Genomic DNA, 144,179 nt, shown 5'->3' on the forward strand with positions numbered 1-144,179 from the left:
CTTCATGGGCTGCTTAGGGACTAAGCAGTCAGATTAGGGTTTCCTGGTTGAAAACCCTAATAGCGTAAGTAGAAAAGTAACCCTTGGCAAGGCATAAACATCCCTAACCTTCTAAGACAAGCACTAGGACGTTTTTGGTGCCTCCTCCCTCTCTCCTTGTTCATATTGTTGCATATGATGTTCGTGGCTCCATTAGAGGTGCAAATTTTGAGGCACTAAGCTTTCAGAAGTCAATTACAAGAAGGATTCAGATTGTTATTGCAACATAACAATCAAGGTAAGATCTAAACTCTATTCTCTTGTAAATTTCGATTATTGTATGCTAGAATTAGGTTTTATGAGCTTTGGATGATTATTGCATGAATATTAGACAAACTAGATCCAAAGCTTTAGGGTTTGCATGTACACCATAGGATTGATGTAGTGCTTAAAACCCATCAAAATTAAGGGTTATCATCTAACCTAGACTTTGTTCTTCTTCGTTTTCAGATGTCTATCCCAAACAATGCTTCCATCCCAATCCTTCTAGGCTCTTTCTCCCTCATGAACCTATGTGGGAGGGTCATTTTCGATGGCTCGAACTTCAATGAATGGATTCATAACATCAGAATGGCTATTCGCTATGAGGACAAAGAATATGTCCTGGATAAAGAGCTTAAGGAGATTGATGTAACCACTGCTACTCCTGAACAAATCGCTAAACACACTACTCATGAGAGGGATGCGACAAAGGTATCGTGTCTAATGATTGTACTATGATTGCTGAGCTACAGAAGTCCTATGAGGACTACTATCCCTATGAAATGTATCAATATTTGATGGAAAGATACCATCAAAGTGATCGGAAGGAGAGGTATAAGATCATTGCCTCCATGATCATAACCAAAATGAAGGATGGTGAACCCATCACGGCCCACTTGCAAAAGATGAAGAGATTCGTGGACCGCTTGCTTAAATTGAATATCAATTTTGATGAAGAGTTGGGCATATATATTATTCTACACTCTTTACCTTCTTGTTATGATCAATTTCGTATGACCTATCATATGAACAAGGAGGTGGTCACTCTTAGCAAGCTTCAAGGCCTTTTAAGGACTGCAGAAAGCAACCTGAAAGGCAAATCGGTTGTGTCTACCCCTACTACTACTACTTATGCCCCTGTTCTGGAAATTGGACATGGAAAGGGAAAGAAGGCTCCGTCCAAGAGCCGCAAGGGAAAGTCTCTTGATGGATCCTCTTCTAGTGGGACCAAAGATGGTTCTGCTAATTTCTCTTGCAATCTGAAGGATGCTGATTGCTTCCATTGTCATGAAAAAGGGCATGGGAAACGAAGCTGTCCCAAGTACTTGGAGGACATAAAGGATGGGAAGATCAAACCCTCCTTTACAGATATTTACACTATTCAGTCTAATAACTCATCACATGCTAATTCTTGGTTCCTTGATACAGGTTGTGGATTTCACATTTGTTCTGATTTACAGGGACTAAAAAGAAGTAGGGATGTGGAGCACGGGAAGGTAAACTTAATCATGGGAAATAGAAAAATGTCGCATGTGACCAAAATTGGAGTTTATTCTTTATTGCTTAGTAATGGTTTAAATTTAGATTTGAATAATTGTTGTTACTCGACCGATATGGCTAGAAAGATTATATCCTTTCACAGTTTGTACAAACAAGGTTTTAACATTTCTTTCAATAATGAAATTGGCACTATCAATGCTTATTATAATGGTGTATTTATTTTGAAGCATTACCTTGCAATGGTGTATATGAAACTGTGAATGTTGTAGATAACCTAGGAAGTAATGTGTTGAACATTGATTCAACCAATGTTTTGGACAAGGCATGCCTGTGGCATTGTCTTCTTGGACATGTTAACAAGAAGCGCATAGCCCAAATCCAAAAGGATGGAGTTTTAGAATCATTCGACTTAAAGTCGGATGACACTTACGAATCTTGTTTACTTGGAAAGATGACAAAGTCACCCTTCATTGGTACTTGTGAAAGGGGTGAAGGTTTGTTGGATCTAATACACACTGATGGACCATTTAGAACCGCCACAAGGGATGCTAACCGCTTCTATATGACTTTTACTGATGATTACAGTAGGTATGGCTATATCTACTTAAGTAAGCATAAGTCAGAAACTTTTGAAAAGTTCAAAGAGTTTAAGCATGGAGAATCAATTGGGCAGGAAGATAAAGATGTTGTGATTCGATCGAGGAGGAGAGTATCTTAGTATCGAGTTCCATGACTATCTTAAGGAATGTGGAATCGTTTCACGATTGACGCCACCTAGGACACCACAGCTTAATGGTGTGGCTAAGAGGCACAATAGAACCTTTCTAGACATGTTTCGTTCCATGATGATTCGAGCTTCATTACCTATCTTATTATGGGGGTATGCCTTAGAGATTACCGTCCATATCCTTAATCTAGTCCCTACGAAAAAGGTTTCCAAAACACCTCACGAGATGTGGACAGGGAAGGTTCCCTCGTTAGACCACATCAAAGTTTGCGGTTGCGAGGCTTTCGTGAGACGCGAGACTCATGACAAGCTCGAACCTCGGAGTGAGCGATGTATTTTCATCGGCTACCCACCTAAGTCCTTTGGATATCTCTTTTATAGACTGAGTGACAATGTTGCCTTTGTTGCGAGGAGAGGAGTCTTTCGTGAGAGAAAACTCATATGCCACGGGGACAGTAGGAGGCAAATTGACCTTGAAGAGCTTCAAGAGTCAAGAGGTGATGGAACCTCAAACACTAGCAATCAACCTGAGGAGGAAACTCCAGTTGAGCCAATTGAAGAGTCCGTACCTCTCAGGCGTTCCAATAGAGTTAGTGTTACACCTGTGTTATATGGTTTTCATATAATAGCTGACGGTGATACATTTATCAGTGATAACACACTGGTAAATTTTGATGAACCTAATAACTACAAGGAAGCCATGGCAGGCCCCAAGTCTGCAAAATGGAAAGAGGCTATGGACTGCGAGATTCAATACAAGTATGACAATCAAGTTTGGAACTTGGTTGAAAATGTACCTGGTTGTAAGACAGTCGGGTGCAAACGGATCTTCAAGAAGAAGACCGACATGGATGGGAAAGTACACACATATATGGCACAACTGGTTGCGAAGGGATTTACTCAAACTCTGGGAGTTGACTATGATGAGACCTTCTCACTAGTAGCGAAGATTAAATCTATAAGATTTATGCTAGCCATAGTTGCATTTCATGACTATGAAATATGGCAAATGGATGTCAAAACCGCTTTCCTTAATGGAAAATTGGCTGAAGATGTTTGGATGAGTCAGCCAGTGGGTTTTGTCAATACAAAGTAGCCTAATAGAGTGTGTAAGCTTGAGAAATCCATTTATGGATTAAAACAAGCATCTCACAGATGGAATCTTTGTTTTGATGAGAAAGTCAAAGAGTTTGGATTTTCCTGAAGCGAGGATGAGTCCTGCGTATATGTCAAAGCTAGTGGGAGTATAGTCAGCTTTCTGGTATTGTATGTAGATGACATACTACTCATAGGAAATGACATCCCAACCTTGCAGGAACTCAAGTCCTGGCTTGGGAAGTGTTTCGCTATGAAGGACCTCAGAGAAGCTTTCTGGTATTGTATGTAGATGAAATACTACTCATAGGAAATGACATCCCAACCTTGGAGAAAGTCAAGTCCTAGCTTGGGAAGTGTTGCGCTATGAAGGACCTCAGAGAAGCTACTTATATTATAGGGATAATGATTTTGAGAAACAGAAGTAAAAGACTAATAGGACTTAGTCAAAGTACCTACTTGGACAAGGTGTTGAAACGTTTCAGCATAGAGAACTCCAAGAAAGGTGACTTACCTATCCAAGGCAATACCAAACTGAGCAAGACTCAGAGTCCGAGTACAGAGGCTGAGACAACAGAAATGAGTCGTATACCATATGCTTCCGCAGTTGGTTCGATCATGTATGGTATGACTTGTACTCGCACTGATGTGACCTTTGCTTTGAGCATGGTCAACAGATATCAAGTGAACCCTGTTAAAGCTCATTGGATTACGGTTAAGAACATTATCAATTACCTGCGGAGGACTAAGGAATGGGTCCTTACCCTTGGTGGGAGTGATGACTTGAGAGTGACAGGGTATAGTGATACCAATTTTCAAATCGACCGACATAATTTCCGCTCTCAGTCGGGCTGGATATTTACCATGAATGGATGAGTAGTGACATGGAAAAGTTCCAAGCAGGAGACTGTAGCTGATTCAACGTGCGAATCAGAGTACATAGCAGCAAGCGAAGCATCGAAGGAGGCGATATGGTTGAAAAACTTCATCGGGTACCTTGGATTCATTCCATCCATAAAGGAGCCTGTGGAGATTTTCTACGATAATGAAGGGGCGATTGCCTTAACCAAGGAACCGAGAAATCATGGTAGATCCAGGCATATTGACAGAAAGTACCACTTCATAAAACATCAAGTAGAAGAAGGATACCTCGTGGTGAAGAGGATATCGTCAGAGGACAACTCAACAGATTCCCTTACAAAGGGACTGACTAGGGCTAAGCACTTGCAGCATGCAAGGGGCATTGGGCTAACGGACGATATTAGCTTTAGTGATTAGATAAACCGAAACTTGTAATAACTAAATTTTAATTGATATTTGGTTATTGAATAAAAGGAGTTTTATTCATAAGTAAAGTTACTGTCTTGTGTCAATCATTTACTATTGTTTCACTTTGCATGTTTTGACTTCCAGAATAATAAGATTTATTCAAACTATCCATAGTCAATCATAAGTTGGAAGTAAGTATGAAAGAAGACTATCATGAGTTGGCTTGTAGATTGTCTAAGGCGTTAGGCATAGTAACAGTTTGCTACACCATTCATGAGTACTTATGAAATAAGATCTGAGTATTGGATTAACCCATGCTCACTTGAATCACTTCAAGGAATATATCACGAGTGATCGTGAGACGATAATATCATATAAGTCTTCAAACCAAGATATATGAGTTGTTGGCTATGAGTTGGTTGTGCGTTGATGATACGAAAACGCATCAGTAACTTGATGTTATAAAATATATCGTTGTGTATGAATTAATGAGTAGTTAGTACAAACATATAATGTCGAAGTTTATTTGTTCCCTTTTATCCTAAGAGGATTAAAAGTGATATCATGTGCCCTTCGATGATTCTGTTTTGACTTATGTACCGGGCCTGGTCAGAACTAAATTGATGTGTTCAGTTATGTTCTATGTTAGACGAATCGGAAATCGGGAAACAAACTGATGTACAATAAGTACGACCTTGTTCCATGTATTTTTCCAACTGATATCTTGAGAACAGAGGATGATATGATCCCTTATCTAAAGGATGCGTCACTGACTGGGTTAGAGTTGACAGTGGATTTTGAAAGCTTACGATTGCTAAGTCGAATCCTGAAGTTACATTGGCAGCTATAGTTATTAGACTTATCCAAGTGGGAGACTGTTGCATTTGGTGTCTAAGCCCATAACTATAACTGTGATGTACTTGACCCGACAATAGCATGGTCCTTTTGGGTTTGCTTCACCAATGCAATTTGATAGGATGGACTTTTGAGAATAAGGTTATTTATGATTTATTAATATATTACAAGTATAATATATTAATATATGAAATCATATTATTTAATTAGTATTGATCAAGAATTAATTGAGAATTAATTTTTTGGTCGAAAGAGACTTATTAAATATATGATGATTGATTATGTAAGTCAATGATTCTTATAATGTGGGTTAATGATTCATAGTTATTTAGGATGTGCTAAACCATTAAGATAAGCTATGGATAGTCCATGGAGGCGAACCCGTGGAGCCAAAGTATATGAAAGGTCATTAGGGTTACAAAGTGTAACCCTAGCATTTGCCACATTATAAATACCCACCCCTAGAGCTAAAATCGGATAACACATACATTCTAAGAGAGTGAAGTTGGTTTTGTGCTAAATAACCTTTTCTCTAAAGCCTCCTCTTGTATTTGGTGTTTGTGAAGCATTAGAGACAATTGATTTACCTGTCGGCAATCTGTTGGGGTCTGAACTAATAAGTAATAGGTAACAGTTAAGATTTATTATTATTATTATTATTATTATTATTATTATTATTATTATTATTATTATTATTATTATTATTATTTTAATATAGTGTATTTTATGAAAAAATAAAAACTTTAAAACTACGTTTCTATGCAGTAATATTTTGAAGTTTAAAACTATATTTCAATCAGAAATTCAGAATCACTTATTGCGGAAAATAAAGTTGGGCATGGCCGAATAGTCAACATCGCCACACAACTTATTTGTCACGTATATTCATATCCGTCACTGTGGACTAACGAGTGTGATTTTAATCCTGAGAAATCACAAGTCAGCATATGTTTATTTTTGTGGAATTGTAATCAACAAAAACTTAACAAAACATAATAAAATCCTTTTCATATTGGTATATCAAAATCATTTAACACAAATTAGTCATAATTGTTAGCTTTTAATGAATAATAATAATGCTCATGTGCATATAATATATATGGCTACTTGAGTAGCAAGCGGATTTGGAATTAGTGTGTATGTTCTTAACTTTCTTCACCTACCATGTGGAAAAAGTTATCACTGTAGTTATTATCATCACATGTCATGCCGTCACATGGCTATATAAAACGAACCACTAACATAATAGTTATTACACGAAATTTTAATAGTACAACACACAAGTTTTTTTCTTCACGTTTTACGATTGTTTCATGTTTTGTGTGAATGATTAGTACTAAAAATGTGTAGAATGCCTTTTCAATTTTATTTTCTCATGTTAAATAACTTGCATATGTTGATTCAATTCGTTACCCACGAGTAGATGGTGACCCACCTACGAATTACAAAAGAAAACAATAAAGCGAACAAAAAATTAACATGGTTCGGTCGACATATGTTCACAGGCAAAATCCGGAAAATCTTTTATTACTTGACTGTTTAAAAAATAGTTACACTGGAATTCCGATCTACGAATACTAATAATCATAATTGCTACGGATACTAATAATCATAATCGCTGGCAACTATTGGGTCATGTACAACTTTGGGTCATTACCAAACACGTATCCTTTCAAAATCGCTAAATTGATTTTTTCTTCATTTTGTTCAGAGACAAGTATTCAATCGAGTTACTAAATTCAAAGTTACATATTACCAAAAACAAATTTGGCTAATATATTAAGTCAGTCGATATTTAGTAAAAGAAAATAAAGTTTCCAAAAACAAACATCGATTTCATATGCAGCAACTATGAAATTAGCAAATGGACTGCAAAACTATATAACTAAGTTAATACTCATTGACACCGTGATTGAGAAAGAGAAACACAATTGATAATTTCAATTGTTATGAATAATCAAAGATTTGCAAAAGGTTTATTAATTTAAAAAGAGAGAAATATTGTCTGTAAAATGATAATGATTAGTGAAAACTAATATATACATTCTTATGAATATCCGATCTACATCTTATATGTATAGATATTTGATAAAATCATGATTTTATGCAATACAATATAAATTTGAATAAAGTGAAAAGATAAAATAAGTTCTATGCTAAAAATATATAATTTTTAATTATAAATTTGCAAACCACCACTATAATAATGAATGTATGTTCGTGTATGATTGTTAAGTATAATTAATATATGAAATGGTTTGAAAAAAATAAATAAAATATTAGGTGGGTAGCTGTTTTTCCATAAAAAATATTATTTTGATAGAAAATCACAAATACATTTCTATTACGGTAAATATTAAAGTATAAGGTCCATAATAGTAAAATTGACAAAATACGATGATATGGTTGTTTGAGTCTTGATCAAGTAATAATCCCAATAAATAATTGAAAATGTATAAATCATCGCATGATTCAAAACATCCTTTTCGAAAATAAAACTTAAAACTTATTATTTCAAAGTATCTATAAGGTCAATACATCCAGAAAAACCGATTTGTTTATACTTATTAAATCAGAGTATTCTTTAAAAAGATTATTTATGCAAAATTAGTCCCTAAAAACATGATCATAATTTTATCAAAACACTTTTGAAGAAATATGTTTTATTTATAAAACTCGGGATGTGATCGTCAATACAGAAACATAAGCATAAACGGAGACTTACAACGTCTCATTATATTAACATTCTACATCTCATTGAATCTCGCATCATGCATGCAACTTTATACCGCTACCTGTGATACAAAGAAGTTGAGTGAGTCAGATTGGGAAACCTGGTGAGTAGATAGTGTTATCAACCCACAATAATATAGTTAATAAGTTTAATTATCAAACAATTAACCCAATTTTCCAACTTCATTATCTTCTTTATTCTTAAGGATCTTCCCTAAGGATGATATTTGTCAGTAGGTTTTCTTCTATATTTATTCCTAAGGATTTACCCTAAGGATTATCTTAATCATCGTTGCTGACAGTATTGTTACAAGGATTTATCTGTAATACATGTCTGTAAGTTTCTTTATATTTTTATTCCTAAGGATTTGCAGGCACAAAGTCCACCCCTACAAGTGTTTAGGCACGAAGTCCATCGTTGTCGGTGCTTACCTAATGGGCACTAAGTCCATAGCTTCCAATATCTATCTAATAGGCGCTAAGTTCATATCTGCCAGTATTTATCTGATAGGCATCTAATCATCTATATGATCTTTCATCTCTCAACATCTATATCATCTTACATCTATCCATCTTTACCCAATATATTTATAGGTAATAAAAATACATATGTAGTTTAAAATCAAATAAAACATGTATATATTTTTCATCTAACATAGATATCAGGAACACAAATAACAGACACATATAACATGCAATTATCTTAAATACTTTATATCTATGTGTTAGATAAAAGTAACTATTCACTCACTTGATAAAGCGATGACTCGAAACTCGGACAACGCTTCACTTGATAATAAGGATAATGCAAAGAAAAAGCCGAGAGAATGACTTATAGGGGTGTGAGGAGTGAGTGATGCTTGGCCTCCTATTTATAGTCAATTTGGGGTACGTGACATGCAAAAGGGTGCACGTCGTGCATTTTAAGGCTATGGTGTTGAATCATAAAAAGTGAACCTCTAGCAATCCCAAGCAATCAAGTTTCGATATCAGCTGATTCATAGATGTGATGAAGTTCCGAGATGAAGATCAATCCGAGATCAAGGCAATTCTGACATCAGAAGTTTGTTTAAGCATTTAATACATTTTGTATTATTGTTGATGTAATAGTTCATAGGACGTTCTTTTATGTATCTTTTAGATATCAGTTTGTCAAACACTAATTATTATCCAGTCCTAGGAATATACCTCGGTTTGTACTATGTTCCTCCTCCACTATATAAGGAGTGAATTTTTCACCATTAATAACAAACGAACAATTCAAAGGTTTACACTAAGAATAGTAAATATTCTCTTCACATCACTTTCACTTTTCCTTCAAGTCAAAGTTCTTTCATAACATTCTTATTGTTCCTTCAATACTTTGTTGAATATCTACCTTCAAGTCCTAACTGGTATTACTAGATTCGACTGGAACTGTACATTAAGAGCAAACGTTGATCTTAAAGATTAACTCAATGTCTGAGTTTTCAAACCTTGTCCCTGTGTATTGATTCTAGTACTCACAATTCGTATTAGATCTTGAGTGGATGTCCTTTGAATCCATGAGAACAGATTATAGTTGATTTGAAATTACCCTGGTGTTTCAATCATTTTTGTGTTCAGGATAAAAGTTCTTCTATATACCGCTTCTACTCTAATATCTCAACTTCAATGGCTGCTCCTAATTCTCAACAAATATATTCAATGCAAATAGCAAATAACATGGGTTTCCATTCTCATGCCCCACTACTAGTTGTTGAAGAGTATGATCACTGGAAAGTTAGAATGGAAAGGTTCTTACTTAGTTAGGAAAAAGGTGAAGAAATATGGAGATCCGTGAAAGAAGTTCCACATGTTCTGGTCAGACAACCCATAAGAGATGCTGTTGTGACTCTCTTGGGAGAAGATGAACAACGCCAGACACCTATCACTACTATCGACATACAGAAACTACATGCATATCAAGTTGCATTTTTTGAGATGGTATTTGGTGTTCCTCCTTCTCTCTTTGAGCACGTTAAGTTGTGCAAATCTGATAAAGAGATTTGGGACACTCTCCAAGACCTGTTTGAGGGATCAGAAAACATGAAGGATAAGCGTCAGACTTCGGTCGTCAATGAGTTTGATACCTTTACCACAACTCTCGGTGAATCAGTTGCCTTGACTTCTAATAGCTACCGAATCGTCGTCAACAACATGACAACTCATGCGATTGTCCGAATTCCGCTAGAATACAATCTCAAGTTCATCAATAGTCTTGGTAAATGATGGGGAAATGTGAAATCATGTCTTCAGTGTAATGGATCTCTAAAGAAGCTGAAGATGTACTAACTATTTGATGAGCTTCAAGCACATGAATCAAATGTTGCACAAACATTGAGAGAACTCTCAGAAGGTCCTCTAGCTCTTATTAGTTCTTTTGATCCTCAAGTCTTAAACCCCTCTGTTTTAGACCCTTTCATAGTTGTTATCCCTCCCATTCCATCTGTTCAACCCTCTCCACCAACTTTACCTGTTCTTGCTAATTCCAACTACTAGTTTGATGGAGACCTCGACCCTGAATCGATGGACTCCAGACTTCGCTTTCAACAAAAGTTTGCTTTGTTGTCCATGAAATACAAGAGACCATGGAACCCCACTCACAAGACATATAAAAACCATTTCCAAGCTCCTCACCAGAATAACCCTCAAACATTTCCTAAACCTTTAAAGAACCAACCTGCCTACAAACCAAACATCTCGACACCAAGTCATTCCTTGGAATCCTACGATAATCCGAAATCAGACAAACCAAAGATAGTTTGTGACAAGTGTGGTAATGGAAATCACTTTGCCAAAGATTGTATGACTGAAGCCACACAAAAACCAAAGATCAAGGACTCTACATACTATTCCCGTCAAGCCTAAGAAAAGACTGCAAGTGATCAAGCATTCGTCACCATTGTGTCAAGATATGTGGAAGCTGTACCAACTACTGGTCATCTGGATCAGAAGGAAATGATGAAGATGTTGAGCCAAATTTCTGCTACATGGCAAGCAACGATACACCAGGCAGAAGCATCATTCAACAGGTAACATCTATGATTACTGATAATAACTTTGATTTATCTCTTTGTGAACCATATCTAACCCATATCCAATTAGATATGAACATCATCTATAAAGCCTATGAGTCTGCCATAGAAGCGGGTGAGAAGATGGAAAGTCAATTTAGTCGTCTTAAATTACATTTTGAGGATAGGAAGCTTAAAATAGATTCAATAGAACGAGAACTTGAAATGTCACAAGATTAAAGACAAATGTGAAACCACTTATTCCGAAAGTATTTTTTTTTAATTTATGATAACAAACATCTAAATGCCAAAATTGATGTTTTACATAATGCCATAGATATTCTTGAAGCCACTAAACGAATGATTCATAATTTTCGTCATCCATGGTCCAAAGCACCTGGCCTCGGAAGCGAGTTTCCGAAACCTATTGCTTATCCCTTGAAAAAGTTACAAAGTATAAATTTTATGGGAGATATTCTGAACCGAAAACATTCGGATACCCAGTCTCACCATTCACCCATTCCTGAGACCTCGGACCGATTTTCATCTCTGATTCCTAAGTTTCAACCCATAGTTATCAAGTGTCCTGATGGCACGCCTCTTTCGCCTCTGATACCCCAGGACCTGAATCATACCTCAAAATCATCCCCTAGCATCACCCATACTGTAGTTCAAATTCCGAGCCTTAGTCCTCTTAACAATTATGTTGTTAAGGAAATAATTCCGAAGACAACTGGACCTGACTCGGATAAATCAGATTTTATCTGGGCATCTTTTGATAGTGACGTAAAAGAAGAAATCTTAGGAGATTATTCATATGATTCTTGTGTTTCTAATTCTCAAGTGATTTCAAAAACAACCTTAGTGACACTCAAGCCTACATTTAACAACCCATCTGCTGGCCAAACTTCCAAGTCATCATCTGACTCCAGGAAGAAACCTTCATTAAATAGGAAAGATGTCGTCGATCCTAAAATAGATTCCAGAAATGCTCTCAAAAAGGAAATTAGGTCAAGACATGACTCCATATTCATTGAGAATTCCAAGAAGAAAGTGTATCGGACTATAAGCCCATCCACTAGGAGCCACAATACATTTATGCATGTTAAGATTCTTAAGAGGCCTTCCAATCCTCCTAGTTCGGTAGCTCAAAACAAGGTTGTCAGTCCCATTCTGGAAAATACTGTTGTTGATACTCATCACACCAATACTAACTCTTCTCAGACAGTTTCCTCTGTGTTCATTGCTAAATCTGATGGTACGATTTTCAAACCACAACAGATTTCAAAACCAAATGTGTCATCAAAATTAGTAAACAAAGAACAAGTTGCTAAGAACACTGTTACTCAAAAAATTTCAAATGATTCAAAGCAAAAAATTTGAGTGGAAAATTAAAAGTGTTAAAAAGAAATTGCAACTTCAAGTAACACTGTGATTCCTATAGCTCCAAAAACTGTTGGTCCGAGAAATGTTGTTTCCAAACAACCTGTTGTTGAATATGATTTTTGGATCAATAAAAAGACCATGGATTTCTACTTCTTTCCAAAAGAATCTCGAAACAAACCCTCCGAGACATCAGTTGCTCAAAAGTCACAAAATAAGTCCAAAGCCCGTGCCCAAGTCCTAAAATCTAACTCGGAGCCTAAAAACTCCAAAATTCACTAACTTTTGCAGGCACTCTGTGCTTCGGAACAAGATACAATATCGTATATTGATAACGCTTATTCCATGCACATGACTGGGAAGAAAGATTTTATGTGGGATTCCAAACTCTCACCAAATGCTAGCTATATGACGTATGCCAACAACTCCAACTCTCAGATCAGTGGATATGACATCCTCACCAATGGAAATTTCTCTGTCTCAAATGTGGCATATGTAGCTGACTTGAAGCACAATTTGATTAGTGTGGCTCAACTCATTGACTCTAACCAAAGAGTTGAGTTTTGCAAAAAGTATAACTATGTCATGACAGAAGATCAGATAGAATGTCTCATCAAATCGAATCGCAAGAAGAATATGTATCCTCTAGACATCAACATGATCATTGGCAAGCCTAAAATTTGTTTACTCTCAAAAGTCGTTCCTGACGTCAGTTGGTTATGGTATCAGAGGCTTGCTCATTTAAACTTCAGATATATGAATGATCTTGTTTCCGGTGAAATGGTCAGAGGTCTGCCACTTCTAAAGTTTGAAAATGATCATTTGTGTGTTGCGTGTGAATGTGGGAAACAATCCAAGAAAGGTCATCCAATTATTATTGAAAAATCAATTTTAGAACCATTAGAACTCCTTCATATTGATTTTTGTGGACCCTCCATTGTAGAAAGTCTGCATCACAAAAAGTACTTTCTTATGATTGTTGATGATTTTACAAGGTTCACTTGGGCCGTCTTCCACAGACTGAAATCTGAGATAGCCTCAGAACTTATCAAATTTATCAAAGGAGTTGAAGTTCTCATCAAACTACCTGTAAGACAGATCCAAAGTGATAATGGCTCGAAATTCACTATGACAACCCAAAATTTCTATCTTGTACAGTTATTCAAATCAATCAAGGTCAGACTCGTCTTTGTTATCTTCTTGCATTGTTTAGAGTCAATTAGAGTGTTCTAAGCCTAGTACCTTGAAAGTTAGGGTTTAGAATTGGGTTCCACAAGTTCACTACTTCCCAAAATGGCCAAACACTCCAACATGAGGAGTGTACGGCCGTACACTTGGGTGTGCGGCCGTACACCCACTTCTGGCCGTACACTCTCATGTATAAATGAGAGACTTAGCCTTCATTCAACTCTTTTCACACTCCTAAGCCAAGAACTCATTCTCTCTGAACTTCCATCCGATTTATCATTTAGATCTTCAAGATTGTAAGTGTTTCTTCCCTTGAATTGTTGATTCCTTTCACTATCTTCTATGGATCATTGATTTCATCCATGAAATCACTTCATTTTGGTAGATCTTCAAGTGTTCTTCAGTTTCACCAAGAACACCTACTAAGTTCTTGGACCTCAAACACCCCTAAAAGGCTTCTATATCGCAAGTACCACTTCTTATGCTTATTACTTACTAGATATACTCCATAAAAATCGTCCAAACCATGATCATCAAGGAGTGTATGGCCGTATACACCCCATGTGGCCGTACACCCATTTGTTTAGTGCATATTGGCCTCAAACTCATGTTCTATGCTAGCACATGATCAAGAACACTTCCTAGATGCTTAATCGGACTTTAATAGAACTTTAAAACACTCATTGGCATGTTCCACCATGAGTGTGCAGCCACACACCCACTTGGGCCGTACACTCTGGCCGTACACACACATGAAACATAGCATTCTGGCCGTACACACCAATGTGTGGCCATACACCCATTATATGCAACCCTTGGCACTTCTAACACTTCAATCTAAGTGTTTCCTAGTCCCTAAGGTGGTTCCCTATCATGATTAGTTGTTCATACACTAATTATATCCATATATGTATCATTATATGCTTAATAGGATCCGTGTGTGCTCAAGTCTTCACTTGACACTTAGCATCCTTCAAACCGATCTTTCATTCGTATCACTCACTGTAGGTGAGTTCATACCCCTTAACTTATCTTTTAAATGATTTAAAATGCTTTTATGGGGGGGGGGGATACAAGTAGAAACATTATAGTTATTATATCAATCACATGTGATTAATAACTATCAAACATACAGATTTCTTATACTTCAAACTGTGTTCCCAAAAAAATTGCTTCAAATAGTTTTACGAACTCTTTTATATGCAACACTCCTTATTAAACTCTTTCAAACTTATATTTTGTCAAAATCATGTCTATATAGATATAGTTATATAAGTAGGATTGAAAAGACTTAGGACTAATAACTCGCCTTATTTCATGTTCCTTGTTTGGTTGTGGACTTAAGGTATCGGTTGTTTGTCCGAAGGTTGTTTGAACCTTAGTTATATATTATGTGTATGTATATAGATATTAAAGTTCTTCATTCAGTTCAACACCTTTGGGTAGTAAGGGTGTACAAACATGTTCATTAATACAAACAACATTGCTATTAAACTATAATAGGTATAGTTTAGGAAGTCACTAATACTATTTCTAGAACAATGAAACATACAAGAGTCAGTTCATACATGAGTCAGTTTAAACATACTATAACGATAAACAACACATACTATACACTAGAGAACATACTATAACGAGAAACAACACATACTATACACTAGAGAACATACTATAATGAGAGACAATACTCACTATAAAGAGAAACATATAGAACATACTATACACTAGACATAAAGAACATTCACTACACTAGAACATACTATACAAATAAAAGAATACTATAACATTAATGTGAGATACTACTTCATGACTCGGCAATATAATGTTGCGTCACGTTTTGTACCCAGAGTCTCCTGGATGGAGAACGTGAATTTGTGTACAGATCTATACGGGACTGACAGCTATAGTGGGACCTATAGGTATACGGGTGACGAACGTCATACCATTTCGACGTCTTCGAGCATCGTAGTATACTAGTCGAGAAAGTATGGTTACAATCATATCACATTTTACCTTAATTAACAAACTGGTTTAAGGTAGTTAGTACATTGGTAGTTACTTATATACAATACTACTGTACACTATTATTTTCCCATTGCATTCATATTGTGATCTTGTCACATAAATGGTAATGTAAACTATATTTTGGTAATGATAGTCATACTTGGGAAATATACACACTTTTACAAACAACACAACACACAGAACATTTGGGCCTTGGTAGAAGGCTACTTTTTAGTAGAAAATATAGGATTTTCTAGGAGATACAAACATTTACTACAAACACTTACAATGTTTTACATCAAACATTTACAAACACTTTCATACAAACAATGACACTAAAATACTTATGAACTCACCAGCTTTAATGCTGATCCACTCTTTCAAAATAACTTGTATTGTCAGGTCACTAGTAGACAGGTACCGATGACCAGGCTTTGAAGACGGATCTTTCTAGACTCATCTTTATTTTGATTATTCATTTTTGGTGTCTTATAAACTATACATAACACACTTGTATTAAAATTATATTATTAATGCAATGGATGATGTTGTTGCTTGTTTACTATTATGCATTGTTGTGATATTGAACATGACGTCCTCTGCCCCCGAACGTTTTCACTGTTCAGGTTTTGGGGTGTGACATTCACCAATGTCACCATTGAGAAATTCCCCCCCCCCCCGGACGAAGGCATTGACCATAATTTCTCAGCTCCCTTCACTCCTCGACAAAACGGTGTGGTTGAAAGAATAAATAGAACTCTCCATGAAGCTGTTGGATCAATGCTTAACTTTGCAAATCTTCCACTTTATCTTTGGGCTGGAGCCGTGTCCACTGCCTGCTTCACTCAAAATGGAAGCATCATCATTCGTCGTCCCAACATGATACCATATGAAGCCATGAATGGTTATAAGCCGAGTATCTTATTCCTACATGTTTTTGGTTGTCAGTGCTTTATCAAAAAGAACGGTGATCAACTCACAAAGTTTCAACCCAAAGCCGATGAAGCAATCTACCTAGGATATTCAACAACATCTAAAGCTTACTGAGTTATGAATTGTCGGAGTCGTGTTCTTGAAGAAAGTTTTGATGTCCCCTTCAATGACAATTATGTTCAAAATTATGGCCTAACCCATGTCACAACCCACATCATGGAGTCTGATGCTCCATCGCCAGGATGTCCGAATTCCCAAATTATTCATGAAGTTGACTTTGAAACCCTGTTCAGACAATTAGAAACAACTCTTGATTCGAAATCTTGATCAAGACCGTCCTCCTCAACTGCAGCTCCAATTTCAAAAAAAAATTCTAGTCCGACTCCCACTTTTCCTCTATTTGATTCCGATCCTATTCAACCTTCTCAGGTTGAGGGGGAGAATGGTCTTCCCTCTCTTGAATCAAATGATGAAGGATTCCAAGATGCAACAGATCAATTCGCCAAATTCGATCCTATTTCAAACAACAACGAAGGTGATGCCAACTTCTTTGACTTTCCAAATGAAGATGACGTAGATATCTCCGGTTCAAAAGTTCAAGGGGAGCGTCATCCTCAAATTCAAACTGTTATGGGGAAGCAACATAACCCCACTGTTGATATCGGATCATCAGCTACACAAGAGCTTCCAAGATTACATATATGGACAAAGGATCATCCTCCAAAACCAAGTTACAGGAAATCTCAACCCCGGTGTTCAAACTCGCTCTGCTACTAACATCCAAAATGAATTTCATTTCTCATCATTTATCTAAATGGTTGAACCAAAATCCATCAAGGAAGAATTAGAACAAGCTGACTGGATTACATCCATTCAATAAAAGTTTGCAGAATTTGACATAAATGAAGTGTGGACTCCCGTCCCTCCTCCTTAGGATCACCCTATTGTTGGTATGAGATGGGTTTTCTAAAATAAGCTAGATGAAGCTGGAGTTATCATTCGAAACAAAGCAAGATTGGTGGCCAAAGGATTCAATCAGATTGAAGGACTTGATTATGACGAGACCATTGTTCCTAGTGCCCGTCTTGAAACCATCAGAATATGCAGCTCATCAAGGCTTCAAAGTTTACCTAATGGACTTTAAATGTGTTTTTCTTAATGGTGAGCTAGATACTGAAGTGCATCTTTAATAGCCTCCCGGTTTTGTTAATCCTTCATGTCCGAACTACTGCTACAAACTCCGAAAAGCCATTTATGGCCTCAAGCAAGCTCCTTGTTCCTAGTACGAGACTCTCACCGACTTTCTCAAGCTTTTTCGTTTTCAAAGAGGAATTATTGATCCTACCCTAATCCAAAGATCAAATGGAAAACATCTCATCCTAGTACAAATCTACGTTGACGATATAATTTTTGGATCCATAGATTCATCAATGGTTGTTGATTTTACCAAGTTAGTGGTCATTCGATTCCAAATGAGCATGAATCATGAATTAAGTTTCTTCCTCGGTCTCCAAGTAAAGCAAACCAATAGAGGACTCTTTATTCACCAAGAAAAATACATGTACAAGCTTCTTGAGAAATATTCAATGGACACTCGTGCCTCTACAAATGTTCTTATGGGTTTCGGACACAAGATCTTCTCGGGCCTATTAGGTGTTGTTGTTGATGAAAAAAAGTATAAGGGAATGATTGGATCGCTACTCTACCTAACAGCAAGTCATCCATACATCATGTTCTCTACATGTTTGTGTGCCAAATTTCAGGCAATCCAAAAATGTCCCATCTTTTGGCGGTTAAACAAATATTCTGATACCTCAAAGGTACAAAGAGTCTTGGAATCTGGTATCTAGAAAATGAGAGTTCCCTCCTTCAAGCTTACTCCGATTCAAACTATGGTGGTCTTCAATTAGACAGAAAAAGAACCTCTGATGGCTGTCAATTTTTGGGTGGAAAATTGGTTAGCTGGTCATCTAAGAAACATAATTGCATTACTCTTTCAACAACCGAAGAGGAATACATTGTTGCTGCTAGTTGCACTTCTCAAGGTCTTTGGATGAAATCACAGCTTATGGACTATGGTTATGAATTTCAATAGATTCCAATCTATTGTGATTCTCAAAGTGCCATTGTGATTTCACACAATCCAATTCAGCACTCCATGACGAAGCACATTGATATTCAATACCATTTTATTAAGGTCATGTTTTAAAAGGAAACATTGAACTTATTTTTGTTCCATGTGATGACAAAATTTCTAACGTCTTTAATAAGGCATTAGACAAAACAAAACTCAATGATTTTCTGAACAAAATGAGTAAGATGTTGCATGATCCTCAATTCTTCCAATTGGTTTGTACTCTCTGATGGAAACATTAGAAAGTGAGTTAATTCCGATGTCTAAATATTTTTCATCTTCAAATCATTTCCTCTCGGAATAAATAGGATCATTTTACATGTCTCCTTGTCTGACCTCTTCTTCTAGTTTAAGATGTACAACTCACCTCATCTTTTGAAGTTCATATGACCAATATAGTTGCATTGGTATTTTGCTTTGATCTCACCTCAGAATCTATCTCAAAAGGATGTTATGAAGATCACCTCGGAATTCAAATCCTAAATGGTAATGTGCATTAACCTCTTACCTCTGTCCGAGCTCTAACTCTTCATGTCTCGCAATCTCAAAATCTATTAAAAAAATGTCCTCTAAGATCTTCTTACATTTTACGTCTGATATTCAGTATTATTCTGTGCAATCTCGAACTCTATATCATGTAAAAGTGTTTTCAGTTTCTCCTCGGAAGCATCTTATGACAATCCATCTCGGAACTTCCTTGTTCTGAGATCTCACATTTCAAGAGAAGTTCAAAATGTTTTTCATTAATTTTTTTCTTTCCGAAATGTTTTCTTTAATGACTTAAACGATTATTTTTTAATGATTATCCTTTAATCCTAAATAATCACGAATTTTGCACACGTCTCGATAAAGTGCACATCCTTTCAACTGAAACGACAGTTTTCCATTTTGCACGTATTGTAATCACATCTTTCGTCCTTGCAGGTCAAACTCATGCCAATTTTGCCAACACATTTAATGCAATCCATTTACAAATCGGGTATAATCATTACACTTTTTTCACAACCCGACTCGGTTTTTCAAACTATAAAAGGTTTTTAAAATCCATATGTTCCTTTTTTACGCTCTTAACATCTTCTTCTCCATACTCTCTCTGCAAACTGTTCTTCGAGCTCTCAACCTGTAACAATGGCTTCATCCCAAAATGCCCCTGAAATCTCAAAAACTATCCCAAAGAAGAAATCCTCCAATGGTTCTGCATCATCTTCTTCAACTGAACCCTTTCTTCGTGAAACCACCAAACTCTTCTCACTTGATCCTATGCATTATGAAGAATCCATCATGGTAATGATTGAGTTCAAATCTCTCCATCCCATCGCTATTCCACTCACAAAAACCCCAAATCCACAAATACCTCTTCGAATTCTTCATACTGCTTTCGAAAGGATCAAGGTCCTAGATGGAGTACTAGAAACCAAAATCATAGGCGATCGCATTGTTCCTGTGTCATAACCAACTTTTCTCAAGGTGATTGAAATACTAGAAAACCCCAAGGGTTTCACAATGCAAGAACCAACATATGAAGAGTTCCAGACATTTCTTAATAACATTGGGTATACAGAAGAGTTCAAGGACAAGAAATTCAAGATACTTGCAGTCCTTGGCCTTGGGACTGTCCTTACGCACCTCATTCTTAAGGTCTTTTAGGCAAGCATGGAGGAAATGATACAATGAGCAAAGATTGGCTCTATGTGGTTTACAACATTTACTCAGGGAGTACCAAAACCGTAGATCTAACCGAGGTCCTGTGGCAAGATTTTCGGAAATTTATTGTGAAGAGGAAGCCTCAAGAAATTTCTAGTCCGAGGTTTTGGGCTCTTACACTGTACTACCGAGAGAGAAAACATCTAATTCCGATAAACATAGAAACGAAAGAGGTATTTCTCTCCTTTAAGGCTATAAGGACTTATAGACTTCCGAACCAATCATCTTTCAGACCCACACGCAGACTTCCTCACCATATGTTGACCACTTTACCATCCAAGTCCCCTTTCTTGAAATATCATTTGGAGACTTCGATTGTGTATGACCCAACATAGTCTACCTCAGTCTCCGTTGAACAACCTTCATATGTGGTCAAACTAGTCTTGACTGGTGGCAAGAAAAAGAAGGTAGCCAAATGAAAAACATCTCCTACAAAACCAAAAAGAAAGCTAAAGTCAATGCTTCCTCTCAAAAGGAACCACTCAATGACATTCTGACTGACTATGTTCATCCGCTTACCCCCCTAGGCCACTCTTCCGAAATACCCTTTGGAGCTTCAATACCACATGCACACATACATATCCACCCTCACCTTCCCAAAAAGGTGATGCCGGTGTTGAAAAGAGTTCCTTACACCATAATCATCTCGGATGATACTCCGAAGTCTCCTCATCATGATGCCTTCCATCCTGACCCAGACGAAGAACATTCCATTGAGTTAATGACGGATGATGACAGTGCATCCGTTGCCACTCTTATTCTCTTCTCTTCATTTCACTCTCTAAAAAATCCATCAACATTAACAACCATCTATGATTTCGGACTAATGTTATCTTTATCGAATCCTGTTAATGAAGACATTTAAATATATGACCAAGTCCAGAACACATTTGGAGGTGAAACTAAATCAAACCCTGCTAAAGAAAATCAAATAGAAAACAATCCTGCTCCTTCCAAACCTCCAGTCAACAAAGGAGGTGATAAAGATAGGTCTGAGAGTTCCACCTCAGACACTGGATCATCAGCCGAAAACCTTGCTAAACCATTTTCCTTGTTGGAACTCCGAGACAATGTTGTTGCAACTGTTTCCAAGGTAGAGTCCGTAGACCAATCTATGGCAAAGCTCGATTCCAATATCGACGCCAAGGTCTCCAGCCTCGATACCAAGCTTGACGCTATTCTCCAGTCCTTGTCCGAAGTGAAGCAACCTGGGCCCTCAGATGCAGAAAGGGTAGAACAACTCGATTAGCTTATCTATTTGTTGTTCAAGCATACTTTGGAAGAAGTTGAGCAAAAGTAAAACTCCAGCCTGGATCACCATATCGACATCACCTCTATAATGCTGAAAATCCATGAAGACATGATAAGTGCCACAAACGAACTGATCAAGCAAACCCATGTTCGACATGACAAGCAGATTCAGAGGTTGGAAAAGGAAATCAGAAAGAAGGATGAACACAATCTCATCATGCAACATGTCCTCCTTAAACTCCTCCGAGTTTATTGGAACATAGTCGATGTTCTGAACAACAAGTTCGACGAGATGCTCTCTATCCTTGCCTCCCTATTTGATCACTTAAAAGCTAAAGCTCACACCGTTGAAGCCTATGATGCCCTTTCGAAGCAAATTAACATGAGATTCCAAAAGTATTCGAAAGGATCTCTGAAGTCAAAGAAACAGCCAGAATTGCCTCGGAAGCTGGTCCATCCGATGTAAGAGGGGGAGAAGGACCAAGCAGAACGGATCATACCATTTCATGGAAACCTGCCTCGGAGTTCAGTTTTCAAAATGAATTTAACGACGATGAAGTTCAGGTTTTGTCCATGGGCATCCCATCCCACGTAGATGATGATGATTAAGAAGTTGAGTACATCACCAATCCCATGGTTGGAATTCAAGCTCCGAGAAAATTTCCTTGTAAGGTTCTTTCAGAGGAAGAAAAAAGGATATGGTCCGCTGTTACCTAGACATCATCCTTGGCAGACGTTCTTCAGTGAAGCCGTGAATTGGCTAAAGAAAAGACTAAGCTCACTGTTGACGCATTCCGAGCTACCCAGTCTATGAAGCCTCCTACCCCTTCTCCAAGAATAGTTCCCATTGATGAAGGTTCTCCTCTTCGGAAACCTAATGACATTCCGGAAGAGCCTCTATTTCCTCCACCATTAGAGTTCACAATCAACGAAGACATTCAAAATGTAGATTATGAATTGAATTAGAAACATCAAGACAAAGGAAAAAAAATGTCCCGGAACCTCACAACCCTAAATGAACATCCAAGAAGTCCGAAGGATGGTCAAAAGACCAAATCGATCAAGCCCTTGAAGAGAGAATTCAGAAACAAGCTCTAAAAGTCAATCCTAATCCAATGCTGGGCTTATCCCCACTTTTTCGTGAAGGGATAATCCATGACCTTGACACTGTTCCATTTATGTACTATGATCTACCCATGCAAGATGCATACCAAATCGATCTCCCAATTTCTCCATTCGAAAGATATTATATCAAGTTTGTTCCACTCCACCAGATGATGATCCTCAAACAATCATCAAAACCGAGAGAGAAAGGTTAAAGACATTCTACTCCGTCAATGCACGACCTCAAACGGAAGTGTGGTCTCGGAAGAGAATCACAAGAATTACTGGGTTCAGACAAAAAGTTTAGAGAAAGTTTGACTTGAACTGCATACTGCATAGGTACTACATATATTGGAACAAATCAAAGCAAATCACTGTCACAGATGCAGAGTTCCCTTCCATCAATCCGAATGACGTTCTCATGATTTTCGCTCACTTCTGAACTCGCCAGAATGATCAAATGAGCATCGCTGCTTATAGTGTTGCAATGAACTTTCTCAAAGACTATGTTGTTGAATTCTGCCGACGTGATATCAAACTTGCACTTCCATTCGGAACAGAAAAGCTTTACGATAAGATCGACTACAAGCTGCCTGAAGTAAAAATTCTAGCAGAAGGATCTATTGAGGAACCAGTGCTCAGATATTTCTACCTGCAAAAGAATATGAACAAAAAAGATTTCTTCCGAGTCCTTGACAAGCACCTCGTTCCCTCCAAGAACCTTAAAAAATCCATTGCCAATGCAGCTAAGTTTGATTCCCTAGAGCACGTGAAGAACAAATTCATCAGCCATCTCCAATGGTACCTAGAAGTTCAAAAGTGGCTCTACAGAGCTTACCTATTCATCAATAAAGAAGCCAACTAAGCTGACATGATTACTAAGTTCACTTAGGGGAGATTTTTGAATCATGAAAAGTGAACCTCTAGAAATCTGAAATCCGAAGGAATCAAGTTTCGATGTTAGTTAAGTCAGAGATGTAATGAAGTTCTGAGATGAAGAACAATTCGAGATCAAGGCAATTCCGAGATCAGAAGTCTGTTTAAGCATTTAATGCATTTTGTCTTATTTTTGATGTAACAATTCATAAGACTTTCTTTTATGTATCTTTTAGATATGAGTCTGTCAAACACTGATTATTATCCAGTACGAGGAATGTACCTTGGTTTGTACTATGTTCCTCCTCCACTATATAATGAGTGAATGTTTCACCACTAATAACAAGTGAACAATTCAAAATTTTACACTAAGAATAGCAAATATTCTCTTCACATCACTTTCACTTTTCCTTCAAGTAAAAGTTCTTTCATAACATTCTTCTTATTCCTTAAATATATTTGCATTGATTATACTCTAAGTTTTCTTCATTTATTACTTGAATACTTTGTTGAATATCTACCTTTAAGTCCTAACTGGTATTACCATATTCGACTAGAAGCTTACATTAAGAGCAGACGTTGATCTTAAAGGTTAACTCAAGATTTGAGTTTTCAAACCTTGTCCTTGCGCATTGATTCTAGTACTTACATATGGCTCCCCAACCACTTTGTTACACATGTCAGGCTCTATGTGGTCCACATTTTCACCTTCTATTAGCGCGCGTCGTGCACCCGGCATGCACCTGGCGCACACTACACTAGGAGCAAATCAAATATTTTGTAAATTCCATAATTTCTTCATACGGACTCCATTTTCGGTGTTTTTTTGTCCATGCATAACTCTCGACGAGTACTACAACTTTCCTTTAAGCTCCATCGGCTAATTCTAACTTTATTTTTAGCCCTTATTTTTATATGATTTAATGATTTTACAAAAATCATAACTCTCTCGTATGGATTCCGATTTTGGTATTCCTTTTACAAAAAATCCTATCTTAAAGAGTACTATGACTTTCATTTTGGTGGCTTTAACCAAAAGTCCACCATTCTCTTTGTACATTTTAATTTCACACATTCCTTGTGCATGGCTGACTTTTATATCTTTATAAAAATCATATCTAATTCATACAGAGACAGATTTCTATGTTATTATATAATCTATAGCGCACATGACTATAGATTATCCTAATCAAGGATTTAATTTTAATAACTAATACTTATTATGTGTATCCCAAATTTGCGGGTGTTACACCTAATTACCAAATAAATCATTTGCCCTAATCTTTAAATTTCTTGAGAAACTCTGAAAAAGGTATGTAATTTATCCTAACTGTTGTTTTTCTAGGTGGAAGGAAAGGACTGTGGTTATTTCAAATGGTACAATGAAGAAGATGTCCACATCATTATCGATCCATGTCACGCAAAGCATGGACAGATAAAGACATTGGTAGAATTTGTTGTAGGGGTGTTAGTTCTTATTTTTGTCTTGTCGACAATAGTGTTTTTGAAGATGTAAAACATTTAAGGATGTAGAATGTTTGGATTGGCGATGTAAAAGTGCTTATGCATATGTAACTATTGTTTTTGGTATGAAGCTGTCACTTGCTGAAGTTATTTGTGAAGTATTTTTTAAATTATTTTGTTTATGGTATAGTTACGTACTCTAATATTAAATTACAAAGCTGAAACTGGATAAATGTATTAATAAATGGCAAATTTGAGTACTCTAATGGAAAGTACAATGCTACAATTGGTTAACTGTATTAACAAATGGTATATTTAATTACTCTAATGGTAAATTACAATGATATAATTGGGTGAATGTAAATGAAAATGGTCCAATGCAAAGTATAATGATGTAATGATAAAGGAAAATGATCCATAATATAAGCATAAAAAACATACCATAATGTAGAGATAACGTACCGTAATGTGGGTATTCATTACATCATATTCATTACATCATCCAAGGTACATTACAAATGATTAAATCACAAAATATCAGCTAACATGTACCATGCATCTATTCATACCAAATTTCCTTAAATATATCCCAAAAGGCAACCCCAATGGTACATGATAACAACTGGATGAAAGGTGCACTTAGTGGGTGTATAAAGTAAGATGTACAACATGTACCAAAAGGGCTTCCTATATGGAAACTCCCAAATATACCATTCCCACCTAAATCCCCCTACACCTACCTAACTACTCCACATTCACTAGATTTGAACATGTGGAACCACCCCCATATTTGTCAACCACTGCCTTTTTAAGCTTCAGTTTAGTGATTCTTTCAGATGGATTTCTTTTCCTCATCTTATGAACTATCAGATGGCCTTCATCATCATCCTCAATACCTTCATTTAGAATGTCACCTTCTCCTTCATTTACAAGATCACCTTCACCTTCAAATACAACATCACATCACCATCTACAAGAACAACACCTTCACCTTCACAATCACCTTCGGTTAGAAAACATTCACCTTCACCATCATTTAGAACATCATTAAGAAAGTCACCTTGATCTTCATCAAGAATATGATGATCCTTATTTAACTCATAATACAAGAAATAACAAACTTATATTAAAGGGGGAAAACATAAATAAAAAAATAAAAGGTTAAGAAGTTACTATCTCAACTGGTAAAGTGTCATCAGGTTCAATTTGCACCCACAAGTAAATCTGCAATTTCTTCTAGATTTATCTTGATTTTAACATATGATGCATTTCCTACAGTAAATTCAGGTTCTACACTATCATCATTCACCAATGGAACATCAAATGTATCTGATGCATTTCTACAACCAAGAATTTGATCCATTGCATCTCCAAATTCATCAAGACTCTCTTTCAGCTCTTGGTCAACCTTCACTGGAACATCAAATGCTTCATTTTCTATTACTATAATGTCATCAACCTAATTAATAAAGGAACTTCATTAACAATTGCTTCCTTCGGTGGGACCTCAATTGATTCCTCACTGGGACTTTAATTTCTTCCTCTTCTATAAGCATAGGATTAGCATTAAGATTAGGAACCAAATCATTAACAATAGCTTCCTCAACAATTGGAATATCATCAACCATTAGAATATCATTAATAGCAAGAGATTGAGCAACATAATTAACAGTAGCAGATTGATAAACATCATTAACATGTTGAAATGTAACGTCCCAACAATAATGACATAAAATTCGTTTTTAAATTAATAAATCATTAGTACATATCATTTCCATAAAACCATGGTCATGAAGATTTAGTAAAACATCATCGAATCAGACTAAATCACAGAATGCGGAAACATGTGGTGTGTGCCTCGCCTTTCATTGAGCCTCACCCACTATAGACATACAATATATCACATAATCATGCTAACACATAAAATAATCATAAATACTATCTTATGTTCCATTCATCTGGCCTCGCCCGGCATCGACCCAACCCAGTACACACATAACCATATAACCATATAATCACATAAACATATAATCATACTAGCACATGCAACAATCACAAAGACTATAGCATGCCATACAGTCATCGGGTGTCACACCCCCAAACCAGAACGGCGGAAACGTTTGGGGGCGGAGGACGTCATATTCAGTATCATAACAGTTCATAGAAAGGAAAGTACACACCACCATATATATTAAGGTTTCCAAAATGTTTACATAATTGTATTCGTTACATGTTCAAAAGATAAATACATAAACATCTATCAAAAGAAGGAATTAACATCAGCACGTTTAATCCCCAAAAGTTGAATTCCAAACCTGCTTAGCGGTTTCCTGAGAGTACAAGTTATTTCAAAGAGAAAGTGTCAACAATTAAGTTGGTGAGTTCATAAGTAGTATTTTGAGAAATGTATGCCATTCGAAAGTTCGTGTATGTTTTCCAGAAAACGCGGCATTTCAAATGAAAAGAGTTATGATTTGTTGTGTTGAAAATGAATGTATTAGATCCAGAAAGTCCCATATTTTCCCTAATATTTTAGATATGATTTGTTGTGTTTTCCAAGAAAAACCCTTATTTTCTTATAAAAGTATGAAATGCATATGAATGTTCGTGTTATAAGTTGTAAACAATTGCACCAGGAAAATCCCTTATTTTCCTATTAGTTGTTTGTTCTAGATGCGGGAAAAACCCTTATTTTCCTAAAGTAACTGGCAGTCTCTAAGACCGAAAATCGCAAGCAACCGACGTGCTTAAAAGGTGTGGCATAGTTTTATATAATAAAGTTATACGAAGATCGCACTTGTTAGGTGAAGAATAGTTTTAGTAACTACTTGTTCATAAAAGCATAATACCATAATAATTGTATATCCGATGAGTTTTATAACCATACTAAACATAATATGCCTGTAGCGACGTTCTTCAGGCGTCGTAGCGTTATGACAAACTGTCACCCCAAAGGACGGACTGTAGCTAACAGTCAGGGTGCGGGATCATGACTTCCCGTATAGATCTATACACATTTGACACGTTCTCCGAACGGGAGACTCTGGTTATAGACAGGACTTGAAGCGGTACCTTTTAGCAAAAAGGTATGATTTGAAGATGTACACGTCTCACGGATTCTCAACTAAGTATGTATTAAAGTAGTAGTTTTGTATGAAAAGTTTATCCTTTTTCACAATGTTTGACAAAGCATAAATCATAAGTTCTTTGAATGCATAAAATGATTTAGTAAAGAATGTTACCCTTGATATGATGTATTTGTATGTAAACGTATAAATAAAACGTTATTTCTATTTATCAAAACATATTGTATCCCAAGAGAGTAAAGCTGTGTTGTGAGGTGTTTTGCATGATGATGATTTCATAAGATAGTTAAAACAACAGTATGAAAAGTATAGCAAAAGATCGATGTTTCACACGATTTTAGTCGTGTGTTTACTTGTATTCCCCCCCCCCCCCTAAAAGTGTTTAGAAAGCATTTAAAAAGAATTTAAAGTGTGGTTGTAGGGGTATGAACTCACTTGATAGCTTGAAGAAAGCGAGACGAAAACCGAGCAGAACTTCTACTCGAGAAAGCGGATTTCTCGGGAATCTCGGGAGCGTAAAACTTCCTTTCAAACTTGGATATGAAAACTGGGCCCTTGGGATGACTCCGAGGGTTGAAACGCAGAGCTTCGGTGCGAGAAAGGAAGGAAATTAGCAAATATGGTCGGCACCTTCGCATCCCTTTTATAGGGTCTGGAAGCCTCGCGTACGCGGGGCGTACGCTCGTACGCAGGGTGTACGAGACGTCATGGCTTACCGCATCCTCGGAAGAAGCATCGAAGAGACGTGGACAAATCCGGAGCTTAGCATCTGAGTACGCGGGGCGTACGACGGTACGCTGGGCGTACGAGGGATCGGACCGCTGACTCGTTCTTCGGATAATACCGGGGCTTAATTAAATTTATATATTAATTATTTAGCAAACTTCTAAAATTCATATCTTCGTCATACGAACTCCGTTTTCGATGTTCTTTATATCCACGCGAAGGTGAGACTACGATCTACAACTTTTGTTTAGACTCCGTCGGCAAATTTCGAAATTATTTTTATTATTTATTTTTAAAATGTCATGATTAAGGAATTTCTTTAGAAATTCATAACTTCTTTATCTGACGTCGGTTTTTGCCAGAATTTTTACCGCTGAATTACCATTGTCGAGACCTTCGATTCTCATTTAGGTCATTCCGGCCAAAAGTCGCTCGATCTCCGATTCGAGTTTTTAGCTGCCTACTGCTATATCCGTAACTTAGAAAAATCATAACTTCCTCATACGAAGTCAGATTTGGACGTTCTTTTTATGTATGTTCACGGTTTAATGATATCTATTACTTTCATTTAGATATTTAAGGCTAAAAAGTATTGTATTGGAACTTCGCGTTTTTCGTTTAATCGGTGTTGCCGGTTTTGTCGGAAATCTTAGAATGGTCATAACTTCTTCGTTATAACTCGGATTTGTGTGTTCTTTATATGTATGAAATCCTTGTGACGATATCTACCACTTAGTATACTTAATTACGGTTTTATAAAAGTTTAAATTTTGACCTGAATTTTGCTGTTGTTACATCGGGCCCCACCCGACATCGGGCCTCACCTGGTAATCGTAAAGGCAGATACTGATAACTAACATATGATATCCTCATCAGGCCCCACCTGGCATGGGATTTTCCCGGTAAGCATATCATCATATACCACGTGCAAGAGTCGAATAGACATCTAGCATCCTAACATAAACCATGGGCCGGTATTGTTGCCTTCCACCTGCTAAATATACTGAGGAAAAGCACCTCGCACTGCCGAAACACACAGACGATCCCTGACTGCTGGCTGACAGATTCCCCGAACGTTTAATATAAAAACAACATCCAATTATCAAGTGGGATCCAAACCATAACCATAAATCCATTCTCATGGTAGAAAGACCATTTTACCCTTAACCTAGCTTGGTCGAAGACCAATGCCAAACTCATAACCTGAAACGCCTAACAACCAAATAACCAACCAAGACCCAATTATGGCCTAATTTTCCAAATTGGGGCCAATCCCCTTGCATGGGCCTTACTCTAAAGCCCAACCAAAATTCCTAGTCCAAGAAACACATACTCAGATGGCCCATTAAGAACTCAAACACTCAGGCCCAAAAAGGAAGCCCAACATGATGCCCGAACAAAAAGATAAGTCCAAGACCAAGCCAACCAACAATCAAAGAGCCCAAAAATTAAACAGGAGATGTTCACGTCGTGAGCACCTTATGCTCACGATGTGAGGTAGTGACTTTTGCCTAGAAACTTTCTCGAACACGCTCTCACGTCATGAGGTGTTAATCCTCATGTTGTGAGGCCAGATTTGACCAAAAATGAGCATTAAGCTCCTAATCCATTAAGCCTTAACATGGGATAGTCTAGAGGGTCTTCCTTGACCCCAGGTACCATCAAAATCAAAGCTTTTCAGTCACGCATGTGAATTTGATGACTCAAACACCATCTTAAGTCAAAGTCGAGGAAATAGGGCCTAAGCTCAAGCTTGGAGTCCAAAACCATGACCAAAATCTAGATCCAAGACTTATAAGACTTAAGATACCACCATGATCCATAAAGTTGCCAACTTTATGGATCCCATGCATTTTAACAAACATAACAAGCCATAAAATGAATAGAAACTTAGATCTAGCAAGCAAGGAAAGGAAAGACATGAGCTTGAGGACTTACAAAGGTCCAAAAGCTCCACAAGTAGCTAATGATGAAGAATGGCCAAGAACTTCAATGGGGCTTGAGATTAGGGTTTCCAAAGGTATTGGGAGTGAAGGAGGCTAAGGAGGAGCACCCCTAATCCTCTTACACCTTTAAATACCCGAAAAATAAGGTTTTGGGGCATCAGATGCCTATTACATCGTGAGCACTTCATGCTCACGTCGTGAGCCTTAATGAGCGTGGTCAACAAGTCAAGGATCACTCACCCAAACCACTCCAGCTTCAAGCAACCATAACTTATTCGTTTCAACTCCGTTTTCGACGTTCTTTATATCCACAAAAAGATAAAGAGAGGCTTTACACTTATATCAACTCCCCTTGCGATAAAATTTCCCAAAATAAAATCCAAAATTCATAAAATATTGAAATAACAAATTACGAATACACCCTTGGCTCCAAAACACAAATTGAAAACCCGTATCATCCAAATTACATCACTGGCACTCAAATAGGCCTAGATACCACCTTCTCAAAGGCCCTATGACTTATCATAATCGATATTTGGGCCACAACCTCGAATTAGGAATTGATTTAGAATAAGACGTTAGAACTCTCCCCCACTTAAATTAGATTTCATCCTCGAAATCCGCCCTTACCAATCCCAGCACACCAAACAATTTGAGCAACACAGCCACAAACCTGAGTATACCACCCCCCTCACAAGGCAAATGAACCCATCCTAGCAGGATTCTCCTAACTTGAGGAAGAACGAATCCTTAATTCCTTGCAAAAAACCACATTTATCTAATCTGAAAACCTGAAGTCTCGAGATGGTCTGAATTCCTGACAGGCTGCCCATGCTGAACCATTGTTGAGTCCATTCTACTTATCTACAAAATGACTACTCAAACCCTGATAACTTGATTGTCCCACTAGAAAACATAATCACAGACCAATCATCGCTGGAGAACACTTATACTTGACAGAGGGCTCAGATAATCCTACGAGTAGAAGACTTATCCCCGCAGTGGCTAGACTCAGACGAGAGCTACACAACGTGTCAAATCTTTTACTCTTAGATTATTTAACCCAAACTTGAAGAGACTTAGCATATGCCTAGAATAACAATCTTCTCCACACACTAATTCCAAATCGATAATACTGCCTTGACTTATCTTAATACCCTTCATGATTATAATCAATCCAAGACACATTCATAAGAGCTTAATCTATCATCAAAACTGAACCCATTCATTACCCTTGAACACTGCGATTGATACCCTTGTCATATAGATATCCTAATTCTTATTCCACTGAAACGAAAAATCTTGCACAAAATACTTGCGATACCTGACTCAAGATCATACCCAAAAACCACTTCGATACTCGTCTCATAACCATATATCCAAGAATCCACACTTTGCATTTCATCCACGAACTTCTAATACTGAAAACTCCTTGCTAGACTGTGATATAAAGGTTCCCAACGATCGTCAAGCCTACCGGTTTCATACCTATTCTAACCACCCGGTTCTTAAGAGTCCGATTAACAAGATCACCCAGCCTAAAACACCTATGGGTCACACACTGACCACCCACTTGATCCTAGAACTCATGATCCTAATCCTTGATCCAACGGTCTCAACCAGGTCCCACCTATATTGCCAAAATTACAAGGGCCTCACCTATGGGTCCCACCTATCTAGAGCTACATTGGCCCGACTCTGCCTTGGTCCCCAATGGACGTCAACCCAAAACAGAGAAATACTCCATGATAATCCTGACCATTGTTCCAAAGACACATTGATTTCCCCCTTTTATGCTACGATCCCATCGCAACCTTACAACACTTCTAACCAACCATGGTCACCATCCATGGCCTTACCACATCCTAACCATCACAACCGCACGCCTCCACAGCCGAAACTTGCATCCAACTACATCCAATAAGGTGTCTGGGTCATACCTTGAATTCTATAGCCCTCAAACTGGACTCAACCACAAGCCTGCTATACATAACGAAGAAGACGCTGACCATCGGTTGGAAGTTTCCTAAACTCCCACTTACACCACCTCAATATAAACGGCCACTTGAGTTGTTTCTCCTAGTGGACATGATATGAAACTTGCCCTAGTTCACACCCTTCTTGTCTTCCAGAAAAACCTGATCGATTCTCCTCCACTTGGGTTCAACTAAGTTCTCTCATCCCTTAAATACGATGGATCCCCAACATATCAACCTTATACAACATGAACCTTCTATGACCTGTGCTTATCAATACTGGCATTCCATTTTTAGCCAAACTCAATGATCGCCCAATCCCTGAAATCCTAAAGAATACTTTTGAATGTTAACCAACGTGATAATTCAAATCACCTCCCATGATACCATGCGAATTCCTTAAGTTCTTATGCTTGCCACTAAAAACTACAACTCTTCCCATGCACCGACGAACATCCACTCCAATTTCCATCCTCAAGAAATCACTGAACTTTAATCGATTACAATCCATGAAAAAATACAACTCTCCTGACACGTCCAATAATCAAACAACTCACGCAACTGACACCACCATCATCCTGCTACCGCTCCTCTCCAAAAAACAGTTGTGTTGGAACTCAAAAGTTTTACCATGGCCAACCACAGATCACACACGAACAGATGATAAAACCACTGAACCCTAACTTTACTAGAGAACTGACACGCTGACCTTGATATAAGATCCTCAAGACAATACTCGTGAATTGATCCCAACAAATATCCGGAACAACAACAAGACAAACTGAACCCACTCAACAAGTTATGACCCACTGAAGATTCATCGAAGACTCTTGGCATGCAGAATGACATATCACACTCCTTGATAATATAATCCAGACAATAGCAGAGAACCAACCCAAGATATAAATTATCCAAAGCAGCAAAATTCCAACGCAATACAAATTCCTGATGCAACCCAGAAGAATACAGAAGATAACCTACCCGCAAAGCATCCAAAGAAATCCTGACCTCCTGCTCCTTAATTACCCAACCAACCTAAGGAAATGGTGCAAAACAACCTTTGGATCCCAGATGATAAGAACTAACAACATGATCTCCCCTTCTTGAAGGATTCTAGAGATTCACAAGCTTTAGGCTCCAGAAGAGCCCCGAACTACCCTAATACAACATCGGCCTTAAAGGCCTCGATATGACCATCCAAGAGCTACAAAATCCCTTCCTTTGCTAAACTAATGCCCACCAAGGTCCAAACGGAAACACCACGAGTAATCCCCGATGAGATGAACTCCGACGACCGCGCATCGATCGGCTCAGTACCTACTATTGAGTCGGAACCAGAATCTGAAACCCAAATGAGTCTAAATCTCAATTCTTTAAGGGTCCTAAGCCCGCAAATACCCAAGAATCCTTGTCCCAAAGGGTTCTTAGATTCTACAAGACTCTCCCTAATTCGAGTATGGATCCTGTGCTTTCAGATGTACGGGCCCAATACTACCTTCCACACCTATCCATACTTTCCTGAAGAATCCTATCGAATCTTCGTTGCATTCTCAAATCCATACACCAAAAAATCGTGAGCCAGTGCAACAAAACCCATTAAAGCAATCCCTATGATTTCCAAGGTTTCCGACATCACCCTTCCATTAGCTTCTGAAGAACTCCTCATAATGCCAGTCACCCACCTCATGAATACAATCACATGCAACAAAGCTTAGATAATCCTTCGAGCAGCAGACTCATCCCTACAACGGTTGGACTCAGGCAAGAGCTGCGCCGTAGGGTCAAATCTATCACTCTAAGATTTTTCAATCCTTGTAGTGTGTGGGATTGGAGTAGCACTCCAATCCCACACACTACAACTCATACTAGGAGCTCCCACCCCCTCTCCTGATTTCCTTACGCATACAAATCATACCCAATCCAACATCCCATACTTCCTAGGCTACCCGTCATCACATATCAGGCCACCGTATCACTGTCTAATCAGAACTAGCATGCAAGTCTATAAGCTCAGACGATAGACATACAAAGGCATCTCTCCTAGAATTCTAGCATGTAAAAACAGAGCAGATCCTTAGTCCTAACTAGTATGCGATTTCACAGATTCAGATAGCATGTACGAGTATTTTGGGAAAAATAACTTGAGCTCGGCTGATTGCATGCACCACACCCTCTCTACTTTTAGAAAAATCCCATTCTAAACTACATTTCTTTGTGAAAAACTTTACCAACTCCTCAATTTGAGTTCAGACACATTTTGAGAGTGTGACCAAATCTCCTAAACCAAGGCTCTAATACTAACTTGTAACTTCCCAAAAATAATGACATAAAGTTTCGTTTTTAAATTAATAAATCGTTAATACATACATCTAAATAAAACCATGGAAATCAAGATTTAGTAAAACATTATCGAATAAGAGTAAATGACATAATGCGGAAACATGTGGTGTGTGCCCTACAACCATCCTGAGCTCTTCCATTTGAAAACTGAGGTACCTGAAACATAAATTGAAAAATATAAGAACAAAGCTTAGTGAGTTCCCAAGATACCACATACCATACATGCATACATAAATCATATACTGGAACCCTACACTCCATTGGACCTCGCCCGATCTCGAGTCCCACTCAGCCTTGCGCCCTACCCGACACCGAGCTGTGCTCGGGTTACCGATATGTTATTCTCAAGCCTCGCCTATCACAGGGCCTCGCCCACTATAAACATACAATATATCACATAATCGTGCTAACACATAAAATAATCATAAACACTCTCTTATGTTCCAGTCATCGGGCCTCGTCCGACATTGAGCCCATTGTGGTACACACATAACCATATAACCATATAATCATATAAACATATAACCATACCAGCACATGCAATAATCACAAAGACAATAGCGTGCCATACATTTATCGGGCCCCACTCGACATCGGGCCTCGCCCAGTAATCGTAAATACGCATATAGATAACTAACATATGATATCCTCATCAGGCCCGCCTGGCATCGGGCTTTTCCCGATAAGAATATCATCATATACCACGTGTAAGAGTCGAACAGACTTCTAGAATCCGAACATAAACCTTAGACCGGTATTTGTGCCTTCCTCCTGGTAAACATAAGGAGGAAAATTAGCTCGCACTGCCGAAACACACAGACGATCCCTGACTATTGGCTGACAAATTCGTCAAGCTATCAATACGAAAACAACACCCAATTATCAATTGAGATCCAAACCATAACCGTAAATCCATTCTCACGGTAGACAGACCTGTTTACCCCTAACCTAGCTTGGTCAATGACCAAGGCCCTAACTCATAACCTGAAATGCCTAACAGCCAAATAACCAAAAAATGCCCAATTATGGCCTAGTTTTCCAAATTGGGCCCAAACCCCTTGCATTAGCCTTATTCTAAATCGCAACCAAAATTCCTAGTCCAAGACTATTAAGAACTCAAACACCCAACCCCAAAAAGGAAGCCTAACTCGAAGCCCAAACCAAAGATAATCCAAGACCAAGCTAGCCAATAAACAAAGAGCCCAAAACTTGAATAGGAGATACTCACATTGTGAAAACCTTATGCTCACTTTGTGAGGTTGTGACTTTTGCCCAGAAACTTCCTCGAACACGTTCTCATGCCGTGAGGTTTTTATTCCTCATGTCGTGAGACCAGATCTGACCAAAAATGAGCATTAAGCTCCTAATCCATTAAGCCTTAACATGGAACATTCTAGAGGTTCTTCTGTGACACCAAGTACCATAAAAATCAAAGCTTTTGAGTCATGCATGTCTATTTCATGACTCAAACACCATCTTAGGTCAAAGTCGCGGAAAAAGGGCCAAGATTGAATCTTGGAGTCCAAAACCATTACCAAAATCTAGATCCAAGACTTATAAGACTTAAGATACCACCATGATCCATAAAGTTGCCAACTTTATGGATCCCATGCATTTTAACAAACATAACAATCCATAAAATGCAAGGAAACTTAGATCTAGCAAGTAAGGAAAGGAAAAACATGAGCTTGAGGTATTACAAAGTCAAAAGCTCCATAACTAGCTGATGATGAAGCCAAGATGATAACAAACACACCAAAAATGGTATTCTTCTTCTTCCTCAAAGGGGCATCAAAGACCCAAAATCTCTTGAATAACACTAAGAATGGCCAAGAACTTCAATGGGGGATGAGATTAGGGTTTCCAGAGGTCTTGGGAGTGAAGGAGGCTAAGGAGGAGCAACCCTAATCATCTTATACCTTTAAATACCCGAAAAATAGGGTTTTGGGGCATCAGATGCCTCTTACATCGTGAGCACTTCTTGCTCACATCGTGAGCCTTATTGAGCGTGGTAAACAAGTCAAGGATCACTCACCCGAACCACTCCAACTTCAAGCGGCCAAAACTTCTTCGTTTCAACTCTGTTTTCGACGTTCTTTATATCCATGGAAAGGTGAAGAGAAGTGCTACACTTCTATCAACTCCCCCTTTCCATAACATTTTCCGAACTAATATCCAAAATTCATAAAAGACTGAGTTAACAAATTACGAATATACCCTTGTCTCCAAAACACGAACCGAAAACCTGGATCATCCAAATTACATCACTTGCACTCAAATGGGCCTAAATCCCACCTTCTCAAAAGCCATAAGCCTTATGATAATCAATCTTTAGGCCACAAACTTGAATTAGGAATTGATTCGAAACATGATGTTAGAACTCTCCCTCACTTAAATTATATTTCATCCTCAAAATCCACCCTTACCAATCCCGACACACCAAACATTTAGAGTAACACAGCCACAAACCTGAGTATACCACCCCCTTCACAAGGCAACCGAACCCATCCTTAGAGGATTATCCCAACTTGAAGAAGAAAGAGTCCTTAATTCCTTGCAGAAACCACATTTACTAAATCTGAAACCTGAAGTCTCAAGATGGTCTGACTTCCTGACAGGCCGCCCATGCTGAACCATTGCTGAGTCCAATCCACTTATCTCCCAACTGACTAATCAACACCTGATAACTTGATGGTCCCACTAGAAAACATAATCACATACCAATCATCATTGCAGAACACTTATACTTGATAGAAGGCTCGGATAATCCTTCAAGTAGAAGACTTATCCCCACAACGGTTAGACTCAGATGAGAGCTGCACAACCGGGTCAAATCCTTTACTCTTAGATTAGTTAACCCAAACTGCAAGCAACTTAGCATATGCCTAGAATAACAAGCATCTCTACACACTAATTCCAAATAGATAATATTGCCTTGACTTATCTTAATACCCTTCACGGTTAGAATCAATCCAAGACACATTCATCAGAGCTTGACCTATCATCAAAACTGAACCCATTCATTACCCTTGAACCCTGCGATTGATACCCTTCTCCTATATATATCCCAATTCTTATTCCACTTAAACAAAAATGTTACACAAAACACATGCGATACTCGACTTTGCATTTCATCTATGAACTCATAATAACAACAACCCCCTTGCTAGACCGTGATATAAAGGTTCCCAACCATCGTCGAGACTACCAGTCTCAGACTGGATCTAACCACCAGGTTCCTACGAGTCCGATTAACAAGGTCACCCAGCCTAAAACCCCTATGTGTCACACACATACCACGCACTTGATCCTAGAATTGAATATCCTAATCCTTGACTTAACGGTCTTGACTAGGTCCCACCTATATTGCCAAAATTACAAGGGCCTCACCCATGGATCCCACCCATCTAGAGCTACACTGGTACGACTCTGCTTTAGTCCCCAATAGACCTCAACCTAAAACAGAGAAATACTCCTTGATAATCCTGACAGGTGTTCCCAAGACACGTTGATTTCCCCCTTTTATGCTCATGACCATCTCCAACAATAGTCTACCTTGAACAGGTGAATGCTATGATTCAATTGCAGCCTTACAACACTTCTAACAACCATGGTCACCACCCATGGCCTTACCATATCCTAACCATCACAACCGCATGCCTCCAAAGCCGAAACTTGCATCCAACTACATCCAATTAGGTGTTCGGGTCATACCTTGAATTCCAAAGCCCTCAACCTGGACTCAACGACAAGCCTGCTATGCATAACGAAGAAGACACCGACCATCGGTTGGAGGTTTCCTGAACTCCCACTTACACCACCTCAATATAAATGGCCACTTGCCCTAGTTCACACCCGTCATGTCTTCTAGAAAAACCTGATTAATTCTCCCCCACTTGGGTTCAACAAATTTCTCTCATCCTCTTGGATGCAGAATGACATATCACATTCCTTGATAATATAATCCAGACAATAGCAGAAATCCTGACCTCCTCCTCTTGGATTATCCCAGCCAACCTAAGGAAATGGTGCAAAACAACCTTCAAATCCCATATGATAAGAACTAACAACATGACCCCCCCCCTTCTTGAAGGATTCTAGAGATTCATAAGCTTTGGGCTCAAGACGGGCCCCCAACTGCCCTAACACAATCTCAGCCTAAAAGGCCCCGAGATGACCATCCAAGAGCTATAAAATCCCTTCCTTCGCTAAACCAATGCCCACCAAGGTCCAAACGCAAAACACCGCGAGTAATCTCCGATGAGATGAACATCGACGACCGCGCATCGATCAACTCAATACCTGCTATTGAGTCAGAACCAGAATCTGAACCCCAAATGAGTCTAAATCTCAATTCTTCATGGGTCCCAAGCCCGCTAATACCCAAGAATCCTCATCCCAAAGGGTTCTTAGATTCTACAAGACTCTCCTTGATTCGAGTACGGATCCTGTGCTTTCAGATGTACGGGCCCAGTACCACCTTCCACACCTATCCATACTTTCCTCAAGAATCCTCCCGAATCATCATCACATTCTCAAATGCATACACCAAATACTCCTAACCCAGTGCAACAAAACCCATCGAAGCAATCCCTAGGCTTTCCTAGGTTCCCGAACTCACCCTGCCATTAGATTCTAAAGAAATCCTCATAATTCCAGTCACCCACTTCATGAATACAATCACATGCAACAAACCTTAGATAATCCTTCGAGTAGTAGACTCATCCCTACAACGGTTGGACTCAGACAATAGCTGCACAGTAAGGTCAAATCTATCACTCTAAGATTATTCAATCCTTGTAGTGTGTGGGAATCGTGTAACACTCCAAACCCAAACACTATAACTCATACTGGGATCTCCCACTCCCGCTATTGATTGCCTTACCCATACAAATCATACCTAATCCAACATCCTGTGCTTCCTATGCTACCCATCATCACATATCAGGCCACCGTATCACTGTCTAATGTATGCATTAATCCCATTCTAAAATACATTTCTTTGTGAAAAACTTTACCAAATCCTCAGTTTAAGTTCAGACACATTCGAGAGTGTGCCCAAATCCCTTAAACCAAGGCTCTGATACCAACTTATAACTTCCCAAAAATAATGACATAAAATTTCGTTTTTAAATTAATAAATCGTTAATGCATTGATTTTAACAAAACCATGGCTGTCAAGATTTAGTAAAACATCATCGAGTCAGAGTAAATCACATAAAGCGGAAACATATGGTGTGTGGCCTAAAACCATCCCGAGCTCTTCCATTTGAAAATCGAGGTACCTAAAATATATATTGAAAACCGTAAGCACAAAGCTTAGTGAGTTACCCAAGATACCACATTTCATGCATACATAAAGCAAATACTAGGCCCCCGCCCTCCACCGGGCCTCGCCCGATCTCAATTCCTACTAGGCCTCAGGCCACGCCCGACATCGAGCCTCGCTCGGGTTACATATATGTTATTCTCACTCCTCACTTGTCACTGGACCTCGCCCACTATACACATAGAGTATATCACATAATCTTGCTAACACATAAAATAATCATATACACTAGTATATGTTCCAGTCAAGAGGCCTAGCCCGACATCGAGCCCCACCCGGTACACACATAACCATATAACCATATAACCACATAAACATATAACCATACTAGCACATGCAATAACCACAAAGACTATAGCATACCATACAGTCATCGGGCCCCACCCAGCATCGGGCCGCGCCCGGTAACCGTAAAGGCACATACTGATAACTAACATATTATATTCTTATCAGGCCCTACATGGCGTCGAGTTTGCCCGGTAAGCATAACATCATATACCACGTGCAAGATTTGAACTGACATCTAGCATCCTAACATAAACAATGGGCTAGAATTGGTGCCTTTGACATGCTAAACATAGTGAGGAAACTCACCTCGCACTGCCGAAACACACAGATGATCCCTGACTGCTGGCTGACACATTCCCCGAATTGTCAATATCAAAACAACACCCAATTATCAATTAGGATCCATACGATAACCATAAATCCATTCTCATGTTAGAAAGATCATTTTACCCCTAACCTAGCTTGGTCAAAGACCAAGTCCCAAACACATAACCTAAAACGCCTAACAGCCAAATAACCAACCAAGGCCCAATTATGGCCTAATTTTCCAAATTGGGCCCGAACCCCTTGCATGGGCCTTACTCTAAAGCCCAACAAAAATTCCTAGTCCAATACACTCATACTTAGATGGCCCATTAAGAACTCAAACACCCATGCCCAAAAAGGAAGGCCAACACAAAGCCCAAACCAAAAGATAAATCCAAGACCAAGCTAGCCAACAATCAAAGAGCCCACAACTTGAACATGAGATGCGCACATTGGGAGCACCTTATGTTCATGTTGTGAGGTCATGACTTTCACCCAGAAACTTCCTCGAACATGCTCTCACATCGTGAGGTCTTATTCCTCACATCGTGAGGCTAGATTTGACCAAAAATGAGCATTAAGCTCCTAATCCATTAAGCCTTAACATGGGATAGCCTACAAGGTCTTCCTTGACGCCAAGTACCATAAAAATCGAAGCTTTTACTTCATGCATGACTATTGAATGATTTAAACACAATATTAGGTCAAAGTGAAGGAAAAAGGGCCAAGACTCAAGCTTGGAGTCCAAAACCATGACCAAAATCCAGATCCATCAGCAATACTCCTGAATCCTCCAAGTCACTTCCTCAAACTGATGCACCCAAGTCTCATTAATCCTCACTTCTAACCCACTGAAACATATCCTAGGCTTTCCTAGGTTCCCAAACCCACCCAGTCCTCAGTTTCTGAAAGATTCCCAATAAAGTCAACTAGTTACCTCATGAATATAGCCACATGCAACAGAGATCAGATAATCCTTCGAGTAAAAGACTCATCCCTAGAACGGTTAGACTCAGACGAGAGTTGCGCAATAAGGTCAAGTCCATCACTCTAAGATTATCCGCCCCATGCCCAATGTGACTTAGCATATTCACTTAGTAGCTAACTTACGTTACCAAGAGTCCCACAAAGCTCAAAGCAAGTAGCATTTAGACAATGGAAAATCTAACCAACATACTCCAATCAAACTATCCTCTAATCAAGAATCTGTAGTAGCATACAATACCAAGGCTCATATAACCAAGCATAACATAAACATGCCATCTTATCACTAACTAATCTGTACTAGCATGCAAGTCTACAAGCACATATAGTAGGCATATAAGGCATCCTTCCTAGACCCTTAGCCCTAATCTAGTATGAAGTTAACATATTCTCAATCCATATCATAACATAACATGACATGTATGGGTATCATAGGGAAAACTTACGTGCCTCGACTGATTGCATGCATCACACTCCTTGTCTCTTTTCAAAGTTCTTTTCCCTTTTCAAAATTCTTTTATAAAAATGATTTTCTTTTGAAAATTATCATACCAAGTCCTCAGTTTGAGTCCAGACACACCCGAGAGTGTGCTTGAATCCCTCAAACTAAGGCCCTGATACCAACTTGTTGTTGGATTAGTGTCTAAGCCTATAACCATATTTGGTAAGTACTTGACCCGGTTGTGCATGGTCCTTTTGGGTTGCCTTCACCAAAGCAACTTGACTGGAGAAATAAATAGAGAAAGAGGTTATTGTGATTTATTAATATATTATAAGAATAATATATTAAAGGAGAAATCATATTTGTTTAATTAATATGGGTCAATAATTAATTAGGAATTAATTTTGTGATCAATTGCAATTAATTAAACTAGAGGGGCTAAATTGTAATTATGTGATAATTGCAAAGTAGGGCAATGGTTACCCTAGATATAGGATTGGACGAATTCAAGGGATATGGAATCCTTGAAATCGTCCAAGGATAAGAGCTTTCAAGGCTTATCTTTTGGTTACTTGGTGGGCAAACAACTAGATAAGGATAATGACTGCAATCCTAATCTCTACCCTATAAAAGGACCCATAAGGCCATAGAAATCATACACGTGATCCGTAGGTGTTCCTAGAGCCGATTTCTATCTCTCCTCTTCTCTCTCTATTTCCTCTCCAACTGCTTGTGGTGTTTGTGAGCCATTAGAGGTACTACACTTGTGGTACTTGCTTTCAAGACTTAGGGTTTGAAGATTTGAGTTGTTATTGCAATATAACAAAAAAAGGTATGTGATCTATCTTTCTATGTGAATTTCGAAAATACTAGGAGCATGCTAGGGTTCTTCATGTGTTTATGATGTTGTGTATCTAATAGTGAAAACATAGATCCAAAATGTATGGTTGCATGCACACATAGGATTGTTTGTACCTAACCCATCAGTGGTATCAGAGCCTTTGGTTAACTTGTTTTCAATTAGTATTATACAATTGTATGAGCTTGACATATTAGGGTTTATAGCCAATAAACCCTAGGAGGCAAGATTTTCGAGATTAGGGTTCCTAATCCCTTATTTGCGAAAATTTGGTAAGGGTTTTTCAAATCCTTTCCTTAAGTCCCAAGATTTCGAAATGTAGGGTTTGCAAACCCTAGGATTTTCGAGATTAGCCTCCTCCCCAAGATAAGATCCTAAATTTTAGGGATTTGGATTATCCCATATCTTGTAATTATCCTTTAATGGTTATATATGGTAATTAAAGATTTTGAAATATCCTATCCCATGATTTTCGAAATTTAGAGGGATTAAAAGGATTAGGATAAATTAATTGTTTAATTGGTAATTATCCTTTATGTTTTAATAATCCCTTATGATTTAATAATTTAAATTAATAGTTTAATTCAAGATAATCATTAAATCAAGAGTTCTAATATTTAAAATTTTAATTTAAATAGTCTTAAATTTTGAAAATTTTAAAGTGAGATTAAAACCGAATTGTTTTGAAAAGTTTCAAAACCTGCCCTCGAGTTTTGGAATTTAAATTGTTTGATTAAAAGTTTAATTTTGAAAGTCTAAATTCTAAAACCTTAATTTTGGAAAGTTCAAATTACACCCTTATGGTTTTATTAAATTAATTAAGTGTATAATTAGAAGAAAGTTAATAAATCCATAATGATATGATTTATATTTAATTAAAAGTGTAATTTATAAAATTTAAACCACCTAGTATTTTAAAAGTGTAAAATACACCCTTATACTATGTATAACATTAAAAGTCTAATATTATATATATATAACTAAAATGCTAGTCTTACCGTTAGTAGGCCTCATTCACGAAGCCGATCTATAAGGGAGTATAAGGTTATGGCCTATAAAATGGCCATTTAATGGGTATCCACTCTTACCCACCGCTTCCTTGATTGGTGGAGGGTCGTTAGCCGAACGGGTAGGATAAGGAAATCCTCTCTTCATTAATAAGTATAATGAATCAATGTAAAGTAACTAAACGCATTTACAAATTCCCAATCCTAGTTACTTTAGGCAAAAGTGAAATTGATGCAATCCCATGAAATTGCACTTTGCACCCTTACTAAGAAGTTAGTGGAGCGTGTGTGGTTAACCAGCACACTAGTTGGTTCTAAGAAAAGCTGGCAAAGGGTGACTCAATGTTTGTCATAGTTCGATGGAGCGTGTGTGGTTAACCGGCACATCGAATAGGTGACTGTAACAATGAGGGCACCATGTACATTTGCATGGTTATTCACACCCACTTTGTGATCCTCGGCATCCCAGTCACAAACGAGAGGGGCATATTGAGATTTAAACATGCCATTGAAAAGTTCAATGAATCTCAAAGGAAATCTAGGAATTCTCAAATACATTTAAAACTTAAGCCTTTATGTTTTACATGGTGAAGAATTAGTGAATCATCATTCACTTACCTCCAAATTATGTGCATGTTGGATTACGGGATCCCTCTTCTAAGGATTCAATCAACTAACTTGGGTGTTTCATTAAGGATTCAATCAACTAACTTGAAATTTCTCCCGTTTTTTAGATGTCTGATTCTCACCGTGGTCTTCCCGAATCCCAAGGAAAAGGTGTTCCTATTGAAAGTGAAAGGTTGTTCCAAAGTGAAGGATCAATGTGGACTAGCTTGATTTCACTTCCTCCTCCTCCTCCTCCCGTTGTTCTCCCTAACCCACAAGAACGAAGATTTGAAAGGTTCAATATCACCGAAACCCTATTGGCAATGGAACATGAAGATGGTAAACCCGTGTGTGCTCATGTCCTTGGGATGAAATCACACATTGATAGGTTGATTATGTTGGGTGCGTATTTCCCCAATAAGATGGCTGTGGAGTAAGTTCTTCAGTCACTCCCTGAATCATATGATAAGTTCAAAAGAGAGTATTATATGATGGATCTTGACGCGACCCTCATTGACTTAACTTACATGCTTATTGCTGTTGAATCAGAAATGATTTGGTGAAGCAATGGAGCATATTTTTCTGGTAATTCAACCAGCCATGCTTCCGTGGACATTCCAGAAGAACCTACCTGTTTCTGCTGCCAAGAGAAGGGGACAATGGTTACGAAGCTTCCCAAAGGACCTGAAGAGTCTAAGAGATGGGAGAGTCAAGAAGTATGGCTCTACTTCAGGTATAAAATCAACTATCTAACACCATTAAATTCCTATTCTTATACATAATGTAATAAGATTACATTTGAATGTTTGTAGGATTACAGAAAAGAGAGGAAGCTTGATTGAAGAGCAAGATGAGTCTGATCACGAAGAAATGGATTACGTTCGCATGGATTCGAAGATCAGATTTTGAGCTTAGGAAGTTATGATAGACTTTTTTTAGGAGTATTTGATTACATAGTTTTTCAGCCGAATTTTGCATTGTAAGGACAAGTTTTTCCGCTGCTTTTATGAATAAAATAAATTTTGGTTTTATCTTATTTGTTTATCCTTACAATGGCGTATATAAAAAAATTGATGTTTGTGTACTTCTATTATTAGCAAAATGGATTTGATTCTTAAATTAGGTTATTTGTGGAAGTGTCAAGAGTTTACCAAAAAGGGAGAGTTTCTCATCGCCCAAGTTTCAAGTGGATAGGAACTTGGAATCGTGCAACAAGTATTGTATGATGAATGAAAACTTTCACATTTGGGAAATTTAGACCAATTCTTTGACAAAGTGTCAAATGAAGGACTAGGAGATCAAATACATTAGGTCGTACGTTGATCAAGTCTACCACAAGAGTGACAAAGATATTCGTCATGATTTACTAAAGTTTAGTGAATATGGTTATACCTATAAGATTGAGTATAATTCTAAGTTGATTGAAAGAGTTTCAATTAATAGTAGAATGAATAAGAAGAATCAAGTAGGCAGAAAGATAAAAGTTTCTCTATTCTAAGAAGAAGGGAGAGTACCTTTTATTATGTTTTATGATAAGTCTTAATGATTAAGAACCATATCTCAATTGATCCTCTAAATGAGTCTTAGTACAATTTGTATGTCTAAGAAGAGAAATCGAGAATTATGGAAATGGTTAAATCAAGAAGTCGATCATACTTTGTTCCAATATTAAGTCTTAGAGTTATACTCCAAGATTGTGAATTGAGTGACAAGTCTTAAGAAGAGTTATAACATTCATCAAATGTGGAATTTGGAAAAAAGGTTTTATTATTCTTGCACATTTGAAATTGGTAAGTTGTGATGTATTGGATAAGACAAAGACCAACTAGGACCAATCATATGAAGTGTTTTGTCTTGATAAAAGCTACACTAACTCTTGAATATTTATTTTTCAAGAAATGTTTCTTGATAAGAGAATCTTATATGTCAAGGAGTCAGTGGGAGTCTTAATGGTTTTGAAAGGTTTCAAGAACAAATCAAGAATAGACCTTATGAATCATCACTAGCACACGACTTAAAGTTTACGAACTATCGTGTTGACACTATTTTTTGTTTCTATGTCATTCCAATTGAGTTAATTATGCATGTGAGTTCTATGAGTTCTCATTTGAACACATAAAAGGCAAGCACCTTGATCAATGAAAAGTTCATTGATAGGAAAGGGTGAGCTGCTTAACTACTTGGAAGACATGGTGGGCACTCGTGTTACCACAAGGCAAGAAATCAATATTAAGAAAGTTCAGTTCATATGAGTTTGGGTTTGTCGCAAAATTGGTTTTGGAAAATTCACATGGATAGGAACAAATACGCTATAAAATCTAAGTGTCATAAGGTTTCCCTCCTTCATGAAAATGGTTGTGAGGAAATGCTTTCACTAAGAGAGATTTTAGAAGATAGCAGTTGTGAAAATTGTATTCTAAAATTCAATTATGGTTACGACATCATTTTCCATAGTTCGAATTGTGAGATTTGACAATTAGTCTGAATATTTGGGACTTGGTAACATAAGTTCTGAATTTGTCTAGACACACACGTGAGCCTCTTAAGGAAGAGGTGTATGAGTTTAAGAAGCTTAGATAAAGGATTATCAAAGCATCTGGTATTAGAAATATGAACTTAAGGAATTCAATAAGCATTGTTTTCTGGAAGTTCAGCTGTTTTCTGAATACTTGTCAAAGCTAGTGGGAGCATAAGTGTTATGCCAATAAGGAAATAATCATCATGTTAGTGGGAGCATGATTTTTATGGTATGTATTTCAAGTTAGCAATATTAATTATAGAAAACAAGAGTTATACTTTGCAAAGTCGTAAGGGTTGGAAAGTTGTTTTGCTATAATTAAGGGACAGAGAATATTGTACTTCGTTCCAAAATCTAAAGCTTAGATTGAGAAATTTTAATAAATTTAGTCAAAGAATACATAGTGTGTTCTCAAGTTTTGATTATGATTATAGCATCCCTCTTCATAGTTCGAATAGTGAGAACGTAACACATAAAATATTATGGCAGTAGATTGATAAACTATCATATCTTTATGTAAGACATTATGCATCATGTCCCATACGCTTCGGGTATAGGAACAATTGCATATGCTATAACATTTGACCGTTCTAAAATTTTCCAAACACAAAGGGCATTAAGAGGGAAAAGGGACTAGAACTGGTTTTGACTGAAATAATTAAACAACTGTCAAAGGACGATCCAAAGTTCGTTAAGGATTGGTTGCTTGTGAGTAGTTGGAAGTATAGTAATGGATGGACCATATTAACATTATTATGATTAGATAAGATTCTAGTTAGAATGAGTTGTCATATGGCAAATATGAGAATTTTTCCGTAATTAGGAGTTGGAAATTAAGAATTTATGTCTAGATTAGAAAATTTTATGCAAAAAGGATGTTCAAAGGTATGTACTTTGAGTGAGAGACATCACATCTATAGAATTGTTTTGTAACAATTTCTGATATAGTACCTTGTGATTTCATTGGCCAAGTCTTTGTGACTTTTGTGCCGTAACTTCACAAAAGGATCATTGCATAAAATATTAGAATTTGACACATTCTAAAAGGTGGCAAGAATTTGGTATTGTTAAGCTAATTGTAAGGATTGGGGATTGTGAAATGAGTTTTATTGATCTATTTCACAAAGTATGGACCATAGGAAACCAAAGTGTGCATGCTTGGAGCATGGGACAAATGTGGTTATGATTCGAGTTATGAATTTGATTATCTGAAACATTAAACAATGCATAATGAGTAATCAATATGGTGATTAAATAAAAGTGTTTTATTTATACTCACAAGTTTGGGGTCATATAGGATTAAGTATTGTCATTGTGTTTCTCTTTGCATGTTTTGACTTCCAGAATAACTGGGTTATTCGAACCTCCACAGTCGGTCATACATTGGAAGTAGGTATGAATGAAGACTGTCATGAATTGGTTTGTAGATTGTCTAAAGTGTATTAGACGAAGCAAAGGTTTGCTGCAACATTCATGAGTGCTTATGAATATGATATTGAACATTGGATTAAACCCACGCTCACTTAGATTGCCTCATGAATTTTGCCACGAGCGATTGGTGAGATGATAATATCTTGTATTCTTGAAAATGAGATGTGTGAGTTGTATGTTGCGAATCGGTTGCACATTGATAATATGAAAACGCACTAGTAACTTGGTGTTATAAAACATATTGTTGTGTGTGATTTGGTGAGTGAGTGCAAGCGAGCATTGAGTCCAAGTTTATCCGTTCATTTTACCCAAAGTGGGATAAAAGCGATATCTATGGGCCCCTCGATGATTTAGTGATGACAAACGTAATTGCTCGGCCGGGCTAGGGCTAATTTGATTTTTTCAATTAGTCAGTCGTCGTAAATCGGAAATCGGAAAACATCACATAGACTGAGAGAATGATTTCACGTCTATACGATATCTAGAATGGAGGAATATATGATCCCTTATGTAAAGGACAGGTTACTGATAAGATCAGAGTTCGACAGCGTCTTTGAGAGCTACGATTGCTAATCGATTTGTACTTGCATTTGTGGTTACTAGACTTATCCAAGAGGGAGACTGTTGGATTAGTGTCTAAGCCCGTAACCATATTTAGTAAGTACTTGACCTGGTTGTGCATGGTCCTTTTGGGTTACCTTCACCAAAGCAACTTGACTGGAGAATAAATAGAGAAAGAGGTTATTATGATTTATTAATATATTATAAGAATGATATATTAAAGGAGAAATCATATTTGCTTAATTAATATTGGTCAATAATTAATTAGGAATTAATTTTGTGATAAAGTGCAATTAATTAAACTAGAGGGGCTGAATTGTAATTATGTGATAATTGCAAAGTAGGGCAATGGTTACCCTAGATATAGGATTGGACAAATTCAAGGGATATGGAATCCTTGAAATCGTCCAAGGATAAGGGCTTTCAAGGCTTATCTTTTGGTTACTTGGTGGGCAAGCAACTAGATAAGGATAAGGACTGAAATCCTAATCTCTACCCTATAAAAGGACCCCTAAGGCCATAGAAATCATACACTTGATCCCTAGGTGTTCCTAGATCCGATTTCTATCTCTCCTCTTCTCTCTTTATTGTCTTTTATAATTGCTTGTGGTGTTTGTGAGCCATTAGAGGTACTACACTTGTGGTACTTGCTTTCAAGACTTAGGGTTTGAAGATTTGAGTTGTTATTGAAATATAACAACAAAAGGTATGTGATCTATCTTTCTATGTGAATTTCGAAAATACTAGGAGCATGCTAGGGTTCTTCATGTGTTCATAATGTTGTGTATCTACTAGTGAAAACATAGATCCAAAATCTAGGGTTGCATGCACACATAGGATTGTTTGTACCTAACCCATCACTTGTAACATCTCAAAATTCAAGACCAAAAATTTCATTTTTAATTAAGTTATTATAAAACCAACAGTATAAGAAAACCTCCATAATAACATACCATGTCAAAACCAATGTGTCAATAATCAAAACATGTTATCATAAAACAATATCAGAGTGTAATCCCAAAGATCTCATGTAAGGAAAACATAGTGTGATGCGCTGCGATCGAGCCGACTCCTTTCCTTTGAAAACGAATTACTTGAAACCAAAACTGTAAACTGTAAGCATAAATCTTAGTGAGTTCCCCCGTCATACCACATACTATACAACATACATACTGTCTAACATATCCGGGTACTGGACTACCCCTTCAGTCTCTTCCAACCGGTAACTGCCTAGCATATCATGGTGTTGGCCTACCCCTTCGGTCCTGTCGACCGGTACCTAGCCTAGCATATATGGTGTTGGCCAACCCCTTTGGTCCTTTCGATCGGTACCTCGCCTAGCATATCAGGGTGCTGGCCTACCCCTTCAGTCCATTCGACCGGTACCGGGGACTATTTCACCCCCTGATCTACCACATAGCATCCTAGTATATAAACATATAAATCATATACTGCCTAGCTTATGCGGGTGCTGGAATAGCCCTTCTGTCCTATCGACCGGTATTGGGGTCTATCTTGCCCCTTCTACCGCTATCACATAACATCATAGCATACTAGCACATAAAGCATAACAGATATTGACATACTAGATAATTATCACAAAGAAAATTATCTCTACTATATCCCTTACTAGTGGGCCGGCATTGGTGCCTTCGACCCACTTCTACTGGAAGGTAACTCACCTCATACTGTTGAAGTCCACTGCAAGAAATCCTTTCTGCTGCCTTGGCAACTCCTCAAGCTATCAATACCACAATATCAGCCAACTAGCAATTGGGTCCTAAACCATGATTCATAATCCATACTTAGGGTAAAATAACCAAATTACCCCTGGCCCATCGGGATACATAACTAGGGCCCAAATCAAAAACCAAACCAAGCCCAAAACTCTAAAATCCATAAGAGCCCACTAATGGCCCAATTTTCCAAATTGGGCCCAACCCTTACATGGGACTACACTCTAGCATCCTTTCCATACTTCATAACCTTTCAAGAGTCAACTTTGGTCAAAGTCTAGGTCAAAGTCAAAATTTCGGTCGACTCAACTCACCGAGTTGGTCCATCAACTCGTCGAGTTCTTGAACCATGAAACTCTGGAAATCTCAATCTTACTCATCGAGTTCTTTCATGAACTTGTCAAGTTCCCTTCAAACAGAATTAAGACTTTTCGTTTGAACTCGTCGAGTCCATCCTTGGACTCGTCGAGTCCTTAACTCTTCAAACTCAAAACCATGGCCAACTCACTGAGTCATCTTCTAGACTCAACAAACATGCTCAAAACAGAAAAGGTTGGGGGAACATGACCCAACTCGTCGGGTCGTATGAACAACTCGTCGATTCCCCTTTGTCTTACTCCATTAAGTCGCTTTCTATTGAGTCCAACATTTCGAAACCATAAATCTGGTCCCCTAAGGTTGGAATACCACGTAAAGTTGCTAACTTTACGCCCATGCATGGTGTCAAGAAGCTAAAAACACCAAAAAAAAGCTCCAAAAGAATCGAGGGATCATGGCAGATCCATACATATTGACAGGAAATATCATTTCATTAGACATCAGGTGGAAGAGGGACTCCTCGTGGTAAAGAGGGTATCGTCAGAAGATAACCAAAACAGGTCCCCTTACGAAGCGACTGAGTAGGGTTAAGCACTTGCAACACGCTAGGAGCATTGGGTTGAAGGACGATATTAGTTTTAGTAATTAGATAACCTTAGAAACTTTGTAATCAACATTTAATGATTAAATAAAGGTGTTTTATTTATAAGTAAAGTTATTGTCTTATGTTAATTATTTACAATTGTTTCACTTTGCATGTTTTGACTTCCTAAATAATAAGATTATTTAAACTATCCACAGTCGATCATACTTTGGAAGTAGGTATGAAAGAAAACTGTTATGAATTGGCTTGTAGAATGTCTAAGTGTTTAGACATAACAAAGGTTTGTTGCAATGTTCATGAGTGCTCTTGAAATATGATTTTTGGATTAAACCCGCACTCACATGAATCACTTCATGGAATTTAATCACGAGTGATTGTGAGATGATAATATCATATAGTCTTTAAACCAAGATATATAAGTTGTTGTTTACGAGTTGGTTGTGCATTGATAATGCGTAAAAGCATCAGTAACTTGATGTTATAAAACGCATTGTTGTATACGATTTTATGAGCAAATAGTACAAGCATATGAGTCGAAGTGTATGTGTTCCTTTCATCCTACGAGGGTAAAAGTGATATCTTGGGACCCTCAATGATTTGGTTTGACTTATATGTCGGGCCCGGTCAAGACTAAGTTGATGTGTTCAATTAAGTTCTTTGTCAGACGAATCAGAGATCGAGAAACAAACTGCTGGACAATAAGTATGTCTATGTTCCATGTAATTTTCCACATGATATCTTGAGAACAGAGGACTATACGATCCCTTATCTAAACGACATGTCAGAGTTCGACGACGGCTTTTGAGAACTACGATTGCTAATCGGATCTTGAAGTGGTACTTGCATTTATTATTATTAGACTTATCCAAGTGGGAGACTGTTGGATTAGTGTCTAAGCCCATAACTATATTTGGTATGTACTTGACCTGGTTGTAGCATGGTCCTTTTGGGTTCCCTTCATCGAAGCAACTTGACTGGATGGATAATAGAGAAAGGGGTTATTATGGTTTATTAATATATTATATCAATAATATATTAAAACAGAAATCATATTATTTAATTAACATTGGTCAAGATTTAATTTAGAATTAATTTTGATGTCAAAAGAGGTTAATTGAATTAACGGGACTGAACTTGTAATTATTGGATAATTGCAATATGGAACGAGGATCCCTAAATAAGGGTTAGATGATTTCATGGGGAAGCCCATGTTGAAATCGTCCAAGGGGCTTGATTATGGAAGATTCTTATGGGCTGCTTAGAGCCAAAGCAACCGGATTTAGCATTTGACTGAAACCCTAATTCCTCACCTATATAAGGAACCCTTGGCTTCATATTTTCGGCGACCAATAACCCTAAGAAGCGTTCAAGAGCCAAAAATTACCTTCCTCTCTCTCTCTCTCTAATATTCTCCAACTTGCTTTGGTGTTTGTGATCTATTAGAGGCACAAGATTTGAGGTGCCATGGTTCTCAAAAGCTCAAGATCTTCAAGCAAAAATAAAGGTAACATTCTAACTAGTTTATTTATGTTGCTTCTAAGTTTTTATTGTATGCTAGATTAGGATTTGCATGTCTTGGACAATTGTTGCAGGAAAAAATAGAAAAACAAGATCCAAGCATTAGGGTTTGCATGAACACCATAGGAATGTTGTTTTGCTCATAACTCAACAGTGGTATCAGAGCCTAGATCATTTCTCTTTTGTATTTGATTCATAGATAATTTGTTCAAGCTCAAAAGTCAAAAATTTCAGCCGCTGACTGATGGGCTCGTCGAGTCACCAAATGAACTCGACGAGTCAGGGCTACTCGACGTGTCTAGTTCTGTGACTCGGCGAGTCGGCTCGTCTGGTGGCTGATTTTTTGGGATTTTGACTAAAATTGAATTGGGATAATCACCAAAAACTATTTTGACTAATAAAACTCAATTTTTTCAGTACGGTGTTGATTATACTAATTCAATTGAAGGATAATTGTCATAAATAAGATAATTACTTCTTTTATAAGATAATTTAATTATTTTTATTTTTAATTTGAATTATCCTATAAAGAAAAATAATAGGTCAAATTATGTGATAAATATTAATAATATGATTAATTAATATTTTTTCAAATTTGATCTAATAGATGTTTTGAAAAGTTTCAAAACTTGCCCTCGAGTTTTGGGATTTAAATTTTAATTAAAATTTTTAATTTTGAAATATTTAAATTCCAAACCCTAGATTTTTACATGTTTAAAATTCAACCCTTATACTATTATAATATTATAAGATTAATATATATATATATATATATATATATATATATATATATATATATATATATATAAGATTAAGCTAGTCTTACCGTCGGTAGGCCTCATTCACGAAGCCGATCTATAAGGGGGGTATAAGGTTGCTGCCTATAAAATGACAGTTTAATGGGTGTCCACTCTCACCCACCGCTTCCTTGATTGGTGGAGGTTTGTTAGCCGAACGGGTAGGATAGAAAAACTAATTCCTCATTAAAAGTATAATGATTATATAAAGTAACTAAATGATTTTATAAAAATTCCCAAGCTTGGTTAATTTAAGAAAAATGTGAAATGATGTTATTCCATGAAATTACACTTTGCACCCTGCCAAGTCATTAGTGGAGCATGCATAGATAACCGGCACACTAATATGGACTAGCAATGGTGGCAAAAGGTAGCTTAATGTTTATCGTAGACCAATGGAGCATGTGTGGTTAACCAGCACATTAATTAGGTGGTAAATGACATCGAGATTACCAAGTATATTTTCATGGGTATTCACACCTTGTTTGTGATCTTCGGTATCCCAGTCACAAACTTGAAGGGCATATCAAGATTTAAACATGCCATTGAAAAGTTTAATGAATCTCAAAAGATCTCGTAATTTCAATTCGTTTAAAACTTAATTGCCTTTTTTTCGTTTTTTATGGTGGAAATTGGTAAATCATCATTTAACTACCTTCAAAGTATTTGTCGTTTGGATTACGACATCCCTCTTCTAAATTGTAAATAATGTTGTCGGATCCGAGCCCTAATTTCTCATTTGGGTGTTTAATGAGGGATTATTATCTAATCTAAACTTTGTTCCTTTTCCATTTCAGATGTCTACTTTGAATAACAACAACTCTTCTGGCTCGACTCCTTCCTGCTCATTCTCACTCATGAACTTGTGTGGTAGGATGATATTTGATGGGTCCAATTTCAATGATTGTATTCGCAACATTCGCATGGTCACCCGTTACGAGGATAAGGAGTATGTTCTCGATAAGGAGCTGCAAGAGGTTAATGTCGACACTGCTACTCCCGAAGAAATCGTTGCTTACGAAACCCACGAGTGAGATGCTACAAAGGTTCATTGCATCATGCTCACAACGATGACTGCAGAACTCCAAAAGTCCTACGAGGACTACTACCCATATGAGATGCACCAAGATTTGATGGAAAGGTACCATCAAAGTGCCCGACAGGAACAGTATGAGACCATTACTGTAATGATCACTACCAAAATGAAGGATGGAGAGTCCATCACGACCCACTTGCAGAAAATGCAGAGATATGTGGACCGCTTACTGAAGTTAAATGTTAACTTCGAGGAGGAACTGGCCATATATATTATTCTACACTCCTTACCTCCTTTCTACGACCTGTTTCGTATAACCTACCACATGAACAAGCAGGAGGTCACGCTAAGCAAGCTTCAAGGCCTGCTAAGGACTGCTGAGAGTAGTCTAAAAAGCAAATCTATTGCATCTACTCCTACTACTGTTGCCCATGTCTTGGTAATTGGGCAAGGAAAGGGAAAGAAAAGGAAGGCTCCTTCTAAGAGCCACAAGGGAAAGTCTCACAATGGTACCTATTCTAGTGGAACCAAAGTTGGTCCTGCTGCTCCTTCTTCAAACCCAAAAGAAGTAGAGTGCTACTACTGTCACGAGAAAGGGCATTGGAAACGAAGCTGCCCAAAGTATCTGCAAGATATCAAGGATGGGAAGATAAAGCCATCCTTCACATGCAATGTCTTGGGTCCTCGATACAGGATGTGGTTTTCACATTTGTTCTGATTTGCAGGTTTTAAGAAGAAGTAGGGATGTAGAGCATGGAAAGATAAACTTGATCATAGGGAATAGGAAAGCATCGCCTGTCACCAAGATTGGAGTTTACTTTTTAGTGCCTAGTAGTGGGTTAGGTTTACATTTGAATAATTGTTGCTATTCGTCAGAAATGACACGGAACATTAATTATTTTCATGGTTTGTATAAAAAAGGTTTTAGATTTTCGTTTAATAATGAAAATGGTTCTATTAATGCTTTCTTGAATGGTACTTTCTATTTTAAAGCATTGCCTTGTAATGGAATATATGAAACTGTGATGGTTGTAGACAACTTAGGAAATGATGTGTTGCATATCAATTCTTCCAATAGCTTGGATAAATCATGCTTGTGGCATTTTCGTCTTGGACATGTCAACAAGAAGCGCATAGACCAACTTCAAAAGGATGGAGTGTTAGAGTCATTCGACCTTAGGGACGATGACACGTGTCGGTCTTGTTTAGTTGGAAAGATGACCAAGTTGCCCTTTATTGGCATTTGTAAAAAGGGTGAGGATTTATTGGATCTCATACACACCAATGTATGTGGGCTCTTTAGATCCACCACAAGGGATGCAAACCGCTTCTATGTGACTTTCACCAATGTTTGTAGCAGATATGGGTATATCTACTTAATCAAGCACAAGTCAGAAACCATTGAAAAGTTCAAGGAGTTTAAACAAGAAGTGGAGAATCGGTTGGGCAGGAAAATTAAGATGCTCCGATCTGATCGAGGAGGAGAGTACCTTAGTATGGAATCCCACAACTACCTCAAGGAATGCAGAATTGTTTCGCAATTGACCCCACCTAGGACAGCGCAGTTGAATGGTGTGGCTAAAAGGCGCAATCGAACCTTGTTGGACATGGTTTGTTCCATGATGTGTCATTCTTCATTACCTATCTCATTTTGGGGGGTATGCCTTAGAGACTGCCGCCCATATCCTTAATCTAGTCCTGGCTAAGAAGGTTGCCAAAACACCTCACGAGATGTAGACATGGAAAGGTCCCTCATTGGCACGTATCAAGGTTTGGGGTTGCGAGGCTTTCGTTAGAAGAGAAAGTCACGACAAGCTTAAACCTCATACTGAGCGGTGTATTTTCATTGGCCATCCACAGAAGTCCTTTGGATATCTCCTCTATAGAGCGAGTGACAATGTTGTCTTTGTTGAGAGGAGATGTATTTTCTAAGAGTGAGAACTCATATGCCAAGAGGACAGTGGGAGGCAAATTGATCTTTAAGTACTTCAAGAATCAAACGATGAAGGAACCTCTAATGCTGGCGCTCAAACTGAGGAGGAAACTCCGGTTTAACCAATAGATGAGTCCTTACCTCTTAGACGTTCTAGTAGAGTTAGTGTTCCACCCATATTATATGGTTTCCATATAACTTTTGAGGGTGATACGTTTATTAGTGATAGTACACTGATAAATTTGGATGAACCTAACAACTATAAGGAAGCCATGGCAGTCCCGGACTTGGCAAAATGGAAAGAGGCAATGGACAGCGAGATTCAGTCCATGTATGACAATCAAGTTTGGAACTTAATGGAAAATGTACCAGGTCGTAAGACGGTCGAGTGCAAATGGATCTTCAAGAAGAAGACCGACATGGATGAGAAAGTACACACGTATAAGGCGTGATTGATTGCAAAGGGCTTTACTCAAACTCCCGGAGTTGACTATGATGAGACCTTCTCACCAGTTGCGAAGATTAAATCTATAAGGGTTATGCTAGCCATAGTTGCATTTCATGATTATGAAATATGGCAGATGCATGTCAAAACTGTTTTCCTTAATGGGAAGTTGGATGAGAATGTTTACATGAGACAGCCAGAGGGTTTTTCCGATGCGAAGCACCCTAATAGAGTGTGTAAGCTTGAGAAATCCATTTATGGATTGAAACAAGCGTGTCGCAGATGAAATCTTTGTTTCGATGAGAAAGTCAAAGAGTTTGGTTTTTGATAAGCAAGGATTAGTCTTGTGTTTATGTCAAAGCCAGTGGAAGTATAGTTTGCTTTCTCGTTTTGTATGTGGACGACATACTGCTCATAGGAAACGACGTCCCAACCCTGCAAGAGGTTAAGTCTGGCTTGGGAAGTGCTTCTCTATGAAGGACCTCGGAGAAGCTGCTTATATTCTTGGGATAAGGATTTTAAGAAATAGGAGTAAGAGACTAATAGGACTTAGTCAAAGTACTTACTTGGATAAAGTTTTGAATTGTTTTAGCATGCAAAATTCCAAGAAAGGGAGTTACCAATCCAAAGCAATACCAAGTTGAGTAAGACTCAATGTCCGGGTACCGATGCCGAGATAGTAGAGATGAGCAGAGTACCTTATGCTTCCACAGTTGTATCAATCATGTATGCTATGACATGTACTCGCCCTGATGTGACCTTCGCATTGAGCATGGTCAGCAGATATCAAGGGAACCCTGGTAGAGCACATTGGACCGTAGTGAAGAATATTCTCAAGTACCTTCGGAGGACTAAGGAATGGTTTATTATCCTTAGTGGGAGTGATGACTTCAAAGTGCGAGGGTATAGTGACGCTAGTTTTCATATTGATCGGGATAATTTCCGCTCGCAGTCAGGCTGGGTCTTTACCCTAAATGAAGGAGCAGTGACTTGGAAAAGTTCCAAGCAGGAGACCGTAGCTGATTCAATGTGCGAATCAGAGTACATAGCAGCCAGCGAAGTGTCAATGGAGGCAATATGGCTAAAGAACTTCATCGGATACCTTGGAGTTGTACCGACCATAAAGGAGCCTATGGAGATTTTCTGCGATAACGAAGGTGCGGTTGGCTTGACCAAGGAACCGAGGGATCATGGCAGATCCAGACATATCGATAGGAAATATCATTTCATTAGACATCGGGTGGAAGAGGGACTCCTCTTGGTAAAGAGGGTATCATCAGAAGATAACCCAACAGATCCCTTTATGAAGGGACTCAGCATGGTTAAGCACTTGCAGCACGCTAGGAGCATTGGGTTGAAGGACGATATTAGTTTTAGTAATTAGATAGCCTTATAAACTTGTAATAGATAAATTGTAATTAACATTAGATGATTAAATAAATGAGTTTTATTTATAAGTAAAGTTATTCTCTTATATTAATTATTTGCTATTGTTTCACTTTGCATATTTTGACTTCCTAAATAATAAGATTATTTAAACTATCCACAGTCGATCATACTTTGGAAGTAGGTATGAAAGCAGACTGTCATGAATTGGCTTGAAGATTGTCTAAGTGTTTAGACACAACAGAGGTTTGCTGCAACGTTCATGAGTGCTCTTGAAATATGATTTGAGTATTGGATTAAACCCGCACTTAAATGAATCACTTCATGGAATTTAATCACTAGTGATTGTGAGATAATAATATCATATAGTCTTTAAACCTAGATATATGAGTTGTTGTTTACGAGTATTTGTGCATTGATAATGCGTAAACGCATCAGTAACTTGATGTTATGAAACACATTGTTGTGTACGATTTGCTGAGTAAATAGTACAAGCATATAAGTCGAAGTTTGTCTATTCCTTTTATCCTACGAGGGTAAAAGCGATATATTGGGCCCCTCGATGATTTGGTTTGACTTATGTGTCGGGCCCGGTCAGGACTAAGTTGATGTGTTCAATTAAGTTCTTTGTCAGACGAATCAGAGATCGAGAAACAAACTGCTGGACAATAAGTATGTCTATGTTCCATGTAATTTTCCACATGATATCTTGAGAACAGAGGACTATACGATCCCTTATCTAAACGACATGTCAGAGTTCGACAACGGCTTTTGAGAACTACGATTGCTAATCGGATCTTGAAGTGGTACTTGCATTTATTATTATTAGACTTATCCAAGTGGGAGACTGTTGGATTAGTGTCTAAGCCCATAACTATATTTGGTATGTACTTGACCTGGTTGTAGCATGGTCCTTTTGGGTTCCCTTCATCGAAGCAACTTGACTGGATGGATAATAGAGAAAGAGGTTATTATGGTTTATTAATATATTATATCAATAATATATTAAAACAGAAATCATATTATTTAATTAACATTGGTCAAGATTTAATTTTGTGGTCAAAAGAGGTTAATTGAATTAAAGGGTCTGAACTGATAATTATTGGATAATTGCAATATGGACTGAGGAACCCTAAATAAGGGTTGGACGATTTCATGGGGAAGCCTATGTTGAAATCATCCAAGGGGCTTGATTCTGGAAGATTCTTATGGGCTGCTTAGACCCTAAGCAACCGGATAAGCATTTGACTGAAACCCTAATTCCTCACCTATATAAGGAACGCTTGGCTTCATATTTTCAGCGACCAATAACCCTAAGAAGAGTTTGAAGAGCCGAAAATTACCTTCCCCTCTATCTCTAATATTCTCTAACTTGCTTTGGTGTTTGTGATCTATTAGAGGCACAACATTTGAGGTGCTAAGCTTCTCAAAAGCTCTCAATCTTCAAGCAACAATCAAGTTAACATTCTTAATAGTTTATTTATGTTGATTTTAAGTTTTTGTTGTATGCTACGTTTTACCCCTTTAAAATCCTCTCACAAATCCACCAAAGGCATAAAGGGTCAAAAAGTTATGGAAAGTTTAAGGTCGTCACTTTATCCATTACGCGCAATGTACTCAAGTCTATGTTGGGCATCGAGCGTAAGGCAAGAAGGGATCAAGCTTGTAACAAGATATGTTGGGCATATCCACGATTACGCTCGGTGTACTCGGTTTTGTCTCAGAACTCAACTTTTAATGTCTTCATCATTAAGAAATTTAATCCAACCTCAAATCTAACCCTTAAAGGACATCCTAATCGGTAAAGTCTCTAAATTTATGTCTTTGCATGGCTAAAGATAGCTAAATCCATAAACCATAACTTCTAACATCACTAATAACTCCATAACACATGCATGGAGGAAAGGAAAGGACCAAGCTAACATTTTTATGACTATAAGCATCGTAAAACGTCTGAAATGACAACTCTTATGCTCTAGAGTATTCCATACTCACAAAGATCAAGGTTTTGGGACAAAAAGAACATAAATCCAAGCCTAAACAAGATCTAGTAAAACAAGCTCCAAGGTATGAACTTTATACCTTCAAAAGATGAACAAAGAGATGTAGATTCTGGATCCAAAGGCTTGAATGCACCACCAATTCTTGAATGATCTTCCTTCACTACCAAGAACAATCAAAGATCACTTTAAAGCTTCAAATCTCACTCACAAGGGTTAGGGTTTTGATTTTAGGGTTTAGAGGAATGGAGACTGATCATAAGGAGGTCCAGGTGGATTAAGATATTTAAATAGGGGACACAAACCTAAAAAATTTAGGGTTAAAAGACTGCATGAGTATGCCCGGTGTACCTACATGTATTCCTATTTTACTCCTCCGCCGCCACGACTCTCGTGCTGACTTACGCCTAACGTACAAGCCTGGTATGCCCAACCGTAAGTAGCTAAATTAAAATAATTTAAAATACTAAAGGTTGAAATGAAAATACTTGGCAACATGTGCTACAATTCCCCCAGTAGAATCAAACATAGTCTCCGAAGTCAATCTCTAATAACAGATCAGGGTAATGCTCATGATCTCACCCTTGGGCTCCGAAGTCTACTTAAAGTCTTTACGATGTTGCTATTGAACTTTGAACAAGTTCACTACCTTATTCCTCAACGTCTCCACCTTCTTATCCAAAATCCCCACCTGTATCTCGATCTAATTCATGAGACCATTAACCTGAACATCCTACAAAGGGACCACAACTATCTCATCGACTACACACTTCCTCAATTGGGAAACATGGAAGTGTTATGAATCTAAAGTAACTCCTCAGACAGCTATAACTGGTATGCTACCTTGCTCACTTGGGTTGTCACTCTGAAAGGGCCAATAAACATGGGGCCTAACTTACCCCACTTTCGGAATCGGATAACAACTTTCTGAGGTGATACCTTCAGGAGCACCAAATCTCTAATGCGAAACTCCAATCAGAGTGTTGCCGATCTGTGTAACTCTTCTGACGGCTCTAGGTCATCAATAATCACAGTCTGACCTACTGGATAAGCTCTGTCATCTTGAGCGCCATCTTAATGCTCCCCAAGACCCTCTGCTAGACCTCTCCCCAATATATAGGAGTCTGACACTTCCTCCCATACAAAACCTTGATGGGAGACATGCCAATGATGCCATTATGGTTGTTGTTGCAAGAAAACTCAGCCAAAGGAAGGTAGGAGTCCCAACTCCCAAAAAAATCAATGATGCAGACCTGCAACATATCTTCGAGTGTCTGTATAGTCTGATCACTCTGCCCGACTGTTTGGGATGATAGGTGGTAGTGAAATTCAATCAAGTACCCAACTCCGCATGAAACGTCTTCCGAAATCCGAAAGTGAAACGAACATCCCAGTCTGACACAATAGAATTTGGCACCCCATGACGAGCAACTATCACTTGGACATATATCTCGGCTAATTTCTTGGCAGAAGAGCTCTCACAAATAGCTAGAAAGTGGGTACTCTTCGTCAAACGATCAACTATCACCTAGATAGCATCAAAACCCTTCACAATTCTCAGCACTACGTAATGAAATCTATCGTAATATGCTCCCACTTCCATAGTGGAACATCCAAGGGCTGCGATTTTTCATGAGGACACTGATATTCGGCCTACCCCTTCTGGCAAGTCAAGCACTGCGCTACAAACCACGCCACATCCCTCTTCATACACAAACACTAGTAGCTATGTTTCATGTCAATATACATCTTTGTATCCTGCGAATGAATGGAGAATATCGACTTATGGGCCTCATCCATCAACACCCGTCGAGCCCCCCCCCCCCCCCCCCCAACATATAGTACCCAAACCCATACATGAAGAGTCAATAACCCCCTGCTATCAATATCAAAGGATGAAACCTGGCCAACCACCTTCTCACTCTTCCGTTTCTCCCTCTTGATGCCCTCGGACTACGCATCTCTAATGATCTCCAAGACTGGTGTCATCACGGTCATCCTCAAACACAGCTCCCGTATTGGGGCACTGACTACCCTCTTTCTCAACGCATCGGCCTCTGCATTTTCTTTTCCTGGGTGATACAAAATCTCGTAATCATAATCTTTTACTACATCGAGCCAACTCCTTTGTCTCATGTTCAAATTAGGCTGGTCCATAAGATACCGCAGACACTTATCGTCCGTGTAAATTGTACACCAAACCACATAAAGATAATGATTCCAAATATTGAGGGAGAAAACAACCACCCCCAACTCCAGATCATGGGTGGGCTACTTTGCCTCATGAGGCTTCAGCTGCCCTGAAGCGTATGCAATCACATGCCCTCTCTGCATCAACATAACACCCAATCGTGACATGGATGGATCTGTAAGTCCCAAAACTATGGATCTTATGCAATATCAATCTTAATTGCTTAAAGAATGCGGAATGTTAAATAAGCAATAATTCAAGAACACAAAATAGCTTCAAATGCATACGATTCTATTATCAATAAACCGTCTGGTACATAAGAACTCAAAGCAGCCGTGAACAAAAAAATAATATTCTAACCCAAGAGCAAAAAACATTATGAGCCAACATAAACCACAAAAATATGACCCAAAAATCTCCCCCTTGGTTTATTGTTGGCTGCTTTTACAGCTTGTCTACAAGATGAACATCAGACTGATCGAATACCCCAGCCCACAGCTTCTTGTCAATTATAGTGGCAACCATTCCAGGTGAAGTAGTGTGCAAGGTCATCCAAAGAGCCTGAAGTGAGAAACCGTCGGCTTATGACCATATAGAATTTCATATGGAGTCTTCATCTGTTGTTTGTTGATTAAAACACGGTTCTGAACATAACACGCCGTGTTAATGGCTTCAACCTAGAAGAAGACCGGTAATTTGGAGTCACAAAGCATGGTCCTTGATGCATCAATCAAGGTTCGATTTTGCCACTCCACTACATCGTTTTGTTGAGGTGTCCGAGCAGCACTATACTGACATAGTATACCCTTTTCGGCACAAAAATGATCCAGGACAACATTCTTGAATTTTGTGCCATTATCATTTCGAATCCTATTCACCTTCTCATTGCTCTAATTTTCGATGAGCACAACAAACCTTTTGATATGTTCAGTAGTTTCTCGCTTATTAGACAAGAAGAATACCCATGTAAAGTATGAGTAATCATCGATTATAACCAAGCAATAAGAGTTTCTATTGATGCTCAGAACATTCACGGGACGAAATAAATTCATATGAAGTAGTTAGAGAGTTTTGTTGATTGTGTTGACCAGTTTGGGCTTGTGTGGCTTGTGATGATGTTTTCCTTGAGCACAGACGATTTAGGATCTTAGCATTTGCATGACCGAGACGACGATGTCAGAGCATAGCATTGTGTTCTAATACTTTTAAGAATAACATGTTACTTGCTCGGGAATATTGTGGTTCATGTCGATGATGTATGCATTCCCTTCATGCTCAAATCTCACCAAAATCCAATCCTCTGGTATGATGATACTAGGCTTCAAAATTAAGCATTCCTTGTTTGTGAAATGAGTTGAAAAACCTTTTTCATAGATCTGAGAAACACTCAGCAAACTGTGTTTTAGCTTTGGAGCATAATTAACATTTTCAAAGCTCAAAACTCTGTTAGTAACCGTGTCCTTTTTGAGTGATTTTTCCTCCTTCTCCTCCCATAAAGGAAACATACCCTCCATTAAAGTTTTGAATGTCATGCAGCTAAGCCTGGAACGGCCACTATCAACATACCAAGGTCTGATGATATTCCTCCATAGTTATTACTGCATAATGTGCGAGATTATTTAGATTTGGGAACCCAGTCCATAGAGACATTAGGTTGATCATGTTCATTTACACATTTAACTTCATGCCATACCATATACTTTGAATCAAATAATGTACTTGACGAATTTAAAGGACGGTGAGGTGATTGGTCTCAGAACCTTTGGGTACCCATCTATAATCAGGTTTAAGAACTTTATTACTGACATAGATGGGAGTTTTGACATTTGATTTTGAAGCCTTTTGGTCCTTTATGTTTGACCTTTTGGGTATCCATCTTTGGTTAGATGAAGACCCATGAGATGATTTTGGGGACACCGATCTCAGTTTGACTAATTTCGGTTTCGCCAAAGTATCTTTTGAATTTTGTTTCAAAATCTTTTTGTCTTTATTTTCTTTGATAATCTTATTTCGGTCCTTATTTGCATTCCAATCACCATCACTGGAACGTGATCTCGAGGAATTTCTTTTGAGAGATTTTCCTCATGATACGAAGGGCCTACCTTGTGCATAGTATGGAACATATGCACGATTTGGGCAGTTTCTGGCAATATGTCCTGGTGTTCCACAGTGGAGACAGGTCTGCTTCTTCATGAAAAAGTTGTTACTGGTTGTTCCTGGTTTCATGTCTAGATTGTGTCCACAAGTACATGAGTAGTTTGTAGTATGTTTGACTTGTTTCGGTGGACTATATTTACTAACAATAGGTCCATTAGTATTAGAATTCACAACCATATCATCACAAATATTTGAAACACTAGAAGTATCAGTTTTTAAAGCAACATTGTTTGAACAATCAACCGAGTTAACAAAAATAGCAGTATCAACTTTCAAAGCATTATTTTTAAAAGTAGTGTCATTTTTCAAAACAAAAACACTTTCTCCATCCTCGTTCATGTCTTGCACAAGGGATTCATCTGTATGTGAGGTAGAAACGTTAGTATTGTTCACCTTATTATTATTCATTGGCTCAACTACAGTTGGTTTGCCATACTATAAGTGTGCTTCTTTTGCTATTTCTTCCTCAGTCAGAGGATTAAAAGTGTAGTTGTCATTGAATGGAGGTGGAACACTATCATAACCAAGACCTACATTCTTTTTACCTTGCCATTTAAGTTGTTTTTCAATAATGGTCTCAACTTTCTTACTTGACATATCAAATTTTCTAAAATTAAAATCTGCGTTTTCGAACTTATTTTTCAATGTGTCAAGCTCGACAGTTAGACTGACAATCTTTTCTTGAGCATAATCGTATCGTTCACATTTAGTGCTATATTCTTCTTGAAGTTTTCTAAAGTCCTTTGTTTTGGCCTCTAATTTTTCTTTTAAAGGTTTTTGGGCATTTTTGAGAGTATAACCTTCATATTTAAGGTCCTTAATTTCCCTAATTAATAATTCATTCTAATCACGATAATGTTTAATTTTATCACTACATGATTAAGAGCAAGGAGTTGCACTAACCTCTTTTGTTGTAGATGTAGTAGAGACCATGAAGGTGAATTGCAGTTCCATCATCTCTTCTTCGGCTTTTTCCACCTTTGAATTCTCACTGATCTGTGGTAAGTTTGCTGCTTCATGTCCTATCAGATTCAGCACCTGCATTTGATCTTCCCAGCTGAAGCTTTGTGCTACCATTGCCAAGTTAGATGTTTCATTGTTGGTTGTAGCTCCTCTGTTGTTTCCTGCAGGCACCAACGTCCTATCGATATTGTTCTTGGTGCTAGCTTGGTACATTTACAAGCAAAATGACCCAGATCGTGGCAGTTGAAGCACCGAAGCTTGCTCTTGTTGAACCCTACCTTATTTTCCACATTCATTCGCCAAATGTTCTTCCTTATGCACTGGGTAAACTTCTTTGCCCTGAATACAACCATATGAATTTGCCATGTGATGTCCATCTCTTCTACGTCCTCAGAATGAATCTGATCCAGTTCTCCAACCATGATTGGAGGGGCCAAATCTCCTACCAGTAGTACGTTATAACAATTCATAAACCCAGCGATCAGAGCCATGTTTTCTTCAGCTTCTTTTGGAATTGATGAAGGTTCAGCTAGGACTGTGGTTTTAGAGTTTGATCCAGAAGAACTTCAGGGTGCCAGATGTTGATGAGGCACAACGGGATGAACATAATATGTTGGTTGAGCAGAGTAGGCATTATTTGATGAGATTCCTAGATTGGCAGCAGAGTAAGAAGTCACATGGTTGATTTCACGCTGCTTATCATCCATGTCACATGCCTTGATTATGGCCATCACTTCAGCAAGGCTAAGCTTGCTCAGAACCCTAGTCTTCTTGATTACAGCCAGATTCATGTCTCAACTGCGTGGAAGAGTATTCATCAATTTCTTGTTGATCTCAGTGCATGGTAGACTTATCCCAGTCATGCTCATCTATGTGGTGAGAGTAACAAATCTTTGCAGTTGAGCTTCAAGAGACTCCCATAAAACACGATTAAACATGTTTAACCTCTAATGAAGCAGGTCCTGTCTACTTTGTATCATGTCCTCATTACCTTCATAAACCTCAATTAAGGCCTCCCATAGATCCTTTGCAGACTCATATTGCCTAAAGCCTTGGGCAATTTCAGGAGATAAGGCCATTGTAAGAGTGGCAAGAGCTCTGTTATGTTCTTCAACCTTTTCAAAATCCTAATCCGTGTAGTTCTCTATCTTCTTATCAACAACGGTCTCATCATCATCACTCAAAGTAGTGATAATCCTGACTGGTCCTCTGAGAATGCTCCTCCATATTATGGTATCTTTCATTTTAATATATATCTCAATTCTGAATTTCCATTCTGAAAATCCATCAGCAGACCGAAGTCGAGGAATACAAGTGGTAGTCCCTATGATAGAGTCAAACTCTTGATGAAATGAACTGGTGTATTCCATTTTAATTCAAAAGAGACCAAAAATGGCAAAAGAAACTCAAAGTTTAACCAAAAATAGAAAAATTAACAAATAAGTTGACCGAAAAAACTCCAAGAATTATTGACCGAAAACGGATGATTTCGGTCAAGAATCTACACCGAAAAGACTAAATTTCTCGAACAGATTTTGGTGTAAGCGTTGACTGAAAACTCAGGCATTGACCAGATTAACACTGTAAACTCAGGATTTTACCAGATAAACACCGTAAACCCTTTATAATAATGCAACTGAAAACCTTAATTTGATATTAAATAGAATACCCTAATCCGTTAAATTACGTGATTTAACTGATAGCAATCCAAATCCAATCTTGATAAATCAGAAGAATATGCCCAAAAATTCAGATAAACACCAAGAACACTAAGAACAGTTTTACATATAACACAAGAAGAATAATCAATGAAGATCTTAACTTTTAGATTTTTTTTATTAAACCAATGCTCCAAAAAACAGCCAAAAACGATTCCAAAGTCCTTTAATACGATTGATACTTGTTCTTGCTCTGATACCATTTGTAAGTCCCCAAACTATGGATCTTATGCAATATCAATCTTAATTGCTTAAAGAATGCGGAATGTTAAATAAGAAATGATTCAAGAACACAAAATAGCTTCAAATGCACACGATTCTATTATCAACAAACCGTATGGTACATAAGAACTCAAAGTAGCCGTGAACAAAAGAATAGAACAACTAGAAACCTATACGGAAATATCATATATATATATATATATATATATATATATATATATATATATATATATATATATATGAACCTAATACCAAGCCTATTAAAGCCAAAGTCCATGCCTGACCGAAATCACTAGGTGATTTCGGTCCAACTAATCAAGAACACATACAAGCCCATTAACAAAATAATATTCTAAGCCCAAGAACAAAAAACATTTTGAGCCTAACATAAACCACAAAAATATGACCTAGAAACATCAAAATAGACCATAAAATGTTCAACTCCCTCATAAAGGGAAAGTAGCGACGCCTTACAAAGTCTTTGTCGATGAGACTTAAATGATGCCTGCTACTTAGGCCCCCATTTAAACACAACATCCTTCCTCATCAACTTAGTTAAAGGAACTACAATCTTGGAGAAGTGTTGAATGAATTTCCGATAATATCCTACCAAACTGAGGAAACTCCAAATCTCAGATGGAGACTTTGGAACCTCCCACCGCATAACCACCTCTATCTTGGCTAGGTCAACCAAGATATTGTTCTGATTGACAGGGTGTCCTAAAACATGAAACTCGCACAAACATAACTCACACTTGGAGAACTTGGTGTATAGCCTCTCCATCCTTATGACCCCAAGAAACCCGCGCAAATGCTCTTCATGCAGCTCTCTGGTATTCAAATAGACCAAGATGTCATCGATGAAGACAATCACTGACCGGTATAACATGGCCCTACACACTCGTTTCATGAGATCCATGAATGCTGCTAGTGCATTGGTGAGCACAAAAGGCATCACCACAAACTTATAATGCTCATAATGAGTTCGGAAGGCCGTCTTCTGCATATCCTCCTCTTGCACCCTCATTTAGTGGTAACTAGACCTTAGAACGATCTTGGAAAACCAGGACACCCCTGTAACCGATCAAAAAGATCACCAATCCTCGAGAATAGATAATGGTTCTTCACTGTCAGCTTGTTTAATTCCTGATAGTCATTACACATCTGATGCGAACCATCCTTTTTCTTGACAAAAAAGTATCGGTGCTCCCCACAACAAACTACTCGGTCGTATAAAATCCTTTCCTAACAGCTCTAGAAGCTGAGAGGATGAATCTTGCATCTCAGGTGGCGTAAGACGATACGGTGCCTTGGAAATCGGTGTCGCATCAGGGATCAAGTTGATCTAAAACTCCACCTGTCTCTTGTGAGGCACACTCGGAAACTCCAATGGAAAAGCATCAGGGAAATCACGCACAACAGGAATATAAGAGTTGGAAATCGATCTCTTCTCGTCAACCCGAGAATCCACCACATATGCCAGATATTCCAAGCACCTATGTTGTAAACACTGCCTCGCCCTAAAGGCAAAACAGAAAGCTGATCCTGACCTAGTACCTTCTCCATCAATGGTAAGCACTCCCCCACTGGGATCTCGAACCGTCACCAATTGCTGCTCACAGTCAATCAGATCTCAAAAGCAGTTCAACCAATCAATACCCATGATACCACATACATCTCCCATCGCAATAAGGATAAGGTCTATTAGATACCCAAAACCAAAAATCTCTAGTATACAGCCCCGATAGATGTTAGTAGCGGAGACTGCATGCTCATCAGCTATGAAAATCCTTAATGGCCTACTCAGGGCCTTATGTGCAATGCTAAAACCATGACAAAAGGATGATGAGACATAAGATCAACTCGCACCCAAGTCAAACAACACTAGAATAGGTATAGAATTCACAAGGAAAGCACCTAACATGAGCAATATCATAAGCAATAAAACAAATCAACAGAAATAATAAAGAAAAACATATCAGCCACGATGTTCGGTGCTGCTCTGGCCTCTTCTTTCTTTAATTGAAATGCTCTCCCTTGAGGCCTTGGAGCCTCATCCTCCCCTTCCGACCATCAGTAATATGCAAGGTCATGGGAGCCGAAGCCTGAACCTCCTCGATGCAAGTTGAGGACACTCGGACCTAATGTGACCCGTCTGGTTGCAATTGAAACAAACCCGAATTCCCTTGGGGCAATTCTTCGCCATATTCCCCTCCTTGCCACACATGTAGAAAATAGTCCCTGACCGAAAGGGTCCCTCGTGACCCTTGCCGTACTTGTTAACAGTGTGTCCCTTCTGGCCTCCAACTCTCGTGTCAGTGGGTTTGAGCCGCTTAGTCACCCGTTGTGACTGCACTGGCCTCTTACCTCTCCCCTAAGTATCCCTCTCCTCTCTTTCTTGGGTCTCAAGTTCAATCTCTCTCCTTCTAGAACTGGTCTGCAGCTCAGTGAATGTCCTATATGAAGTGTTCGCCACAAACTCATGGATATCCTTCCTCATGATACTCAAATACCGACTCACATGTTCCTGCTACGAAGATACATTCTCTGGCCAAAATATGGCCCTCTCATGATGTTGGGTTTTATGTATTTTAACATTCCTATGGTGCACATACAACCCTAGTGCTTTGGATCTAAGTTTTCTCTAATTATACAAGCAACATTGGTTTCCAAAGCATGAAACCTAAACTAGCATACAAAATTTAACATATGAATCATAAAATAAGTTAGAAAGTTACCTCTTAATGTAGCTAGTAAGTCTTTGGCCTTGAGAGAACTTAGCACCCCAAGTGTTGTGCCTCAAACAAGTCACAAACACCAAAAAACAACTAGATGGATATGAGAGAGGCTAAGGAGACTAAAAACCGATTTCACTTTTTGGAATACAAGTAGTAGTAAGTCTAACCGATTTTAGGCTTGTTGATACATATATATACATATATATATATATATATATATATATATATATATATATATATATATATATATATATATATATGTGTGTGTGTGTGTGTGTGTGTGTGTATGTGTGAGAGAATATCAAGGGTCTTGTGTAACCCTAATCCATACACATTAGCCCATGATCCATCCATTTGATTTGGATAAATACTTCATGGATTAACACATATGCCCATCACAAATCAAACCATGGATCATTAGTCCAACTCATATGTATCAATTTAATTAGTCTCTTTTGATCACTAAATTAATTCTTGATCAATACTAATTAAATAATGTGATTCCTCAATTAATATATTATACTTATAATATATTAATAAATCTTAAATAACCTCTTACTCAAATATCCATCTATCAAATTGTTCTGGTGAAGGAAACCCGAAATGGACCATGCTACTATCGGGTCAAGTACATACCAATTATAGTTATGGGCTTGGACACCTAATCCAATAGTCTCCCACGTGGATAAGTCTAATAGCTATAATTGCCAATGAAACTTAAAATCCGACTAGGAATCGTAGCTCTCAAAAAGCCGATGTCGAACTTTGAACAAATCAAATGAAGTGTCCATTAGATAAGGGATCATATATTCCTCGATTCTACAAGATATCGTATGAACTGAGACATGGATTATAATCATTCTCTTTGTTTATGTGTTGTTTCCCGATTTCTGATTTATGAGGACTGACTAATCGAATAAATCAGATCAGTCCAGACTTGGCCAAGCGCTTAGGGTTGTCATCACTAAATCATTGAGGGGCCACACATGTCGCTTTTATCCCACATTGGATAAAAGGAACGGATAAACCTCGAATCATATGGTTGTTGTAATTACTCATCAAATCACACATAATAATATGTTTTATAACACCAAGTTACTGGTGCATTTACTTATGTCAATGTGCAACCGACTTGTAAACTAAAACTCACATGTCTAGGTTTCAATAATATAGGATATTATCATCTCATGATCACTCGTGATAAAATCCATGAAGTGATTCAAATGAGTGTGGGTTGAATCCAATACTCAAATCTTATTACAAGAGTACTCATGAATACTGCAACAAACTTGTGCTATCTCTAAACACCTTTAGACAATCTACAAATCCATTCATGACAATCTAGCTTCAATACCTACTTCGAAAGTATGATCGACTATGGATGGTTTGAAAAACCTAGTTATTCGTGAAGTCAAAACATGCAAACTGAAACACAAGAATAATCTAATCCAATATGGTCTCAAAACTTTTGGATATAAGTAAAACACCTTTTATTTAATCACCATATTGATTACACATTATTCATTGTATAATGTTTCGATTTATCAATTTAATATTTGAATTAAAACAATAGTCATCCCATGCTCCAAGCATGCACACTATGTTTATCTATGGTCCTTACTTTGTGAAATAGATCAACTGTAATCATTTCCAATGACACTCATTTCACAATTCCAAATCATTATTACTTAGTGTTAGATTCTAAACTATCATGCAATATAACCTTTTGTAATGTCATGGTACTAAAGTCACAGAGACTTTGCCAACGACATTACATAGTATTCCTTTGGATATCGTTACAAAACAATTCCATGGAAGCGAAGTCTCAATTTCAAAGTACATTCCTTTGAACATTCTTCTTGCATAAAAGTTTCTAATTTCCACATAGATTCATAATATCCATCTCCCATTGTGGAAAAATTTCCATATATGCCATATGACAACTCATTATTAATAGAATCCTGTCTATTCATAATGTCAATATAGTCCATCCATTACTATACTTCCAACGCCCATAAGTGACCAATCCTTAGTGAACTTTGGAATGTCCTTAACAATTGTTTAAAACCTTAGTTATATCCGGTTCTAGTCCTTTTCCCCTCTTAATGCCCTAGGCATTTTGGAAAATTAGAACACGAGAATATTATAGCATATGCAATCGATCCTATACCCGAAGCATATGGGATACGATTCATAATGTCTTACATAAAGACATGATACTTGACCAGTCTCTTGCTATAATAATTCCATATATATATATATATATATATATATATATATATATATATATATATATATATATATAGAATTTCCAATGTTGAAGCATTCCAACATGGTATTCATATATATATATATATATATATATATATATATATATATATATATATATATATATATATATATATATATATATATATATATCCTTGACTAAATTTGATTAAAACCTCAATCTAAGCTTTTAGATTTCAAATGAAGTATGAGTTCCTTGCCCTTAATTATTGCAAAATAACTTTTCAAACTCTTGCAACTTTGTGAATTGAACATTTTTGTTTTCTATAATTAACATTGCTAACTCGTAACACTTACCATAATCATTATGCTCCCACTAGCATAACAATCATTTCTTTAATAGCATAACATTTATGCTTCCATTAGCTTTGACATGTACCCACAAATCAGTTGGACTTCTAGAAATCAGTCCTTATTGACTTTCTTACAAAAGTTAAGATTTCTGATTCGAGATGCTTCGATAGAACTTTATCTATGCTTCTCAAAATCATACACCTTTCCTTAGATAGCTCATATGTGTGTCTAAACAATTTTATAACTTACAACAATAAGTCTCAAATGTTTAGACCTTTTGCCATTTCTTACAATTTGAAATATGAAGAGGGATGCCATAATCATAATCGAATTTGATAATGCAAATATCATAATTGTTGTCTCCTTAAAATCTACTTAGTGAAAGCGTTTCCTCATAATCATTTTCATAAATTGGAGAGAAACCTTATGACACTTAGATTTTATGGTGTATGTGTTCCTATCCATGTGAATTTGTCATAGCCATAATCACAAGACAAGGTTAGTGAAAAATCCCAACTCATATGGACTGAACTTGTTCAATCTTAATTTCTTGCCACCTGGCAGCACAAGGGCCTACCACTGCTTCCAAGTTGTTGAGCAGCTCACCTTACTGATCAATGAACATTCACAGATCAAGGTGCTTTACCTTATGCAAACAACTGAGAAATCATAGAAATCACATGCATAGTCAAGTTAACTTGAATGGGCACAAAAACAAGAATATGTCAACACGATAGGTTAAAAACCTCAAGTCGTGGGCTAGTGATTAACAATAGGTTTTATTCTTAATTAGTTCTTGAAATTATTCAAGATCTTTAAGACTCCCACTGTCCTCTTGACATAAAAGATTCTATTTGTCAAGAAACATTCCTTGACAAACAAATATTCAAGAGCTAGTGCGGTTTCTTATCAATACAAACACTTCACACAATTGGTCTTAGTTGGTCTCTTTCTTATCCAAAACATCACAACTTACCAATTTCAAATGTACAAGATTAGTAAACATTTTACTCTACATTTGATAAGTGTTATAAATCTTCCTTAAGATTATGTCACTCAAGGCTCGATCTTGGAGTGTTACTCTAAGACTCGATTTTGGAACGAAGTATGATTCACCTTTTGATTTAACCATTTCAACAGTTCACGATTCCTCTTCTTAGCCATACAAATGCACTAAGATGTCCTCAGAGGATCAATTGTGATATGGTTTCATAATCACTAAGATAATCATAAAAACACAATACTCAAGTACTCTCCCTTCCTTTCAGATTGGAGAAACTTTTTTCTTTCTGCCTAATTTGATTCTTCTTATACGTTCTGCTACACATTGAAACTTTTTTCAACGATTCAGAGTTATACTTAATCTTGTAAGTATAAACATATTTACTAAACTTTTACTAAATCATGATGAATAGTCTCATCGTTCTTTGTGGTGGACCTGACCAGCGCACAACCAAGTGTACCCGATCCCATAGTCCTTCACTTGACTCGCATATACATTGGGTCAAGGAATTAGTCCTAATTTCCTAAAGACAATGGTTCTCATTCATCACACAATATAAGTCGCATGATTCCAAGTTTCTGTCCAATTGAAACTTGGGTGATGAGAATCTTTCCTTATTTGGTAAATTTAGACACTACCACAAAACGAAAGAATAAAATTCATTCTAAACATTTCTAAAATACACATAAACATCAATCTTCACAAACTCCATTGCAAGGAAATATAAAATAAGACAAAATCAAAATTTTATTTGTTTATTAAAATGCGGAAAAAAATTTCCTTACAATGCAATTACAAATGAAAACTATGTTTCTAAATGTTTCTAAGCAATCTATCGTAACTCCTAATAGTAGCTCACAAATCTGATCATTGAACCATGCGATCGAAATCCATCTCTTCATGACCAGACTCAGCTTACTCTTCCTTTAAGCTTCTTTCTTTCTCTTTGATTCTACAAAACATAAAAATGTAACTTTACATCATGTAATAAGAATCAATAAATGGGAACTTAATAGAGTTAGATAATGAACTTACCTGAAGTGGAACCATACAATTTGATTTTACCATCTATTAGATCTCTCAGGTAGTCAGGGTAGCTTCGCTTCCAATGTCCTTTTTCTTAGCAATAGAAGCAAACAGACTCTTTCGGAACAGCACATGGGACAATCTCAGACTTATCCTTTACCTTTCCCTTGGAAAGAGAAATCTTTTCTGGACTTCCAATGTTTCCATTGTCATTGTTCATGGAAGTTTGGGAAGTAGATCTTCCAATCAGGTTTGCTTTATCAGTGCGCCAAATCATTGCTGATTTAGCAGCAATAAGAAAATAGGTAAGATCGATAAGGGTCACATCGCGATTTGTCATATAGTAGTCTTTAACAAAGTGACTATACAACTCAGGAAGTGATTGAAGAACCAAGTCAACAGCCAACTTCCTTGGAAACACGACACCCAACATTCCCATCCTGTCAATATGCGAAATCATGTTCAAGACGTAAGCACATACAGACTTTCCATCTTCATGTTTACTTGCCAATAGGGCTTGAGCGACCTTGAACTTTTCAAGTCTATGAACATGTGGGCTGGGGAGAATAATTGGAGGAGGTGGAGGAAGTGAAGTATGATTTCCAGATCCTTGATCAAAACATGGAACATCTTCTTCATGCGGAAAGCTTTTTCCATAAGATTTGGGAAGACCATAGTTTTCAGAACTTGGCATCTACAAGTGAGAAATTCAAGTTAATTGATTTAAACCTTTAATATAGCACCCAAATTGAAATATTAAGGCTAGGATCCAACACAATAATTTACAATTTGGAAGAGGGATGCCGTAATCCAATTGCAAATTATTTGAAGGTAGGTAAATGATGATTTACCAATTTCCATCGTGAAAAACGAAAATTAACATTAGGTTTTAAATGAATTGAAATTCCTAGATCTTTTGAGATTCATTGAACATTTCAATGGCATGTTTAATCTCGATTATGCCCTCTCAAGTTTGTGACTAGGATACCGAGGATCACAAACAAGGTGTGAATAACCCTGAAAATTAGCTTGGTACACTTCATATTACAAATCATCCAATCAATGTGTTGGTTAACCACACACGCTCCATTGATCCATGATTAACATCAAGCTACCCTTTGCCACACATTGTCAGTCCCAAATTGTTGTGCCGGTTAACCACACACGCTTCACTAACGACTTAACAACGTGCAACGTGCAATTTCATGGGTTAGCGTCAAATTCACATTTTTCCTAAAGTAACTAAGATTGGGAATTTATAAGGGTTTAGTTACTTTATAATTCATTATACTTTTAATGAGACTTTAGTATCCTATCCTACCCATTCGTCTAACGACCCTCCACTAGTCAAGGAAGCGATGGGAGAGTGGACACCAATTAAACCACCATTTTATAGGCAGTAACCTTATACCCCCCCCCCCCCCTTATAGACTGGCTTCGTGAATGAGCCCTACTAACGGTAAGACTGTCCTTTTAATTATACATATATAATATATTAAACTTTTAATTTTATATATTATAAAGGTGTATTTTTAAACTTTTAAAATACTTGGTGGTTTAATCTATTAATTAAACTAGACTTTTAATTTAATTAAACTCAAACCATATAATTATGGATTTAATAATACTCTTTTAACTAATTATTAACAAAAACATAATTAAAACTTTTAATTCTAAACTTAAGTTATGAAGTCAAAAGGTTTAGTATTTAATATTTGACAATTAAGACCTTTTTTAATTAAATTTTAAATTCCAAAACTTGAGGGCATGTTTTGAAACTCTACAAAAACCTTTGAGTTTTATAACTTATAATTTATGTTATATCAAAGAGACTTTACAAGTTCCATAACTTGATGACAAGTTATGAAACTCTTCAAGACCTTTGGACTCCAAAACTTGATGGCAAGACTTGTAACCATCAAGACTCTTGAATTTCATAACTTAAAAAGGTTAATTTGTTTTATAAGTGAGACTTTTCATATCCATAACTTATGGTGGTTTCATAAACTCTTTGTATCAAACTTTTAAACTAATAAAATAATCAAGTAATTTTATCTTTAACTAATTTGACCTAATTCAACTCATATATCAAAATGATCCAAATTTTAAAAATAATTAGTTTTTCACAAAATCAAGTAATTATCATAAAATTTGACAATCCTCATGTTATTGGATAGGGATAATCATTACCATATCAACAAAATCAAATTTATTGAAACAAAACATTTTGTAGTAATGATCCTAATCCAAAACGGGCCAAAAACTCAAAAAATATGCAACATGCTGCCCAGTTCGTCAAGTGTAATAATGGACTCGTCGAGTTCATGAACTTGTGAGTCAACTCGACAAGTTCATTCATGGACTCGTCTAGTCCAGTACTCAGACATAATTTTTCTTATTTTTTAACTTTGAAAATAACACAATTGCATCAATATAATAGAAAACTACATATGGCTCTGATACCACTATTGGGTTTTACGTACTTTAACATTCCTATGGTGCACATAGAAGCCTAATTCTTTGGATGTAAGTTTTCTCTAACTATACAAGCAACATTGGTTTCCAAAGCATGAAGCCTAAACTAGCATACAAAACTTAACATATGAATCATAAAATAAGTTACAAAGTTACCTCTTAATGTAGCTGGTAAGACTTTGGCCTTGAGAGAACTTAGCACCCCAAGTGCTTTGCCTCAAACAAGTCACAACTACCAAATAAACAACTAGATGGATATGAGAGAGGCTACGGAGACTAAAAACCGATTTCACTTCTTGGATTACAAGTAGTAGTAAGTCTAACCGGATTTAGGCTTGTAGATACATATATATATATATATATATATATATATATATATATATACATATATATGTGTGTGTGTAGAATATCAAGGGTCATGTGTAACCCTAATCCATACACATTAGCCCATGATCCATCCATTTGATTTGGATAAATACTTCATGGATTAACCCATAAGCCCATCACAAATCAAACCATGGATCATTATCCCAACTCATATGTATCAATTTAATTAGTCTCTTTTGATCACCAAATTAAATTTTAATTAATTCTTGATCAATACTAATTAAATAATATGATTCCTCAATTAATATATTATACTTATAATATATTAATAAATAATAAATAACCTCTTACTCAAATATCCATCTATCAAATTGTTATGGTGAAGGCAACCCGAAATGGACCAATGTACTATCGGGTCAAGTACATACAAATTATAGTTATGGGCTTAGACACCTAATCCAACACATGGAGCATCCTGGTGATCTCAGTCACCGTCTCTATCTTCTGCTTGATAGATAGGAACTTTGGGGCCAATCATTCTCCCTCAAATGATGGAACAAAATCATTTATGAACATCTTAGTAAATCTCTCCCAAGTCATTGCAGAATGCTCTACAATAGAATAGTCATCCATCACAAACTTCCACCAATCCTTCGCTCCCAAGTGAAGCAGGTTCAGCACAAAGCAGACCTTCACATTCTTCGGAAAGGAGAAAGTTTAGAAACAACCCTCAACACTATAAATCCATCTCATCACAACAATCAGGTCCTGAGTCCCATCAAACTCTTGTTGCCTCATGTTGTTGAACTCCTGGTATCATAACGAATCACCCCCTATAGTATCGCGACGACATTGCAGCAATGACTATGGTGGCTACGGCAACAGTACCTTCAGTGATAGTGGCATAACACTCGTCGAAAGTCTCAATTAGCATGGTCTTAATAGACTTGAACTTCTCTAGTAAGTCCTATCTGATCTTCTTGGTCACCTTGGTGGCAACGATCCTACATATCTCATCATCATTTGCACTTGGCCTCTCGGGGTCATTGTAGCCTAAACCTCAGGTAACCACCATACCGAAATACACAAGAAAACTTTCAAAAACAGGCTAAATCACATACACAAACACTTACACACTCCTATAAGTTCCTCATCACCCTAAGATTTCTTCTTGAGTCGCGTACGGATCTGATGCTTTCAGTAGTACGGGCCTAATACTACCTTCCACACTAATCCGTATTTTCCTCAAGTTATCATCTCAAGACCCTAAGTCATAATAAATTTATTCCTCATAGGTATCTATACACTCACCCTGCAAGTTCCTCAACACCACTACTAAGCATATAGACACTCATCCTAGACTACTCCCCAACACCGCTCCGCTTCACAAAGAGATCTGCTCTTCTCGCCATTTTCTTCATGCATGCCAATCATTCACAATACAAGACTAGACATACATTCAAATAAATAATTCTACCTCAAGTACTAACCAAACAAGGAACAGAAAGAAAGGCTAAATCAGGGATTCTAAGGCTATAAAATCCTAACTATGTATAATTATGCAACATACACTAAGAAAATAGCAATGATAGGTTCAATCTCTTAAAACAAACGTCCTAGGCTAAATGCATTACAAATCAGGCAACCCTAACACCCTCTTCCTCAAGGATTCTTAGTCTATCACCTAACATGAAGTCCTATCAGTTCATAAGATAACAACTTAATATTAGACACAGAATAAACAAATATATTTTCTAAAACCACCGCTCGAGCTCTAGCTGCTTGTACACACTGCTTCATTCGGTTTTTCTCCTTTGAAACTCTTTTTTTCTTTTTGAAATTTTTTTATGAAAATCCTCAGATCCATAGTTTGAGTTTGGAATCCCACAAGTGTTCATCCAAACCCTCAAACCAGGGCTTTAATACCAATTTGTAACATCCAAATTTCCAAACCAATTTTTTTTCATTTTTAAATTCATAATATATAAAACATTGTTCATAAAAAGATCTCAAGAAAATCAAAAACGTCAAGTACAAATCATCATCAAAATATCAAAGTGTCCCAAAATACTCGAAATCAAAAACTACAGGAGAATATGTACAATCAAACCTTCGCCTTCCCTGAATCCTCATAAGTACCTGAAACACATTTAATAAAAAAATGTAAGTGTGAAACTTAGTGAGTTAGCCAAAATACCACATAAATTACAAAACAAAATACACAGATATGGGTTATTAGCAACCCTGGAGACTACCCGAAGTCTTAGTGGGAAAACAACATGCCCTATAGGTTATCAGCAATCTTGGACACTACCCAGAGTCTTAACACTCACAGTAATGCATATCACAATAATATGACATAGACTCAGCCGATCATCACATATATAAATATATACTACCACACATGTAAGAATAGTGAGGAGATGCACCTTGCACAGATGACTGATAGAACTCACACCCGAACTACCGTAACTGGACTTCGCCTAATAATTACACTAATTAACCCTAATTAATAATTAAGGTAATTTTCCATACTCCACTAATCCCAACACAATTCTAATCTACATTTAGGGTAAAGGAACGTTTTGCCCCCTCAAAATCCCTAACAAATCCACCTAAGGCATAAATGGTCAAAAAGTCAATGAAAGTCATAGGTCAACACTTTGACCATTATGTGCGGCGTACAAAGCTCTATGTTGGGCATAGAGTGCAAGGTATGAAGGCATTGGGCTCGTAACTGGCTACTCTTGGCGTACCCAGGATTACGCTCATTGTACTCAACTTTGTCTCAAAACAAAACTTTTAATGTATTAATCATTAAGACATTTACTCCAACCTTAGATCTAACTCTTAAAGGATGTCCTAATCCATAAAGTCTATAATTTTATGCCTTTTCATGGCTAAAGCGAGATAAATCCCAAAAAGCTAAATTTAAACATCACAAAAAAACTCCATAACACACGCATGGAAGAAAAGTGAGGACCAAGCGAACATTTTTATGACTATAAGCACCCTAAAACATCTGAAAGGACAACTTATATGCTCTGGATGATTCCATACTCACAAAGATCAAGGTTTTGGGATAAAAAGAACATAAATCCAATCCTAAACAAGATCTAGCAAAACAAGCTCCAAGGTATGAACTTTATACCCTTAAAAAGATGAACAAATAGATGTAGATTCTGGATCCAAAGGCTTGAATGCACCACCACTTTTTGAATGATCTTCCTTCACTACCAATAACAAGCAGGGATCACTCTCAAGCTTCAAATCTCACTCACAAAGGCTTGGGTTTCGATTTTACGTTTTAGAGGAATAGAGGTTGGTCATAAGGAGGTCCAAGGGGAATTAACATTTTTAAATATGGGACACAACCCTAAAATTTTTGGTTTAAAGGACTACACGAGTACACCAAGCGTACTTACATGTACGCCCGACATACTCCTTTTCTGCCACGACTCTCATACTAACTTACGCCCAACGTACAAGCCTGTTATGCCCAACATAAGTGGCTAAATTACAGTAATTTAAAATACTAAGGGTTGAAATGAATATACCCGGCAACGGGTGTTACACAAATCGACCACCTGATAATGCTGAAATTTCTTTTGATAAAACACCAAAAACTCCCTCTTCACCAAAGTTGGATTAAGCACCCAAACACCATCCTTCGAACTCCCCTTAATTTCAATTTTTTTCGTCTTCTTTTTAACATACCATGGAACAAGCTAGAGTTTTCGTCACTTTCTATCACCCATTAGATCTTTGATTTTTAAGCGCAATCTAAAATATTAGACTTGTAGGAACCCATATTCACACAATATGAGACGACAATGCAGAAATTAAGAACAATAGTCAAGTCAATATCAAAAAAACAAAGAATCAGTGAAATATTTCTTCATTCATATGATCATCAGGTCTGATTACAATGGGGAAATCTCACATGAAAAAGATGAACTATCACTTTCTCTATCACCATATTTGTGATTTCTCCAAAGAACATCATCCTGGAAAATAATTTGAACAACTAGAGTCTTTGACCATTTGTTAGGTGAACTAAGAGCACTCATCATTTCATTCATCCAAAGGAAGATGGTTGTACTCTCTTCTTCAGATAACTTCTTTCAACAAATTATCCATTAGGATTATGAAACTATTTCATCTTTCGAACTTCTTGGCTTGATTTTGTTTCAGGTTGTGGAGATATTTGCTTTGCAACCTAAACTTGCTTAAGATTGACCTTCTTCTTATTCCTCTTAAAATTAGCATAACTTGGTTTGTAGTATGAACTTCCAAACTAAGAATATACATTGGAAACTCTGTTATGATTTATATGGCTCTTAGATACCCCTTTGTTGTGATTTTCGTATACTCTTTCTTCTTGAATATGTGGCTTCCTACAAGGCTTCATTCCATCCATAGAATTGGTTGATCTGGATGAAATGTCAGTTTATTTTGTATTTGAGTTATCAACAACATGAAGAACCTTAAAAAAAATATTCCTTTCTTTGAGGAACATCCGCGGAAACTGTCAATGGGTGGGAATCTTCAAAACCATTCTTTCCTTTATCTTGTTTCGTTTTCTTTTCTAGATTGACCAATTTCTTGCATGTATTGAATTCTCTAAGTAGCAATATCCTTTTGTTTTAAAATGATGGTGTATTGGTCTAAGAGATCACAATGTTCTTCACTTTTCTTCTGTAAATCTTCCTTAAGAATGCATATTCTACTGTATCCATTCTCAAATTTAAGCTGAGTAGATTGTAGATCTGCTTTGAGAATGTCGAGATTTACAAGAGTCTTATGGTATACTTTCATTAATTTACTTAGAAAATCATCAAGTTTCTCCATTTGTGGAACAAAGTTTTGTTTTGCACAACCAAGTTATGTGGTCATATGCCGTACTTTTTGGATAATTATTGGAGATCTAGAATATTTTTCTCCAGCCATGATGCTAGTTTGTTGATAAAACTCGGATCTAGGGTTTTATCTTCAATAAATTCGGATTCAAAGATGGATAATACATATCTGATGAAAGATAAACAAGATCTCAGGTTTTGTTCTTCAGATATGAGGTTTGTTCCACCAATTCTTGAGTATAAATCAATGATTAAACAGAAAACTTACACCAAATTCATGAGAAAGATTCAAATATGAAAATATGTCACCTCTGATCTTTAAAACTTGAAAGAACAATGATTCTTCAAGATCAAGCTCTGATACCAATTGTAGGAACCCAGATTCGCAGAATATGAGATAACAATGTGGATATTAAAAACAGTAGACGAATCTCAGTCAAATAAAGAATCAATGAAATATTTCTTCATTCATATGATCATCAGATCTTATTACAATGGAGAAATATCACATGAAACAGATGAACTCTCACTTTCTCTATCAATGAGAAAAACAAAAAATCTAAGTGAAAAAGAGGCTCTCACTAAAAAACCTAAACTATTTATAGTCATAGGGTTTAAAATCTGAAACACTTAAAACTAATTGGTCAAAAATAAAAATTCATCTGTCGAACATTTTAATATCTAACAAGACTTATTAATATCAGACACCTTTAGAAAAATGTTTTGTCTTTCAGCTAAAAAATCATATGAAACAGCCCCATCATCAATCATCTTGACAATTTCAGAAAGATGGTTAATACACCCTTTTCTCCGATCTCTTTCAAACTACGCATGCTTGGTTGCCAAATTTTTATTCTTTTTTTAACAACCTTGAGATTATTCTTCAAATTGAGGCATTATTTAGAGAATTATCTGGGACAAAATTATTAACTTGGAAGGATGTGGCAACCGAATATTTCGACTCTATGTAATGACCTAAAAAGTCAAGTATTGTAACCACTTTTGAAGTAATGAAATTAACTTTGAAAATAAAATGTGAAAAAGTCTCTATTGGGTTACCTTCTATGTTAGATATTGTGTCAAGGTTTACATAAATACTAAGAACACTAAAATCCGAGTTATAACGAAGAAGTTATGACCATTCTAAGATTTCCGACAAAACCGGCAACACCGATAAAACGAAAAACGCAAAGCTTCAATACAATAGTTTTTAGCCTTAAGTATCTAAATGAATGTTGTAGATATCATTAAACCGTGAAAGTACGTAAAAAGAACGTCCAAATCTGACTTCGTATGAGGAAGTTATGATTTTCCAATATCCGGATATAGCAGTAGAAAGCTAAAAAAACTTGAAATAGAGATCGAGAGACTTTTGGCCGAAACAACCTAAATGAGAATCGAAGGTCTCAGCAATAGTAGAGCAACGGTGAAAAGTATGACGAAAATGAACATCGGATGAAGAAGTTATGGATTTTTAACGGACTTTTTGTGTCCCGGCCCGTTAAAAATAATATAATAAAAATAAATTCAAAACTAGCCGACGGAGTCTGAACGAGAGTTGTAGAGCCTTTTCACACCTACGTGTGCATATATAGAACGTCGAAATCGGAGCTCGTACGCGGAAGGTATGGATTTTACAAGTTTAAGGCACGAAAAACGAAGCTGTCAGGTGCCTCACGAGGTGAGTTTCTGACTGATGTATTCCAGTGTGTCAGCCACGTCCAATCGTCAAAGAGGATCAAGCTAAGCCTCACGACGTGAGACAACCAAAACTCACGACGTGAGACCCCAAAACTCAGCCTATAAATAGAAACTGATGGTTTTGAGTTCTAGTGCTCAATTCTCTCTTCTCTTGTGCTGAAACTCTGCTTCTAAGCCCCCGAGACCCTCCTGAAGCCCGGTTTTCGTGTATAAGTCCCGAAGGAAGGTTTTGCAATCCTGAGATTCCCGAGAATCCCGAAAAAATCGACTTTCACAAGCCGAGGTTCTGCTCAATTTTCATCTCACTTTCTTCAATCAACCAAGAGAGTTCATACCCGTATAAACTACGTTTTTAAATGTTTGATAAATTCTTTTTATAGACTTTTAAGGGGGGGGGGGGGGGGGGGGAATTCAAGTAAACACACGGTTATTATCGTGTGTAACCTAAAGTTTCACTATATAAACTTTTTATCTAGTAATCATATGTGATTCATAACTACTACATGAGAACTTTCGTATGCAATATATATTCTCGTTAATGTCTTGTCTTTTGGAAACAAAACATGTTTATATATATACAAATCAAACACTATGTTTATACCTTAAGTATATGTGTTCATTTATGGCACTACAGAAGTTATACTTTTCATAACAAGTGAGCATTACACTAGGGTTTACTATACAAACGAAACACACATTTTGAGAAACTATAATAGGTATAGTTTATGAGGAAATCATGAACATTTACATACTAACAAATACTATATCAAGGAAATACTTTCATATACAAGAACAAATGGACATTTTCATACGTAAATCTGTTTTATACTAAGTTTTGTGAGACATTTCACGTACTTTCGAGTATGCATTTTAAGTCCTGTATTATATACCATAATCCCTTGTAAGGGGAGCGTGATACTTGTGTATAGATCCATACGTGATTGAAAATTCCGCATCTAAGCTGTTAGTTACAGCTAGACCGGCAGGCCTGGGGTGACAAACGTCATAACTTTCCAACGCCTGAAGAACGTTGTTATAGGCATCCTGGTCAAAATAGTATGGTTATAAGACTCACATGGAGTATTAAAAACACATTGATTTACGGGGTTTTTCAAATGCCTTAGCGATTTATACATAAACCTACTATTTTAAAGCTTGGAAAGCACTATTGCATTACAGTTTTGGAACAATTAAACTACCATCTACTATAGTAGAAAATATGGGATTTTCTAGGAACATTTAAACATGTACCAACCATTTTCATTCTATTTCATACAAACATTGTCACTAAATACTTATGAACTCACCAGCTTAAATGTTGACCTACTCTTTCAAAACTACTTGTATTTCTCAGGGATTCAGTAATACAGGTAAACTACTGCTTTTGAATAAGGGACGCTGCGGTGTTAGTTTAATTTCATTTTGACATTATATTGTAATTTCTTTTGAAACAAGTACTTTTCTACAATGTAAACTTTCAAATTATATATATGATGGTTGTGTTACTTTCTTTAATATATATTCAACTGTTTCGATACTACATGAAGTCATCCACCCTCGAACGATTCCGCCGTTCTGGTTTGGGGGTGTGACAGAGACAACCTCAGAAACCCTTCCATAACCATCCAAGATCTTCCTTCAACAGTGAAGGAAAATGATTTGATCTCCTGTGCAACACAGTACAAGAAATATATGGGACATCATCAAACAGATTCTCAGAATCTATCAAGATGAGTAAGTTTACTACCAACCTTATCCACTCGTGTAAACTTCCAACCACACATAGGCATGGTTGTAGAACTCTCTAATCATTACCTGTTCGGACGACTGTCGAGTAACGAGTACTCGGGAGTACTCAGATTTGGTAATTCATATAGAAATGTTTTTAAGGAAATTATATATGTCAAACCCATAAGTTAAAATCATTTGTTTATTGAAATATATAACAAAATTAGATATATGTGAATACACAAAAACTGAAAAACACATAATGGTCTCACTTCGTAAATAATTACTAAAAAATTAAGATACATGTGTACTAATAATCACATGTGTGTGTGTTAAATAATAAATCAATAAATATATTATACATATTAATGATCGAGTTGGTCAAGTTTTACAACATTGCTCTCTCAATAATGGGCCGATCGGGAAGTACTCTGATTCTGTAACTCGCCTCTGTAACATCCCAAGTTTTGTCATTTATGGTCCTTGGGGATGGAAAGGTAAAGCCATAAAAAGCCTAAGGGCTGAGTTGCCATTTAGGGACCAGGAGGAGTACGTTGCGCGTACATAAGGGCATGATGAGCATACTAGGCGCATCCTAGTACTTTGGGCATACACTTGTGTACGCTGGGCGTACTCATATAAGAAGGAAACCCTAATATTTAGGGTTGGGGCCTATATAAACATCCTTATGGCTCATTTTCTCTCCTCATTCCTAGCCTCCATATTCCAGAAACGTCCCAAACCCTATTTTTATGTGTGAGTGTGAGTTAGTGTCTGTTTTAAGCTCTTGAAGGTGAGGGCATTGCATCAAATAGTTGGAGGAGGAAGGCAAGCTTGTAAATCTAAAGTTTCCTTGTGCTATAGAAGCCCCAGAAGGAAAAAAAGCTTCAAACTTTATGCTTGTATGATATAGATCTTGCCATTCTAGCTTTATGGAAGCATTTCTTGTCCCAAAAGTCCTAAGTTGGTGCATGGTATGATTTGGAAGAGATGAGTTGTCCTTTCAGGCCCTTGAAGAGGTCCCAAGTGATAAAAATGATGTCCCAACAACTAAATGTGTCTCATGCATGGAGTAGGAAGGTCATAATGGATTAAGACCATGTGTTAAGAATTTTCTGGACATCCAAAGTGTTAAAGTTCGATACTTTATGTTTCTAAGGAACTTTTGGTCGATGGATCTGGAGTTTGGACTTAAGTGCTTAAGCCATTAAGCACTTATTAGGGTTTTAGAAAAACCCCGCGTACGCCCAGCGTACTGGGTCAACCACCCCGATGGTGGTCAAAGTCAGGAACAGTACGCCCAACATACCAGAGGAGTACGCCCCGCATACGTCCTCTGTTGGGCTTTTCACAAGTTGGGCTTCAAGATTGGGCCGCTTTTGGACTAATTGGACTTGGGCCTTGCTGGGCTTTCTGAATAATGGTGTTTGGGCAAGTTTTGAATTTGGATCTTTGAATGAGGCCCAATTAGGAAGTTGGGACCAATTTGGAAAATTAGGCCAATAATGGGCCTTGTATATGTGGGCTTATGGATCATGGATTTGGTATTAGGCCTTGGCCTAAGTTAGAGGAAAGGTAAATTGGACTATGAATAGTTTTAAGACTCTTGGTCAAGATTGATATTCCCATTTATTGACTTAATATTCATTATTTGGATAGTTCGGGATGCTTGGTTAGACAACGATTCGGGAGTTAGATTCTTCAGTTCAAATCGACATTGCGAGGTGAGTTATCCTCACTGTACTCAAGGGTCTAAGGCACCAAGGTCGGCCCTTTGTATTGTAATCCTAATTATCTTGTGATTATGTGCTGTGATGCTATGATTGAGTTGTATTTTGGTTTAGGATGATGTTATGATAAGTGATCTGTTAGGTCTGTATGACTATTTGTACGTGCTAGTTTACATGGTTTAAAGTAGGGGTGGCAAATCGTGCTATCGTTTCGTGTTTCTGTCTGACACGACACGACACGACAAGGTTTTTGGTAGCACGAACACGACACGACACGATGTCGTGTTTTTTTTAACTAACACGAAAACGAACGAATTAAAAAACGACAAACACGACACGACATGAAAAATTTAACATATACTAAAAACTAGTTTATTTAATGTATACTTTATGAAATATAACACGATAAACACGACAAACACGATAAAGAACTGCTAAATTGTGTCAATTTCGTGTCGAATTTTAAACACGAACACGACACGACACGACATCGTGTTTTTTACAGCTAACACGAACACGACACGAACACGAATTCAAATTTTAGTTTCGTCCCAATTTCGTTTCGTGTCGTGTATTTTTATCGTGTCGTGTCATAAATTGCCACCCCTAGTTTAAAGGATCTTAGGCTGAAGGGTTGGGTTCTGCTTTGCAGCTCTTGTCTGAGTCTAACCATTGTGGAATCGATTCCTTTAGCCTAAGATTGTTTACACTGTGGGGCATATATGCTTAGTGACCTATAGTTTGGTCTAACTGTCTGTATGTTGGTAAGAGATTACATGTTATATGTGCAAATGATTGATTGGTAGTTGAGGGTATCCCATCCCGAGGATGATAGGACCATAGTAAGTTGTCTCTATAAACTGTTATATGATTATCCGATACAGGTGCACATGTTTGACTGGTTATGGGCATTCCAACCCGATGGTTGTGGGCCGAGAGTATTTCATACCGAGGATGATTGGACTCGTAGTAGGTGGGCATTCCAACCCGATGGTTGAGGACCTGAGGTATTCCATCACGATGGTTGATTGTACCCATAGTATGTTGGCATTCCATCCCGATGGTTGAGAGCCTGGGGTATTCCATCCCGATGGATGATTGGACCTATAGTATCTGTTATATATATGTATTGTGTGTGGGCATTCCAACCCGATGGTTATGGGCCAAGAGTATTCCATCCCGAGGATGATTGGACTCATAGTATGTTGGCATTCCAACCCGATGGTTGAGGGGCCTGGGGTATTCCATCCCGATGGATGATTAGACTCATAGTATGTTGTTTGTTATTGTATGTTTATTGTTGTTTGTATGAGTATTTTGGGGGTAACTCACTAAGCCTTCGAGCTTACATTTATCGATTATTGTTTCAGGTACAACAGATGACCGCGGGAAGGGGAAGGCGTGACCGTACACTTCCTCGATTTATGGTCATGATTTCTGGGAACTCTTATATGAAGCTATTTTGAAAACACTTTGTAATAATTAATGGTATTCTGGATATTAAAAAAGTTTTCAAATTTTATGGATGTTATAGCTTCAGTCAGGAGCCCAATAGAGAGTACTCGGCCGAGTAATTGGTGAGCTCGACGAGTTTTACAACATTGCACATGGGTTAATCTTTGTTAAAAAAATATTAGGAATTACTCATCGGTAGATTAATGTAAAATTATTATAGAATTTCTTTTCCTTTTGGATCTCAAATTTAAATATCAGAAAAATAAAAGGGCACAATTAAATTTTCATTAAAATTTAAAACCGAATATAATGATTCCAATTTTCCAAGGTACCCCTCAAAAAAGGAAAGACAAAATACAATATTAGTCTATATCCATATGGATTTTTCAACTGTTGAATGACTTCAAAAAGTCGAAAAGAAAATTCTCGAGGAAGTTGAATAATAAGCCAGATTTAATTAATTAATTATAAATCATTACTCCAATCCCACGATGTAATTATTCAAATGCTCGCGCCACAATGAAACTAATTGAATATAATGACCAATAAATTAATCTAAAATGCTTCAAATGGTTGATTTTGAAGAAAAATTATATATATATATATATATATATATATATATATATATATATATATATATATATATATATATATATATATATATATATATATATATATATATATATGGTAAAGTGAATATACCTAACAACCTTATATAAACTTAGGTATCTAACCCCATCAAACTACGTCATTTTGCATTAAATTTTCATTGCAATCATCCAAGGTTCTTAAACTTCATCCCTAAACTTGATTTACTTCAAACAAATTTGGAAATTCATCATTATATTTCTCCTGCATCCTTTCGTTTGTAGCGATAGGATATAAAGCCCATCAGGTGGTATTCGATAGAAAGACGTGATGTAAAAGAAAGATATTAGTGAAAGTCCAAAGATTTTGGAAGCAATCAAGTTATGGGGTTGAAGTTTAAGAACCTTAGGCAATTACAATATAAATATCATACAAACCGATGTGGTATTATGAAGTTAGGTACCTAAGCTTATATAAGGTTGTTAGATATATTCACTTTTCCCATATATATATATATATATATATATATATATATATATATATATATATATATATATATATATATATATATATATATATATATATATATATATATATTATGTGCTTGTAGCATTGACTTGTAGACTAATTATTTAAGTTATTTTAAAAAAATAATTAATGCATATTAAATGTTGAAGTTTAATTAATGTTCATTATATCTTTAACAAGTAATATACATTAATTACTATCTTAAAATACCTAAAATGATTGGTCCAGAATAAATTTACATGCACACAATATATATATATATATATATATATATATATATATATATATATATATATATATATATATATATATATATATAGGGCGATATTCGTTGACAACTCATAGTTTTTCGAGAACCTGAGAACTAAAGGCGGAGCGTTAGATCAAAATTAATTTATTAAAAACATGACAATCTTCTTACCTGTCTCATTTAATGTTTAATTTTTCTTTTGTTATTGGAAATAAGAATAAAAGGTTTTAAAAAATAATATAATAAATAAAATTTTGGATTTTAAAAAAACAAATAAATTTCTATTTTTTTTTGGAGATTTTTTTCCAGAAAATATGAATTTTTAAATAAAAATGAAAAAAAAAAACTTATTTAAAAAAAATTGCATTTTTATCCAAAAAACTTCAATTTTTTCAAAAAGCTGCAATGTTTTATTAAAAATGTATTTTTTTCGAAAAAAAAATGTAATTTTTTTTCAAAAACTGCAGTTTAAAAAAAAACTGCTATTTTTTTAAAAAAAAACTATGATTATTTAAAAAAAATGTATTTTTTTTTTAAAAAAAAAACTGTAATTGTTTCAAAAAACTAAATTTTTTTCAAAAAAAAAATCAATCTTTTTCAAAAAACTGTATTTAAAAAAAAGCTATGACTTTTTAAAAAAAATGCATTTTTTTAAAAAGTAAATTTTAAAAATGAATAAACTTTTTTTATAGAAAAAGCTAGAATATTTAACAAAAAAAACAAAAACAAAAAAAACTCTAATTTTTTAACTAAAAAATTCAACGTTTTAGGTGCATGTATGCATATTTTTTCAAATGCATATATACATATTTTTTATACTATAATATTCATAAGAAAGTCATAAAAAATCTCATTTTGATTAATCAATCTATAAACATAATACTACAAATTCGATACAAAATAAAATATGATAAAAAAAATACAAATATTCACAGTGCATCCATGAAGAAACATAGAAAGTAGCCCAACACCAAGACCAATTATAGCTACCCTAAATTGGAAAAGTATGTATTTTTTATTCCAATTCCAAATTTAAAAAGAAAAGAAAATAAAAAAGATTGCAAAAGTTCTTACTGTTGTTCCAGATGATATCATTCTTTCATGGTATGAAGAGATAAGCATAAATCCAGATATTATTCCAGAATGATAAGAACTTGCTAAATATCCATGATCAACATTTTAATAATTGCTTAAATCTATTACATCAAAAAACCAAAGCAAGATCAGATTTTGGTGAACAACATAGTATTTGAGTTTCTTTATACTCTGCATAACAATCAATTGAATACATGCAGGTTTTTATTGGATGTTGTTTAAAATCATATTGTGGTGCACAAATATGACTCTCTCCTCCTACATTTCTCAAAATATAACCAAAAAAATTTGTTTAGAATCCTAAATTGGAATTGGTTCATCATTCATGAATTCAAAGTAAAGTTAACATGTAATATTTCATTGAGGCATTTCATCGAACATGTTGAGTGCAAACAAATATCTATATTTTTCTATAACACAGGTGTCTATTTTTATACCTACAATCAACATAAGGATTTAACTCTTTTTAAAAACATATTGCCTAAACATGTTCAACTTAACGATTAGGCAAAAACAATCAACATAAGGATTTATTCTTGAATCTGTGTTGGTTTGAGCTTGATAGGAGGATGAAACTACCTATAGTAAGGGAAGATTATATGGTTGTCTGCTTTTCAACAACATGAATTCAACATAATTAATCAACTTCTAAAAAACTACCATTTGAATATCATTGCAGGTTTATGCTACCAACATAGCCTACTAGATACAAATCTGATTATCAAAAAACAAAATTAAATGGATAGAAGCAGTGTATGGATCGAAATGTACCTAAGATGAATCAATTGGAGTTTGGATAAACACAAAAAAACTAAATCAATGAGATGCATCTAGATATTTGATCTTAGGGCGAGAGATCGACTCATTGTCGATGTACTAGATTTGGAAAGGCAGAGGCGGTAACATATTAAGGATACAAAGATTCTAGAGAATAAATGAGATGCTCTAAGATCTAGAAGCAGAAAGAAGATTTTGAGGAAGAACGTAAGTGAACACAATGATCGTTGACTGGATATTTCACGTGAGATTACAGATCATTAGTTGAAGGGATGTTGGAGACGACTGAGACGGTGTGAGGGGAATGTAATCGATCTGTCAATCCAAATCACATCGCCAGTCTCTTGTTACTTGGATTAAACTTCAACGAGTTGGATATTAAGGAGTGTGAATAGTTGGAGGAGAGAGGCAATATGAAGGGATGAGAGAGGCGGGACAAAGAGAGAGGGGGAAAGGGATCAACATGATTCAGGGCGTGTTTGGCACGAAGCTTTTGGAAGCGTTTGGGAGCTTCTAACTTTTAGCTTTTGACAAAACACTCTAATTTAAACAAAAAAATTTTGTTTGGCAATATGAGCGTTTAGCTTTTAGTTTAAACAAAACGCTCTAAATCTAAAAGCTACTGCATGTAGCGTTTAACAAAACGCTACTGAGCTTTTGAAATCAATTTCCATAATTACCCTTAAAAGTATATTTATATATTTATTTATTTATAGTCAATTGTCCTTTTATGTAATTTTATATATTTTAAAAGCTACCAGCTACTTTTGCCAAACACTCATATAAAAAATAAAAGCTACAGTTTCCTGCTACCAGCTACCCGCTATCAGCTAACCACTAGCCGCTTCCAGCTAACAGCTACTTTTGCCAAATAGACCCTCAGTCAGATAAGGGTATATTAAGTTATCTCTAAAATACCCCTAGATCATTTTTAATAAGATACCCCCTGCCTCTTTTCTTTGCTAGTTATTTACAAAAATGCCACAAAGTATCCTACCATTCAATTATCTTGATCTAACAGCCTTCGTTTGGTTCTCGGGTTCTCGAGAAATTTTAAGTTCTCAAATGATCATTCCCCCCTCTCTCTCTACGCATATATATATATATATATATATATATATATATATATATATATATATATATATATATATTCTTAATGAAAACTTCTCTAAGATGCCATATGTCCTTCTTATAAACACTTACATTCCACGTGTCAATCTTTTGCAGCTATCTTATCAAGTGTTTTCCCGCTCATTTCTTCATTGAAGAATCGACGTCATCTACTACTAATAAGCAATTCGGTTATCTTTAACTCATTCCCCTGGTAGCAATTTCAAAATCTATCTGTTCCATAGCTACAATCGCAAAAAACTAGGTAATTTACCTCTTTGAGATCACATACACAACCATTTTGAATTCTTATCTTTTACTTTTACAGCTCTCTAAAACCCTTGCACCGAGGAAGAAGATAAACCCTTGATTTGGGCATCAATTACTACCACTTTGGCTGATACGACAATATTCCAGTGCTCGGTTCCTTCTATTGTAAGTTTTGTTTAATCTTCTTGAAGTTCTAGCAAACACTGACTCTTAACGCAAGTAACAAAGCATCAATCAATCATCAATTGATTAATCTGGAAGCAAATCATTTATGGTTGTTTTGGTTTTGAATGTTTTTATTTTCGTTACTTTCCATGGTGTATTAGATCTTTCATGCCTTACACGAAATGCTTGATTGCGATTCTGATGATTCTCTTCTGTTTGTTTTCTGCATTAATCTTTGACCCACTCCACCTTTCTCGCTTTCAAACCCTAGGTATGTTCCAATTTTACATTTTTTATATAGGGGTTTTCATTGCTTTGGGTGGTTTTCAGATTCCATGACGTGGAACTAATAATTGACACTCCTTTTATTTTTCTTTCTGCTCTCTAGATGGGAACAAACTTGAAAGATAAAGAGATTTCTACGTCTTTGCTTGCTAAAGTATAGAAATTGGGTACTTTAGTTTGTAAACAATTATAGTCTCTGACATTCTTTGAACTTAAGACCTTTTACTTTCTTCTTTCATTTTCTGTTGGTTTTTTTTAAAAGGTAATACTCCATGATTTGTTTTTCAAATATCAAACTATACCAAAATTCATTTATCATGAAGGAGAATAGCTTCAGGTAATATACCCTTTTATCTTCAACATTTACGAAAGTTCTTAGAGAATGATGCCATAATATTTGTATATTATGCTCATGAAGATTTGTAAATTGGATCTACTTTGGGTTACACAGGTTAAGCTTAGAGAGATAAATCCAATTACTTCATCACACGAACCAATAGAAGCGTTAGGAATGACAAACAACACTCCTCCTCCATGGCTTATTAATATCCAGGTGAGTGTTTCACTTAGCTTTGTTCTGATACATGTTTTTCAGCACTGTTTGGATGTGTGGTTTAAAGTTGAAAGCTTTAGGGATGCGAAATGTAATTTGTACATGAAGAATAAAGGCTTGTGAGCATCATTGGTTTTTTATTGTGACCTTAAGGTTTTAAATATTTCACAAAATAATTTTTTTAGATTTGGTTCAGTTAGTGTTATTCTAAATCAGCCATGATTTGGATCTTTTGATTACCTATTTTTTTCCATGTATGTTGTGTTTACTTGTGTAGAATAAACAAAAATAGCAATGCACATTATGATTTTGCCACAAAATTTTTTAAAAAAAACTTTGTTTTTATTATAATGCTTTATTAAACAGGGAACTAAACCCGTTACTTTTTTTTTGACAGACCGTTCTTGCAAATTTTTAAACAGGGACCATTTTGTTGTATTTTGTTTTAAAAACATTGCCCATTTGTTCATTCTTTTTTAAAACAGGGACCATTTATACATTTTTTTAGAAAATAAGGAGCATTTGTACATTTATTTTCCTGACCACAAGAATTATTTCTATTAACTTTGTTAAACATTTTTCATTTATGTAATATTTTAAACATGAACCATTTATGTTGAAAGAAATATAACTGATCCCCATTATAGCAATGTACTTTGCAAGTACAATGCTATAATTATAATTTCTTCAAATTTCTAGCAAATTGTTAACAATATTAAATCTGGAACAATATGTGACTGTTTTTGAGTAACCTGGACCAAAATTCCTGATACTCAGATAAACCATACTCGAATTACCTGAACCTGAATAACCAGAAACCGAATAACCCGAACCTTGAACGGTTCAGTTTTGATTGGTTTAGCCATAACCAAAAAACCGATTTACCCGTACCCGAATGATCTGAAATCTTATTAACCTGTCTAAACAACACCCCTAATTTATAGGGGAGGGTGGAAGGATTTCAATTCGATGCTTTTTTTTATTTATATACCAAAATGCCCTACCATATATATATATATATATATATATATATATATATATAGACATTGTTGGTGATTACCTCACTCATTGCTACATATGTGAAAGGGTGATCTTCATTTGTTCCAGGTGATGGACTAGAAAGAAGTGGGGTAGACATGACAATCAACATGAAGTTCTATAGTTCATGATGTAGGAGATACCGGACTTCAAAAAACAAGAGTATTTATATATACACAATTATAAAATGAAATCATTGAGCATAATACTATAAAATGAATATAATAATAATTTGAAGTATAACTTACTATTACTTTTTAAAGTTTCAGTGTATTTTACTTTATCAATCATTTCCGTGTGGTACATGAGTGTGTGTGTGTGTGTATATATATATATATATATATATATATATATATATATATATATATATATAGAGAGAGAGAGAGAGAGAGAGAGGGAATGTGTGTGGATTAGGGGTGAGCATGGATAGTGGGTATTCGTTTTTTGAACCGGAACTGCCTTGGAACCAACTGATGTCACTGGTTCCGGTTCTGGTTCCTAAAAGTGGGAACCGCCAAAGACTGGTTTTGGTTTCGGTTTCCATTTTTGAGGAACCGGTACCCGCCAGGTAACCACTAGAATTGGTTCCAAAATATTAAAAGTTAAAAATAATTAACTAGGTTAACATGCTAATAAGTCATATTTGAAACTTTTTTTTTTCAAAATAGATGTTTTAATGTGAATATTAATGCATGACAGTAAAATAATTTAAACATACATGACGATAATATCTATTGAAAAAATATGATATTAAATAGAATTAACATGTTGATGGTATGGACATGAACTTTGGTTTATCACTTATATATAACAACTTGGATTTTCTTTTAAAATGCCTTCTTTTTTTTGCCATTTGTGACTTGTCTCATAATGAACTAGTTATAATGTTTATTTTTTGTATTAATGGCTAAAAATTATTTTTTATTAACGAAACTAATAAAAATACATAACTGGGTTACCACGTCTTGGGACCGAAACAGTCAGTTTCGGGACTGGTTCCAAAATTTAGAACCACAAGACTGATTATGGTTCCGGTTCTAACTTCATAGGAACCGTCAGTTCCCGTCCAACAAAATAAGGCGAGTACCCACCTATGCTCATCCCTAGTGTGGATCGTCTAAAACCTCAAAATGTTAGTAACTATTATGACAAATCTTAGCCATATGATTGAATAAACATTGGTTATTCGATACAATGAGGAATGTTTAGGTCATGTTTGGCACATAGCGTTTTAGAGCTTCGGACTTTTAACATTTGACAAAATGCTTCATTTGGAACAAAGAGTCTCGTTTGACACTACAAGCTTTTAGCGTTTAGTTTAAACAAAATATCAAAATCTAAAAGTTATCTCACGTAGCGTACTAAAATGCTACCATCTAGTTTTTGTCGAACACACATTTAATGTAAATAGACTGAGGAAGATGTAGGTTATAAATGATAAGACTGAGGAAGATGTTGAACCTATTGTATGTTTGTTTTTTACATTGTTTTTTTTGTTTGCTGTGAATGTAGTATTATCAGTCTGCTATATCATGGACACATCAATTCATAGTGGAAAATGAAACATATGATTGAACAATCAAACTTATATCAAGTCGATATGAAAGAAGATGTATGCATTCGAAGTTATATATAAAGTATATGTTTATATATTAATTTTATATTGACTTATTTGTATTTACAGGATATTGAGGTTATTAATGAAAGAAAATAATCTTGTTCGGTTTCACCGTCAATGTTGGATTATGGTTTTGATATTCCATATGTCGTAAATGACCAATTTGATGAGAACTTTCCTTACAAACATTTGAAAAATTCTCCTAACCGTGTTAGGATGTCTCATATTATTGTTCATAAGCAAAACAAAACGGTTCAGATTTGAGATGAGACTTGCAGTGAATATGATGTCAGGTTGTGTTTAAATTTTATTTTGATTGAGTACTTGTTTTTTGTTTATGTGTGGTTTATTGTTTTTATATGTGAGTTCTTTTATGAAGTTATTGGTTGTAATATTTTCATATATATTTCTAATGTGATATATATATATATATATATATATATATATATATATATATATATATATATATATATATATATATATATATATATATATATATATTACACCAATTGACTCTCACGCAAGTTCCAAAAGGCACATTCAGTCCCTACATTCAAAAATGGTCCATGACCGTCGTTCATTTGGTTAAAAGTTGTATGATTCATCCCTCCAGGCGTAAAAGGACAATTTTTCCTTTATTTGTTTCTTTTTTTATTTATTTTCTATTTATTTGTTATTTATTAATTATTTATTTAATTGTTTTATAAAAAAATTAATTATTTTCTACTTTTAATAAAATAAATAGGCCTTAAACCTAAGCATGTCTTCTACTCCCCTGCATTTCTTCTTCAGTGCGTTTCCTCTCCACTTGTATCACTGTCGACTCCAGTACTCCGACGAATCCAAAACACATCCAACGACACTATCAAACCGTCGAAACCCTCCTCATCCCTTTCCTCTTTTTCCTTTTGCCTCTTTAGAAACAAGATCATTCGACCAGGTCACAAGTCCATCACGCAGACGCTTTATGCAACCTAAATCTTAGCGACCATCACGCAAGATCGGAGAAGAGGGAGATTCAGATCAAGCCCAAATCGTCTCCTTCTAAGGTCCTCCTATACGATGCGATTCAAAGAACGGTGAAAACAACCATGACCCACATGACAAATCCAAGAAACGGGGAAGTTTTTGATGAGGACGGAGACTGGGTTCAGTTATGAAGTTGGTTCAAAGCAACTTTAATCCTTAGATATGTTAACTCTCTTGAAGCTGTCATATAATAAACACCTATTCATCAACTCAACTTGCATATTTCAACTCTCATTTGGGTTATTATACTCTCAAATTCTTGAGTGATAGGCTCCGTTCCTGATAAAATTCTGGTCAAATTCAAGAAACCCTTATGTTGAATCCTAATATGGTTCACGTTCTTGATCTATCTTCCAATAATCTTATAGTCGCCATTTCATTCCGCCATCTCCATTTCGTTAAACCAGAAGCTAAAAGTGTTGGATTTCAGCTCTAATATATTTTTTTTGGAACCATATATGTCTAAGAGCGTCTTTACTTGAAGAGCTTTGAGTATCAGATGATTTTGTTTGAGTTAGGGTTTGTTAGAGAAGAAGAGAGATCTATAAAAAACAATGGGTGGGGTGGAGTGGGGAGGTTGGGATTAAGGATGTTTTAAGGCTTATTTTTTTTTCTTTTATTTTTTAATTAATAATAATATATATTAGTTTAATTGGAAAAGAAATACCAAAAGGGCATAATTGTCATTTTATGTCTCGTAAGGGATGAACGTGTAAATTTAAATTAATGAGGGATGAACCGTGCAACTTTTAACCAAAAGAGGGACGGTCCGAGTTAATTATTGAAAATAGGGACTGAACGTGCCTTTTGGCACCTACATGAGGGGACGATATATATATATATATATATATATATATATATATATATATATATATATATATATATATATATATATATATATATATATATATATATATATATATAAGGGAGGGTTCATGCGAAAATGCAAATAATTTGCGAAAACGCGAAAACAAGAAAAACATATGAGATTGTGCCACCTCAACATTATCTTTTTGGACAATAATTCATCCAAACTTTGAAATACCTGATGATAATCAATAATAGATGAGAAACTGTGTCATATTAGCAAAGTATGATTTTTGACATTTTTATTATGAAAACGTGAATTTAAAAATGGTTAAGGATGTGAAAAAAAGTAATTATTAAAAACGTTTTTAAATCTATATTATTATAACACAATCCAATGTAAACTTATTATCTTTAATTTATTTCTAATAAATTTATTTTTTATAGTACATGTGTTTAATTTTTATAAGATAAAATATGTTTTCGCGTTTTCACAAGATGTTTATGTTTTCGCATGAACCTACCTTTCTCTCTCCCTCTCTCTCTCTCTCTCTATATATATATATATATATATATATATATATATATATATATATATGTGTGTGTGTGTGTGTGTGTATGTGTGTGTAAAACCCGCTTAAATGACGTTCTTCGCACATAATTATATTCTCAAGTCTGTATTATATTCCACGGAAGTACGACGCACGCAAATCCATCACGTCTAAGGACAATTCTTGATGTTCTTAACCAGAACAAAAAGAGTGGTTGAGATTTGAGAATTGTCTTGCGGTTAGCTTCACACATGTATATGTATGTGTATTATTTTACTAGAATTTTTTATATAATGTTTTTGGAGTCTTTCAAAATATTATACTTGCAATTATTTCAAAAAGAAATATCATGAAAAAAATTTTGGTTTAAATATTTGTTTGTAATGTTGATTTTATTTTATTATTTGTTTTTTGGGAAAGAAAAGTGATGCTTTTTTTGTGTCGTTATTTTGACTGTTTTTTTGTTTTTATATTCAAAATGAATGATTAGGATCACTACTTATATCTTACAAAATCTCATGGTCTCATCAGATTTTATATATATATATATATATATATATATATATATATATATATATATATATATATATATATATATATATAACGCCCCGGGTTTTCTCGGTACGTTTGGTTATTTTAATTTAATTATCCTTGTAACCTTGGGTTAATTTATTTAACCAATGTCTGATTTCTTATGTTATTGGACTCTTTTGATCATCTTGTAAACTCCTTTTATTGAAGTCCATAGGCTATGGGCCTATTTGCAAAGTCCATCTAGTTAATAGTACTTAATGTGTAAATTGAATCATTTGGAACACACACAAGGAAAACACTCTAAACCCTCCCTCTCTTTCAAAAATCGTCCCTCTCTCTCTCTTTGGGATCAAGAGCAGTCAAGGGGCTATTTGGAGCTTAATTCTTGTTCATTTCCAGCCTTGATTCGTATTGGTATGAACCTCCTTATCCTTTCTTACAACTTGATTCATAACCTTGTTCAAGTTTTATGATTTCATCTTCACCTCTTCTCCTTCTTATTTTATTTGTAATTGTATGTTATACATCATCTCAAGATCCTATCTTCATCCCATATATGGTGGACGATGGATCTAGGGGATTACATGTGGCAAAAGATCATGGAAACCCTAAAAGGGAGAATGATGATTTTATGTGCTTATGTTTATTTTCATGTTGATTATTATTACATCCTTGTGGCTAAATGAAATCCTAATGATCCCTAACCGTTTTTAGTACCCCCATTATCATGGGGACTGAATTGGGATGATGAACACATCTTAAAATGTGTTTCAAAAGGAGAAGGATGGATAAGCCAAAAAGGAATCACGGGTGGCTACGATTCTGTTTTCCATCAGATCTGTAGTCATTTTGTAAAAATCATATCTGGAGCTCTAGAACTCAAACGGACCCCAAACCAGTTCCAAAAGTTCACAAATTGAGTTGGATAACTTTCTTAAGAAGGCCAACCTCACTGATAAGGGCTTTATCTATGTGAAAGAATGGCATCTTTGCTGTTAGGTCTGATCCGGGTCTGTTCTGATATGTCATTTTGTTTTCATCATTTCTAAGGCTTGGAAAAGGATCCAGAGTGATTCCAAGTTTCTATATGTTCCTTATATTATTAATTTAAGATCTGGAGAATATGGGGTGTTATTTCCAATTTCAAACTGGTTAGAATGGATCCACACTCCAGGACAGTGGGCAGTCACCATCTTTTGCTAGTGCTGTGATTGTCCACAATGTGAATTTTATATCTGGAGTTTGAGAGATGCTTTTCATTCAATTCCAACTCTGAGACTTTCACTTTTATGTCCTTTACTTATATTAATTTTCTTTTGGACTAATTCTACTCACAAGTTGGGTAGAATTGGCCAACATCACTTGACTTTATTGTTGGAGACAGAAGTGATACACCATTTTGTAAAATTCATATTTAATTAATCTTTTGGAGTTAGAATGAGTTCTTTATAGTTATGGAATCCAGAGCAATCATAGTTTCCTATAAAATTTAGTTAAAGCTATGTTTCTGTTTTAGATTTTGGAGTAAATCCGTTTTGAACAGCAGGTCTGTTTCAGAGGCCTTGCTGTGATTACTCTTTTCTCAACTCATAGCTTCATTACATCTCCTTTCTAACCTTTAGTCCTTCTTAGGTGAGGTTTTGAAGTTTGCTCAAGCTTGGTAGCATTATTTGATTGTTAGCCATCCTTAATACTCACTCAAGGTGAGTTCTCTCACACCGTTGTATTGATGATTGTGTTTGCTAGTTAGCTCGTGTGTGATTATTTGAATTTATTATAAAAGCATGCTATATAAGTATTGTTTTAATTCGTACATGTGCACTGTATGTAACTAATTATGGATATGAGGACACCACCAAAGGATACGGATTTACCGGTGCGGTGGGTAGGTAAGATCACCAATGTAATACTCTTCATGAGGTGCGGTGATTAGGGCCAAATGATACGGGATTTTCCCGGTGCAGTTCAAACCTACAAGTCCTTCTCGTAATATAGACATTGATTCGTTCTTTGCCTTTATCATTATAATTGGAAAATGGATTAGGGCTAGTAAATATGAATGTTAGTACAATGTCTGTGTTTGAATTCACTAAGCTTCGTGCTTACGTTTTTCCCTTATAGCTTTTCAGGTGTTAAGATTAAAGAGGCTAAGGCTTGACATGGAGCATCGGGACATCGCTACTAGTTATTCTGTTGGGACCTTATTATTATTATTATTACTTCCGCACTTATTTTATATGATTATTAAGTTGATGGATTACGTTATGACTATTTCAGTTGTTTTAATTTAATTTAAGATGGGTTTTAAAAGTTTAAAATTTTTGCAAAAAAAAATTGGGTGTCACAATATATATATATATATATATATATATATATATATATATATATATATATATATATATATATATATATATATATATATATATATATATATATATATATTGGTAGATGTTCATTTGAGATGATGATTATTTTGTGAGACAAGGGGACCAATTTTTAGCTTTTGATTAAAATTTATCTAATGGTTCTCAATAAAACGTGATTAGTGCTGATTATTTTTGATTAAGGGGCTTAATTAGAGTATCAGTGGTTGTTTAGTCACTATTCAATTTTTTTATTATGCTAACATATGTATAAGTGTATAAGATTCTTGTTTATTTCATAGAAACCCTAGATTGAAAATTATGTCATTCACCGAACAAGATTTAGATCCATTCACATTTCATATTATATAATAGATTTTGATTTCAACAATCGATCATCAATTTGTAACAATCTGATGTAACAGAATCTCAATTTTATCTGATGATAAGTTTGGAATCAATCAAGATGAAAATTTCAGCAAATCAATCATAAATTCAACTCTTTTACATGAAGATTTTAACAAATTGATCATAAATTCAGCTCTTTTACATGAAGATTTTAGCAATCACGGATGAAGATTTCTGAATCGATGATAATTTCATATCTTCTTCTACAACTTTAAGCTTCACGAATCAACATGGATTTGACAAAGATTTAAACAATTCATCATTACTTCACTTTATATTCAGAAATTCTTGTCTTCATCAACAATTTGATATCGTTTTCTACAGAGTTTCAAGGTTTGGTGTTTTTTTCATTTGACATTGATTTCAGCAATTACAATCAATGATATTTTTCATAAACTTCAACAATCGGTCATCAATTGACATCATTTAGCGATTTTTCTGTAAAACTGCTAATGTATGTACAAAGTAGTTATTGTTCTCGAGCAAATTCTCTTAAATTATACATGCATTCAATATGTTTGATGAAAATCCTAAATAAACAAAGAGTCTAATGTGTCATTCCTCTTTCCCACGACTAAAGTCTTCTTTAAGAATAGAAGTATACTTCTCACTACAAGAAAACAGCCCTTTAATGACGCGCAAACAATGACACGCGCTGATAGAAGACGTGCATTTGTGTGTGCCCTAAAAAATAATGTCAGCTTTGCAAAATTTGAAGGATAGAGAACACGCATGTTTGCATGCCCTGAAATTAGTGTCCAAAAAAAACACGGAGGGCACCTACCATAAAAATCGTGTCGTGTAAAGATGTCGCTTTATATTTTTTTTAGGAAGGCGCGTTCTCGCTTTTTTTAATAAGCGATGGTGGGAAATGAAATCCCGCCTCATGCTTCTTCTCCTTCTACAATCATCTAACAAAGAACCCTAATTATATTGTGAGGCTGTCAATCCTTTTGAAGCAGCTCGTCTTCCTGTACCTTGATCTGTACTCTCTCTCCTTTCTCTTTGCAAGCCCTAAGCCGCCATAACCAGCATCAAACCCCATCAGCTCTAAGCGGCCATGGATTATGTAAATATTGTTTGTCTCGTATGTTTTCATCAGTGCCATCAGACACTACTCTTCCCTATCCATGATGTCGCCAAGTCTCCATTGTCGGTAACTCCGTCCACGCTCTACGAAAGAACTTTGCTATTTTGGGGCTAATCTCATCTACTTCCAATAACGATTTTACGGACGAGGACGATGAGGATGATGGGTTTGTGGTGGTGGTGGATAGACACCGGCGTAGCTATGGGTCCAACACTTCGAGTTCTAATGGATTAATCGAACTTGGTTCGCACCAGGATTTGAGGTTGGTGAGGCGGATTGGGGAAGGGCCACGACGGAAGGGAGCAGAGTTGAAATGTGGTCGACGGTTTTGTTTGGGAGTCATAGAAACTTGGTGAATCTGGGAATCAAGTACCATGTATTCTCACTATATCTTTCTTATGATAATCAGACTCACATATGTTTCACATGGTTTCTTTTGCTTAAGAGTGATTATTGTTGTTGTTTTTGCAGTCATGGTGACTATGGTTCATGAAGGATCTTATTTTGATGAGGCTCAATTTGATTCAAAGATGAAAGAGCTGTAAGTGTCCCTCCTATAATCCAATTTCTGATTGAATGTGAGAAATTAGAAAGGTTAATCTTTCACATGTTGATAAGTTATTGATTATACATGCTTTCATAGGTTAATCTTATGTCTTTATATTTTATAACTGTTTGGTCAACTGATATATAAGATTTTACACGTGGACAAGGTAACACTTTCTTATTTAATTCACAAAGTCAACATGTTGACAAGGTAACACTTTCATAATCTTGATTTGGATCAAATAGTCTCTGAACACTACCAGTCATCTTGCACACCACCATCATCAACCTTGAAGTTTCCACCCGTCATCTGATAATTGTAGCTCCATCAATAGTATAAACTTGTATAAGACAATTATTTCCTTTAGGTTTATAAAGTAGGCCCTTGTTTTATGGTTTTGAACACTTTATATTAACAATTTTGATTATCTTTTCAGTTGTGAGGAAATCCAAATGATGCACATACCTCCTCCCCATGTTAGCTATGTGGTGGGGTACTCAAACTGATGAAGTTTTCCCTAAAGCATAGAATTGATTGACGACTACTATTAGAGAATCAAATGCAGCTTAGGTACTAGTTACTTCCTTTAGATTATACTCTCCTAAAATCTAACCTGGCTCACTCACTATTTCATATCTATAATACTTTCTACTTTAGGTTTATAAAGTAGACCCTGACTGAGGAGATTGCTATCAGTTAAGAAGGGGGGGGGGGACACAAGAAAAAAAAGAGTTAACTTAAAGGCACAAGAAAAAAAAGTTAAATTCAAGTCAATAGAAAGCCAATAAGGGTCTCATTGAAAAATAAAAAAGAGCAGGCAAGCAGGTAGACATCAAGCTTCTCCACCAGCCTTGCCAGCAATTGTTGCCTTCTGTGTCCCTGAGTACCTGTACAAGAATGACAACCTTACATCTTGAAAGACAGCCTTACCCTTGATGCACCCTTTAACTTCTTTGCTATGGAAGGGCAGTATCGTAATTATGTTTATGGGCATGAATATTTCATATTTTTCTTTTCTTATTTCTATCCTAGAGCATCTGGTGAGGCGTAAAAGATTCTTTTTAAATTGGGTAGACACCCTACCTTTCTTATTGTCAGATTCTATGTAATGAAGAAGGTGAAAAGTGCCCAACCACCACGCAAGTGATGAGAAATTGAGCATTTAGAAAGAAGTTTGTTCTTCGATCAAATAGTTGTTCATAGAAAATATCAATAATGAAACCACTCAACAACCCAAACAAACACATAACATATATTTACTTTACTTATTCGGTTTATAGTACTGATTTCCATCCACGTCACTTGAGTGGTCAATACCTGATATGTACAAAGATTGTTTCACAACAAGTGATTCGTTATGAGTATGCATGTTTAAGCATCAAATGTTTTGGTTATAATTTTGAATATAACAGTTGGTTGTGATGACATAAGTTACTAGAATCATGTCGATTCAGGTGTTCCTTTAATTTGGTTGCAGTTCATGAACGTACGAATAAAATCAGGAACCCCACCTTTAATAGAAGATTAATAGCTTGCATCCTATTTTCATAACCAATTAGAAATCGGTAATTTGTTATAGGACTTGTGCCATTCAAGTAAGAGGAAGGGACGTTGTAACTCGTTAAATGGTGTGTAGGATATTGCAAATATATATCTAAATCTAAATTTATAATATAGTTTGCTTGTGTGTTTCCTGTGCTAGAGTTACCCTCTCTTTCTCTCTCACTTTTCTATTCTGGGTGTATTTGGTCTCAAGCTAAAAGAATGTGGTGGAAGTTAAGCTTATTTCTTTCACCCTCTCAGGGATATAGACGGCCATTTAATGCGGTGGAAGTTAAGTTGATCAAGTATGTAATGCTTTTAATGGTTGAACTTATAATTCAATGCAATTTAATTTTGCTTACTTTAATCTGTAATTGTAATGGAACAATAGACAATATATACAAGAATAAAACTTACATATGGGCTTGAAAGGAAATGGTTAGGAGTGTATATCATTGCAGAAGCACCAAATGATGGTAACATGCTATACTTATGGCTTTCCATAATTAAAATAAAGCAATGTAAATATAATACTGATTTACTTTTCCATTTTTTGTTGTCAAAATGGTTATTAGATGGACTTGCAGGGTTCTTAACAGACTCATATATTAAGAAATTTCTTGGAAACAATGAAGCACATTATAGGCGATATAAGGAATGTTCTTTTGATCATTGTGTAATATTCGTCTTGAATTTCTTGATTAGAGTGTTTAATGTTTCATTTGAATGATTGCAGGCAAATTGTGCGATCTGCAAAGCAGATGATAGTGCTGCAACTACTTTAAGCTCCTCTGATGCTTCCAAATCTTTGTATGGAACACAATGCATTAGTTTTTATGGAAAAATTCACGCTTGGAAATCTGTAAGTTGATCTTATGAAATTATGAGGTTGTTGCTTTTTTACTTAATGGATTTGATGAGTTAAGCACTAAACATGGGCATCTATGTTTCTTTAAATATAGTTGGCCTAATGTATCAAACCACTAACCATTTACCTTTTTTTCCATCTTCTTTTATCCTTCCAACTCCCCACGTTAGAATTGAAAAGTCTTACCTTTGGCAACTGCTTCTTTCTTACAGGTTGCAGTTCTCAAAATGTTGAAAAAACAGATGGGCCCTGAGTCATTTTATAAAGTAAGATGGTTAGCTTTACCTTCATTCCTTAGTATTATACTACTAAACTAGTAAGGCATCTTCATTCCACTGTATTATTCTTATTCTTATTTGCAATGGCAGGTTTTGAAGAATCTGGTTGCACCGCCTAAAGATACAGCTTGTCCTTTGAGAACTCTCAGCACAAAAGAGGTGATTGCTTTGATTTGACATAAAAAAAAATATTATTATAAATTGATGGTAATTTTCAAATTTTAAGATGCAGTTTCGCCACCTGGCTAATGAAGTTGTTTACTTCTTCTACCTGTCCATTGAAAAATCTACCCAGTTACAGAATTTTCAAAGTAAGAAATTCTTTTAACGTACAATGCTTTAATTTTGTGTAAGAAAATTATTAAAGTGTAACTATGACCTTTTCTACCTTGTTAAGGCCTTTTAGCGTGTTCGGATTGAGGCGATTTTTGCTTTAGCTAGCACAGCATCCAAGGTATTATGCTCATTTGTATAAATGGCTGAAATATCCTTTCTGAGGTTATTACTAGATTTTCTTGATATTGGTCATTGACTGAAATACCCTTTCCTAAAGGTTAATTTTCTTTTCATGCTTAGGCCAAATGACTTTCATGATTTTGTAGAGTACTTTGTACTCGAGGTAATGGAATGAGGTAGGATGTGTGTTGTCAAAAGAAGAAATTAGATTGAGTAAACAAATTTCTTTCTCTAGTCAACATGGTGTTGACCAAGAACAACAGAAAGCCATATACGGATGAGATTTCCAATGAACTAAAGGTGAAACTCGTTATTCTTTTTTACAATGATATCTTTGCATTACTACAATTCCAACTCCACTTGTTAACTATATATGTATATATTTGTACTTGACAGAGAGGTACTAGGAAGCTCCATCAACAAACATAAGAAGTTCAATATTTGCAAGGGTGTTTTTGGACATTTTTTAATCTAATTCTTTATGTATTTATCAAGTATTCGATTGTAATGAACTGAAATGTTTTTATTATTTATTTTTGAACTTATGTTGATATGTATATGTTTTTGTGTATAGGCTGGTGTCAAATAGCTTGCAGATGTTCACTTTTCCCTCATTTGACCACTCACATTTGGCACAAGTATTTGCAACTAACATTCCTTGTTTGATTCTTTTATTAATTATATTAGCATATTAATTTTTTTGACTTTTATTTGATCAGGTCACAAGAATTATCAGAGCAGGGGTTCATTAGTCTAAAAGAATTATGAAAGGCAAGATGTAACTCTACTTAGTTCGAATTTGATGTTCATCACCTTTGTGTATATCTTTTTACTTTTTATAGCATTACTTTGCAGAAGGTGTCCCTTGATACGCAATGTAGTATTAGGTTATATAGTTAGGGAAAACCTCTTAATAACAATGTACAATTAGATCCCCATAATATCAATATATTACAATTTTTTGACATGATGTTACTGGATGAAATTGATTGTTTTGGAATATAGTTGTTTAAATATTTTTCTATTATGCGTAGATTAGTATCATAAAGACGCGTCGTAAATGCATATCGTAAATGGTTACTGAAGTTTATGACACGCAAATGCGTGTCATCTACATTTATGACATGGGCTTTCTTGATACGCATTGCGTGTCATAAACACGCGCATCGTAAGGTTGCAACACGCAAATGCGTGTCGTCTTCCTTTATGACATGGCCTTCCTTGAGACGCATTGCGTGTCATAACTGTGTGTTGTAAATGCGTGTCATAAATGCGCGTCGTAAATGTGCATCGTAAATAGACGACGCGCAAAAGCATGTCGTCTCTCGTTATGACAGGGCCTTCCTTGACACACATTTGTGCGTTGTCTGAGCGTTTTACGACACGCATTACGCGTCGTAAAAAGTTGTTTTTCTAGTAGTGTCTTAAAATATGAGTCACAATTGGTGAAAAACAATGTAATGTTAACTACTACTCTTATTATATTTACCATAGTTTTGTTAAAACATGTTATTTTGTCGAACATTAAAATACTGGATATGTCTTTTTTATCATAGTTTTGTTTGAATATGCTCTTGTTAAGTTGCAGAAAATGATTGTGCTAAAGAAAAGACTAGATGCTCTTAAATTTACCATATGTAAATTCAGGTGTATGGTATACATCATATGTTTTTAGAATATGATCATTATTATAGTTTTTTTTAATCTTTTTTCCATCAAACACAAAAGGTTGGATGTCTCTGTTAGCAATGTTCATTATTCTTATTATTGTGCGGTAAGAGGATGTACTAAGAAAGATTATTAGAATCAGAGTATTTTTGTGTCAATGTTTACATTGTGTCTTGTATGATTAATTACATTACATAATATATTATTCTGATGTATGATCGCTTATAGACTTCATTTTCAAATCTTTGATTATATCAATACTCGATTCTAACAATTATTTCATTTATGGTTACAGATAGTTGTAGCTAATGAAGCTCAATTTGAAAGGAGCTTGAATATTTCAAGCTATAAGTTTTCAACTACAAGTGTCGAGATTAATGAATATGTAATAGATTTTATATGTCACAAACATGTAATATATATTTTTTTATGATTTTTGGTGTAGTGTTATCTGACTATAACTTTGTAAGACCCTTTTGAGATTCATCTTCATCCCTTTATCTAACAAGACCACCCAGTGGTCGAGTTTTATGGTTTTCAAATTATCGGTGTTTTTCTAATTATTGGGATTCTTTGTTTTAGTTTTGTCCACTCTGTTGGCTTTTGATATTGTTATTTTATTCGATTCATTCAAATAAAAAAAATTAATCTAAGATATTTAGAATTCAACTATAATATCAAAATTATACCTTAATAAACAACACATTAATCATTAAACTAACAATATTCCTGTAACATTAATTTTTAATTTTATAATATTACATATTCTAAAATCAGAATATGAACGTAATTTAAAAATCTGACACATAATTTAAGAATATGAAAAATAATTTCAGAATATTTCACATTACTTAATTGTTAATCAAGTACTATCACAATACTTCACGAAAGATATTCAAAACAAGTTGTTTTCAACAAAAAAACAGACTATCTAAAATCATATATTACATATCATATAACTAAAGCGTTAGAAACAAGTTGTTTCCAATAAAACCAGAACGTCTAAAATGATAATATGACACATAATTTCATAATATTTCACATTACCTTACAGTATGTCAAATATGATCACAATATTACACATTACTTTAGTGAAAGGATTAAAGCAAGAACTTTATAACATCTAATATAAAAAAGCAACAACTGATTTGTCAAATCATATGTGTATAATATCAAGTTATCAAGTAGAAATTTATAATATTAGAATCCTTACATAGTATAATTTCATATTACGTATTACAAAATATTATAATAATAGTCTTTAATATCAGAATATTACACACAATTTCGAAATATTACATCTTAACAAACTAATATTAAATATGGAACATTTAGAATAACTAGAATAATAACATATCAATGAGTATTAAAAAACCCAAAATTTAATTAGGTATTATTCTATCAAAATACTCTACATGTAACTTATAATAACCTACAACATTATTTTGTTAGAATATTCTAAATATAAGTTTTGAAAACAGATTACATGTAACATTATTCTACAAGAATATTCTACATATACACATTATTTTCACTTAATATATCAACTTATTCAATTGAAAACATAGAACATTATTCAATTAGAATATTCTAGTTATACACTTATAAGAACAAACAACATATAATATTAGAATACTAGAATATTATACATCTGTGTATTATAACATAAAACATATAATATTACCCGAACATAATATTCATAATAATCAACTTAAAATATAGCTTTTATAAATTAGAATATTGTAATTGTAATATTATAGTTCTATACATGTTATCGATCAAACTATAACACTATTTTGTAAAAATATTTTATATGTACATACAACATAATTTATTCTTTTAGAATATTCTAATTTTATACATGTTTGCAGTTAGCTTATATTATTATGTAAGAACAATCGATATGTATATACAACATGTAAATTATTTGTTTTAGAACAATATAGACGTACATTAGGACTAATCGTATTTCTAACCATTCCATTAAGCAGTCATCATATTACCAAACATATAATTAAGCTGTCATCATATAATCAACCATACCAACTGATTTACAAAACATTAAACAATCATTAATATCTAATTTATTAAAAAAACATAACAAAAGAAAATGTTTTCATGTAACCATATTTCCAAACTTTCAAACTTGCAACAATTCTACTTTTCACTCGTTTCTAGTACATCTCTTGTGACAATTCTTTATTTCATCAACCGACATCTACAAATCCAAGATTATTCACTTGGTTGCCATCTTCGGCTTTCAACCCTTTCTGATGTTCCTTGTTTCTGAGTTTCTTTAACTCAAACCCACACTTTTTCATTTTCTGGCTTATTAGTAGTTGAAAACATAGTACCTGAAAATAAGTCATTGAAAATAAGATATTACTACAATTACATGACATAAAATATACCAGTACATGTATTATTCTTCAAAGCATAACTATTGTTCAACCATAATATTGTTTTATTAAACATTTGCCAATCTTCAAACCTTCAAACCATAACTACTATTTACCAAACACTTAATCTTACCTATTCTTCAAAATATAAAAAATATAGTCAATACTAAAAGTGAATAAGACTCTAAATTTGTTAACCATTAAAATCTTGCAATTAATTTATCAATTCAATCAACATTCCTCATTCCATTACATCCCTTCCTGCAATAGGTTAAGATGCTTTATTTGATCATATTTTCCAAACTCCTTAGCTTCTTCAATTAACTTATATGTTGGTTACCATTCAAACTGGCTGTATCATGAAAAGTAAAATCAATGTACACAAATATTTATAGAATATAATAACATAATATACAACCTAAATTCAATTAACAACAAACATTAAAAGTTTGTAACATTCGAAGAATAATTAACTACATAGATGAAACATGTGATCAAATTAAACAGAACTATAACTAAACACCTATACAAAACATAAACATAAATTTAGCAAAACAAAATACCTAGAATATTAAGCTATCAAATTAACACTATTTTTACCAACTTAATACTTGATCATTCATTAATCTACATGTTAGCATCGGAAATTAAATTTATAGTTGATCAAACTATATTTTAGTAATTTACTACTAGATTATGTCGTTAATCAACAAATTCATATCTTTAAATATTATTCTATGTATAATTACAAACATAATAACCAGACTATCATCAAGTAATATATAACCAATAAATTCTGTTAAAAACTATTTAAACAAGTTCAGACAGACAAACATCAATCATTCATAACATTATCAACTAATTTATTCTATTGTAGAATAATATATTTTCTATTTAAACAAATATACTCCATTATGGAGAATCTTAAGTTAACAATAAAGTTCAAATGATTTCAATGGGCTAAAACATTAAAAAGAAACATATTCTCTTATAAAATATCTTAAATTAACAACACATATCAGTCATTTAGAACAACAACTTAACAATCTAAATAAACCTAATTGTAGTAAATAAGTTCTATTAAAAAAATAAACCTAGCCAAACTAAACAAGTTAATTGATAATTATGGCTATAATAAAGCTATATTAAAATTTTAGTACTAAACTTTCTAAAATTTTGGAATTCATTGCTAACTCTAGCTACAATAAAGTTGTATCAAAGACTAACCATGTGTGTAGTAAACAAGTAAATTGCTACAATACACAATTTCACAAGAGTGTGTCATAAATCATAATCATAGAATATTATAAACAAAATCTAAAATAAATCAAGAGCATTTAGCAAAAAAACTTCATAAATTGGTGCTGATTTATAACATAGAATAAATATCTCATAAAATAATACTAGTATATGAATTTGATTTGACTTATCAAATTAGGAAGTAAAATTCTGATTAATTAATAAAATAACATATTAAATCAAATTACGATGCAACATCTGATTTATCAAATTAGAATACCTAGAATATCAAGAAACCAAACACTATTTTACCAAATTCTATTTTAGAAGATCATATATTTATTCAAACAAAATAACATCTGAAACTAAATTATAAATTAACATTTGACTTATAAAATCAGAATACCTAAAATATCAAGTTATCAAAAACTATTTTACTAAATGGTTTACCAAATCATCTAATTAATCAACCAAAATAACAATTGAAATCAAATTAGGAAGTAACATCTGACTTATAAATCAGAATATCTAGAATATCAAGTTATCAAACATTATTTTACTAAATTTTTAATAGACCATCTAATTAATCAAACAAAAACATCTAAAAACAACATCTGACTTATCAAAAATAGAATATGTAGAATATCAAGTTATGAAACACAAATGTACTTAATGTTTGCTACATCATGTAACTAACCAAATAAAATAATATATAGAAATGAAATTATACTAATCAGAATACTTAGAATACACATATATGATAACCCATTTCACAACATTTGCACTAGTTAATTATTAATCGATTTTGTGGAACTGGGATTTACACAAATGTTATTGCTTACGCGTTCTTACCGATATGAATATCAACTCCATAAATCGATTATGTTACAAATTATCTTAAATGTCACACCCCAAAACCATGAACGGCGGAAACGTTCTGGGGCGGAGGACATCATGTACAGTATCACAACAATGAAAAGTAATAAACAAGCAACAACATCATCCATTGCATTAATACTATAATTTTAATACCAGTGTGTTCTGTCAAATTATGATAAACACTAAAGTATAAATCAAAATGAAAGATGAGTCTTGCACGAGCTCCATCTTCTCTAAACCTTGCATCGGTACCTGTCTACTGTTGACCTGAGGATACAAGTTATTTTGAAAGCGAGTATCAACTTTAAAGCTGGTGAGATCATAAGTATTTTAGTGTCTTAATTTGTATGTAAGTATTTGTATGTATATGATCTGTAAGTATTTGTATGTATATGAACTGTAAGTATGAAAATGTTTTGAAAAATCCTAGAAAGCCCTATGCTTCCTACTGAGAGTAGCCTTCTACCAAGGCATCTAGTATCTGCGTGTGTCTCCTGTAAGAGTGTGTATTTTCCTAAATCTGACTATCATTAACCAAAAATATAGCTTCTACATTACCGTGGATCGTGTGAATGTTCACGAAGTGAATGTAATGGGAAAATGAAATAGTACTATGGTGTAATATCGAACTACAACCGTACTAACTACCTTAAATCTATTGTAATTTAAAGTAACATGTGATCGACCTGTATCCTGCTACCGACTCTAGTAAAACGACGATGTAAGACGCCGCAAGAAATGACATTTAACACCCGTAGACTTGCAAGTTCCACTGTAGCAAGTAGCAAGGTGTAGGATAGTCAATCCAGTATAGATCTATACGCAAACTCATACGTTCCCCAATTAAGGAGATTCTGGATACAAAAACGGTCATGACAGGTAGAGCCATGACCCGTTTAATAGCTCACATAACTGAAAGTAATGTATATGTAATGTATGCTAGCTGTATTGTATGTTCTCCCTCTGTCTAGCCTGTATGTTCTCTCTGTATAGTATTGTAATGTATTGTGTGTACTAGTTGTATTGTGTGTTCTCTCTAACTAGCAAGTATAGACTCATGAATGAACTGACTCTTTGTGTGATTCATTGTTCTAGTAAACGTATTAGTATCTTCCTAAACTACCCATATGGTAGCTTACTAGTAATATAACTGGTACGTATGAAGATGGAAGTATACCCTTGCTACCCAAGGGTATTGAACTTTCTGGAAGAACCTTTATGAATATATATGTACACATGATATATAACTAATATTTAAACGACCTTCAGACGGATACCCGATACTCCACCACACCACATCTCAACGGCGAAAAGGAAATAGGTGGGATAGCTTTCCTAAGTCCTTTAAGCATTTCTTATATAACTATACATATATAGGCATGCAATTGACAATATAAAAGCATAAAATAAGATTTGTAACACCTTTGAACATGATTATTATCTAAGAAAAGGTCGACATGATGTCAGCCTATAAAACGGTTTGAAAGCATTTGTTTGATAAAACAGTTTAAGTATAAAGAAACATTTGTTTAAACACAATTGTAAATGAGTTTGAAATGAAACATACAGTGTATAATGAACAATTTAATAAGGAGTTTTAAACATATAAAATGTATATGAGAATCATTTGAATAAAAACTGTTTGGTAAAACAGCTAATGTGTAGTAAATCATTTGAATGCTGCTTATTAATCACATGTGATTGATATAATAACTAGCATGATTCTACTTGTATCCCCACATAAAACATTTAAAAACATTTAAAACATTGATTAAGGGGTATGAACTCACCTGTTGTGGGTGGTACGGATGAACTGAAGAGGTAGGATTGCTAGGTGTCAAGTGAAGTCTTGAGCACACTCTATGATCCTAGTTAACATATAATATCACATATATGTATCAAATTAGTCTTTAAACAACTAATAAACAAGTCAAGAAACCCTAGGACATGCTAAACACTTTATACAAGTGTTATAAGTCTCAAGGATTGCATCTAAGTGTTGTAGGGAAAGGCTATTGGGTTTTAGGGTTCAAGGCAACCCCTAAAATGAGTTTACTCCCTAAAGGCCAACACCCCTTGAGTTTACGATCATAGACTCTTGAGTTTACGTCCATAAGCTCCTAAACTTTTGACCATTTGTTGTTTTGAAGTCTTCTAAGCTATTCCAAGCATTCCTACTTCATGTTTAAGCCTTAGGAAGTGTTGTATGGCATCAAAACACTCCTAAATGGAGTTTACGGTCTAAGGACTATTTCTCCATGAGTTTACTACTGTAAACTCTCATGGACTTAGGTATTTTGATGTTTTCAAGTCCTTAGCTCATCAAGGTAATTATCTAGGTTAGATTTTTGGCCTAAGGAAGGAATATGGTCCATTTATACCCACAACGGTGTGTTTACGGTTTTGGGAGATCCCCAAACCGTAAACACCTATAAATGATGGACTTTGGTGTTTTTCAAGGCCTAAACACATCAAGGAAGGATTTAAACATCAATCTAGGGCTAGAGAGAGACTTAGGCACACTTTGGTGCCCTTATTTGGTGTTTACGACCCAAGAACATTCTTAGACCGTGAACACCTTACTCTTTGTGTTCTATTGACATTTTCTTGATGTAAACATGTATAACAAGCTTTAAATGACTCTAGGATAGAAGTACTTACTTTGTGGAAGCTTGAAAAGGTGCTAAGGGCCCAAGAACACTAGTGTGTGTTCTTGGTGTTCTTGGTGTTTTGGAAATCTAGTCAAAACACATAAATGGATGGATGAAAAGATGTACAATCACTAGATTAAGTGTTATACTAACTTGAAAGGGCTAGAAACACTTACTAGATTGAAGATATTGAGCAAAACTTGGATGATACTTGAGAGAGTTTTTGGAGTTTACTCTTGAGTTTACAAATGAAAAATGAAGTGTCTTGGGGAGTAAACTCATGCTTAAGGAATGAGTTTACGGTTTTTAGGGGAGTTTACGGCCCAAACATAAAATTTTGGCCGTGAACTTCTAAGCTACGAGGTGTTCGCGGTTTTGAAATTTCAAGACTCGAAACGGCACATCCTTTCACCCGTTCGTTTAAAGATTAATTATTAAAATAATCAAACGAACTTTGAAATTGTTAAAAACAATTAGAAATGAAATTGACTTATAATATGAAGTGATTGACTTTTAGGGTTTGACCGAAAGAAAATTTCGGGTTGTCACATTAAACAAGTTTAGAACAACAAACATCAATCACTCATAACATTATAACTAATTTATTTTACTATAGAGTAATATATTTTGTTTTTAAACTAATGTACATATTGTAAAGTATCTTAAGTTAACAGTAAAGTTCACACAATTACAGCAAGCTAAAACATTAACAAGTAAATATTCTTTTATAAAATATCTTAAGTTAACAACAAACATTAATCACTTAGAACAACATCTTAACAATCAAAATAAACCTAGATGCAGTAAACAAATTTTATATAAAAAATATATAAACTTACCTAAAATAAACAAGTTTATTCATAACATTGACTAAAATAAATTTATATAAGACATTTGGTATCAAAGATTCTGAAATTCTGAAATTCATTGCTAACCTTAGCTACAGTAAGTTAGATCAAAGAATCACCATAGATGTAGTAAACAAGTAAATTGCTACAGTTCATAATTTCACAAAAGTGTTTCATAAATCATTATCATATAGTATCTAGAATCAAAATCCAAATCAGAATCATAAAAACAAACTAAATGAGATATTAGTGCCATCTTACCTGATTGTTGGAATATCCATTTTTATGATCAAAATCAGAATCAAGATATTCAAAATCAGATGTATCCTTGGTTTGATTTTTGGTAGAATGAAATTGTGGTTTTCAAAATGAGAATGAGAATCATAATCAGTTTCTTCGGGTTTTCCTTGAAAGATTTGAAACAAAATTTTACTGCGAACGAACTTTGAATTGATGAAAAAAAATGTAATCATGATTTAAAATCTAAATCGGAACACTGAAAATCAAAAGGAGAATGAATCATAATCTATTCTTAGGGTTTTTGAAGAAACATTTCATAATCAAAATCGAATCAATCCAATTATTTTAGGAAGACCAATGTGAAGTAGAATCAAAATGAAAGGGAATCAAATTCGGGTAAGTTCTTCAATTAGGATTGCAGATCAGGAAGAAGGATGATTTTTAGGGTTTGTAAGAGGGAGAGAGTTTTCTGGTGCGTGAGGAATGAATGAATTTGTTTGATAGAATTTCAAAAATGCCCCCACCTCTATATGCTTTAATTTGATTTAATCCCATCCATAGATCATAGTAGATGAATGGTTGAGATTTTGTCGCTGTGTCTCACAAAATATCATTATACATATATATATATATATATATATATATATATATATATATATACACACACACACACACACATTCATAGAGAGAGAGAGAGAAAGAGATTAGCCGAAAAAAACAATAAACCAAATAACCAATCTTATCGGCATATTTATCGTATTTACGGTGGACATATGTATTAGATTATAAAAATATACTTCATATAAAAGATAAACTTTGTTTTCTAGGTCAAATTCACATGAAATTTTATTGTTTCTAAACTCTTGTGAATTTATACATAAGATAATTAATGTGTTCATGGTCATTGTATTTTTCTATTTAACATTTATTGATCATTCATCAATTACTTGTTTACATAGAAAGTTTTTTGATGATTAATATTTAATGTGAGATCATTGTGTATCAAATTTATATAATATCTGTAATGCCAAGTTTCGGGTATGCTTCTTTTATGTAATTTAATATTTTGGATGTTGGTTTCTGATGGACACAGCGTGGTCATGGAGTCCCATGGCATGGCCGAGGCTAAAAGTTTCGTGGGCACTAAGCTAGCGCCATGACGTGGCATTTATTAGCCACGACATGGTCATTGTTTGATGGTAAACACTAATGCAGGGTTTTAATCCATGTTTAAGGGAATGTGATGGCTAGGGTTGCCCGTCTTCAACCTCAATCACTCTCCTTTAGCCTCCAAGAGGAAACCCTAGCCTTCATTGCTAACCTTTGAGTTTTTGTGTGTTTGATGGTGTTTTAAAGAAGGAGAATGCATCCTTGGGATTTGTTTCAACAAACAACTCTCCCTATCCCTCTTGTGTACGTTTCTAGACTTTTTTAAGTTCTCAAGATCTACTCTTTATGTTACTTGTCTTTAGATCTAGCCCTTTCACCCCTTAAACTTCATGGTGTGAGATATTGAAAGGTTGGGTCTCATAAAGTTAGCAACTTGATGAATCTATGTGGTCATTTTAGTGTCATATGTTCCAGATCTGAGGATCTATGGAGTTTTTGGTCCCATGCTCAAGCGTGAGTTCCATATTGCCATGTTTTTTACCTAAAATGGAAGGGACATGCATTAGACATGCATGGCCATAAACCTTCGATTTTTATGGCTTATTAGATGTAAGACACCATTTTGGAAACTTTAGGTGAGAAACTCTAAAGATTGGGTTCTTAATGAGTGTCTTTATACATTTAGTCACCTTTAAGGAATTAGGGTTTATGATCTTGGCTTATTGAGGTGACTTAATGGATAAAGTTGGAAACTTTATCCATCAAGACCGCGGGAAGGACCAAATCCGAGCTTTGAAACTCTTGGAGTTTAGGAAAATGGCTTAATGGATTAAGTTGTCTAGACCACTCCCCACGATATGGACTTAGGTTGCCACGACGTGACGACTGGGTACAAGCCCATCTATTTTGTCATTTAGCAGCCATGACGTAGCCATGGATGGCCACGATGTGGCGACCAGGAGGTTGACCGTTAGCTTTGACCCAGTTTGAATTTAGGTCATTTGTGGTATTTTGAGTAGTAGGTTGAGACTTGGTCCATGTGTGTTGTATAGTTAACCCGTAGAGCCGATGTTTAGAGTAGTGATCAGTTCAGCTATTGTTTAGATTGTGAGGTGAGTTTTTCTCTTTGTACTTATGGGTCGAAGGCACCAATGTCGGCCCACAAGGTTATGTCCAGAGATTTAGGATGATGCTATGTTGGTTATATGTTAGACTGGTAGATCTATATGATTACCTGTACTTGCTGGCTTTTGGTTATAATTATATATGTTGACACGTTATTTTATTGTAAGGTTGAGGCAGTCCTGCTTTGTGTTGATGACCAAGATACTTGGGCAGTCCAGTTGTTACTGTAAGCCCAAGGGAACGGTCTAACTTATGTTGTAGGCTCGAGAGCGGTCCAGCTAGTAGCTGGAGGCTCGATGGCGGTCTAACCTACTATGGCAGGCTTGGTTGCGTGCATTGTATTATGTTAATGTGTGTGTGTTACTTTGAGGGAACTCACTAAGCTTTGGCTTAACAGTTTGACTTATGGTTTAAAGTACATCAGAGGACAGGGGCAAGGTGAATACGTGATTGTGCACATCATCCTAAATGTTTATTTGGCTTATGATTTTTGGGATGCTATGATTCACGATTGGGGTTTTTGGAAACTATGTTTTTGTGTAATTTATAGATTTTGGAATGGTTTAAAAATAAAAATTTTGTCATGATTTTTGGGATGTTACAATATCTATCGATTTGTTTGTCACCATGATTGTTATTCATGTGTTAATGATAAATATCTATATAATGATCACTAATCTAGATATATCAAATTTATGTGTAAATCTCTAAATATTATTAAAAGAGAACCCTTAATTCACCAATGAAGCAATCAAGGCCCTTGATTGTATTTCAATCATATGATTTCCACCTTTAGATCAAATTGATGACATCATCTTCTCAAAATAGAATTCAAACGTTTAATTATAGAATATATAAATTTACCAAGTACATTTCAAACACAATTCCATTAAATTATAGAATCTATTCATATTTAATTATAGAATCTATTCATACTTTCTAAAATATATTTCACAATTCGATCACAATTACATTTAGTTATAGAATCTTTAAAATTAGTAATTATATTATCAATTGAAGCATATCATTCTATTTAGGGGTGTCGAACGGGTAAAATTTTAGGGTTTTGGGTAGAACGGGTCGGGTAGAACGGGTATTTACTTAAGAAAATAATATCCGATACCCGACCTATATTGTAATTCGGGTTTTCAGGTTTCGGGTATTCGGGTTTGTGGTCGATTCGGGTAATTATCGGGTATACCCGAAAATTTCTTAAATGACACTTATTGATAGTTTTTTTTCTTTATTTTTTTATTTTTACATGTTGGTTGGTTTAATAAAGAATCGGGTAGGAAAATACTCCATACAATTAACAAGTATATATATAATAACAATACAAATCATTATAATATGTTATGTATCTTTTTTAATTCCATTCCGTGCGATAGTGAGAAACTGAAAATTTTGATGACGGTTCAGGACTTCAGCTTCAGCTTCATATTCCTTTTGAAAGTTTGCGTCGACTGTCGGGCTGTCGTTCGTAAGAAGGAAACGAAGGGTTTTGTTTTATTTGAAGTGTGCATATGTGACTACATTGTATATTTGGTATTATTTAAAAAACGAATTCGGGTATACCCGAAAATAAATATTCATACCTAAAACCCGACCTATATTATTATCCGGTTAACCTATTACCCGAATGTTCATACCCGTTACCCATTCTACCCGAATTCGGAATGGGTCGGGTGGGTAGAACGGGTTTCGGGTTTTTTTGACATGCGTAATTCTATTTATATATGAGGCATCAGTTTCTCCATAAATCTAGCCAAAAACATGAATAGCCGCCCCCATCTTTCTCCTCTATTTTTTTTCTTTAACCAGAATTCCCTAATCCTATTCTTCCTCATGTCAATGGTGTTGAAACATAAAAGTGGCCCTTTTGAACTTATCTACCGCAACGGTTCAGTACCTGCAACCAATTCAGCACCAGAGTCAATCTCTACAACTATGACCGCAACCATTCTCCATCAGCAACCATATCAGCATCCGAAGTATTCAAGACTTTCCTATCCGCAGTCTTAGTTATTTCTTTTACTATGTGATTCACTCTATTGTCCAGCATGCCTTGCACGGCTGCTCATAGACTTGTTCTTTTCTAAACTCTATAAATAGAGACTCTTTCTTATGTATTATGTACTGGTGATATATCTGATTGTGAAAACTCTTAACTTCTCAATACACAAGGTTTCTCATTCAATCATCTTTCTTATCTTCATCAGTTATCTTTCTTATCTTCATCACACTCAAACTGCTACTGGAACTTAACCTCTCTTCAGAGCAAGTCTTCTAGACTTAATCACTAAACTTGATCTCGCTTACTAACTTGGAGTGATTGCATTCCTTGTTATGAATCAGTTTAAGTGTATTCTTGATATAACTTTTATCATTTATCTTTCTTTACTTTCCGTAACTAACTATCTAACTATCTAACTTTATTATTGTTGAGCTTTTAGATCCTTAGAGATTAACTATTTCGCAACTTACATGTTCTAACGTTTGTTCTAGTGTGTCTCCAACTTTTTCTCTCAACAATTGGTATCAGAGCCAAACTGGTTGCTTTTTGGATATCGGAACTCTGATTTTCTCATTAAGCTTTCTACACCACTAAAGCTCATTTCTCAAAAAAAAAAACAAACAAAAATGGCACGATCGTTATCTCTGAATGTCTCCAATAGTGTTGGTGGTTCTAACCGAGCCCCAATACTAGTAGCAAATGAATATCATCACTGGTTACAAAGAATGGAGAGGTACTTAAGAAGATTAGGTAGAGATATATGGAGATCCGTGGAAGAAGGACCACATGTTCCAATCCTCACACCAATCCAAACTAACGGTGCTGCAACCAGACTAGGAGGAGGTCAACCAACTATGAGCCGTCCTACCAAAGATGATCTCGATAAAATGGAAAATGATGTTGTTGCTTTTTATGAAATTTCATGTGGTGTTGCTCCTGACAACTTTGATATGATCATAAACTGCAAGTCAGCAAAAGCGATCTGGGATGTACTCAAAAACTTGTACGAAGGCTCAGAACAAGCATAAGATAAGAAGCTCACAACCGCACTCAACGACTTCAACAACTTCAAAGCTCATGCTGGTGAAAGTTTGGAAGACTCCTTCAAAAGATTCAACCTAATAGTCACAAAGTTATCAAATGCTGGTACCATCCGCAGCAACCATGAAACCAATCTCCAGTTCCTTAATGGTCTAGGAAGACATTGGACTACGGCCAAAATGATAGTCCAAGGTGACAGAAAGATTCACTCTTTATCACTCTACAAACTCTATGGAGAACTTCAAGCACAAGAATCCACTGTACTAAAAGATTGTGCTGAATTCGGAGGACCGCTTGCTCTCATAGCACAAGCTCCACCGCAGTCACCTTACTATTCATCGTATGACACCCCACCGCAGTCATACGAAGCAGATTCTGAGTATGATGATGAAGAAGATTTTTAGAAGGCTATTGCTCTAGTTAGCCAACAGTTCAACCACATACCACCTTCCTCTTTTCGGAAGAATCAACAATTCAACAAACCACCATTCAACCGTAACTTCGGTCCTCAGAACAACAACTCTCGGTATCCTAAAGTCTCTCAGAACAATCAACCCAAGGAGGTACCGCAGTCTCCTCAGAACAAAGACTCTGGTACTCAATCAGAAGACAAGACTGATATTGTAATTTGTCACAAGTGTAACAAAGAAAATCACTTTGCAAAAGACTGTAAGGCCAACGTAGTCAAGGACAAAGCATTCTATCTCAGAATGGCTCAAGAGTTAGAAGAAAAAGAAAAGGAAAGGGCATATGTAGCTCAAGTTAAACGAGACCATCAAGTTTAGTCATCAGGAGATGAAGAAGATACCATCAGCAGTGTTACAAGAAAAGGGAAAATTTGCATGCTGGCCACTGCGGATGATGATGGGTCAGCAATGTTGAACAAAAACTACTGCTACATGGCGAAAGATGGGACTCTAAGCATCATTGAACAGGTAAAACTCATGATCCAAACTTTAAATTATAGCATGCATGATTGTCAACCCTACATAGATGATATTAATGACACTTGTGCTGCCGTCCTTTCAGACTATAACAAAGCCTTAGATGAGAAGAACATAGCGTCCCAAGAGATGTTCCACGTGAGAGGAAGACTGGATAATAAGAGACTTTATATGGCAATGCTAGAAAGAGATCTAGAGTTAGAGAAAGATGCTAGAATGTTAAGTGAAACTCAATTAGAAATAGCCTTGAATCAAAAACATTTAGCTCAGAAAGAAATTGTACGCTTGAATCTTTTAATTGAAAAACTATTTAATGAAAGTAAGGCTATTAAAAATTTGGTAAACAATGGAACCGTAGACAATACATATAATTGGGGTTGGTCAAATGGATATCCTACCGCGATGGATTCCTCACCCCGGTTCAACAAAGACAGAGTATATGTCCCTCCTGATAGAGAATTTCATTTCCCTGTCAATGACAAGACTTTTCCCGAAGATATCAAAACTCACTTCGGTAGATTACACAATTTGAGCAATAATTATGTCATTGAGGAAATTGTTCCTGAGGATTCTAGTCACATACGTGATCAAATTCCCATCAGTGGCACAACTCACTCAAATTCTCAAACTTCATCCGAAGTTGATGAAGAAATTGTTGTTGAAGGCCCCGAAGTCTCAGAGGACTTTCCATCCTTGTCCTCAGACTATAATCAACTGTCCCAGATATGTCCCACTGCAGTCTCATCTAAAACCTACTCTGCAATAGTCAAGTCATCTTCACCGCAGTTAAAAAACATTGACTGCAACTCTTTAGTTTAAGAAACTACAACTCTTCAACCGATTTTTCACGAATTGCCTATAGAAAATTTTGAGGTAGGCCAATGCTCTCAAATTCCAGAATCTTCAAGTTCTGATGATCCTAGCCCACATTTTCAAAATAATCCAAAAGGTTCCAAGAAACCGTAGTTGAATAACAATGACTACGGTTCACCAAATTTTTTGGCAAAAAGAGCTTTCAAAGAGGAAATCGGATTTCAAAACAAAAGAAGACAAAGTTTTTCAAAAAATAGAAAACATGTAAGAATTCCTAAATCCAGGAGTCCAGAAATTTTTTTTCTCACAAATTACATTTTAAAAAAATTCTTCTTTCATGAAAACAAACAAAAAGAAAAGTTCAGTTTCAAAAGTCACTCCTGCTACTTCTGACACAACCCAAAAAGGTGTCAAACTTGTTAGAAACTATGTTTTTCAGATCTACTCTTCAACTGACCCGAAATGGAAAGGAGTTTTACCCACTCCAACACTTTTAAGATCAAATCAAAACAAATGGAAAGGAATTTTATCAAATCCACCTAGAGCAAATCAAAGATCTACACGTGCGAAAACCTCGTTCAAAACAAACTTTTCAGAACTCAAACGTCAAATCTTTCAAAAGTTACCCACCTCGGACTAATTTCAAGTCCAACACACCCCATAAACCGCTAACCAAGCACAATGTCAGATTCAATGACAAACCCTCTTTTTGCAAATGTAAGTACAGCTGTCAAAGGTTTTTATCTCATGTCAAGTCAAATCAAAGTCAGAAATCTCATACTTTTCAGAAAACTCGTAACAATCCAAATCTGAACAAACACCTAGGACTCGGTCTGAAAGATGAAAAAAGACCTGTCTATGCAACCTCGGACCATGCATCATTTAATAATACATCAATCGTCCCTGGCTCCAAACTTGTTTGGATGCCTAAACTAACCGTTTAAATCTCAGGCTTTGTGCAAGGAGGAACAAGAAGAAGAATGGTTAATTGACAGTGCTTGCTCCTTGCACATGACCGGAAGGTTAGAGTACCTTCGGGATTTCAGGCCTATATGCAATGGTGGAAATGTCACGTTTGGCAACAATGCAAATGGTGTCATCCAAGGTTACGGTGTTCTCACTACGGGGAACTTTTCTATTCAGAAAGTTGCTTATGTAGAAGGTCTTAAACACAATCTTATCAGTGTTGGCCAACTATGTAAAGCAGGACATCGAATTGAATTTAAGAATCAATTCTGTTACATAATGACGAGTGATCGCAGCACCTGCTTAATCAAGTCACGCTGCGAAGGCACGATGTACCCTCTTGATGTTTCTCTCATCATTAGCAAACCGCAGCTGTGTTTTCTGTCCAAAGCTATATCTGAAGTCTGCTGGCTATGGCACCGCAAGCTTGCTCATCTCAATTTTCGCTACATCAACAACCTCGTCACAGGAGAACTAGTCCGTGGTCTCCCCATTCTCAAATTCAGCAACGAAACTCTTTGCCCCGCGTGCGAATGCGGTAAGCAATCCAAAGCAAGTCACCCTCTAATAATGGATTCTTCTATCTCTGAACTACTAGAGCTACTACACATCGATCTCTGCGGTCCCTCAACCGTAGCCAGTCTTCACCACAAAAAGTATTTACTGGTTATTGTTGATGACTATACACGCTTCACATGGGTATTCTTTCTCAGACTCAAATCAGAGACATTACAAGTCTTCATTAATTCATCAAAGAAATCGAACTTCAAATCAAGCTTCCAGTCAGACGCATCCGCAGTGATAATGGAACTAAGTTCACTAATCATCTTCTGACCAGTTTCCTAGTTTCCAAAGGCATCTCTCATAATTTTTCAGCACCCTATACACCGCAACAAAATGGTGTAGTAGAGAGAAGAAATCGCACACTCGTTGAAGCAGCCAGATCCATGCTTAACTTCGCCCAACTTCCTCTCTATTTCTGGGCCGAAGCAGTCGCAACCGCATGCTTTGTTCAAAACCGAAGTATTGTGTGCAAGCATCTCAATAAAACGCCATATAAAGGGCTCAACAATCGTAAACCCAATGTTCGTTTCTTTCATATCTTTGGATGTAGATGCTTCGTGATGAACAATAGAGATCAACTCAATAAGTTTGCACCAAAGTCTGACAAAGGTATCTTCCTTGGTTATTCCACTAACAAGGTTGCATATCGAGTGCTCATCAAAAGAATAAGGTTGATCATTGAAAGATTTGATGTGAAATTTGATGACTCTCACATCCGCAGCGCACCTCCGTCCACCGAAACAACTACAATCATGGAAAGTGACATTCCAGCCAATTCTAGACCTCTAAATCTAGTTGAAATCAACTATGATGATCTGTTTGATCCCATTGAAATGGCGAAACTATCCGAAGTCCTAATGTCATCCGAAGCTCAACAACAACATGCCGACGTATCTGGACCTTCTCTATCTGAAGTAGTATCACTCAATACTTCCACCTCTCCGGTTGAGGGGGAAAGCTCTACTCCGGATATTGCTACAACCGTTGAGGTTCCAGTACCTGATGCTGCTTACATTCCTGCCCGAAGTGAAGTCTCACTATCAAACAAACCTTCAGACGACTTAGATGACGAACTCATAGAGAATATTGACACTAGATCCGATCCTAGAATTGTCACTCTTTCATCTGCATTCCATGGGGAACCTTCTCAAGTTCTAGAGGAACTCCCATCCGCAATCCAGGGGGAACCTCAATCTCTGCCAACTCCTCAAGTAAACCCTTCTTTAATAGATCAAGATGATTCAGCATGATGTTCTCAAGTCCAGGGGGAACTGCCTTCCCCAATCACAGATTCCTCTGATATCCAAGACATTCCTTCTACCGCAGCTGCTGATCATCTAATGCCACGACTTCATGTATGGACAAAAGACCATCCACCATGTCAAATTATCGGCAATCCATCAGCAGGTATCCAGACTCGATCTTCCAAATATTTATCTGACCACTGCCATTATGCAGCATTTATTTCTTCGGTTGAACCTCGAACGATCAAAGAAGCTTTGCTTGAACCAGACTAGATAACTGCAATGCAAGAAGAATTAGAAGAATTTGAAAGAAACAAAGTATGGCAACTTTTTCCTCTTCCGCAAGGTCATACTATTGTTGGTACAAGATGGGTTTTCAAGAACAAGCTAGACGAATCCCGCTCAGTCATCCGAAACATGGCAAGACTTGTTGCCAGGGGCTATAGTCAACTAGAAGGAATTGACTACGATGAAACGTATGCTCAGGTAGCACGAATGGAAGCCATCCGAATCTTTATAGCATACGTAGCCCACAAAAATGTCAGGGTACACCAAATGGATGTTAAGAGTGCCTTCCTCAATGGTGAACTAAAATAAGAAGTTTACCTTCAACAACCTCCAGGATTTGAAAATGATGAATTTCCAGACTACTACTATAAGCTCGAAAAAGCAGTCTATGGCCTGAAACAAGCTCCAAGAGCTTGGTATGAGACACTCTCTGAATTTCTTGTCTCATCCGGTTACAAAAGAGGAGTGATTGATCCCACATTATTCAGAAAAGCAAATGGTGACCACCTTATGATGGTACAAATATATATGGATGATATCATTTTTGGGTCTACTAATCAAGATAAGGTAGATGAATTTGCAAAGCTCATGAACAACAAATTCAAAATGAGCATGAATAGAGAGATCAACTTCTTTCTAGGTCTTCAAGTCAAACAAATTCAGCAAGGAATTTTCATTCACCAAGAGAAATACACCACAGAACTTCTGAAGAAATACTCAATGGATAACTGCTCTTCTGCCAAAGTCCCTATGGCCTTCGATTATAAGATCTCTGTTGATCCCTCTGGTGAACCTGTGGATCACAAGACTTATAGAGGCATCATTGGTTCACTAATGTACCTCACCGCAAGCAGACCTAACATTGTCTTTGCAACTGGTCTATGTGCAAGATACCAGGCTGATCCAAAAGTGTCTCACATGACCGCAGCCAAACAAATTCTTCGGTATCATAAAGGAAGCAAATCTATGGGCTTATGGTATCCTGTAGGCAACGACTTCAGTCTTCAAGCCTTCACCGATGCGGATCATGCAGGTTGTAAGCTCGATAGAAAAAGTACTTCAGGTGGATGTCAATTTCTAGGAAGAATACTTGTAAGTTGGTCTTCAAGAAAACAAACGTGTGTATCTCTATCTACCGCAGAAGTAGAATATGTGGCTGTAGCCAGTTGCTGTTCCCAAGTTCTCTGGATGAAGAAACAATTACTAGACTACGTGTACAGAATGCTACGGATACCAATTTACTAGTGACTCGGAAAGTGCTATAGCTATCTCTCATAATCCTATTTAGCACTCCAAGACGAAACACATTGAGTTACGGTACCATTTCATCAAAGATCATATTCTGAAAGGTAATATTGAACTCATATTTGTTCCTACTCATGAAGAGATTGCTGATGTTTTTACAAAAGCTCTTGACTCTTCAAAACTCAATACATTCTTACAAATGTTGGGACTGATGAATCCGGACCCGCAGTTCTTTTTGAAGTGTTAGCTACTGCAGACCTTCCTTGGTCTCCATTGCGGTTCTAACTGAGAATTACATATGATAGATGGTTTTGATACCGCAATCTAGGTACCGCAACCATATGTCATACGTACCTCTCATGGGTCTTAATGTTCTTTTATTTCTAATTTTCGTACAAGTGTTTGTCTCACAGATTCTTTGAAATTTTTCTTTCTCATCCTCGACGGAGTTTCTCAACGGCATTGATGAATTTATCCGCAGCCACCTCAAATAAATTCCAACCGATTCATTAACTCTTGAATCCTTGTGTGCTATTTAATGATCCTTCGTTAAATAAAATACAAACATTCCCTTTAGAAACTGTCACTTTACCTTTCTTAATAAACCCCGTATCAGACCTATTTTAGGGATGATGCCAAAAAGAATGATTCCCAAATCAATCCTTTTTCAACTTGTCCTTTCCTCTCCCAAACACGTCCAATCAGTTCCAACATTCTCTCTCATCAACCCACGATTACCTGACGTATTACCATGCATCCACTCCACCATTAAATGCAAAACCTCTTCAAAATCTCTTCAAAATCCGTTTCATATTCGTGTGGTTGAGATTCAATCCCAGAATCGTTGATTCCCCCCAAAACCCCATTCAACTTCTTACCCCTTTTATCTTTTACCTAGGGTTGAAATCCTTTTACCCCCTTTATAAACCCACCTTCTTCTCTATAATCGTTTACGCTCTTTGTTAATCGATTACTCTCTCAACTCTCAAGGAACTCACAAAAGCTCTCAAGAACTTCAATCTCACAACTCTCAATGGCGAAATCTGGTGCATCCAAGAAGCAATCCAAGGCTTCAAGCTCGATGAATCAAACCGACTCCATATCACCAACAATCGCTTCAAGCAACTTCAAAGCTGTGTTTGACGATCATCCTTCTTACAATGCTCCAACAAAACTGATGATCAAGCATCTCAAGAACCACATCTTATTTGGCCCGTTTGACGCATTCACCAATGTTGTTCCCGTTTCTACACTTTTTAAGTGTGCTCTGTCTGCATACAGACCACTGGAAAACCCCCAAGAAGTGCATTTGAACCTCATCAACAATTCCCTGGTCATCTTGACCAAAGAAAAATTCTTAACCTCCATTAACCTGTTAATCCATCCCTCCATCAAAATCTTCACTCCATCCTTATCCGATATCACTACCGCACTCTACCAAATGGGTTACCAGAAACCAATCCGAGGTATTGGTGAGTTTAAGAAGAATCAGCTGCCTGCGGTTTGGCAGTTTGTATGCCACTTTGTCATCCGCTGTCTGTCTGGCAGAACCAGAGGCATCGACAACATGGGACTCAAGCTCCTTGAACTTGTATGGAGCATCTTCACCGGCTGTGATGTCAACTACGGTCAAATTCTTTGGGATGATTTCCTCCAGTACATTCCCAAAGAACAACTAAAGGAAAACCCAACTGAGCTCACTTTTGCTCGCTTTTGGTCTCTGTGTATTTCTGATCTGCATGCGGATGCTGGTCTCGACATGGGAAGTGACATCAATTTCTTTATCACTATGGATATCAAAAGGTATACTCCGTCCTCTGATCAAACTATTTTTGGACCTATCCGTAGGCTCCCAACACACATTCTTTCACTGCTTGGTCTTGAGACTGCGGATGTCCCAGATCATATTGAGGCCACGGAGGGTATTATCCCATACCCTTCTACCCCACCTCTTCCTTCTTCAACTATTCTTCCTGAGGGTACCGCAGCCCCCTCTGCCACTACACTTTCTAACCTTTCTCAACGGAGAAAGAACCGTAGCTTCTAAAAAGAAAGATACAACACCCAAAAAGAAAGCCCCAAAACAAACCGCACCCTCCAAGAAACGCAAAACCAAAACCACCATTGTATCGAGCAGTGACTCTGAGGAAGATAGACTACCCATATCTATCCTCAAGAAAAGAAAGACAACCGAAACCACTAGCCATATGCATTACCGGATTGATACTGAAGCCTCTCAACAGGCTCCGGTAGTCCTTGGGATGGCCGCACCTCCATTCAATGCCACTATCGAATACCACTCAACCTCATCTTGTGAGATTGTTTCATCATCATCTTCTTCTGAACGTGGAGACAGCCCCCTAGTCGTATCCCAAGATGATAGAATTGGTAATCGCCCTAAGGTCTCCAGGGCTTCCCGGATGCACATCTTTTCTTCTGATGAGTTAGACTCCATCCTCTTGCAAGTATCCCAAACACTACAAACACCACTCCATCTGCAAGGCATCTTTTTCGCCCATGCCAGAACTGGGCCGAGGCCAAACTTGACCACGGGTCAAGGAGACCAAGGAAGCCCAGGAAATCCTACTCTGCTTACATCTGTATTAGGTGGTTTAGGCACGACGAGCACTAATGTGCAAGGATCCGTGAACCCAAGGGACACCTTGGTGCGACAACAAGGAATTGACGATGAAAACTCAAATGACTCTTGGAGTCGGTATCAACCAACCACTGATGCAGAAATCAAGAAGTATGATGCTTTCAAAAGGGCATTCCAAGCCCGCAAGGAGCAGCAGGTCAAACAACAACAGCATGAGGAACAAGAAATTCTGTCAGTGGCCAGGTACTGGGCAAATGCCATCAGCAACGCCCACACTGCTGCCACAATCCTAAAGGTTCAGACCTGGATGGACCAAATGGCTGAAACTGTGCTGAAATGTCAAGCCTCAATCGCAGCCGTAGGTACATCTAATGTTCCTCCCACTTCAACTCCTGTTCAACCTACTGCAGTCAACCCATCTTAAGACGAAGATCAGCTATTGAACTCAGCTCGGCCCCAACCGTCGGTTTTGACGATGAAGACATCCAAGAGGTCAATAAACCAAATCCCTCAGATGACGACCTCATGATGTTCGAGGAAGAAGAAGAATCCAGCGGTTCTCAGCACTCCATTTCAAAGCCCAAAGAAAAGAAGAAGAAAAAGAAGAAAGATGCGGTCACTCGTAAAGAATTCCTCAACCTTCAAGCCAAAGTTGATCAAATTTTGGCTGCGGTTAAGCCTACCCAACCTCCACCAGAAGATATCCCAGTTCCGCAATCCCTAATTGATCGCATCGAACGACTCGAAACGAGAGAGCGTATGGCCGCTGAACGCATCTCTCTCAAAGTTGAGATGAGGATTCGATCTCTCGACACCAACCGTAGGGCCGACTGTAACGCCCACGTTTGCAAGCTAGAAATTTTCATTGATGTAATAGTCTAGGTTAACCTTTGTAACCCGTTTTGAAATAATAGAAGTATATTATTTGAGTATTATGTGTTTTGTGCTTAATTGCTTAATTATGTGGTTTGATTAATTAAGAATAAAAATAAGCGTCCAAAATTTAAGTGTAAAATAAACTTGATATCTTTGGATAATGTTGTAGTAGTTGAAACGAGGTTTCCGAATATATAAAGAACGCCCAAATCTGACTTCGTATGAGGAAGTTATGATTTTCTGAAGTTTCGACTTAGCGGTATGCAGCCCGAAATACTCGATTTGAGATCGAGCGGTTTTTTGTCGAATTGATCTAAATGAGAATCGAAGATCTCATTGTTGGTATTGAAACGATGAAAAGTTAGGCGAGAACGGATGTCAAACGAAGAAGTTATGAATTCATAACGAAGTTTTTCTGTCCCGGCCTACTAAAAATAATTAATAAAAATAAGGTCAAAATTAGCCGACAGAGTCTAAACGAAAGTTGTAGAGCGTAGTCTCACCTACGCATGGATATAAAGAACGTCGAAAACGGAGTTCGTATGAAGAAGATATGAATTTTCGAAGTTTATTAAATAATTTGTATTTAAATTTAATCTTTAATTCGGATGTATATCCGAAGGAGTCACTGATCTGATCCGAATTACGCCCAACGTACCGCGAAGCATGACGCACCTCGCACTCGAGTTCTTCGGATGACGCATGCAGTGACGCATTCGAAGGCCTACGCCCTGCGTAAGGCAGTACGCCCAACGTATTGCGTGGCCTCAGCCTCCTATAAATAGGATGCGAGGGTTCCGGGTATTTTTGCTCATTTCTTCTCCTTTTTGTGCCAAAGCTCTGCGCGTAAACCCCCGAAGCCATCCCGACACCCCGGATCTTGTATCCAAATTAAGAAGGAAGTTTCACGCTCCCGGGATCCCGAGAAGTGCGATTCCCGAGCCGAAGCTCTGCCCGCGAGAAGTTCGATTTTTGTAGAGATCTTCCAGATCTGCTGAGGATTACTACTTTTGCAAGCCGTAGTGCTGTCCGATCATCTTCTGATCAAGTGAGTGTATACTACCTTTCATAAACACGATAATAATACAAGTATGGTTTGAGTGTATTAAGTATATTGTTGTTTATATGCGTGAGTGTGTAGTTACTTTCTTATAACGCATAATTATGAAGTATTTTATACGAAATACGTGTTATGTGTATAATATTGTGGTTATGTGTGAATGTGTATTCACTTTCTTCTTTCTCATAGATATGATTAATTCTCTATGAAATACATGTTATGTGTGTGTGCCTCATCTGTTATGTGGAATATGTATTGATTAAAGCATGCTATACAAGTTTTAAACTATGTATAAAAATGTATATTTTTATCTACTAATATGTTGGGTAGAACATGGGTAGATAGTTGGTGTGTAATAAACAGATGAGAGGCCTCGTTGTTGTTTTGATTTAGTCATCTAGCGGAGTTTAGATGACGACCACAAACTATTCTAGACAATCATGTGGAACAATAGCAGGTTCGCCACCTGTAGGTGTTAATGAACTTGGGTGTTCATTCAATGTACTCCATCCCCCTCATGGTTGCCTTATTTGACTTATATTGCTGAGGAACCCCCGAAGCATGTGTTGTCGCCCCGATGAAATATTCTTAGACTAGGTCCCTTATGTCAGTTGTCTTAGGGATGTAAAGTGAGAATAACGGGAATGGGTAATTGGGTTATAGTTGGTTGGTGGAATTAAATATGATTATTTATTGTGGGTTGAAAACCCTATATGCTCACTAGGCTCCCAAGCCTGACCCACTCAGTTTTATTTGTATTACAGGAAGTGGCGCAAGGGCATAGGATGGATGAACAATCAAGTTGTTTTGTTTACAAGTCTGTATATGTTTATATTTGTTGAATGACTTGTAATGTTATCGTTTATGCTTTATGGTCTGTATCGGAACATGACATCCCGAGTTTTGATTATATAATGAAAATACATTTCTTTTATGAAATGCTTTGGTAAACATTGTTGTATCACGTTTTGTTTTTGGGAACAAATTCCGTAACTCTTTCAAATCAAAAGGATTTACTCTGAAACTATTTTAAAAGCATAAATGAAAAATCGATCTTTTCTGGCCGAGATTTTGGGGAACGCCTCATCACTGAGGTAACCACAATCAAACAAGGCTTACAAACAACCATTGCGGATCAAGCTACCCAGTCCCAAAAGGCAATAGAGGAAACTCATACTGCCTATGAGTCCACGATTTCTGTCCTTCATGCAACAATCGCCCGCATGCAGAAATCCCTCACATCAAACTTTCATGGCCCAGAGATACATCAGCTCACAAAGGATATTCACAAGCTGCTCTTCAACTCTGTCGTTCCAAACAACTCCCAACTGGCCGAATCAATGAAAGCACACTTTGCTGAGGTTTGTGCCAAAGTTGATGGACTGAAACAATGGCTTGAGGAAGCACCAGGGTTGCATTCCTCAAGAGGGGGAAGTGATAAAGAAGGTGATCAATCAAATACATCCATCCGTCAGAGCCCTCCAATCACCACAAATAAAATTCCCACTCCGCAGCCTTCTCCTCCACCATCTCAAAATATTTCATCTCCCCACTCATCACCCAAAAAAAAACCTAAACCATCCTCTGACGCCTCCTCACCTAAAGAATCTTGAGGAACATATGTCCTTAGAAAGCTCTACAGATTCTCCTGCGACTGCCCAAAGGAAACATGACTGGAAAGCAGCCAAGTTAGCCGAAATTATATGGAGAGAATGCGGTTTTGACACTATGATTGATGACTCACTGATCAACTCATGGGTCAATCCTCTCCGCAGGCTACTTGATGAAGACTACACTCCCCACCTCACATATGCTGAACCACCATCAGATGGTTATTGGGATATTCCAATTTCTCCCAATGCCAAGTACTTTGCTGTCTTTGACTCCTTCGACCGTAGTCTTCCTGATCACAAGCGTCTGCCAATGGAATTCGAAAGACTGAATCGCTTCTATGCGAAGCATGGCTCTTCAGTTGAAAATATTTGGTCTAACGATAGACCATCCGCAATGAAGAACTACAAGATGCGGAAGTTTATGAAAGCAGACTTTGCTCAATTCACTCTGACCAGAAGAGAGAATGATTACATCCACACCCAAGCAGACTTCCCCTGCATGAACCCTGAAGAAATATTTCTCATTGCCAGAGTTTTTCAGAAAAAGGCAGAGAAACATCCTAAGATGCAGATAGCTCTCGACAAAGCCAAATCCTTCCTCAAGGAAACTGTATGTGACTTTGCGAAGATTGATGCGGACATCCACCCCACCATCCTCAAGAAATTTGACCTTCCACCACTTGAACCAGTGTTAATGCTTACAGAAGGTTTTGAAGAAAGATCTCTAGGTGCAACCAACTTCCCAGAACTTAGCATCATATTCAAACGGAAGACAGACAATGTCAAATATTTATTCCGATGAATGCCATGCATCGCCTGCCCAAGAAGCAACTTGACATATGCAAGACCGCAGTAGAAAGATCAAAGCACACTACTGCTGAAGTTAAGTTTGAGATCTCCAGAAGAATCATGTGGCTGGAAAATGTTAGAAAATTTTGGTGGATTTTGATCAAGTTTCCCAAACTTGATAACTGAACCAAAGTTAAAGATGTCACTTAGGGGGAAATTGTTGAAACATAAAAGTTACCCTTTTGAACTTATCTACCGCAATGGTTCAGTACCTGCAGCCAATTCAGCACCGGAGTCAATCTCTACAACTGTGACCGCAACCATTCTCCATCAGCAACCATATCAGCATTCGGAGTATTCAAGTCTTTCCTATCCGTAGTCTTAGTTATTTCTTTTACTATGTAATTCACTCTATTGTCCAGCATGCCTTGCACGGCTGCTCATAGAGTTGTTCTTTTCTAAACTCTATAAATAGAGACTCTTTCTTATGTATTATGTACTGGTGATATATCTGAGTGTGAAAACTCTTAACTTCTCAATACACAAGGTTTCTCATTCAATCATCTTTCTTATCTTCATCGGTTATCTTTCTTATCTTCATCACACTCAAACTGCTACTGGAACATAACCTCTCTTCGGAGCAAGTCTTCTAGACTTAATCACTAAACTTGATCTCGCTTACTAACTTGGAGTGATTGCATTCCTTGTTATGAATCAGTTTAAGTGTATTCTTGATATAACTTTTATCATTTATCTTTCTTTACTTTCCGCATCTAACTATCTAACTATCTAACTTTATTATTGTTGAGCTTTTAGATCCTTAGAGATTAACTATTCCACAACTTACTTGTTCTAACGTTTGTTCAAGTGTGTCTCCAAGTTTTTCTCTCAACAAATGGTTGTGCTTCAATTGATGCTTTGTGTATTTATAACAGAATGTAGCACCATATGATGGTTCCTTTTTGCTCATGTATTCTTAGAATTTGCGTATTGCCTCTTCCTTGCATCTCCAATTATCACACCTCTGTTTTGGCTTCACACAAATCCCTACAAACTGAAGCAAGCATCTCATTTAAGACATCTTTTTACGATCTATGCCATCATTAACCCTAATTAATATTGTTCATAATTTAATTTCATTATTTATAGTTTTTGGCTTCAAAATTCAAACATGATTAGGTTTTTCTTTTTTTTTTTAAAAAAAATAACTCATTAAATAAGCATATCAATAATTATGTTATCTTTAATATATATTAAAACAAAAATCTTATGATATCATCTGAAACAATTTGGGTCATTGATTGTATTTCAATCTTATGTTTTCCACCCTTAGATCAAATTGGTGACATCATTTTCCCCAAATGGAATGTATTTAATTCCAATAAAAGCTTTCCAATTATCAAACAAAATTAACTTAAATCCATTGAAATAGAATGTATTTAATATTAATTAAATTTTTCCATATTTTAAATCTTGAATTTCCGGTTATAAAGGTTTTAAAATAGTCAACTTTAAAAACATATTACTGAAAACCATTTCAATTAAGGCATTAAATATCAACCATTAATATAAATCCGTTTATATTAGCAAACCATTAATATAAAATCCATTTTATTAGGAAACCATTAATACCAAAAAATCAAATTCAAATTATCACATACATATACGATTCATCACTGAATTTGCGGCTCACAGTTATTTTGATCGTTGCTTTTCTTCAAACCTTCTCCTACAACATCATTCTTATTGTTTATCACTTCCATTATCATTCTCTACTTCAAACCTTTATTGTTGTGCACTAGAAGGTCAGTACCTTCTTTCGCTTTTTTATATTTTTTTCGATTATTTTTTGTTCATGTATCAAATATATGTATTCATATATATTTTGATATTCTTTGTCACAACTTACATGAAATCGATTAACTACTTTTCTGAAACTTTTCAAAGAAATAGGAAAATATATTACGTACCTTTAATCTATAAAAAAATAATAATGTACTTTGATGGAAACCAGTTAAAACACAATATAGCAAAGTACTTTGATAGAATGGCAAATGCACCCTACCCATTTTCCTGTTCATGGTAATCAATTTTCTTGTGTATTTGTTTAGCATGATACTTCCATTTTTTATCCGAAGGGTAAATCATTAATTTAGTATGTATAATGTTCATCAGAAGGGTAAATCAGTAATTTAATTTAAACATTGATCAAATTGTGAGCTGCTACTATTTCTGTTTGTTTAATAATCTCAATCTGGTTACTGTTTTTTATTGTATATAATATCTTAAATTGTTGGCTGAATTACAAGGATTGCAATCTTGATATAGAACTAATATAATCTATTAAGATAAATATATGGTAATACCGAATGGAAAATGGAGGATAAGGGTATAATAGGAATAAAGAGATATTATTTAGTGTTTGAATGTAAATTAATATCCTAATATGATGGTTGAATTACAACATTTCTAACTTTAAATAGAAATCATAACTAAAGGTTATTGATATTGTTGGATGAATTTTTTTAAAATGTTAAGTATGATTTTAAGGTTTGGGGGTAGAAAGGTATTTTTATTTGTGATAGAATATAGAAGGAATATTCGAATTTACATTTTTGAAGGTATCAATAAACTCCTAAAATTATGTGATTTATTTTAATTTAATTGCAAATTAGATGCAGAAAACCTATAAGTAAGGAAACATAAGGGCAAAAGGGTAATTCAACTTAGGGAACTAGAAAAGCATTGGGTTGGAAAAGAAATTCAACACTAGATACTGAGATGACACGTATACTAAAATGATTCTTTTAGCATGATATTTCCATTTTTTATCTGAAGGCTAAATCATTAATTTAGTATGGACTATGTTCATCAGAAGGGTAAATTGGTAATTTAATTTTAAAATGGATCGAATCGGTTGTTGCTACTATTTATGTTTGTTTGATTATCTCAATTTAGTTACTGTTTCTGACCTTATTGTCGAATATAATAACTTCACATTATACCATTTTTAGGAATGTACGTGTAAAGTACATTACGATAACATTTTTAATAGTAACTTGTCGTGATTTTTTTGTGTTGTAAATGCCTTTTAATTTATTTTTTTATTCACTATTAAGGAGATGGATTTTATAAACAGTTTAACCTAGAAATGGTTAAACTATAATTATTCTAATTTGTATATGTTTATGTACAGTAAATACAAATTTCAAAGATTGTTTTCTATGACTAACAATTTAAAACATAAACACTTGTAATGCAGAATACATATTATATTTTCCAAATAAATTACCAAAAACTAACCTCATCCCCAAATAAATTACATATTAACTAACATCAATAAATTATGATTATAGTGTCTTGATTTTTAATTATATATTATAGAGAGTCGGTTAATATGTGGTCATTATTTTTATATTCGTATCGGTTTTGAACTACAAAAGCTATATTCAAATAATAAAAATGAAATGTAACATATACGATGGTAATAATGCAAAAATAACCTTCAAATTTGGTTTCATACAAAAAAATAGTCTAAAACATATTTATAAAAGCAACAAGAAATAACAACGAACTTTCAAAAAGAAATAAGATATTGCAACGAACTTTTAAAAACTATCAAGAATATATAATATAGGATGATAATAATGCTTAAAAACACCGAGTTTTATCTAATGCGAAAAAAGTAATTTTATATGAAAGTAGGATTGCAGTAATACTAAAAGAACCTATATGTTTTTTATCTGATGCAAAAATGGTCGAAACATACTTCTAAATTAACAAGAAATAGCAATGAACTTTTAATTCATCTTGAATAACCATTTAATATGTATATGTGAAAGATATGAATACTCGGCAATTAAGACCATAGACCTTACTCAAACATCCGCATATGTCTTGAAGTAAGCATTCATTTTTCCATTATTTTATCATTGTCATAAAATAAAAATAAAAAATCATCATGTGTTTAAATTGTTTAATTCGTCTCATAATAACAAGTAAGTTGTGTGCCTATTATGTATTTTGACATTTTCAATAAGTCATGCGCAATATCTAAATCGAGCAAACATAAATATTTTTATATTTCTTTGTTAGAGTTTTTTTTATATTTAATTGGGGGGGGGGGGGGGGATGGGGGGTTATGTGGTTCATTTCAAATAAACATAAATAAGTTGTTATTTTTTAAAATAAACAATTCTATTTTGCAATATAATCATGAAATAACAATGCATTTTGAAAGTACATTGTCAAACGTTTGACTATACTTGCGTAGATCCGTTTTTGCGCATGATTAACTATATGCAGCTGTTTCTGGTGTCACAAGTAAAAAAGGTTTGAATGTATTTTGTGGCGATGAAGGTCGTTCAACTAATAAAAGAAAAAATGTTGTCTATAAAGAGGCCCTTCAACGAATATATATATATTTACCAGTCTTGGTGTATTTTATACACATTTCAATAATATTAATAACTTTGATTTTTTTATAATTATTCTGCAATATTTATATACATTTATATTTTATTTATGCGTTCCCCACGTTTTACTCAGGTCATAATCTAGTTTAAATAAATACTAAAATTCACATGCGAAGCTGAGTAAAATCACAAGTAAATACATGTAAATTCACTTGAGTCTTTTTTGCTATTTTGAACCTTGTGATCTTACACAAATGAAATTATTAAGATTCACAATTAAATTGAGTTAAATTCAGGGGCGTAGGCATGTAGAGGCATGAGTGGGCCGTGGCCCACCCTATAAAGATTACATGTATACATATTATATATATAAATATTAAAGATGAATATAATATATATATTTCAGTGAAATAGAAGCAAAATTTAGTGCATGCCCACCTCCTCAAAAATACTCAAAGCACGAATTCTTTTGCCGGTAATATCATCGATTGATACTATAATTTTATTTTGGAGAAGATACCAACATCGTTCCTTTGGCACTTTAATTTCTTCAGGTTCGTATTTTTTTTTTTGTTAGTTAATTAAAGAGTTATCTATTTTATGTGTTTTTTATATAGTTTTTAATTGACATAGTTCTTATCAAATTGAGATTTATGTTGATTTTACATTTTTTTTATCATATATTCGTATGTATTTTATAAATTATGTGGTTAATTGTTGCTATGAATTAAGTATTTGAATGATTGTATTATGTTTTTTTTATTGTATTACATATAAGTTTGTTTTGTATAAAAATATCAAATTATGTTTGTAATTGAATTTTTCTGTGATTAGTGAATTTCGTTACCAATGGGAACAAACCAAAAAAGATTAGGTTCATTTTTCACTGGTAATGTTTTACTAGGAGACGAAAATTGCAAAAAAATTTCTTTTAAAATGCATATATTGTTACATTTTGTTATCATTTGAAGTATTTTACTACTTGTGTATATTTTATAATTTATTTGGCCTACCCTAAAAAAAAATCCTGACTACGTCACCGATCAAATTCACATGTAAATTATCAGAAGTTGTTGAATAAATGGATACAATGTTTATTTTCATATACATTTACGTTGGGAATCACATAGAGCTAAGCTAATGAGTATGGATACATAATGACATGGAGGAGGTTGAGATGGCCACCTTCGTTGCTGCTGGAACACCACCCCTGTGCCACATAATGTGACATTATGTGTAGATGGCTACATAAAGCAACACCTAGTGGATGAGTAATGTGATGATGGATGTATAATTTTTAATGCAAAAATCAACCCACCAACCATTAGCTTAAACAAAATGGTGTGATAAAAAAACAAAATGGTGTGGAGGTGTTATCCATAACCATTAGCATAAACTTATTTTTTTTCTTCATAAAATAGATATAATTTAGATTACCATGCGAATTAAAACGAGCCGAAAATTAAAAAAACTAATAGTTCAGTTTTACAATTTGAAAATGAACGAGTACAAACTAAAAAATATATCTTTATTATATATGGATATAAATATTTATTTATAAAGGATAAAAATTTATAAATTTTTATTTATTTTATATATTAATATAATATCTATTTATTGATACAATTGATATTCACGGTTTAAGAGATATATTAATAATTATGTGTGGCGTCTCGAAAGATTAAAATATTATATCAATTACATTTTTTCCTCGTGACGTTGTAGAATTTTACGTAGTCAAGGTTTTCTAGAATTGCACTGGTTGGTGGGGTTGATTTTTCTGATCTGCTATAGCATATGACACCAGTACTTTTAATGGTAGCCTACATGACATAGATCGATGACGATATTCATCTTAACCAATTTGTTCCATTGTCTAATTGTCTATATGGGGTCGATATTACATCCATGTGACTATTTTTGTTAAGTTTCATTTTTCAAATTTAAATATTAGTTTCTTCAAATTTAAATATTTTATTATTTATAAATTTATAATTACTCAATTTTTTTAATCCTGAAATTGTTCAACAATTATAAATGAGGTTGAAGAATACCACCTTTCAAGAAACGTAGAAAAACAACACAACTATTGAAGAACACTACCACAAATTTTCGAGAAAAAAGAAGAACACTAACACAAACCATCACAAACAATTAATATACGTTTTTTCATCTTCATCTCAACTTCAACCACAATTTCAAAACATGCACGATGTTAATGAAGTTCTTCCGCTGACATTCAATGATGAACGCCTACAACAAAATCAAACTTAAACCTATAAAATCAAACATAAACTCAAGAAGTTGCCTCCAGCATAATCGCAGTACCCAGAACAATAACAACATGCAACAAACGCATAAAGACGAATTCATACTAATGGCATCCTATGAACACCAAAACTCCAAAGATGATGAAGATGATGACAAGTAGGAATGAACATTCGGACTGGACGGGCTCCGAACCGGACC

At 35.8% G+C, this 144,179-nt stretch overlaps 1 long non-coding RNA gene across 1 annotated transcript; it reads left to right on the forward strand.

Moving 5' to 3' along the window:
• The first annotated feature begins 101,699 nt into the window (after positions 1-101,699).
• Positions 101,700-103,777, forward strand: LOC145094380 (uncharacterized). Its single transcript, XR_013703320.1, has 3 exons — positions 101,700-101,942; positions 103,161-103,231; positions 103,650-103,777. It is a non-coding gene; the product is annotated as an uncharacterized LOC145094380 (long non-coding RNA).
• The last annotated feature ends 40,402 nt before the right edge of the window (positions 103,778-144,179 follow it).

This window comes from Lactuca serriola, chromosome 3 (assembly GCF_051521515.1).
Source record: "Lactuca serriola cultivar US96UC23 chromosome 3, Lser_US96UC23_V15, whole genome shotgun sequence".
Taxonomy (NCBI): domain Eukaryota; kingdom Viridiplantae; phylum Streptophyta; class Magnoliopsida; order Asterales; family Asteraceae; genus Lactuca; species Lactuca serriola.